Source organism: Poecilia mexicana, unplaced genomic scaffold (genome assembly GCF_051168715.1).
Source record: "Poecilia mexicana isolate PSO_F unplaced genomic scaffold, ASM5116871v1 scaffold_8, whole genome shotgun sequence".
NCBI lineage: Eukaryota > Metazoa > Chordata > Actinopteri > Cyprinodontiformes > Poeciliidae > Poecilia > Poecilia mexicana.
In genome coordinates, this window is record NW_028263377.1 from 9501849 (window position 1) to 9643794 (window position 141946).

The window sequence follows — 141946 nt, forward strand, 5'->3', positions numbered from 1 at the left end:
ATATACTCCAGTTTGACACAGTCAAAGGCCTTCTCAGCATCCATTGAGACAATGATGCCTGGTATTTCTGTCTGATTTTTGGTCACTATAACTGGGTTTACTTTTAAATGATGAGGTCATAGCTCCATCTCCCTCTCTACCCTGAATGAGCCTTACTCTCACAAATAAACATGCTGCCATTCTGCAGTCTTGTCAGATCTGAAATGGAAAAACCCGCCAAACTAATTTTAGTGTTAAGGATATTAAAATAAATCTTATGAAAATCCTCAGTTTCCTGTCAGCTCTGGAACAAGTTGTTTGATTTAATTTTCCACATCTATGGTCCATAACAAAGTTATTATTTTCAAGTTATCTACCATTATACTGTTGATAGTTGCTCTTAGTCATTTTTTCTGAATAGTATGTAAAATTAGCCCAATGTATTTGTAGTCAGGCAAAAACAGTAAATGTATAGTTTGCTTGAAAATGTACATTTGTGTAGTTATTCAAGTTTTATTTCTTTTGACTTGGTTTTTAGACACTACTACAAAGGAAGGTCTTGTGGCAATAAACTACTGACTTTATTTAAACAACATGGGCAGAAATATTCAACTAAAATTACACAAAATTAAACAAAACATTTTAATGACGACATGAATGAAAAAAATGGCAGAGCTGTACATTTTCCATTCCCTTTGAACTGAATGAGTTCCTGATGTTACCACAAGTCAGAAGCAATCATTTAAAGAATCATTTAATATAATTTAAGACAATAAAGTTTTTACGTATCAATAATTAATGATGGTCTGAAGAGACAATGGTATTTTGACAAGACTTTTACCCTACAGTTTCTGCATGTATAAAACTAAATTATGCTGGTATATGAAGATTATGGCGGTTTCAGTAATAAGCTACCATGTCCTAAAATGCTTTTTTTTTTTTTTTACAGATTTTTAAGAATATTTACTACATTAATGACATAAATGTCAATGTAACACTAAGCAAGTTAACAACCAATCTGCAATAACGCTAATGATTCCAAATGTGAAGGTTATAAATCAACAAATAGTAAATAAAACTATTTCAAGTCATTTAAAACAATCCGCAAAAGTAGATTTTTATTTGTCCCTTCAATGTCACTAAAGTCAGATTAGTGTGTATAGTGTGTGTAAGTGTGTGTTCCTGCAGTACCACAACCCACCACTAGAGGCCGATACTGAGTGACTACCGTATACACACTTATACACAAACTGTTGGTTTTTGTGAATTCTAAGGACTTGTCTGAAAATTTGACAGAGCATCCTCCTGACCTTCTTTTCATTGAATTCAATGCAAACTTTGTGGGGACCAGGTTTTTGGTCCCCACAAAAAATTTGGTCCCCACACCGTGAGTGTGCTGTCTTGCTTTGGTCCCCTCTATGTAGCAAAAACAAACACACACACACACACACACACACACACACACACACACACACACACACACATTTGTCAGAATTGTGTCGTACTTCTTTTGAAACTTATTACACCGTTTACAGAAAAGCATGCCTAGAATGATTGGCGTCGGGCTTGGGCGCCTTTTGTTTTCCTCTTATTAGCGACAACAATCGCGTCCTTACACAGCGCCGCCGCGATCCTCAGACTTAAGCCACAGCAAATGACAGATCACCCCCATGCAGAAAGACGGGAGAGCAGATTATCTCACAAGCTGTCACTTTGAGGTGGGTGCGGATGAGAATTAGAGCATTAGGTTGTGGAGACAGATGGGACAGAAACATCGCATCTGGGTCGTATAAACACAATCACCTGGCTTTTTACATCAGCTGTATGTGTTGTTTTTGAGTAAATGTGTCTCCAAATGGCTTGCTTTTGGGGGAGCTGCTGCTCTCCCCTCGACATTCCCCCTCTCCCTCCATCTTGCTTCCATCTTCTCCCCGTTTGTGTTTGGTCTTCTTTGTTTGTGTTTGTACTTTCTGCAGCAGTCACCTGTTTCTCTCCATCCATACCGGCCCCATATCCATCTACCAAACCTCAGGTCCAGCCTCCTCCCCTCTGCCTCTCTCCCAACATGAATTATTAAAGGCGATCCATACGGGGAGAACAGCGGCAGCTGCCTGAGCTGCAGGAGCCGGCGCAGTCAAAGGCGTCGGGGCTCCTCGGCTCACAGTGGAAGGAAAGGAAATAAAAAGAGGTGATGGGGAATAGATGACAGGAGAAAGGAGTAGATGAGAGAGGAAATGAAAATGTACCTTTGATGAAGGAAAATACTCATCAGAAACATACCAAGAGTGTCACTTTGCTCCTCGAATCTCCCGTAGCAACCGCTGAGGTGTGTGAAATGCTTGGTAGGGCCGAGCCCCGCCTTCGAGGACGAAGCTCCTCCCCACCTCAGAGCTGCAGTTTCTGAGAGTCACTCTTAAAGAGCAGCCCTCTCCTGTGAGCTCCTTCAGACTAGCCAGCAGCAATTGGCAAACACCTGGTGGAACTGCGCATCTCATTATATGAGTTATTTCTTAGTCCACTGATAAAAAAAAAGTTGCTAAAGGGTTAATAGAGAAGCAATGTTGCGATGACTTCTTGAGTTTCTTAAAGAGACAAAGCCCCAATTACGAAGTCAAATTTCTTTTAAATCATATTTGATACATGCAGCATTTTACTACAACTGAAGGTAATGTAGTTACATGACTGCGCTATAAAATGGCTAAAATGCAGCTGGAAAACATAATTCTGCCTCTTTAATGAAACACATCCCAATCTAGTCTTAACACACATTTTCCTAACAAAATCAAACGGTCGCTCACTCACCACACAAACAACCGCATGAGCCAGTGTAACTAACCACAAGTACAAACCCACAAAACTCCCTTTGACTTTCGTCGGTCGGCGCCCAGCGTCTCCCTCCGGAGAGCCAGATGTGATCTTACATTCACTTTGTCTACTTATCCTGGGTTTTGCACAACAAAGTCGCCGGGAGTCGTCCCGGCTGTCGGACAGGAGAGAACGCGCGGCCCAATTAAGTGTCAAATTCTGGGTTGTTTCCAAGCAACCCGCATTCAGCCACAACTGCTGAGAGGGAGACCGGGCTTCAAAGCTTTTGAAGGATGTTTTCGCCGTTTGAATGGGAGAGCTCAGCGAACGCTTCCTGCGTGGGGAGAATAGGAAGAAGGCCGTGAGAATGAGAGAGGTTGTGATGAGAGAAAAGAGGCGCCACTTTGCGATATGATTCACTGACAACCTGCAATCAGATCTGAGTTTTCACAAAATGAACCCGTTTGATGTGGAATCCTCGTTTCGGATGATCACAAGAAAATGCTGCCGGTTAGTGGTTGCTGACCAGAAATTGATGGATTTTCTGAGAAATCTGGTCAATCAGGCAACAGAAAAATCGATTAAAGGGTAAATTTGATTTTTTTTTTTATTGGCAAAATGAATTAACTCTTACTGCTTTTTTTTGAAAGTTATTCAAATAAGTAGCAGCTTAGGTACGATAGTCCAGCCAGCTGAATATTTCAATGTGAGCCATGGCTACACGCTCCGAAACCTTTGGTGAAAATAAGCAGTCGATTTGTGTATACATTTCTTACCTAATTATTTCAAAGTGAGTGGGACTCCTTTGTGTAACGTGTGTAAGCCTAATCACATCTGAATTAACCCTTTCCCTTCTCTGTGGTCGTTTTGGTGCAACCTTATTGCAACGTGTGGTTTGTTTAAAGGGGCAGCATTATGTAAACTGACTTCTTTTTTAGGTTTTCATCATGCTAATGTTATTCCCTCTTCAGAAACATACCTGGAGTGTTGCTTTGATTCGTTCATGCGTTTTTGAGAAATAATTTAATCACCCATGCCAACCGTTCAGCTGAGCAAAATGCCAGTGTGGAGCCTTGGAGATGCATTTTCCAAGTTTCCACAGAGCAACCCTCCTCCGCGACTCCCTCACTTGGCTCCTTCAGACTAGCCAGCAGCAATTAGCAAAGACCTGGTGGAGCTGAGCATGTCCTGAGTGCGACGCTGGTAAAAACGTCCCTAAAGGGTTAATAGAGGAGCCATGTTGTGATGTCAAATTTATTTTTACTCATATTTGGTAAGTACATCAATTTTATAATACCTGAAGGAAACACAGTTACTGGATTGTGCTATTAGATAGCACTATGTGACTGGAAGATGGACAATACTGCCCCTTTAAAGGAACCCAGCATGCATACGGTCATTGTGACGATGGATGCCTCTGTGTAAAAACGTACTGCAGGACATCGACATGCTGACTGGACGAAAGCAACATTAGGTTTGGTGTTATGCGATAAAAGTAAGTTTGTTTGGGAGGTAAAATATTTTAGCTCAAAGATTGCTTGATGTGCACAAATTTTCACATATTTTTAAAATCTATATCACAAAAAAAGAAAAGAAAATCTATGAAACCACTCTGCCCCAGTGACTCAATATTTTTTTACTTAGCAGAGCAAAAACTCGATCATTAATACTGCATTACTTGTAGTAGATTTACAAGGCTATGTTTATTTAGAGCATTTTCTCAAATTAATTCTTCCGCTTATGTCATTTACGATATTTAAAAGATATCTGCATGTGTTACCCTCTGCTTGTTCATGCAAGCTTGAGAAACAGCAATGAAAACCACTGGGATCTGCTGTAACACATTAAAACAACCCCAAAAACATGATGTGCAAAATCCAAACAATTTAATTAGCAACAGACTATTACATATTATTTTCATCGCCAGAAAAAAAAAAAAAAGAAATAAAGCAGTGAAGGTCGTGGAAAAAAATGGCTTAAAGTAGCAGCTGGAGATTTAAACTGATGGTTCGTTATAAAGGAGCTGTCGTTTCAAAAAAGTGATGGAGGGAGACTGTGTTCGGGGTATGAATATTTGATGTAATCTGAGCTTCTTTGGAATATTAATTCAGTAGCCTGTGTGCATATTTCTGTTTGTGAGCACCTGGAAACCCCTCACAGGTGAATTCAAGCCACTTCTTCTCCATTTTCATCCAGGTTTCAAGTGAGGCTTTTTGCATAATGAAGTTATTTGCATAAAAAAAAGATGAAAAGAGGAATTTGAAGCAACAGAAAAGTAACAGAATGGTGTCACATCTCAAAGAGCTTTCAAGGTTTTGGGTTTTGAAACCCAGCCTGGTGTTCTTCTGCAGGGAGTTGGCGTGTTCTCCAGGACATGCGTGGGTTCCCTCTGGGTGTTCTGGCTTCCTCCCAAAGCTCAAAAATATGCATGTTAAGTTAATTTGTCTTTCTAAATGCGAGTGTATTCATGTGTGATCATTTGTCCTGTGATGGACGGCCAACCTGTCCCAGATGAGTCCGTCCACAGTCACAGGAGACAGAAACCCGTCTCCTGTGATCCTGTAAGAAAAGTGAGACCAACATCTGGGATTACTTCTTCAAGAAGCAGCATTGCGTGTTTTCCTGCTATTTTATAACACAATCATGTAACTACGTCACCTTCAGTTGTTATAAAAATGCTGGACATGTCAAATATGACTTAAAAGGAATTTTACTTTATAATTTAATGCCTTGAAATTGGGACTCTGCCTCTTTAAGAAGCTGCTGCTCTTTCTGAAACTCCGCTTTCAGGAAGTCATCACAACATGGCTCCTCTATTAACCCTTTAAAAACGTTTTTAGCAGCTGATGCAATAGTTTCAGGTGTTTGCTAATTGCTGTTGGCTAGTCTGGAGGAGCTGAGTAGAATCAAGGCAACACTCCAGGTATGTTTCTGATGATAAAACATCATTATAAAATTATGTAAAACTAAAGAAAAATGTATTTTCCACAACACTGCCCCTTTTAATTTATTTTATGTAGCGTTCAAGCAGTTAACAGTCATGGTCAGTTGTCCTTACAAATTGAAGATGGTGTATGATTTTATCTTCTGACTCGATAATGGGATAAATCTCATTATTTCGTTGAGATGCAGTCATCAAATCAGATGCTAACTTCAGTGTTGTGTTTTCCTCTTTAAAAAGTGGAGGAGTTTACCACATTCATCATGGTTCAACATGTTTCCTATCACAACACTGAGCGGAAAAAAGATTACCATGACCTTTAGAAAGAGATGAAGAGGAAAAATAAAGCAGGATTTCATTTACAGATGCTTTTTAATTTGAATTTTTATGTTTTCTAGCTCAAAATATGCCATTTAAACCAATTTAATACCCACCAAAGAGGCTTGATAGCACATTATTTAATATAAGACCCATGTATTTTGTCTCAAAATGTGATGATTTGAGAAAATGAGAGAGTTGGTTATTACAGATTGATATCATGATACAGCCTCAACCTCTTCCTGTTCATATTAGCTGACCTGCATTGATCGGAGCGGTGTAACATCGGCGTTTGGCGCCGGGTTTTTTTGTGTGTGTGCTTTCTTTCCACCTAACCGAGGGTCACGCCGACACAAGTCACCGCGACCCGCCGTTCTCCTCTCTGCTGTTTGCTCTGCAGTGACCACACGATGACAAACAAACAATCGGCCTTCCTGGTGAGGCGCGGATCAAAGTGTACCTCTGTCACACCGGGGGAATGAAGAGGAGAGAGGTGGACTTGAAGGGAAAGAAATGTAAGTTATTCCTCCTTTTTTTTATTATTCGTCTCTGCGGCTTCTCTCAGGAGATTCTGAAGGCTTGCTCAATAATGCATTGGTTTTCTTTGTGAACTTTTCTCTCTTTGACTGGATGTAAATGACCTTTTCTTTATGACTTATATGAATATGGATGAAAGTGTGGATTCAGAAAAAAAAGGTCGCCGCGCCTTGTCTGCTGGGTTTTAGATCCGTCCTCGGAGAACATATTGCAGGAGGACAAGGGAGACGAAAGGAATCGACTGGAAGGACAAAAATGTTACAATAATCCACTTTATTGTGTTGAGTAATCATTGCAGACCTGACACTAAAACTTTGAGCTGCTGTTTGGAAGCTAGCAAACATTTTTTTTAATAAGCGCTACCTTAAATTTACCAAATAGCACAAAATAAATCCTTTTAATCAAAAGCCTAACATTTTAAGTTTTTCTGTGTTGTGTGATTTAAATTATTATAGAACATAGTTAAATAATTACACAAGTTTCTACTCAGAAAGATAAATGTCAACGTCTTAAGAGGGATTAGCAGAAAGGGTCCCTCAATGTCAAACTTCCAAGTTCTGGAATCTGAAGTTTCTCACCAACCCCAACCTCAAAATCCAACATGGCCGCCTTCATACATATCGCTAAAGTGTTTCAAAGTACAAAATTCAGAGATGCTTGTTTTGCTAGCAGCAGTTAGCTTAGCCATTGAGGGCCTCTAAGCAAATCTAATCGTCTCTGTGTTTGCCTGAAATCACAAACATCTCGTCTGCTCTTCAGTTCCTTCAGATCGTTGAATGATGCGTCGCTTTTTGAAATCTTTTAGCTTGTTTTATCTGGTTCAGTGGGTTGAAGTCAGCTGATTTTGTTGGCAGCAGTCAATTCCTGGGCGTGGCTTGAAAGATTTTATTTCAGGAAAATGAGGAAGTTATCATTTTTTACGTAGAATTGGGGCGGCTCTGATAGCTTTTTATTTCTTACTAAATGAAGCCGTCATTCAGGAACTACTTCTTTGTATTTACCCATACACATTTTTTTCGATTATCTGAACTATTTAAATGTAACAAATAAGTAGAAACAGAAAAATCAGTTTTTTTTGTTGTTTTTTTTTTACAAAATTGTACTTCCAACAGTTAAACTTTGGTACAAATCAAATTGGTTTAATCTTAAATTAGATACTTAACACTTTGACTGGCTTCTCATGTGGACTTCCTGGTCTTTTTTTCCTCTTCCTTGCTCTCAGCATGGTGCATCTAAACCTGAGACATTCGACTCGCTCCATCTACCTGGGCCTGGCGTGTGTGTCCTTAACTCTCCACCTTCTTCTGGCCTTGTTTTGCCTCTCCGTCCTCCAGTCCGCCTGTGTCCTTCCCACTTCCTCCTCATCCTCCGTTCCAAGGATAGATCCAGTCTCGCACGCCTCCTCCTCCTCTTCTTCTGCTGCCTCAAATAAACAAGCCAACAGCCGCCAACACAGCAATGGTCACAAGCCCAGCGTCGGTGGCACGATTGACCACGAAGGGAACAACTTGTTCAGCGAGGATCTGGAGAAGGCGAAGAAACTAATCGGAGTTGGAAAAGTGAGCAAAAAGGAGAGCAGTCGCTCCAAGCTGGAGGAGCTGTTCAGACATCCTTTATACAACCTGCCACGCCCAAAACTGCAGGAAGACGATTGGCTGCTGAGGCTGAAAACAGATGCAGAGGCAGAGGAAACTGAACAGGAAGAAAAATTGAATCGAGACTCCGTCACTAGCGACAGCGACTGGTAGGGGAGATTAATCAGAAAAAGACAAACCTGAAATCAGCAGCCTAGAAGGTCAAGCTTCTTCAAGAAGACTTCATTTTCACTGTCTAAATGAAACCCAGATACACTAGGAAGTAAACTAGCTAGCAAAGTGTTTTGTTTTTTTATTTGCAAAACAACCTCAACCTCAAAAATGTTGAAAACCAAACTTCATTGTCCTTGAACTTTACAGTTATATCATTCACTGTGTTGATATGGCACGAAGCCCACACTAACGTTTGTAGGTGCAATGAGAGAAAATGTAGCGTGACTCATTAGCATTACCCAGGCTGGTGACAGATAAAGAACTACAGCTATTGTGTTCCCTAAACGTGTTTTTACCAACAATTAAAACTATTAGAGACATTTAAAAAGACAAGCCATTTGACAAACATTCACGTTAGGTGTTAATGTAACCATAATTTTTATGAAATTCCTTCCGCTGTTTTTTTTTATTGGCCAACAAAACGGCTCTGCTTTACGCCACTGTACGTACACTGGAACAAGTCTCGCTCTGCAGGCAAAGTGCCAGTGAAGAGGAAGGCTATGATAAAGTCACCTGGACCAGAGATGAGGAGACCCACCCTCCCTGGCTGAGGTTCCACCTGGGCATCTCTCGCTGGGAGCTGTACGACAGGAAAGACCTCAACCTGGCCCAGCTGACTCATTACTTGGCGACGCAGCGCATCCTGGGGGCCGGTGAGTAAATATGGCGACAGGTGAGAGAGGACAGCGAGCGGAAGTGACACACGAGGATAAAATGTTGTTGTCGCTTCAGGTTTTAGTCTGATAACACAAGCGGGCTATCCTGGAGGCAGAAACGAGTATTCCCTGAATAAGTCAACACTTTATAAAAAAAATTTTAAGGAACATATCCACACATTCACACATAAAAACGCAGAAGATAGAGGAAAATCAAATGGCAACGCTTGCCAGCGCAGTGGGACGTACCAGAACAAGCCCAGGAGGGTCTCAGATAAGAAGAGGGTTAAAAAGCAAACAGCGAGGAGGCGAGTCGGGCGGTAATTGAGTTCCTGGAGGTCAGTGAAGAGCCGACTGCAGCCTCCGACAGAGACCGTAATGTATTATTAAATCCAAACAAGCAACCGGTGCAGAGAAAAACATCACTTCATCATCATAACTTCTTTATTTGTTTGTTGTCGTGCGGTTACAAAACTTATATTTTACTTATTCAACACCACTGAAAGCACACAGTAACAGAATCTTTCACAAATGCTTTCTGCATACAGGATACAAGCTTAAAAGTCAACGTTTAGCTCTGATTGGTGCAGACAGAACATGTAGCTCTCATCGGAGTAAGCTAATGAAAGTTCAATACACAAATGATATATTTAGTTTGCATGTTTCTGCTAGAAAATATCACAAAAACGCCCCAAAAATGATTTTAAATATAGAAAACTTTGTACCACTGAGGAACAGTAGCTGCGTTTCCATTACAAATGTGTGCAAAACTTTGTCAACATTCTGCTAATATATTAAAAACCACACAATTTCGCATCTGCAATGTTTCCATTAAATAAGAGACGCATTTGAAATCCCATGTGAATTGTTCATGCCATCAATTGTAAAAAAAAAAGTGCGGATGCGTCATCCTCCTCCTCCCCCTTCCTGTCGTCTTCTTCGTCTTTTCTGCCAGTAGTAAACATCCGGTTATTGATGACGACTTGTGTGACGCAAATACAAGTATTTCTAGTTTTGTGAAACTAGAAATACTTGATAGAATATCGATACGTTCGAAAAACCACCTTGTCCTAGCACAAAAACATTTCACCAAAAAACGTGAATTTTTAAAATCCAATTAATTTATTTTTACAGTTCCAATTCGCACAATTGTATGGTCTGTGGAGACGCAGCTGGTGAGGTACTTTCTTTTAGCCATGATAAGAAGCTTCTGATGTTGTCGCTCGTTCAGGAATGGCTTAAATCAAGTAATGGGACAATTGTAACACATTTCCTTGATAATGTCTGACTGAAGCTTTGATTCCAGAACACTTGAACGGGCTTTTTCTTCCACTTAACTTTCCATCGATATGCTTGGTTACAGCAACCGGTTTCCTTAGCAATAACTTTTTGTGGCTTAGCCTTCCTGTGGCTGGTGCCACTGAATAACTGTCAAGTCAGCAGTGTGGTTCATTTCTGTATTTTTTTTATTCTGTTTCAGTCTTATGCCATATCAAAATCTTAAGAATCTGAATTTTAAATTTTAATCATAAAATCAGCAGAAACAACTGCTTGAACGACATCACTCTGTGTTTAACGAAACCATATAATGTCTGAGCATCAGTTTTTCACTTCAATCATTGAACTAAGTTCACTTCTTATTTGACAAACTTATTTGATGAAGACATCCATAGTTTCTCATTTGGAGTCTGCACTGGCGTCAGCACGCTGCAGAATAAATAATGTACTGAGATGTAATGTTGTTATTGATTTTCCAGTGCAGATTAAGCTCAAATCTCTGCGACAGGCTTTTTTTTCTCCCTTCTGCGTGACAATCCGGTTTTCCATGTTTAACTTCTTAATCACCAAAGTATCTATTTAAATACATTTAAATGAGATTTTGTTTATGCAACCTGACGAAACCAAACTTACAGTTCATAAAAACTCAATTTATTCTGAAACCTGAGCATCCGGTTAATAACTTGATTACAAAAAAGTGACACGTCTGAATTGTATTTACACTAATGAGTGCATTTTCCGAAGCTTGAAGGAAGCTGATTTGGTCGGTTGGGATTAAAACACCTAAAAATGGAAAGAAAAAAAAAAGTGGAAAAAAGTAGAAATAGAAATAATTAAAATCCCTGCAGAGAAAAAACGGCTTCAGTGCAGCCATATTTTAAAGGCTCCACATTAATAACATGCACTATTAAATCCTACTGTGTGAATTAAGTCATTGTGTCAGTTTCATCAGTTTATCCAAATCTGTCTGCAGTGTGAAAATAGATGCTGAGCAGCAGCTCAGTTATGTAATATGCCACCATGTGGAGAAACAGACACATTGCGCCTCTCAGCTACAACACAGGCTGTTCTTCCCTCAACACAAATCTCGTCTTTAATGTGCGTAGCATGTACCTTACTGTGGCATGAAAGCAGGGATGAAAGACGACACCCTCTGTATTTTATAATTTATACGCTACTGTAACCGTTTGATGTTTGTTTTTAAGTTCAAAAGAAAGGAGGCACCCAGCTGAAGCTGCTCGTGTCGTTCCCAAACTACGGCCAGGCTCTGCTCAAACCCATGAGGTAAGACACGATGTTCTGACTGAAACCTCTGAGGCTCACACAGCCGCAGGTGGGTTCATATTTTATTAAAGAATAAAGCAACATACAGTTGTGTGTGTGTGTGTGTGTGTGTGTGTGTTTTTTCGTTGCCCACAGACAATCCAGGGATGCTGAGACGGATGTGAACCTGTTTTATTTCTCCGACTTTGAGCGACACAACGCAGAGATCGCCGCCTTCCATCTCGACAGGTACGAATGATCAGTGTACGAAAAGTTTTAGTTGGAGTCCTCACTGCATTTATTGCCACTGAATGAAAACGAGTGTGCCTTTGCTGTTCTATATATATGATTAAAATCTATGCTAGGAAATAATTGTTTGCTATTTACTTTCAATCCAATCATCGTCAGCTCTAAAATTTCCTTTCATGCAAATGCAACTGAGGCACTCTTTGAATTTGTGTACACATTTAGGAGCTTTTAATTAGTAATACACAATAAATGATAAAAATGACATGTCACAGTGGTCGGTTTCAAAACGGAAAAGGCTGAAGAACATGCAGCATAGCATAAGTAAAGCAGTGATTGTTGGGCCGTACGAGTCAGAAAGTAGTTTTCAACAGTGACTGTGACAAACGATGCTTTATGTCAGGCTGACTCGTTAGCCTCTCTTTTGGAAAATGAGTAACATTACTTGAAGACGATAAGCTAAATGAGCAGGAACGAGATTTATTTTCACAATAAGAACAGACATCTGAAAGCTAACAGACCTGCGATCAGATCTAAGCAGAAGCCGATGAAATGATTGGAAGAAAGTAGGTTATGCAGCCTGTCAACAAACCCGCCAAGGTGATGAGTGATGGCTCAATGCCACAGACTTTAGCTGTTTTAGTGTTATATATAACTCTGCTTAGGAAAAGACATACACTATTTCTGTTTGTAAGGGATTTGTTTCATGCTATGTAACATTTTCCCTTCAACGTCTCAGAGTGCTGGGCTTTAACAGAATCCCCCCGGTGGTCGGTCGACTCATCAACGTCACCACACAGATCAGAGAGGTCACCGCTGACGAGAGGCTGTCCAGGACCTTCTTCACCTCCCCAGGTGTGTGAGGCAACGCACGCGCACACCTCCGGATCTGCCGGAGCGCAGACATCTAATACGTGCTGCTCTTTCATGGAGTCCCAGTCTGCTTTTTCCTGACATCGCTGCGTCTTTCCTCTCGTTTCAGCCGGAAACCTGTGTTTCTACGGTAAGTGCGAGTACTACTGCTCAGTGGAGCACCCGGTATGTGGCCGGCCTCATGCGCTGGAGGTGTCCCTCGCTACCATGCTGCCCGACCTCAGCCTGGCTCCCCGCAGGTCCTGGAGGTCACCGTGGAGACGGTCCTACAGCCGCACAAAGCTGGCACAGTAGGTAGCCTCTTATTTAGCGAAGAATAGCATTTGATTGCAGAAGTGTTTGCTACTCTTCAACTCTTCCATATCTTGTCAAATTTTGAGCCAAAGGAGCGCCTAACTAGGAAGCCGGTGGCTTTCGAAACGTCTCCCAACAAAAATCATAAATGAATGGAGTCCATTTGTTTTTAGCTCTCCTGAGTCAATACATTTTAGAACGAAGTTGGACTGTAATTCCAGCTATGAATCACATACATGTGCTTCTATTTCACCTTTTTGCACTATTGCAAGCTAAACTCCAAATAAAACACATTGAGGCTTGTGGTTTGAACACGACAAAATGTGCAAAAGTTCAAGGTGGATGAATATTTTTGTAAGGAATATCAGTCCCTGCTGCTGACACACCTCACTTCTTGCTTTACTTTAGAAGTTTTATTGCAAATTCTCTTACACCCCTTAACTCTTTTAAAGTTGTTGTATTTTTTGCATGCACATACTCGTTGAAAAAGCAGCATGGCAGAAACATTACTGTTGCCATCCTGTCGCATCGTCTAAAGTACCATGAGTTTACACTGACCTCCAGTGGTGAGAGAGAAAACTGCAAGGACTAGTATTTTTTATGCATTTGTGTCCAGTCCTATCCTGCAACTTTAGCATGCAGCCAATCCTGATTCAAATATCTGTAAATGACATCATCATGCTATTAAGTTTTAAAAATGCCTTTTAGCAAGTTGTCCATTTGACTCAGGTGTGTTGGAGCAGGATGCATCTATACGCCGCAGGATGGTGGTTCTTATAAAAGGTTTATGATGACAGTTTTCTATTATTAAACTGAGGAAGGCATTCGAGAACATTAAAACCAATAGCTGAAGGTGCTGTGGTGGCGCAGGGGCAAAGCACAACCCATGTATTGTGGCCTTGGTTCTGAGAATACAGGTGCTGGTCATAAAATTAGAATATTGTGATAAAGTTCATTATTTTCCATAATGTCATGATAAAAATTAAATTGTCATATATTTTAGATTCATTGCACACCAACTGAAATATTTCAGGTCTTTTATTGTTTTAATTTTGATGATTTTGGCAAACAGCTCTTGAAAACCCAAAATCCCTGTCTCAAAAAATTAGAATATTATGAAAAGGTTCTCTGAACGAGCAATAAAAATAATCATCTGAATCAACAAAGTAACTCTAAACACCTGAAAAAGATTCCTGAGGCCTTTAAAAACTCCCAGCCTGGTTCGTTACTCAAAACCGCAATCATGGGTCAGATTGCTGACCTGACTGCTGTCCAGAAGGCCATCATTGACATCCTCAAGCAAGAGGGTGAGAAACGGAAAGAAATTTCTGAACGAATCGGCTGTTTGCAGAGTGTTATATCAAGGCACCTCAGTGGGAAGTCAGTAGGAAGGAAAAAGTGTGGCAGAAAACGCTGCACAACGAGAAGAGGTGACCAGACCCTGAGGGAGATTGTGGAGAAGGGCCGATTCAAGACCTTGGGGGAAGCAGTGGACTGAGTCTGGAGTAGAAACATCCAGAGCCACTGTGCACAGGCGTGTGCAGGAAATGGGCTACAGGTGCCGCATTCCCCAGGTCAAAGGTCAAGCCACTTTTGAACCAGAAACAGCGGCAGAAGCGCCTGACCTGGGCTACAGAGAAGCAGCACTTTGGACCACTGTTGTTCAGTGGTCCAAAGTACTTTTTTCGGATGAAAGCAAACTTTGCATGTCATTCGGAAATCAAAGTGCCAGACTCTGGAGGAAGACTGGGGAGAAGGAAATTCCAAAATGCCAGAAGTCCAGTGTCAAGTACCCACAGTCAGTGACGGTCTGGGTGCCATGTCAGCTGCTGGTGTTGGTCCACTGGGTTTTATCAAGGGCAGGATCAATGCAGCAGCTATCAGAAGATTTTGGAGCACTTCATGCTTCCATCTGCTGAAAAGTTTTATGGAGATGAAAATTTAATTTGGTCTGGAATCGGCCCTTCTCCACAATCTTCCTCAGGGTCCGGTCACCTCTTCTCGTTGTGTAGCGTTTTCTGCCACACTTTTTCCTTCCTACTGACTTCCCACTGAGGTGCCTTGATATAACACTCTGCAGATTCGTTCAGAAATTTCTTTCCGTTTCTCACCCTCTTGCTTGAGGATGTCAGTGATGGCCTTCTGGACAGCAGTCAGGTCAGCAGTCTGACCCATGATTGCGGTTTTGAGTAACGAACCAGGCTGGGAGTTTTTAAAGGCCTCAGGAATCTTTTTCAGGTGTTTAGAGTTACTTTGTTGATTCAGATGATTATTTTTATTGCTCGTTCAGAGAACCTTTTCATAATATTCTAATTTTTTGAGACAGGGATTTTGGGTTTTCATGAGCTGTTTGCCAAAATCATCAAAATTAAAACAATAAAAGACCTGAAATATTTCAGTTGGTGTGCAATGAATCTAAAATATATGACAATTTAATTTTTATCATGACATTATGGAAAATAATGAACTTTATCACAGTATTCTAATTTTATGACCAGCACCTGTACACACGATGTTAAAATCTGTAATTTTATTTGTACAGAATAATACCACGAACATGGCAGAAAACTCAGTATTTATGCTCTTTTGTAAATTATACAAATGTGTAAATTGCTGTTTACTTTCTGTCCCCAGCTGGGAAAAGGACGCTGCTTACTGTGACACCGTGAAGGAGACGCCTCCGTACAACCGCGGCACCAGACTGGTGGATCTCATCGACATGGCTGTGCTGGACTTCCTCATGAGTCCGTTCATGTTTCCAACACCAAACATGGAAAAACTCAGTGAGAAAAATAAAGCATTATTACTGGTTATTTTCTTTGCTAGGCAACATGGACCGACATCACTACGAGACGTTTGAGGAATTTGGCAACGAGACTTTCCTCCTTCACCTGGACAACGGTCGGGCGTAAGACGATTTAAAATGATCACCATTGTTTTTTAATGGTTCATTTTATTTGTTATTAATTGATGCATCTGTGTTGCCTCTAAAAGCAGTTTTTAATAATTATCTAGATTTGGGCGACATTCTCAGGACGAGCCGTCTATTTTAGCTCCTTTGGTGCAGTGTTGCAGGTAAATCCAATAAAAAAAAAAAAAGAGAAAATTGAAGAACAATAAATCTGCAGTGCTGTGAAATGTATTTGGAGAATATTAATCAGAGGTTTCTTCTTTTTTTGTAACATCTATATTATTCAAAATCATACCAAAAACTTTGAGTTGTCTGTGATTGGCTACACTTAGCTCAGCCACACGTTACTGCCTCTTCTCCAGAATAAAACAGTTACTTCACTAGAACCCGTCTGACAGCAGCAAGTAGGGTAAAAGTAAACCAATGAGAAAGAAGCTGAACTTTTTGGAAGGTGTGCGTAAAACACAGCATAACGAAATTAAACTAATTGAAATCATCTCTTTGTCTTTAATCAAGTTAAATTTGATGTTAAAGTTTGTTCTGAAACATCTCAGTGTGATAAAAGCAGGGAAAACAAAAGACGTCTGTAAGGGAGCAAATACTTTTCACAACGCTGCATCTTACTGAAAATCCCAGAACTTTAAGTCGATTTTTCTCCACCTTCTGCTCCTTTTCCGTAGAATCCGTCGCTCCACCCTCCTCCGCCTGAGGCTCTTGTCCCGTCCTGACTTTCGTCTGAGTGATGTCATGCGGGAGTCGTTGGCCCAGGATCCGCTCACAGCTGTGGCCCCCCTCCTCTCCGAGCCACACCTGTCTGCTTTGGATCGACGCCTAGCAACCGTTTTGGCGGCCGTTCAGTCTTGCCAGGACAGGAACGAGGATGTCGTTTATAACGATTTGGATGAACACGACGATCAACAGCTTGGGGAAAATCCGTGACAATAAATTATATATTTTCTATATTTAGCATATGCGTCCCATATTTTGTCCCCGGTTTTGTAACTTAGCAGGTTGCGTTTCAAACTGTCAGAGAAACTCTCTGAGGTCCTTTTCCTTTGATGCTCTGACGACAGCGTCCTTATGGGCCCAATTAGTCCCACCACTTTAAATATTTTCATGAATAATTAAGAGATAATAATGAAACGACGACTGAACTAAAAACATTCATTTAACAAATTAACAAGAATTCCAGTTATTTGTCATTTAAGCTGATTTGTTCACTGCCGTCCTCAAATGACAATCCTGTTATGCTCAAAAATCTTTAAAAGTGTTTTTAGCTGAACACACTCACCAGCAACTTTATTAGGTAAATCATAATATTACTGGTTCTTTTTCCGTCATGCTAGAGGTTCAACAAGATGTTTGAAACATTATTTGAATGTCTATACGACCTTTAATACCTCAGTAAATAAAGCCAGCCCACTTGAGAAATAGTTTTTACACCTATAAATTAGCACAACACAACCAGTTTTTCTGTTTGTTGTGCTATTTTGTATATTTAAGAAAACAAACTTCAACGTTTACATGGACCTGGTGACATCACATGAAGCGTCATAGTTATGTCGTATGCATCGCTCTTGTTTTTTTTTTGTTTTTTTCCTGAAAATTAGCTGATTTTTGCTAACTGGTTAGCAAAGAAAAATCACACAGTTAATGGCTAAAATAATTCAGAACAAGTGGTCACAAATAAGCCAATTGTAGCAGAATAAAACTATTTTTTTGTTTTAAAACGATAAACTCAAGGCACGCTGTGGAAAATCAAAGGTTGACATTTGTGCCTCTTGTGATGTCATCAACTCCCCCCACACAGAAAGCAGAAAAAGTTTTTCTATTCCTGCACTTTTCGTGAAATCAAGCAGACATTTATACTTAATTTAAAACCCTGTGTTTTATTCTTACTTGTTCATTTGTTACAAGAGAAAAAAAAACAGAATAGTTTTCTTTAAAATCTCATTTCACATTTTCTCAGCCAGACAGTAAGGCACTCGTTTTATTAATTAAATTACAATTTATTAATTCTCTCAGTATTTTTTCCCCCCAAATTAATGTCGCTCTCTCGGGTTATTTGGTTGTTACGGGTGAAATCTTTCGTCTCCAAAACCACTAAATACATCAACGGCGAAAAATCTTTTACTTTGATTTGATCTCACCAAATGTTGTCAAGACAACATTTCGCGATAAACCTGAAACTACTTTCATTTTCGAAACGTCACCGGAGGAGGAACAGTGGAGGCTTTTGTGGGAAGCTCCACCACGAAGACTTCAGAAGTGCTTCCGGCCGTCCCCGCTCCGGACGCTTCTTGCATATTTTTAAGAAGTGCTTCTCTTCATTTACCCGAGTTGTTTCTGTGCTTGTTTAAGCTGCGGACAGCAGGAAGCGTGGGTAGTTTTTTTGTTTTTGTTTTGTTTACATTTAGCCATAGAGAAACTCTGTTTGCAGGGCCTGTACGCTGACCAGTGATGGACCCGCTGGATTTCCTGGAGCCCGCTGAGCTGCGCACGTTTTTCCACTGTCGTAAAACAGAAATGTCCTGCATGGAAAACCCGCTGATCTTCCTGAACCAGCTCAGGGACTACAACCTGATACCGGAAGACAAATACCAGGTAAAGTTTTCAAGCGTCGTGTGTTGTGGTGGGAGCGGGGCAGGACACGCCCACCGCTCCAAAGCGGATCGTGTGTGTGCGCGCGGGAAATAAACACGGACTCTGTGTCGTGGGCCGTTTTATCCAAATAAGCTGGGTCACAGCTGATCGAGTGAACAATCTGAATACCACCAGTCCACTTACTCTTCGGTCTCCAGCCTCTAGTTGTCAGTTTGGATGTAAATAGTTGCTTCTTTTAGTAAACTTGCGGCTTATTTTTCTTGCACAACTGAAGTGAAGTTTATTGGTAGTTTACGGGCTCAGGTGACGGAGCAGGTAGGTCGCGGCTCGGAGGGTTACGGGTTCGAACCCCGTTCCCTCCCCGGGACAAACTGGGGAAGGACATCCGGCGCAACCCATGGCAACCGAAATGGAGGGAAGTGAGAGGATACTTACATATTTGTAAAAAATAAACAAACATTACTAAAAACTATATTTAAAATCTGCTTACTGTCACATGGACAATACATGTGTGTAATTTTTAAAATGTCGCTTGAATTACAAAGTCTTACCAACTTTCCTATCTTTCAATTGAATTAATTAATCTTGTTTCTCTGATGTTTCATCAGAGAAACATCTGTCTAATAACAACCAGTATAACTTGGTCCTTAAAATGCTAAACAAATCCATATTTTTATAAACCTGAAGTGACAAATAACAACCATAATTTTTTTTTGCCATTTTGCTTACGATGTAGTACTGATTTCTCACGATGTCTCTTGGTCTGTGTCTAGATAACGATCCGGATGAAAAGTAAAGATAAAATTAGGAGAGCTGTTTACGAAATCTTAGACTGTCTTGAGAAAGAGAAGTCGGAGCACATCCCGCTGTTCTGGAGATGTGTCTTCAAAGACGTCATCATGAACCAGTACCCCACCCTGAAGCTGCTGCACAATAGCCTCATGGACGGTAAAAATGTCTTATATTGAACATCGTTATCATTTGCTTTTATTAATTCAGCTCCTGTGTTGGAAGAAAAAAGTCATTCCCTCTCATTGTTTGTTGGTTTCCATAAGTTATTCGTAAATTCTCTGCTTTAAGGCTCTTTCCACTTTGACCCAAAACTACCTGAAAGGAGGGAAAGCGAAGAGAGCGACGAAAGGGGAAGCTCGAAGGTTTCCGATGGCGAGGAGAAGGAAACCAAGAGCGCCAAAAAGAAGAGGAAGCTCAGAAGCGGGAGCAGCGAAGGCGACGATGAGCAGCCGGGCTCGTCGGCAAAACAGACTCCAGGTCAGAAGAAAAAGGTCAAGAAAATACATTTCTGTAAGTCACCTCTCTGGAAGTTGCAACTTTTTTCATTACTCTTATTTTCTTTTTCCACACTTATGAAGACTTTGAAAATACTGAAATCAAATTCCAGACTTTTCCAGACTGCAAAGTCATTTTTAATAAGTCACAAAGTGTCAGCGGTGCAAATAAGCAGCTTTCTTTTTGTGGCAGCCATGTTTAATGTTAACTCAGGGGGTCTTTCCCAACTATTTGATTGTTCCGACTGACGGTAAGCAGTAATTTAGATTTTTTTAGTGGAACTCAAACGCTGCTGTTTGTCCACCTGCCTGCAGCGAGCGTTCACCCCTCTGTAAATGATCTATCGCTTTTGTAATTCATCGTTACCTACATATTTGATTTTACATGTTGAATGTTTTTTATAGTCCGTGAAAGTTCCAGTTTGAAGATGAAAAATCCCAGTTTGTTAAATTTTTTCCTCAGCGTCTCCAAGGAAAGGGGAGGCGGGTGAGATCTGGACCTGGCCAATCTATAAGACCCAGCTGCCTGTGACCTGTGGCGAGGTGGAGGGGACGCTCATACGAGACAAGCTGGCTAAAGGTCAGACTGCGTTCGTTCACCTGTTAGATCTCCAGGAGTCATTTACGTGAAAGAATCGAGTCGTTTTGTTTTCAGGTGAAAAGTGCATCCTGGTGGACAAAAAGTGGTTCACTCCGTCTGAATTTGAGAAGCTTGCAGGGAAAGGGAGCGCCAAGAACTGGAAATTGAGCATCCGATGCAAGGACACCCCTTTGGGAAAACTTATTAAGGTTTGCCAAAACGCCTCTTTGGAACTATGCATTGATTTGCAGACCTTTATATCCGTTCACTCACATGCTTTCGTTCCTTTGAAAGGACGGGCAGCTGAAGGCAGCGGTCTACAAAAGAAGAATCAAACAGGTAAGAGCAAAACAACAACAACAAAGAAAGAAATCCGAATTATTTTTGACTCTCATCCACGACTTTAATTGCCAGGCCAGAAAATCCCTGTTTGCTGCCAGTCATTCAAACACAGGTACGCTATTTCAGAACCCACCGAGATTCATAATTACCAATTTCTGCTTTTTCACCTGAAAACCTTCATTTTTCTCTCAGATGAAGAAGACAGTGAGGACGAAGAGGAAGCACAGCCTTTAGCAGAGGAAACCTCAGGTGCCTGTTTCTACACAACACTAACAGACAACAATGCTGACATAATAGCAGAGGAGGTGCTGATGTAATAAATATCATTTGCACAAAGGAGAAGAAATGGATCATTGCAAGACAAAGTTCAGAGTGACGTGTGGAGCTTTAACTGGGACTTTATACAAATCTCGATTCGCATCAGGTGACCACGACTCAGCCGACGAACACTAAGTGTTAAACTAAAACAATTCTGCTGTCAGACGTATGAAACATGTCTGTTATCTTTCATTCCCCACCCACTAGGGAAATGTGGGAAAAGTATTCGCACCGAGTTGAGCTGGATGAGTCCGGAGGAGTTTGTGAACACAGCGTTAAACCAGAGAGACGCCGCCTGGCGGAAGGACATCCTGTACGAAGGGGAACCCCTCAGCGCTCTCATAGAGGTAGACATGACTCAGAAACCCATCATGATGACGTAGATTAGATTGTTATAACTGAAATATCGGATTTCGGGTTGCAAATCTAAACTCTAATCTGAAGTGCATTTGGTTAAACATTTTCAAACCTGTTGGTTGGGAGTTGGGGTGTTTTCGGATCTGCTGCATTTTGGATTAGCGCCCCGACTCTGTGACGTCCTATTAACTTTTATAAGGACACAACAGGGACAAACCTAACCAAACTCAGACAGCTTATCAGAGAAAGAGGCTGGATAGAGTTGGGGACAAAGAAAGATACACGCAGACTCAATACATGTTTAGCTAAAAGATGAGAAGAGCTGATTTACTCCATTGTGAGAGAATAAAATCAGCTCTCTGCCAGGGATTCCTCCTTTGTCTGAATAAAAGAGTAAATCCTGTCGTCACATTAATGAACCAGGCCAACAATCTGAACCAGTTCTACCAGTTTAGAAAGGCAATGGGTCAGACCTGTTCCCTTCTCACACCTCCACTCATCAGCCATTGACCAACATCTGGACCACCCACTGAGCATCATACCACCCAACTCTCTTATACATTTAAATGTCTCTAGTAGAGAGCAGGATATAAACAGACCATTTAAAGGCCTGAACCCCCACCGGGGCGCAGACCCAGACTCTGTTTCAGCTGATTGTCTCCAATGGGGGGCTTAAAACTTTTCACAGTTTTAACACCCCACTGATGACCGGTCATGTTCCAGTTTGCTTCAAGACATCAGCCAATGTCCCAGTCCTTAAAAAGACAACAGTTAAAGATTACAGAGGAGTCGCATCGACTTCTGAGGACATGAAGTCTTGACTCATCTCAAGACCAGATAGAAAACCAGATAGATGGCGATTTGTAGTTTGTCTCTGACAGTCAAAGCAGCAACACGCGATACTCCAATGCTGTGGCCTCTCTATGTACCTCAGGCTCTTCATCCAAAGTGTTGGATGAAGTATATGGAAGAAAATTATTGACTGAAATTGAAATAAAGGTGATGATTTAGAAACCACACATTTTCCTCAGGTTGCCACCCAAACTTACATTCAGACTCAACAGTTTCATGAAACAGCATCACTCAAACTGTGGCTTCACAACACACACAGCAATTTGTGTGTGTTGTGTATCTATACAGCTCTGCATATATACAGAGCTGTATATTTATTGACAATCACAATGTCCTGTAATATTTTCAATTTTTCTCTTACTTTGTCTACATAAATGTGCATGTTCTTGCTTTTAAAATCCTAAAAATGTTGGTGATTCTGATTAGAAGTTTTGAATACTTATTCAGATTGGTGTGTGTGTTGTGAAGCTGGGAACAAGGCAGAATCAAGTTACGTTTGCCGCAGTTTGAGTGATGCTGTTTCATGAAACTGTCCTAAGATGAGTCTGAATGTAAGTTTGGGTGATAACCTGAGGAAAATGTGCCATTTCTAAATCAGAAGCCCTAAATTGTAAAAACAAAAGACTGAGAAGTTGTCTACTTTTCTCTTTCAGGCAAACGTCTTGATACTGCATTCATTGCTATGCAAATGCAAACGGTGCAAACCAAAAGATGAAGACCTGGTAAATGTGCTGCTTGTTCAGTTTTGCATTTAAAAAGCTGTAAAATCATGGAATTGAATTAAATTATGACATTAATCTGACTTTACAGGACGATGAGAAAAATGACGACGAGTGTTGCGTCTGTAAAAGTGACGGAGACGAGGACTTGGTGGAGTGTGATAAATGTCCGAGATCATTTCACCAGGACTGCCATCTGCCTCATATAGACGACGTAATACTGGAGTAAGAACTAAAGTTGTCTGACAGTCAAATTTTGTTTCCAAAATAAGTCTTTGGAAATGAGACTTATTTTGTCTGGTCTGTTGGGTTTATTGTGAGGTTTTCTGCAGGCCCTAAGCAGTTTTGAGAATTAAGTTTGATTGTAATATTTTCCACATCTGGATAAGTAAGGAGAAAAAAAGCATTTGTGGTTCCAGACTTTGTTTTTATTCCCTTGTAGAAAGGATAGAAATACATTTCTGAATGATAAACTGTGTTTTACATTGATTTACAGTTAGAGGATGATCCTTGTCTTTGGTTTAGTACATTACCACCTGAGTTTTTGTCCCAGTTATTAGCTACATTTTTTTTTGCATTTCAAAACTGACTACAGCTGAAATTCAATTCAATTCTTTATTGCTGTAATAAGTTTAACTATGATATTTCGTTCAGAGAAGTTTGTGAAAACCGTCTTCATTGCACTTTTCTGAAATACACCAGTTTTGACGGCATCGAAAAATTACATCATCCTCATGCAAAAAACGTTTCCGACAAATTTTTTTCATAACGGCCGTGTTTCCACTGAGAATTTATTTTCGTAATTTCAATTTGCTAGTTTTATGATCAATGGAAATGCAGCTACGACAGTATGGGTAGAAAGTTATGTAAATTCTTCTAATATTTTTGCAGCAGCGACGCAATAGAAAATCTTAACCTCATGCTGCATCATGCAGACACTCTGTCTGCGCCGATGATGATTCACTCTCCTTCAAATGATTCGAACACAACGTGATTTTTTTTTCACAATAAACTTCATTTCCTCATGTTTACGCCCACAAAATAAAAAGAAAAAAAAATGTGTAACCATATTGTTATGTTAGCTATAGTAAGATAGCTACAATGTGCGTAACTGTAAACGCCTTCTTTATAAATCTATAACAGTAAAAATAATTATACAACTACCTGCAATAAGTTAGAATTATTGCAGAATTTTGAGTCAGTAACTATCTTTAGTTTTGTCATGCTACCACTCAAATCTGCCCAACACATCAACATTTATACTGTCGTCGTTTTGAGTTTGAAGGAAGATGATTATTCCTGTAGTCCAGTGGAGAACAGATTCTGTCCCCTCAGAGTTAGTTTTGTTAAATTTTTGTTTTTCAGGGACGACAACCAGTGGCTTTGCACATTCTGCGTCTTTAAGCTCACTGAGGAGTGCCGCTACCCCGACGAGCAGAGAACCGAAGCCGTCATGTCCCGTCAAATATCTCAACACCTGCTGGTGAGCATCTTTTTCTCTGCTCCAGTCCGAAAGTCTGTTCATATAAAAACCTGTCGCTCAGACGTCCTGCTGCAGCTCATCTCTCTGTTCTCCCCTGGACAGGAATGCCAGTATCTCCTCCTCTATCTGTGCAACGCTGATGAGGAGCAGACATTTGCCACCAACCCAAGGCAGTATGTAAGTGACTTCGCACGTCCTTCTACATCAGCTAAATGGAACGTAAATAATTCAAAGTGCAGGAGCTATATCTGAAATCACAGTATTGTTTATCATATCACTACATTACATGAATTCTGTCGTCTTAAAATGATCGTGGATGCATTTTGTCCTCGACTCCCACAGCTGGAAAATTACTGCAGTGTTATTAAGACTCCGATGTGGCTGGATAAGATCGCAGACAGACTTCAGAGGAACGAATACCAGGCTGTTGGCCAGTTTGTGTCTGACGTTCAGCTCATTTTCACCAACTCTGCCACGTACAACAGGGTAAGAAAACGTTGGAGGCATTTAGCGCTTTCGTACAGAAAACCACTCAATATCAAAGTAATGTTCTCTGACTTTTTCAAGACATTTTGAATAAAAAATTATTTCTGCAGAGGGGAAATCTTGCATCGTACCACACTATTTTATTCCATTTGAAGTTTTAGATTAAATTCACATTTATACTAAGTTAAAGTTGTGATTTCTTCAGATTCTGTTATCTAATTTCACAAGTTTTCAAATAAAATTACTGCTAACTTACTAATGTAAGTTTAGTTTTAAGTTGGCAAAGCTCAACGTATTTAATAAGCTATCATGTTAATGTGCATAATTTGTATAATAATCAGTCTCAAAAAATCCTGAAGGAGGTAAATACAGATGTATATTTTTCTTCTTCATCAGTCATATTGTGTATTGCTCCTTCAAAGACCGTCCTCTTCTTATTGGTGAACTAACAACCTCTTGAATCTCTTTTACAGAACAACCCAGAATACCTGAACATGGGCAAACACCTGAAGCATTTATTTGACAGAGAATTCAAGAAGGCCTTCAACATCCAGGATTAGACCACAGACTAACATACCGCCACTCACAGACACTGGCTCTACATAAATAACATTTAAATGCTGTGCTGATGATAATTTGATGATGCTTCATCCAACCAGGATCATTTTTTTCCCTAATATTCTGTTTAACTAATGAAAGAAAATGTTAAAATACTACTGAATGTATGACACACTCTTTGAAAACCATGCTGAACTGAAGTAGACCAGATTCTCAGTCTGATGTTCTGTGGTTATTTTCATCATGAGAGTCTTAGAGTAAACTCAGAAAAGTCTCGTCCTGCATGATCAGGCCGAAGTTTTGAAATCGGTTCTCGTTCTCGAAGTTATGTGACGAAAATGGCGTCATTTTTGTTGTCAGCCTCATGTCGTCCGCCCCTCCTTGTCACAGCCCTCATGGGGAAGTTTTTGGCCCCTCGTCAGGTGAAACTATTGTCTGAATTGGTCAGAAATGCGTTGAACTAAAACACAGGACTCAACCGACTGCTCTGAAACGTTGCTGTGCCAGTTGAGGGAACTCGGCTTGCGTCAGCCGGCTGTGAGACTCACTGTTGCAACCGGTTGGCCCACAGACTTTAAAAACAAAAACGCATGTAAAAGTCTTTCTCTTAATGCACTCTGGAAGGCTTTCCAAGGAAATGTAGCCAAAAGTAGCTTCTCAGGTAACACTTTAATATAGGAAAAAATAATGAGGTAACCAAAAGGTGGGTTCAAAGCCCGGCCTGGATGCATGTTTTTCTCCAGATATTCCAAAAACATGACTGTTGGGTCAGTTGGTCTCTTAATTGTCCTTAAGTGTGTGTGTGTGTGTGTGTGTGTGCGTGTGTGTGTGTGTGGATGTTCGTCCTGTGGGTTTCTGTGATGGACTGGTGGCCCGTCCAGCACATACCCCGCCTCTCCATTCCCTAATATTTCAGAAATATTTATCACTATAATCTATCTAAACTCTTGTTGACCAGAGGAAAAGAGATACACAATGGAAACTCAAATGTCTGGCACTGTGGGGGGATAAAATGGCGGCGTGACCTGAGATGTTTACAACTAGAAATAACCAAAAGTCCAAGATAACCCTTTTTTTTAACACAAGATTTTAAAGTGTTAAAACATAGCTATATTATGACAGCTTTTAGTATTTATTTACATATATTTATGGCCATAACTTATGAAAATTAAGAGGTATGCAATGGAGGGTGCATATTAATGAAATGCGTTGCAGGGAGATGAACTGCTGAAGTCTTTATCTGGTACAACGGTTCACGACATTACGATCACACAACGCAGCGCAAATCCACCCTGAGCAAAAAGTAAACCTGGATTTAACTCTCACAGATTAAAACCGAATTTACAATTTGCACATTTTAACATGTTCAAAGTCTCACTAAAACTGCTTTAATCCATAGAGGAATACTGGTACTAGCTTTTGACCCAACGGTGGCCTGTTGAGGCCAAGTTTGTATTTGCAGCCACTTTTGAAGTTTTATTACGTTCCTGTTCCTCTTTGTTAAAATCCAAACTCTGGTTAAGCACATTGGTTGATAAAAGTATTACTCAGATAAGAATTTGATGGTTAGGATGTCAACCTTCAAGCTTTTATGTAAAGAGGAATGCATTACCGCAAAGCGAGAGGTATGTCTTATTATCAGTTGCCCACATAAGCTGATAATTGTGCATTAAGCCTGAACTGCCTCATGTACAAACAGAAAGCAGTTGCCAAATGTTTATCTCTTCAGAAACTCTTTTTTTCTTCTAAAACAAACTATAAAATCATAATTTTCAATGCTTTTGTGAGAAAACTGTAAACAAAAATGACCAAGTATTCAGCACAATTACAACCTTAAGGTTTTTTTTTTTTGAAAGCAGGACCAATGCAATTTGTATTGATTTCGTTTTGATGTTTTTGTATGTTTTATTCTTAAATGACTTTGTATTTTGTTGCTTGTTTTTTATTACAATGTGGTACAATGTTGGCACTGACTGTGGATGTCTTGTGAACATTTCTGTAATAAATTAACCTAGAATGTTTCCTAAACTTGTGCAATCGGCCTAAATTTCTTGAAAAGTTTAAAAAAACATAATTGCTGGATGTTAAGACGTGAGATCAAACATGATAATCCAACTGATGGCTTAAGTTAGACCTCTTGAAAACCCCAAATTCAACTAATAGTAAATTTTCTTTCATAAGAACAATAAAAAATATTAATTTAATTCAAGAAATGTCAGCTTGTACACTTAATACTTAGTTTGCATTAATTATTGTCAGTTTAGCATATTTGAAGTGTGTTTTTATTAGCTTTACAACCAAATATCAATGCTTGTCTTAAGTAAATATGTAGGTTAAAATAATTTGTTGGAATAGATTACTGAAACAAATCCAGTGTTTGAACCTTTTAGATCAGACCTACCCTGGGTACGTATCTGCTTCCTGTGGGTTTGAATTGATGCGTTTGACCTTATTTTTGAAGCTGCGGCGTTCGCTAACCACGTGCCATGCGAGCAGCTGACGTCACTGTCACGCTTCCCCAGCAGCAAATCTGTGCTGCAAGCTGCGCAGCCGCCCTGCGCATCCGCCAGCTGAGCTGAGGTGGACGGCGCAGCCATTTCTCTGCTCGTCGCTGGGAAACAAAACCCGCGCGTGGGGGAGCGTCGCCCTGGCGCGCACGCGACCGAGCGGAACGTTCCTCGAGCCGAACGCGGCGGCGGCGTGACTTCCGGCCGAAGCGTGCATCGCCGATCAACAACCGCGATCTCCAAACTTTCTCTCCCGTTGAACGCCTGCGCAGACAAAAACGTGCGCATACGTTAGTTTTTTTTTTCTTCTTCTTCTTTCTTCTTCGTCGTCTTCTTCTTCTCATGTCTCAGCAGCCATGGACGCGAACCTGCATGGAGGCGGCGCCGACGTCGCAGCAGCGATGCATGTGAAAACCGAAGCCGGGGATGAAAGCTCATCTGCGCTGGGTTTGGGCAGCCGGGAGTCGCCTGCGCCATGCGGAGATGCCGCATGCAGAGCGGGAGGAGGTGGAGGAGGGGCGCAACAGACTGCGGAGGAACTGACTGACACGGAGCTGCAGGCCAACACCTCGGCTCCCTCCGTTCTGCTGTGTGAGCACAGATGAGTCCATTCATGGTGCCATAGATCTGTCTGTTGACACTGAACTCCAGTTGTCGTTTAAAAGCTATAAGAGGTGTCATCTCCATGTTAACACCCCATAATAATCATAATAATCATAATTCATACATGCACCGTTTCAAGTCTTGTCATGTAATTTGTTTGATCTCAGATCCCGTGAGCACAGACCGGTTCTTTACATCATCAGCTGACGGAAAAACATACCTGAAGATTGCCCCAGGTAAGAGAAGAAACCACATTCATGTGTAAAATCTAGTGATATGCTGCATATTTAGATGGTAAAGCACGAAATACACAAATGCAATTATTTTTTATTAAACCGTTAAATTGGTATCATCTACAAAAGCCTCCATACTGTTTTTTTTAATTATTTTTTATTATTTGAATATGTTTTGTTGTGATTTGGTGTGATCAACCAAAACAAAGTGAAGTGAAGAAAAACCACACATGATTTTCACAGCTCTGTCTTCACCACTTGCTTTGTGAAACACGGTGGTGACAGCATCATGCTGTGGGGATGCAAGGCTGGTCAGAGTTGATGGGAAGATGAGTTGAGCTAGAATCGGTCAATCCTGGAAGAAAGCCTGTTAGGCTTATGAAAGCCTTGAGGCTGTGGAAAGGGTTATAGTTCCTAATGGGCAGCAGCATTAAAAATACAGCCTGGCCAAGGTGTTGAAATGGTCTAGTCAAAGTCTGTACCTGAACTCAATTGAAAATCTAATTTTCCAGGAGACGCTCTCCATCCCATCTGACTCAAAGTGTTTTGCCGAGAACAATGTGGAATAATTTGACTCTGGATGTGCAAATTTTCTCCGCAGTATTTACATTTTCAATTGTAAACGATTTTGAAAATCATCCACTCTTCCTTCTTTTTCACTTTGTGTTGGTGAATCACATCAGTTCCACCGAAAATTTCTACCTGTCATCATTTTTGGGCACCTATTCTTAAGTGTGTCACGGCAGCACCAGCTATGATTTATGTGCTCCTTTTAAAGCTATGTGAGGAAAAGTATCGTGAGAAAGCCCCTGATCAAAGCCGCCTTTGTCCCGTCCCCAGCTGCAGTGCTGCCACCTGCTCCCTCAGACAAGACGCTCTCCTCCGGCTCCGATTTCTCCTCCAAAGCTGTCCTGTGCCTGATAGAGGCCGTCGGCCGCCGCTGGGGTCTCTACGAGACCCGGGAGCGCTCGCAGCTCTTCCAGAGCGTCCAGGAAGAGATGGCCTCAAAGGGCCACGTCCTTCCCGTGGAAAAAATCCGCCGCAAGTGGAACAACCTCATTGTCACGTACAAGAGGGTCAAGGACCGCAGCCGGGAGACGGGACATGCCAAAACATCCTGGGAATTCTTTGATGTAAGTCAGGAGGAGGAGGGTGGAGACAAATCCCTCTGCTGGGCAATTTAAGACTAATCCAAACCTTCCTAAAGCACCAACGACATTTTGTAATGAGTTTGGATAAAAGAATTATTATCCAAACTCATTGGATACACTGGCTCTTTGCAACTAGAGCCAGTGTTGGAGAATGAAGGCACAAGAAGGCACTGCTATTATCTGGTTTAACAGGTTCTGAATCCCCAAAAAGAAGCAGTAGAAACAAAAGTCAGGGCTAAACGTTGTGTTAGCAGGATGTTCACACATTGGAGTGATTCCACAATGAAAACGGTCCCAATGGATTTGAATGTTAAAATATAAAAGACTTCAACTTTAACTTATAACTGGACTGATTCCAGGATCACTGTCTAAGTGTTCCACTCATCCATCTATCCATCATACCTCCATACAGTCATCCATTCATCTGCTTCTGTCTATCATCCATCTATCTTATCTCTAACCATCATTCATTCATCCACCAAATCATTGATTTTTTTCCCATTTTCCCTCCACTTGTCCAATAACCCATCGTCAGTTCGTCACACTTTGCCAGTCTGTACTTTTTCCTCCTTTAGAGCCAGATCCCTGGAGAAGCATTTTATTTTATCAAGTAACTCAACCTTTGTGGATGGACAACTCTGACAATTCTGAGTGTGGAAAAGTGTGAAATTTGAAGAGGAAAATGTGCAGGAATTCTTGTTCTTGGTACAGTTGAAGAGTTTCTTAACTTTGCATGAGCTCATATTGTTAAATCATGATCTCTTGTCTTCTACACAGCGGTACACAATCCGGTAGATAAAGCCTCAGTGTCTATATGTATCTTGTATTGTCTGTAAAAGTCTTGAAAAATTTCCAGAGACAAAATTCAAGTCTGTATCTTCCTTACAGTGATCTGAGGGGTATTAATTACATTAATTTTACATGGTATGACTAGCTGCTCATCTTGGTGCCATGAATAAAAATAGTTTGTGGTTTTCCTTTTCTCTCTGTAGCTCATGGACGCAACGCTCTGCGATACTATTGGCTCGCAGATCATTAGCAACAAAAGGAGCAAAGGTAGCAGTACAGCTTCTTCGCTGGCCATTCCTTCAACAAAGATCCCTGCAAAACCAGCACAGCTTCCGCAGCCCACCACCATCATCCGTCCCAATGGGGACTTTGCTGCGACTGGGGGTTTGGATGCGGCCGGCCTGGGAGCTGCCACCAGCCAAATCATGAGTAGCACCGCTGCCAGTCCCTCACACACTGCAACAACTGTTACCCTTATCAATGCACCAGAGGTCAAGCCTGTTATTGTCCTCAATGGTGACATTGTCACTACTAGCATTCAGCCAGCGACCATCGTACCGTCTCCATCGTTTATCTCTTCACCATGTTTTACTGAAACAGCCTCTGCATCTTCCGCTCTTGGCTCAACCGGCAGCTCAGACATGGGCTCGTCGGCCTACAAAAGCCGAAAAGGTCCGTCTTTCACGTCGGGCGCCACACCTTTCTGCCTCAGTACGACCCCACTTAGCCACACTCAGAACATCCTTGGGCTCTCTTCGTTCCCCACAACGTCTTCCTGTCACACCGCTTCCAGTGCCGCTTCACTATCTGCGCCTGCGAGTGCGGGAACAGAGGGGCAGAACCAGAAAGGAAACAAGGAGCAAGGCAACATCGGGTTGTTCCAGGAGGTCCTGAAGCGGCAGGAAGAGCAGGGCTACCTGGATCGGGTGGCTCGGCGCAGGGTGGAGGCCAGAGAGAAAAGGCGTGAGAGAAGGGAGGTGCGGATGTCAGAATCTCTTGGAAGGATAGCCACGGCTTTGGAGCTGCTCTCCTCCAAGCAGGATACGGTCATTGCGCTCCTGCAGAGACTGGCGGATCGGAAATGATGAGTTTAAGGCAGAAACATGGTCATTTTGAACTTACAGTAGTTTGAAATGTTCCTTTATGAAGACTTTTTCTATATTGTGAACAAGAACATTATCAAGAAGAAGTCTTACTCATCAGAGAGATAAATTTGTGTTTTCATGGACTTTCAGTTTGTTGCACTTATACTTCCAGTGAAAGGTTTACATACACTCGCCATTGAAAAGAATTCATTTTGAGCCTTTGAGGATTTGAACCCCATGATAATATTTGGTCATACAGTATGTTCTATTAGTGAGTTGAACCTAGAAATCATCAACTAGCTTCTGGCATAATTCTGGTTGGGTGTTGGACCATTCCTCCTAGCAAAGTTAGTTGAGTTTGTTTGAACTGGTTTTTTTCTTGCTGATGGACTTTAAAGCATCGTCAAACATTTCCAGTGGGTTTAATGGTTAAGGCTAAATGAGTAAATATTCCAAAGCCAGTTTTGGTGTGTTTTTGGGATCAATGTACCACTGGAGCGCACAATTGTGTTCAAACTTTAACCATGTGACCCTCGGCGTCAACGGACTCCATGAACTGAGAGGGTGTTGGCCAAGAACAAACCCCAGCTATTAAATGGTCATCTTCAAGCTTGATGGAAATATCAAGTTGCCCACCAGTACAATCCAAATGCCTTCTGGAGAACTGTTAAATTGTCAGTTGTGACAAAGATTGAGCTGTTTGTCAAAAATTATGAGAATAATGTTTAGAAAGATCAGGCATCATGGTGACAGCATCAAACTGAGGGTTTGTTTGGCTTCCAGTCATAAAAAATGGATAAAACTTGGACACAGTTGGACGTTCCAACAGGATGATGATCCCAACACACCAAAACTTAGCACTACGCAAATATATTGGCACTAACCTCTTTGATATTAGAAATTGTGGTCTATTTTTAAACCCCCATAAAAAGCAATCTATTTAAACAAACTCGGCTAGTTGTTGACCATCCAGAAGACAGAAGATCCCAGATAGCTGCAGAAAGTGGATAGTTTCTCTGCAACTGGCATTTCGTAGACGTATTTGAGGCTGCTTGCAGCTTTAATTATATATTTAAGATTTTATGTATATTTTTTACTCTGTGTGAACTAGAGAAAATCTGCAATAAATTCTAACTTGGAACATTTTGTTTGCCTTGTGATCATTCCAGCCTGAAAACAACAGGACATGTTGGAAGCCATAATTACTGACGTCCACGTTCATTTTTAGTGCAAATCTTTCACAGGGACTGCATGTCAAATAAGGGTTGTCTTTCAAGTTTTACGCTGACTTTATTCCCTAATCTATTTTCTATATGTGATCTTCTGTCCGGTATACTTTCCTTCTCTCTGTCCATCTTTTTGTCCTTCCTTCCCTTTTTCCTTTTTGTCTTCATTGTGTCCTTATTCCTAGCCCTCCTTGTGTCTCTTACTCACTTCTGTCTCTGTCCTTTCCTTCATTGTCCATCCCTTCTGTCCTTGTGTCTTTCCACCTTCACTTCTTGTGTTCCTCCTTCGTTTCTTTCCTGTTGTCCTTCCTCCATCCCCTACATCCTTTCATTGTGTCCTTTCTTTTGGTTTATGCTGGTATCTTAATTTTTTCTGGAAAAATTTGTATAAACCTCGATGGAGTGACCAGCTATTACAAATTAGCGTGGGTCATTTGGGTTTAAAGGGGAAAAAACAATTATGAATTCGGAATTTGCCTCTTTAATTAGGTTAATTGCTAAGTCTACAGAGACTGAGATCCAGAGGTGTAGTACTTCATAAGTACCACTAGATGGCGCCAGACAGCTTCTTTTTACAGAGGGATTCCAGCCTTTGTTCCCGTTATTATTCACTAGGTGAGTTCAAGTAGTGGCCGTAAGCGCCTCGCCTCACCTCACATTTGTTGGCTAAAGTTTCAGTTTCGTTTTTCTCTTCCTCGTAAAAAGCTGATATATTAGGACTGGATGTTTAAATCTGCAGCCATTTTCCAACCCCAGAACTGATTTCTGCCATGGCTGCTGTCGGAAACCCTGACGAGGAACAGACCACAGGTAAGCCGAGTGTGAAAGTTCAGTACCGTCACTGGTTCTCAAGGAAAACCAGGAAGAGATACTGGGAAATTATAACTAACGTGTTTGTGATGATGCAAAAGAGCCCAAACAAGTAAAAAAGAAAAAAAAAGAATAACCACATCTTAGCTTAAAAGACATTACTACTTTAGGAGGAGTAACAAATTCCAAACCCTAAATATTTCCCCCATTTAAAACAGAAACCAGAAAGTAAAACTAAGATCGGATTAGGCTTTGAGTTACAAAACTCAACTCAGCTATGATCCAGAGATAATTATTTATTCATGATTAAACCAATTTAAAAAAACAAATACAATAAAAACTCAATTTAATGATTAACAGCACAGAGTGAAAGATTTCAAAGGTTAATTTCTCATAGTTATGACAATTATGATGATTGTAAGCAAATCTGGATTTTGTTCAGGGCCTTGCAGGAATATATATATATATATATATATATATATATATATATATATATATATAGATATATATATATATATATATATATATATATATATATATGTACTTTATTTATACAAACTCAATTCTATTTGTGAATTCGATTCAGATTCAAAACTGCTTTATTTAACACAGTTTAAAGTTAAATGTCTTAACTTACATAATCCAAGTAGCTTCGAAGAGTCATTTTGGATGGGGATGCTGTGGACAGGAAGGATCTCCCATATAGCAGTCAGTCTCGCAGTGAATCTGAAAAAGCCTCTGACTGAAGAGACACCAATGGCACAGTAACATGTCCTGGATTAGTGGTTAGCAAGCACTGCCAGTCCACCTCATGTGCTCTTTATAAAAGCAATTTGTCAACAAACAGTTTGGAACAAGTCAGGAAAAAAAACCTAAGTTACTCGCAATTCATATTTAACTACTATAAGCTAATGTTACATTTCTGAGCAAGTAAAGACAGAAAAGAGTTTTTTTATCAACAGAAGAGTAATTTCTTTTGCTCATTTTCTTTTCAGAACCTTTGAGGATCATGCTCATTGGGAAGAGTGGAGTTGGCAAGAGTTTCACTGGGAACACAATCCTCAACAAAGATGTCTTCAAATCCGACATGAAGCTTAAGAGAGTCACCATCCACTGTGAAAAGGAGGAGGGGACGATCGAAGATACGCCTGTCATAGTCATCGACACGCCTGGGCTGTTTGAGAAAGACCGCGACAAGGACGAAATCATCCGGGAGATTCTCATGCGTGTCACACTCCACGAGCCGGGCCCTCACGTCTTCGTGTTTGTCGTCCCAGTTGGACGGTTGACACAGGAGGACGAAGACACCCAAAAGCTGATTGAAGCTAAGTTTGGTCCACGGGTGTGGGACTACACCCTCGTGCTGTTCACGCACGGGGATCGGCTGGAGGGAAAAACGATAAACCAGGTCATTTCCGAGAGCGACGACAACCTCCGCAACTTCATTCGCAAGTGCAGCGGCGGCTTCCACGTCTTCAACAACAAAAACCCGGAGGACCAGCTGCAGGTGGCGTGCTTTCTGGAGAAGATCGAGACGCTGGTGGCCCTGAACGGAGGCAGTCACTATCACGCAAAGCTTTACCCCAAACAGGAAAGCAAGATCAGAGAAAGACAGGAGAGCATCCTGGCCGAGAGAAGCAACGCCATCGACCGCAAGGTGGCAGAATTCAAGCTCAAGTACAAAGAAGAGGAGCTCAAGAAGAAGCTTAAAGAGTTTTGGAGGAAAGAGGAAGAGAATGCAAGAAAGGAAGCAGAGAGAGAAATTTACATCAGCAAGGTCTCCAACACCCTCCTGTCCTTAGTGCTGGTGGTTCTGGTGTTGGGCTTTGCTCTGCAGGTTCCTGTTGGATACCTGATTGCAGGAGCAGTCATTTGGACCGGGATGTTCTTCAAGATCCCGTTAAGGTTTCTGAACAAAATACCATGGTGGAAAAAGTAAAAATTGTTTTTTTTATCACTGTTTCATCTATAATCTATCTGTGGATTATCCACATTTTGAGAGAAGAATGTCATGATGTTAAAAATTACAGGTATGCTTGTGTGAGTTTTGTTTACATGTCATGATGATTAAATCCATACCCTTTTACACAATGGTACATTCGTTATGTATAAGAAAGAACTGAGCTTTTCTTGGTACTGCAAGTAGGCTCGTAAAACAATTCAATAAACTGCAGCAGTGTGGTTTACAAAATAAAGTCATTCATGCTTCTGCTTACTCTGTTAAACTTCCTGCCCTTGTGAGCTCATTTTACATGGCAGAGTCCACTGGTTATCTTATTCTAAGGCAGTGCTTCTCCATTCCAATCCTCGGGGACAACTGAGAACTGGAATATGCACTAACCTGGATATGTTAGACGTGTCTCTGTTCCATAACTCCTGATTCAAAGGATTACATTACCTACTCTGCATCGCATCAAATCCTGCAGAAGCCAATCAACCGCATATTCGAGTCAGGTGGGTGATTAACACCCGTGTTTTAGGTGTCTTACTTGAGAAACTCCTAAAACATGCAGGGCGGTAGTGGTCCCTGAGGACTGGATTTGAGAAACACAGAGAAACACAGTTATAAGGTGAGGCTGAAATATTAGGAAAGATTTTAGGGGGGGGTGGCACCACATGGCTCTATGGTCAGGCATCAGGTGCCCGACCATAGAGGCTACAGTCCTTGATGAAGGTGTGCCAGGTTCAGCTCCCAGCCCAGGGCCATTTGCTGCATATGTCTATCCAGTTACTAATGAATAAAGTCCACAAAACCCTTGAAAAGCATTTTTTGGGGGTGTAAAGTTAGTTTCAGTTCTCTGCCACTAGACCTGTAGAGCTAAGATCCTCTCTGTTCAGAAGCTGTGTCTGGTGCCCTTTCACCCCCAACTAAGAGAAACCTCGGGGTGAGCCATAAGTTTCCATTCATAGAAACAATAATAATTTTATATTGGACAACCGTTTTTATGTTTGTGGGGCTCTGTAAATCGCTGTATGTCTTGGACCACTTTGTGGTTGATCTGCAACAGTGATGCTCGTTCCATGTTTACTGTTAAAGACCGCTTCCTGATCCTGCCATCGGTATAATTTCAATTCTTTGCTCTTTTGTCAAACACATCTTTTTGGGAATCTGAAATATAAAAGAAATAAACATTTTACATTCTCCTATGTATGGAAACTTATGGCCCACTCTGTATTATACATCATGTAGTCCGTGTGTCTCCAGCACACATGGGTAAATATAGCTCCATTTAGAACCAACATCATACCCAAAGATAAAAACATAGGCAGCTGAGGTAGAGGTGGCAGTACCAGTAGAGGTATCTGCAAGTGGCCCAGAAGATGCAGTTTATTTATTTTTTATTTAGCCATAATTAAAAAAAAACCTTAGAGTTCAGGGTTGTACTGTTTTTATAGCATGAATGAGTTGGTTCTCTCTTTGGAAGGGAATCCCAGAAGAACAATTTTTAAAAGTTGCATTGATGGTTATTGATATTTAGATGACAGATCAGCTGAAAACTTTTTTTTAAAAAAAAAGCTCAACAACTCTGAGCATCATCAAAGCAAGGAGACCTCTCAATGTCTTTTTCAGCCAATATTATGTTCAGTTTCTTTTCTCTGCAAGTTCAGTTTCTGTCAAACATTAATCAGCTTCGCCATCAAAACGCTTTATCTGCTCACAGGAGACATGCTGGTTTCTGTTGTGAAGAACTGACAAGCTTCTTACATCTGAGTTCCCATATTGCCAACTTGTATCCTAACGTAACTGTTGTAGAATATCGCATATTGTATTTTCTAAGGACCATGTAACATGATTTCATCATAGTGTGGAGGTTATATGATTGCTTGAAATTAAAACTGCTTGAACCTCAGTCAGAATCGCCTGCATTGATTTGGTGTCCATTGATTGTAAAGCTCAAGCCAAAACAGCAATGTTGATTTTTGCAAGTTAAATTTGCTTCCTGGTATCATGCAGCCCCAGTTTAAAACTATGAGTTTAAAAAGACCCTGGTGGGTCTTTTTAAACTCATGGTGAAGTCGACTGGATTTCTATTATACTTGGAAGACTGAGCGCCCATCCCCATAAGTCTGACTGTTTCATTATTATTATTATTATTATTATTATTATTATTATTATTATTATTATTATTATTATTATTATTATTATTATTATTAGCATAATTTCATTGTCTTTAACTTGAACTAATGGGAAAAATGAGAGACAATGAGGATTGGGGAGAAGATACGGAAGAAAGAGGAGAAAAATTCCTTCAGAGAAAAATATACTCCCCAAACTAATGTAACCAGGCTTTATCCTTTCTTTGTTTTATCATCAGGATGAAGAGCTTATCTACACTAACCTCTCCATACAGTCAAAGATCTCTGGAGAAAAATCTTTACAAACTCCTTCAATGTGCTGGAGATATTAGAGGCATCTCTGCCTTGGTTTTCTTTGTAAATTTGCTATAAACACAACCTTGCCCATAAAGCTAACAGTTTTACAGGGCATAGTCCAGGGTTGTGACATAACGTGAGGTCGGAATATTTGAAAAGGTTCAGCAACGTAAACTTTCTGTTTCATTTCTTCAACTGAGTGGCATCAGGAGGTAAGATACATTCTCTTGACATCGTATGGGGTTATTGATGCTTTGTAAACAGATTTAAATTAGACTTTTAAGATGAATGAAGGTACAAAACATTAAGTCATATTGAAGGACTAATTCCCCGTGTTGTGTTTCCAGTCCTGCCTGCCTTTCTATTTGCCTTGATTTGGTGATCTAATTTGACTTAGTTTCATCATGACCTGTTGTTGTCAATTAAAATGTCTTCACACATATATGGTTTCATGTCAAGCCAAATATTGCATTTATTGGATCAAATGTTTTGTAACTGTTCTGTCCAGACAAACTAAAAGGTTATTCAGGCCAACAAAAACGACTTGGTTTAAAAGTTAGCTTGAGTTCAAACCTAAAACTGAAATCCTTAAATTACATTAAAAAGTCTTGCAGATATAACCAAAGTAGTCTTTTGTTTTTATCTGTGTACTAAAACAAGGGAGAATAGTCAGTATAACAATCAAGACCAATGTCCAAGGATTTTTTTAATGAGAAAAATATCAGTAGTTTAAAAATCACAATTTCCAGGCAGAATTACCCTGTAAAATCTTTGAGGCCCATTTAGTTGTGTGTACTAACTTTTACTATTTAAGTCATGTAAGTGAAATATTGGTAAAAAATAAAATAAAAATCTTGTTAATGGAGGAACAGAGCTGCGACAACCGGCTTAAAGCAAAGTCTCAAAAGGAGACAGAGCATCTAATTTCAGAGATAAAAGTATCTTAAATATTCCTGTTACAATTTCTTTCAACAGAACAAGACAACCACAGCAGCGCCACACTGAATTTGGGCTGAAAGACCAAATGGAGACAGAAAAGCCTTTGGCTTCCTTCTCTGTGAAAAAAGAAGAAGAAAGTGACGAAGAAGAATATAGTAGAGAAGAAGAAGGAACACACATCCAGGGGATACGAAAAAGTAGGTCTTTGAATTAAGGTGCAGTTATTAACATCAGTCCTTTATTTTAATTAATATGTTCATGGACAACTACTAAATAAAAAACATGTATAATGGAGCACATCCCGTTTAAAAGGTGAACATAGAGCGGTATATTTCAGACAACTTGGACTCCCTGCTTTTCTGCCACTCTCTGGGACCTTGATTTCCAAAAGAAACTCAAAATTTTATTTTATCTGAAGAGTTTAACTTTTTCTTGTTTGCCCATTTAATGCACTTCTGACGTCATCTATGGTTTTGATAAGTGTGTCAACTCCAGGAATGCAGTAGCCCGTTATCCAGGACGTGCCTGTGTGATGGTTCTGAATCTCTCTGAAACCCTTGAACACTCTAAAAAGTTATCCCTATTGCTTGTCCGTTTTTCTTATCGCCTCACTTTTTCCTTCCACTGAATTTTATACCAGTATGCTTCTACCAGTATACGACACTCTAGCTGTACGTTTCTTTAGCGACAACTTTTGGTAGTTTGCCCTTCTTACGGAGGTGTCAAGTCTTCCTCCTCATAAGATAAACTGATATTTTGTAATCAATCTGGAAATTAGCTGTAAAACTCAATCGTGAAAAGCAACACAAACTATGAATATAGCACTTTGAATTTGGCGAGTCTAGATCATGGACAAGCTTCACTTTTGAAATAACTGAATTACACTGCTTGAGATTTATTGAGATGACAAATGCATACATTTTGGCAAATGCACTCATTCGGATCAAAACACTCGTACATATTCCAAGAGTATATCTGTTGGTAATATTAATATCAGGAACATAATCTGCATGAGTAGCACCACTGAGGTTTTTTTTCTTTTGCACATTTCAAGGATTCTTACTTGTAACCTGCGGGACCAAAATGGGAATCATGGATCTTGATAAGCTAAAAAGAGGTGAGCAGAATCATGTACGATAGGATAATATACTACCACCTGGTTTGATACTACATATTTACAATTATGTAACTATATGTATGTATACATAGTGTTAATAAAGTGTTACCAAATACATAAATAACAGACTAAAAATATAAAATAAAAATAAGGAGTATTGTAATATTTAATGGCTCTTCTACTAACTATTTTATTTTGTAAATATTTTTTTTTTTAAATCCCATTTTTCTATAAATCTGTTTAGATAAGATGTGTATTAAGTGTGATGGCAGCTGGTATACCACATCTGGCTTTGAGAAGTTTGCAGGAAAAGGCTCAAATAAAAAATGGAAAGTCTCCATATTGCATGAAGGGAAACCTCTGCAATTTTGGTTTAAGGTAATTTCTTTTTTTGTGTGTTTTCCGCATTTATTAAATAATAATAATAAATGCAGTTGAAGAAATGTCATTATTTCTAATCACAGACTGGTCTACTGTACAAGCAGGGATATACAAGGAAAAGAAAAAATCCAGTGAAAGTAAGTGAGCAACACCAGGATTTAACAAAACATCTGTAATGAGGGAACTAAGTTTTATTTATTTATTTCAACCAGAAGTCCATCCTGGAATCAAAAACCAAGTTATGGAAATTGGAGAAAGGTTTCGAAAAACCTAACAGGACATATGTTCCCAAAAAAGAGTCGGAAGAAGAGTCTACGGATGAATTTCTAACAAGAGTTGGAGGTAATGACAGAGGATTCAGGCAGTAAAACCAAACAAGAGGCAACAGATTCCACAAATTTAGATTAGTAAACTGAGCAGACGCACAGAGTAAAAACCAAAAACCACTGTTATGCCTTTTACCCAAAGAGACGACCAAGAAAGGTACTATTTCTTGGAACACCTGACGCTGTTTCGGTCAGGTGTTCCTGACTGAAACAGCGTCAGGAACACCTGAGGCTTCAGACAGAAGTGCTTTACTTTATGTGGAGTAACTGCTGCTCTGTGTTATCTCTGAACAGGCTTGATCAGTTCTAGGGAGACTTCGGAGGAAGGCACATCCGATGAAGAGGCAGAAAATGTCAGCAAGTCAAATGGAGATGAGCGGAACTGTCACGATACCCGATTCATGGATTCTGATGACAGTGAGACCACAGGTCAGCCTTAAATAGGTCTATCAGCCATCTCATATTTCTCTGATAAAAGTTAATAAGTTAATATAATCTCTGTCGTTCCCAAAGACGACGAGAAGACTGGTAAAGAACTCGACGTGATAAAACCAGTTCTGAAAATGAGGAGAATTTGTTCAGAGTCTGACGAATCTGAAGGATCGAGTGCCTCTGAAAATGTAGACCCAATAACGTCTCAATACCTATCGGTTATTAAGGACCACATTTGTGATACACCAAGTGAGTTCAGAAACCAATATCTGCAGTAACCTTTTATAAAAAAAAGAAAAAAAAATTAAGTGGAAGATTTTCTTTGTACTTACAGACATTTTTAGCCCAGATGTAAGCAGCCCTGAACCTGAATCACCAGCAAGATCAGAGTCAAGGTAGGAAGTAACAGCCTCAGTACTCAACAGAGAATCTCTATGGATTTGCACGTCTTTGTGACTCTTTCTACATCTCTCTACAGCAGCCATTCAGCCGCTCAACACTTGAAAAAGGAGAATCAGTCATGGTCAGGGCTGTCAGCTGGCTCCGGGGATGACACAGCAGACCTGAATCAACTGAAGAGAGAAAAAATACAGCTTGAGCTGAAAGTTTTAAAAATAAGTGAGGAATATTACAGTTTGAAAGTTAAGGAACTTAAGAAAAAATGCGCTCTGAAATGATTTTCTTATTAAATGTTTAATATAGGGCTGAATGGAACAATTGTCGCAAATTAAGTCTGTGGGAAACAATGAGGGAGGAGCGAAAGTTAACTTCATTCAAAATCACTTCCCAAACAAAGTTTGCAGAAAATAAAATGCGGCTTTAGTAAATTACAGCTGATATTAGCATTTCAATGACTATCTCCATAATTTATGAAAAAAAAAAAATAGAATAGGTAATGACAGAGGATTCAGGCTTAATAGACTTAACTTAAAGGAAAGTTTTTATTATCTTGTAAATGGAAAAATACAAACACAACATCCTGACAAACTCATTTAAAACACAAAGACAACAACTTTTGGTGTAAGCATTCGAAGATGAAGCTTATTTTTGTCATGGCTTCTCAAGGTCAGGGGAAGCTGATGTGTTAAAAAAAAAACTTTGATAGTCAGATAATTTCACATAAAATAGACTGACATTCTCACTGGTTAATCCTCTCTGTTGGTTTGGATGATGTAATTATGATTTTCTCAAATAGCCTAAACCTGAAAAAATTACTGCAAGAAGAAATACCCCTAAAGTTAGATTACCTAAATTTAACACTCACTCCATGTTATAATTGGAGCAAATGATTTAATTTCCCCTTGGGATTAATAAAGTACTTTTGAAATTGAATTTGAAATCTCAGCCTCGTTCAAGATTAATTTTATGACAAATGGCATTTTAAACATGTCACCCAAACACAGTTTTCAGTAACTTTTGCGGTGAACAAAATCTAGTTGATGTGTTGTCTTCATTCCAAATTAATCTGATTTTTCTGGCTCAGCCCAAATAGAAAGTCAAAAATTGATAATTGGCTTGTAACAAAATAGTTATTGACCAATCAAATCAGCCGGTTGATATTAATATCTGTATATTGAAAACAAATTCTAGATCGGGGGTCGGTGACAGTGAGCCCGATCCACCGGGGCAGATCTAGTCAGTCTAATTCTATTCATCATGTTTTATTTATTTTACGTTGTGTTTAGAGTTCCTAATTGCACTTTCTGAACTATTTGAAAAAAGGTTTGTTGCAGTTTATTTTTACATGTTTTACTCAGGTGGTCAACCTGTTGTTTTTGTTCATTTCAGTTATTATTTATAATCTACTCCTAACTGCACTGACTCAACAAATTAAAGTTGTTTTTACATGTTTGACCAAGCTTGTGAAGTTATTGGTGTATTTAAGTGTGCTGTACCGGTGCAGAGTTGTCAAGTTAATGCCATTATATCTGTGACAGTTTAAATTAATGCAGCATTTTCTGTCTATCAAATTGTTATCGACCAATACTAAACATTAGATATCTGTATTGGTGTCTCAAGTGAAAAAAGTGGATCTGTGCGTCCCCAAAATCAACTGATGTTTCTGTTCCACCTTTGATTGATGATAGTCTTATTTCCTTACAAATGAAACCCAAAAACTGGAAACCAGACTCAGGTAAGTATTGGAAATTTAACTCCAGTATTCTGAAGCACCTACTGCCAAAAAAAGACAATAAAATACCGTATTTTCCGCACTATAAGGGTCACCTAAAAACCTTCAATTTCCTCAAAAGCCGACAGTGCGCCTTATAATCCGGTGCGCCTTATATATGGACCAATATTGAGCCACAACAGGTCGGTAAGCAGCCGCCGACTTCATTTTCCCCGTAGAAGAAGAAGCTCGCAGTGCATGCTGGGATAGTTGTCAGAACGCTGGTTTTGTTGACATTCCCTTTAGTGAAGCTCCATCTAGTGGATGCATAACGTAACTCCAGCCTCTACTGTAGTGTCTATTCTATGCGCCTTACAATCCTGTGCGCCTTATAGTGCGGAAAATATGGTAAATAAAAATGAAACATAGAGGACTCTGAATAATTAAATAGCCCAATTTTTAGGGAATTTCTAAAATAATTCAGAAAATCAGACAATTTTCTGTTTCATTCAGTAGACAAAAAAGAATTTCAGGAAATAGAACTAGATATTTTTATTGTATTTGTTACATATAATGTAACAAATCTAAACTTTCTGTAAGACACAAACAAATAAAACATTAACTCTCTAAACAAAGCTAGATGAAATGTATATCCAAAGGGTATATTATTATTATTATTATTATTATTATTATTATTATTATTGTTGTTGTTGTTGTTTTTTAAAAAAGAAACCAGCAAGGAATGTGAGCAGGAGAGAAAGGTTTAGAAAAGGAATCTTGAAAATGACTAAACATAAGAAACATAGTAAAACTAGAGTAACTGTGAATATTTTGTATTAAACAACTGTTTGTCTTATTAAAATACAATGCAAAATAAACAATAAAAAAATGGTAACACTTTATTTGATGGGGTGTGAATAAGACTGACATGACGCTGTCATAATCATGACAGGTTTTATGTCATAATCATGTCATGATTATGTCATAATCATGACAAAACACCTTTATGTCATGATTATTATATTAATAATAATCAGGTGTTTAAAAAGGTGTTTATGTTCATAACACCTGTCATGAACATGAAGGAGTCTTTATGAATATATGACTGTTGTCATGAAGTGCCATTTGGTAAATAATGACACTTTTAATGCAACTTTTAGAGCAACTTTGCATTTAAACTGTCATTATTTACCAAATGACACTTCATGACAACAGTCATAGACATTTATAACGACTCCTTCATGTTCATGAAAGGTGTTATGTCATGTTTATGACAGCGTTATGTCAGTCTTATTCACACCACGTTGAATAAAATGTTACCGAAAAAATATATTTCTTTAGTTAAATTTTTTTTAATTATTTTTTTAATTGCTCAAAGTTGGAAAGGCGGCCAACAATGCTGCGTTAAATTTCCTCCAAAAACTCCCTCTAATCCTAAATCGACCTGCATGAAAAACACAAAGTCTGGCACACATGCAACAGATTAATTTTGCGTCGTTAATCTGTTACATTCCCTTCAGTGGCATTTAGAGACCACTAAAGGGAATGGGGACATGTGGGATAAACCTGGCTCTCCCAGGGAAACCCACACCAACAACTATGTGTTGGATTATTTTTTATTTTATTTTGGAAGATGCAGATGTTTCACAAGTTGCAACTTTTGAAACATCTGCATGTTTCAAAACATGCAGATGTTTTGGAGCATGCGTTGCAGGTTCTCATAATTTCACCGAACCTGCAACGTATCAGATGTGGAAAAGGTTAGCTAGGGAAGGGTGGGGGATGTGTGGGAATTGTACTGTAATGACATTATAATGATAAGTGTTGGAAATTCTGTGCAAAATGTGCGAATGATGTGTGAATTTGCGCCAACAGATTTGACAGCATCATGGAAGCTTCATAGTGGGATTGTGTCTGTGTTCCCTTGTTGGCTCTGTGTGATTCTCTCTCTTTCCTCTTCATTTTCTTCTTTATGGCAGGAAACATGTCTTCCAGGCGTTTTTGCACATTTTCCAACTTGACCCTTTCATCGAGAAGCTTGTTTCGTTCTTCTTGGTGTTTCGCCTCGGAGATGTCTTTTTCCTTCTCCAGTTTTCTGCAGCTGTCCTTGAGGGTGTCCATGCTGACGATGACATAATCCAAGAACTTAAGCCTTTTCAGAAAATTCATATCTACATTCATCATGGCTCCAAGGTGCGCTAGAGGATAATCAAAACCCTGGATCAGTTTCTGCCAGTCCTCGTACTTGTCCCACAGCTTATCTCGCCTCTCTGTCGTGGTACTCCTAATTGTCTTAACTTGGTTCTTAAAGGTCTCGATGTTTCTGGATAACGTGATGAGGCATTCCTGATTCTTCGTGATTCTTTCAAGTTGCTTGTCGATCAACCTGAGTGCTTGGTATATATTGAAAATGGTCGTTTCTGCTTTGTCCTTTGACGTTTTGCTGTCTGGGTCGTTGCTCTCTGGCGACCTCTCTCTCTGTTGTTCTTTCTCATCTGAATCTGGACTAGACAGACGCCGTCCTGGCGTGCTGATGTCGTCCATGCTTTTGGCCCTTCTCGCTTTGCTCTTTTGCTTTGTCTCTGTGGTTGGACCTAAAGACTTTGAATCATGGCGGTCTGTGCTCTTAGATTTTCTCTGTCGGGATTGCCGTCTCTCATCTGAATTAAAATTGACCAGCTGCTTTCCTGGCTTGTCGGTGTCCTCCCAAAATTTGACTTCTAAGTCTTTCTTCCTTTGTTTTGTCTGATCCAAAGTTTTGGATCCTTGGCCTTTGTTCTTCATCTTCCCACTTGCATCGAAACTGGCCTTATACCATCTCGGCATGCTGGTTTCCTCCAAACTTTTGACTTCTCTGTCTTGTGTCTTTTTGTGTTTTGTCTGTTCAGTCTTATCCAAAGTGTGGAGATTCATGGCTACACTCTTCGATTTCCTCCGTTGGTGTTGCTTTTTACTGTTTAAATCGCTCTCCTCCACTTTTCTCCCTTTGTTCTTGTGAGATGTCTGTCCAGATCGATCCAAATTTTTGAGTTCTACATCTCTGCTGTTTCGTTTCAAGTGTTGGGATTGTCTTCTCTCCTGGGATTGTCTTCTCTCCTTTGGATCAATATTCGTCTCATTCGTTTCCGCGTTGCTGGTTTCCGCAGAAGTTGAGCTTTCTCTTTGACCCATGTTTTTCCGTCTTGTTGTGTTGAATTCGCGGCTTCTGTTCAGCAGTGGTCTCTGGTTCAATGACTTCTGCTCTGTGCCTCTGTTACAAAAGGCATTGCAGATTCTGGCAATGACATCATCTCTTACATCACTGTCAAATCAAAGCAAGGGAATGGCATCAGGGGAATGACATCATCGGTCACGTTCCAGTCAGGCAACTGTAAACCACACAAAAAAAGAACATAACCCTGCCCTTCAAAATAAAATCTGTTTAATGGCCAATGACCACATAAGTTCTGAACAGGCTTTGATATGCATAAACATGTGCTGCAAAAAAACAAAAAAAAAACAAAAACTAAGTGAAACCGTCAAAAACTAAGTTTGACATATTAGGTAGGGTATAAGTAATTTTGGCAATTTTTTTGTGAGTGATCAATACTCTACTAACATTTGTACTTATGTTATAGATACAGGAAAACAATCTGTTTGTATTAATTCAATTCAATTCAAATTCAAACATACTTTATTAATCCCAAAAGGAAATCAAACGTTGTTGTAACTCATTAATTTAGATTCTTCAAAAAGTTATTGATGGCTGTCGGCAGGAAAGATCTTCTGGTCTTTTAGCTTTAAAATGACTTCGCAATTTATTGTAAGCATCAGTTGTTTTCTATTATGGTAAACACAACGAAAAAAAAAACATCTAAACTCTACTATATGAGCTACATCGAGAGAATTGACATTAGCATTTTCCCTCTGGCTGCTATCTAAACAGTTGGGGAAAAACGTTCAATACCGAAAAGCTAACAGTGTTGCGAACATTGGTACGATTCACCCACAATAGATATGCACGTATTACATAAAACATCAAGTGTTTCATGCAACGTCAAGTGTTTCTTTTATTTTATTGAAAATTGTAGGACATACAAAAACATTGGTTGCTGACCAGCAGATTTACAAATAATCAGGAATGACTTAAAACATCCATAGAAGTTATTAATCTTGAACCTGTCGAAAATATTCGTTGTATAAACAGCTTTCTTGGGGATATATTTGATATTTGAGTCATAAATAAGAAATTCTTGGAGGAAACATCCAATGTTTGGTTTGGAGTTCGTCTATTTGGCTTCATAAAACAAGCGTTTCATACGATGTTGTCAATAAAGTTTCGAAAAAGCCAAAACAACGTCACCGACGTAGCAGCGTAACGTAGCAGTGCGTCCAGCACGCGCGCGTGGCTTTTGAATACAGCAGTCAACACAGCTTCAGTCACGAGAGGCGTTTTCACTCCTGTGTTTTCAGGTGAGAGGACGCAGCGGACTTAGCGAGGCCTGTAATTTTCCACCGCCGTAGCGTGGACGTAAAGAAGGGGAAGTGGTTTCCAAGTTAGGATGATGTTATTCCGTTAAACTTGCTGCAAACAGATGTAGTTACACGCACAGTTCTTTCTTGTTCGTTAATTGCTGGGATGCTAGCCGTGTCACAGTGCAGATTACTGGAGGAGTTCTGGTCCTCTGAGGATGTAGGCAAACTAATATTTCGTGTCCAACATCTGGGAAAAACATGGAATTTTCCAGGCGTGTGAATAAGTGTGAAACAACAAATATCAAAAACAAATGTCTTTCGAAGCGGTTTCCTCCATTTCAATTGTCCAGCGTAATGTAAAATGTCGGAAAATATTGGTACATTTTCCTAAATAATTGTTTAAACTCCCACAGGGCGTTTCACAATTCTGCTATATTGAATTTTCAACCGCGAATCCTGCTTCTTTATCCAACTTGAGAACGAGAAAAATCACAGCTCTGATTGGGATAAGTCATTTTATCTGAAGACATAATTAAGACTATCTGACAGCGATTAAGATCTGAAACTGAATTAAAATCAGCTTTAACGGAGAGGAAATGTTTCAGTTCTTTAGTAATTAAAACCTGTGAGACGTTTCAGAACAACCTTTGTGCTCAGCTTAAATTTAAAATCTGTGAATTATCAGTAATTCTGGGCAGTTGTGATCACCTTAATTTGTATCTATGAACAACTTGGATATTCAACTTGTGAGAAATGAACCAAAACTTCACTCATGATTACTATGCTGTTTTTATTTCCCCAGACTACTTCTCCCGAAATAGTTTCTTTAGACCCGACGCCAAGGCAGAATATTGTTTGGCAAGAAAATATGTCGAAGAGAAAAAGGCCTTCGCTGAAATCCTGTTGTGTGCAAGAGGAAGTGGAAGAGAAATCTGGGGACAAAAAGTTTGGCTTAAGGCAAGCAAGAGCTAAAGCTTTTAATGTGTACAGTAACCAAAGTGATGGGAAGAAGAAGATTAAAGACAATGGCATTACAAAGCAAAATGGTGAGTTTTTTTCAGTGTAGGTGTTATATTTATCTTTTTTATTTTTTGGGGGGGTAAAGCAAAAAAAATCCCTACCAAGCCTTTAAAGTGTAATTATTTCACAGTTAATATAAAATTTTTTAATGTTCTGATAATGAATGTAGAAATAAACTGTTGTATCATTTGTGGCTTTTGTCCTCCTAGGAATCTGGTTTGTGACTTGTGAAAACAAAGAGGGAGTTATGGACATAGAGAAGCTGAAAAAAGGTGAGAAAAAGAAGTGATACAAACACGCAATTTAATTTTTTTAAAATATGTATGAAATTGTAGAAGAATATCAGTGTGATTAGGAGTGGGTGTCGTTTGTGATGTTACACAGCCAAATATTAGCAGCAATAATTTGGGTTATTTGCCCTGTCGCAGTTCCAAACTAAATACGTAGTTAGCTAGCTAAATATTTTTGTTTTGTAGTTAGCGGGCTAAATATTTAGCTATGTAGTTAGCAAGCTAAATATTTGACAATGTAGTTAGCAAGATAGTACCAAACTTATCATTTATTTCGAAGGCTACATAGCTCAAATTTGAATATCCGTCCATCCATTATTTAAACACACTGTGAGTGGGGTTAGTGTCTACCACAATCTATATAATCTATGATTTTGGTCTGATTTTAGGTGAGAACTGCATAGAGTGTCGGGGCCTGTGGTTTACCCCCCCTGCCTTTGAGGAGTTTGCAGGACGAGGAGCGTGCAAAAAATGGAAAAACAGCATATGCCATGAAGGAAGACCTCTGACTCACTGGTTTGCGGTAATTCCTTTTTTTTCCTCTTTTGTCAACTTAAATCGATAAAGTCCTAAACAAAAGTTGATCAACTTATGTTTGATCTTACAGAAAGGTATTCTGTCCACAACTGGATATCAAAGAAGAGGAGCTGAGCCTATGAAGGTATCGTACCTACACTTATTATTAGCAAAACGATTTATTCAGTAATTATGTTTATTCTGAGTTTAACTCATTCCTAATTCTTACAACAGAAGGTTAAAGTTTCATCAAGAAAAATGGAAAACAAGCCAACAAAAAGCGTCCACAAGTTCCAGGGATCTAAGCGCAGAGATAAGAGATCTTCCTCCTCGGTGACCCAGAAAAGCATCCCTCCAGGAGAGTTTACCCCCTCAGCAGAGGCAGAAGTACAGCCTGTTCAGGGTCCTGAGGGAGGTCGTAGTAAAGATGACCACCACCAGTCAGACAGTGACAAGTTTCTGAAGAGAGGCCAAAGAAACGGGGATGATCCGGATGAGAGAAATGATGACCACGATATAAACTCAGGAGACGCTGAGGATGAAAATAAAATGGACAACGGGGATGTGCCTGCTGATGCTGATTACCCTGACGACCGCGGCGACGCCAGAGGTGACGTTTCCCACTAAAATAATTTATTGAAGTTACTGCTGGTTGGTGGAACATATTTATATGTCTCTATATTTATATGGAGACATTTCTCTGTAAATTTGGACAAATATGGTTTTATTCTTCTCTTTAAAAACTTGACATTTTTCCTCTCACTGAAAATTAGATTCATTTTTAGTTCTTTAACTAGAAAGCAAACTATTTACAAGGTAGGTAGGGCTGGACGAGGTGACTTAAAAATTAAATCTCAGATTTTTATTTGAACATACAAAATCTGATTTTGTATGTTCAAATAAACACACAAATTTGTATTTGTAATTTCTTTTTTTCTTAAAAAGAAATTACAAATGACAGAAAATATTCTGAATAATCTTGTAACTATATTCTAATTTAATGTATTATCATTTTTAGGCTAATGTCACTCACAACTATGGAAACATACTAAAGGTTATTAGTAAATTTCCGTCAAAAAATCTGAGATTTTTAGATTATTCTCAGAAATTTGCTAGAAAAAGGTAACATTTTAAGATAATCTAAGAATTTTTTGCAAAACAAAAAAAAAGCAAGTTTGAGTTTCAAAACTTGAAAATTTTCAAACTAAAAAAAAAAGTCAAATTTTTTTCTAGAAAATTTCTGAGATATTTTTGGCAGAAATTTACTCCTCCATTTTTTTTAAATCTACAATGGCCCTAATATACCATCATAGGATATGAAATCCTGATTTTACACGAATTAAATCTTCAAAATAATTACATTAATCAATGAAGATTGTTAATCACTCTATCCAAATAATTGATGGTCATGAAACCTAAAAAAAATGCTTCTTTTTCTTCAAAGTGTGAAATAGATTTCACTGCTCCAGATAAATTATACTTAAGTAATACATGGCGGTGGCTGCACCATGCTGTGGGGATGCTTCTCTTCAGTGATGATCACAAAGTAAATGGGGCTCAATATGTTGAAATCAATAAAGGAAAAATTATTTGGGGAAACAAAATACCGTTAAATTACATTGAAGTTTGCTGTCGTATATTAAAATATGAAATAATTTGTATTTCTGAATGTTTCTTCTGTTTTGCAGAAAGTCCTGAGGACTCAGATGCTGCCAAAGCTCAGGAGCAGGAGATGAAGAGGAAAAACAAAGCGATCATCAGAAGGCTTTCAGAGGTACAGACAGCAGACCGCATGCAGCTTGTTTAAATGCGAATTTTGTTTCTGATTCATTCTTGTTGCTGACTTTTGTTCTGAATTTGTTTTGGTTGATCTTTTGTTTTCTCACATTCCCTCGGCTCACTGAGTCTTTCTGCTTATTTCACACTTATTCTGCGTTTATTTCCAGAGGTCGAGAGCCTGTAAGGCGAAACGGCGTCCAAAAGGTTTGTGAGCAACTCGAGTAACTTCTCAAATCCTCTTCATTTAAACAAAGTAAGTATTTTATTGTGCTGCTTGTGAACAGGTAGCTGGTGTGAGCCTTTGGAGGACAACGCTCACGTTGAGGAGACTGAAGGCGACGCGGCCGTCGCTGAAGGAAAAAACTTGATCAACGAGAACCTCGGTGCTTCTGCAGAGCTCGTCGTTAGTAGCAACGGTGACAGGATCGGTACGGCTCTGTTAATTAAAACATTGCTTTCATGAGTCTTTTTAAAAAATATTTATGTTGATTTGTTATATTTTGGCATTGCTTAAGATGAGGAGAAAGATGCAGTGTTGGAGATGAGGTCACCTCAACATGCAGAGATGACCTCAAGTCCACTTGTCAAGGACCAAACAAGTGACCCGATGGGTGAGTTCAGAGACTAAGTAGATCAGTAGTTATTTTTTTAAAGCAGCAGAAACCTTCATTTTGTTGTTTTTGGTTACTTAACAGGTCTTTCTGTTGCACCTGCAAACCTGCTGCTTCCGTTTGTTAATAAAGAAATTAATGAGAAGGACGCAGATGAAGCCAAACCGGATCGTGACGAAGCAGAATTGGAAAGGTCAGAGAGATGGTAAGATGAGATGCATTAATTCAGTCAGCAAAGAATGCAAATATACCAAACATACTGTTTTTCCTCCTTGAAGCATCAGAGTCTCAGACTGTCGGAACGTTTCGGAGAAGATGGAGGACGGAGCTTCAGACGGCTCCGACGTGGATGCAATGGATGTCGATCAGCTGAAGAAGGAAAAACTAAAGATGCAGCTTAAAGTTTTAAAATTGCAAGAGGAATATTACACACTGAAGCTAAATAACTTAAAATAATGACGAGAAAGATTTTAGTGTCAACATTGTAAATGACTAGTTAGCTTTCTTTCTTTTTTTTTTTTACATTTTACTAGAAATTAGATTTAGCGAGGATTTTGGTAATTGGCACACAGACCAAAAATGTTATCAATTCAGATATTAGATTCAAAATGTGCCTATTTTTTCATTTTTACAACTTTTCTTTTTAAACGTGTTCCACATTGTACATCACTAATTTCCTTGTCAGAAAATGTCATAATCGCCAAGGAGACGAGACAGAAAGTAGCAATGACAAAGTTTGAAATTTACAGAAAAGTGGAGGAAGTGAGAAGAACTGAGCAGCTTAGAAACATATCTAACCGGCACCCCACAGTGAAATTTAAAAGCCCTCTGTGGTTTGCCCCATCTACCTGTAATTCACCCTGCCGGTGAGCAACTCTTTGTTATAAAATCTGTAATTTAAAACACTAATATTTTATCTGCATGCATTCAAGTTGGATGTAATTTCTGCTCCGGTTCTGACCGGCATTATTACTTTGACGACCAAAAACGTTGGTCTCTCTTTTCTCCAAACAGCTCTGCAGCGGTTGTTTAAACCTCACTTTTCTTCATATAATCAGTTTGTGTTTTACTAATGATGGTTTAAATATTTATAGTTTTATTGTTATTAAAATCATTTACGCTGTTTCACAACTTAAACTCTGTTCACCTCGACGTCTTTACATAGCTCACATTCGAACAGAAGTTAAGAAAATATTGAGTGATTTTCATTTACAGATTGAAAAGTACTTCTTTTTCTAATACCCAGAAGGTCACCTCTGAAGGTCACCTTCCAAGGTCAAGGTGTTATTTTTATTACCTATAAGTGCAAAACTAGCAACCAATTCTGGAAATCTGAAATTTCTAATCAGTTTATCTTACAGTTTTGAAAGAGGTGTTTTCAAATACCATAGTTACAAACCTGTGAGTAAGCCTGAGAAGAAAATAAATATTTACTGTTGCATTTCATGCATTCAGCTGTTTACAGTTATTTTGACTACATTTTGCATTTGGTGCTTTCCCTAAGAATGTCTCTGTTTCTTAGTGTACATGTCAGATGCTGCTGTATTAAGGTCTGTCTCAAGTTTTCTACTCGGTTTTCTTTTTGTTATATTAAATAATTAACCAAACTCCCTGTTCCTGTTTTATTAATTTTCTGCAACGACACCTGAAGCACACAAGTAGTGACTGATGATGCGTAAGCATCTGAAGCAATGACATTTTAAAATGTCAGGGGTTTTTTTCTGTCTGAAAAGTAGATTTTTTTTTTTCCTTGTGCCAGGAAACATCTGGTTTCATTTTTAACTCTTGGATGTTGTTACACGTCTCTCAGCTCTACAATGTTGTGGTTTCTCCATGATTCAGAGTCTCTTAAGTTCAGGCATGCTGTGATCTGCCTCGTTCTCGGAGGAGGAAGACGACGTGGGACGTGTCTGCAACGGAAGTTTCTGTTTTCATTTCTCCCGCTCATCGATCGCAGCAGGGGGAAGACGTTCGCTGTTGATTTGTAAGTTTTCTTTGGTTCTTAAGACTTTTTTGAATTATTGTCAAGTTGTATTTTTTTCTAAGAACCACAGATAAGCGAGCTGGACCAATGTGAGGGAATGCATGAGGGAAATCATTTTGGTAGCTGCTTGAAAACAAAATATTCATCCAATAGAGGTATCTGTTTAAAATGCAGCTGTTTCTGAAGAATATGTAGAAACTCTGTTTGGAAAGAATGGAGCGAACCGGTGACAAAAAGAGAGTAAATTACATTTTGATGACGGTAACAAAGTTAGCTAAAGATCATCCTGATTCGTGGCTTTGGAAGATCGTTGGCTGCAAGAAAGTGAGTAGAAACAGAAACTTCCTCAATCCTTTTGACAGTTGCTCTAAATTTAACGGGCTGCTTGATGTGTCGTCACTGAAACCTTTCAGGTCATCAAACGAATTTCTAACATCAGAAAGAGAGAGAGAGACGCCTGAGTCGATACGAAGAGCAGATTTCAAATTCAAAAATTCTTTATTAATACCAAAGAGAAATTAAATAATTTAAATTATTTAACTTTAATGTCTAATGATGATTAAAGTTAAAAGGGAAAAAGATACAGGAAGCCACCTGATGTCATCTGAACATGTTATTTGAAACATGATTCGTCAAATTATGACTTGAGATTTATTACTTCCTGTGAAAAGCAGAGGTCAGTTTCATCATACACTTCCGGACCTGATCGGTGCCAGAACCGCAGAATCTTTAAACAAAACCCGTCTAAAATTACAACATGGAAAACAGAATAGTTTAATTCTAGAGACAGTTTGTCTATATTTTTTAACTTTGAGAGCTTGTATCGGATAAACCAGCAGCCGCTTAAATCCAACCAAATGATCCTAATAATAAAAGTCAAGGATGAGATTATATTATATACCTGAAAAAGTTAGTGCAAATATACAACATTCAAATTTCAGAGGCACATATTTACTTCCATACAAGATATCTGGGTATATTATCAAGGTATTTACTAAACCATTAAACATTTACAAAAATATTTATGCTAGTATATGATAATTATTTTAAACCACAAGAAAAACACTTTTATAAACAAATGTTAATCTTGTGAATTAGTCTCCCTTTTCTTTAAAAAAGGCTCATGCTTTCAGAAAATAGAGGAGATCGAATCGCCAGCTAGTCAAACTTAAACAGCAGATATAGAAGTTGTATAAAAAAATAACATGGTGGTGACGTCTTCCGTAAAGGTGTAGTTTTACTAATTTAGTTTTAAAATAAACCTCTTTCTTTTTAAAGTGTTCATTTTTAAACAGACTAAATGTGGAAGCCTGGCTTCAGATTGGACATCTAGGAGAGAAACGTGGCTACAATTATGAAATGTAACGTAAGTCTAAGATCTCTATTTTCAGGATGAGCAGCAACAATCCCTCAAGTTTTTGTCTCTTTATTTTTATTTATTTATTTTTTGCTCATGCAAAAGTAATAAATCTAAATGAGAAATTAAAAAAAAAAGGCCAACATATGATGCACTTACACCAAGTTTGTTCTTTTTCCCATTTTAGTGATGAGACTGTAACACTCGAGCAGACGTGTCATTCAGCTCCCTTTGTATTTGATTTGTACAAATTATCCCCTCATCCGTGTTTAATCTACAGCTCTCATACGGTGCATTGGTGCGAGAAGGCCTCCTGACTGGACCTTTAAAAGAACAAAGATGGCCTCCATCAGAGTGAGCAGTTATTTGGTTCACTGACGGCTGCTTGCAGATAAGCCTCCAGCCAGTCACAGACCCGACGAGGACCGCTGTTGGGGGTTTTTTGTGTTATCATTTTTAGCAGTCTAATGTTAATCAGTAGTGACGTGATGCGCTAAAACTTTTTGATTGCTGTGTTTGAATATCTGTGTTCCTGAGAACTGATTGTTCCCTCCACCCTTGGAAGAAATCGCTCTCAAGGGAAAGAGCTGGATGACCTGTGTGTTAGATGGAGCTTGCCATCTGTTTTATTGTTTATCCCATCTCACTATCGTTTTCCCAAATAAAAGGCCCGCTCTAGCAGAGAGAGGGCAGAACGCTCTGTGAACAGCTCGGAGGAGCAGTTTGCTGAGTCTTATCCTTTTGCAAAAGTTTGGCCATAAAATTAATGTACGTTGTCCGTGGTTCTTTTATGTAGGTTCAGAAAAATACCTATCAACCGCCTGCCTCCCACAGGCAGCAGATGTGGCAGCAGGATCCAGATGTGTCATTTTAGAGAGAGCTGAGCTGAGCACGCCTCTGGAACGGGACAAAAAGCTGCAACAAAATCATTTCCCGGTGAAGGTGCTGAGTTTTCTTCTTTTTTTTTTTAATGCTGGAATGTACAAATGTTTTATATATTTTACGAGACATGAACCAAAAAGAGTTTTATTTATTACCAATACAGGTAATGTAAATTACCTGTAAATGTAAATAAAATATGCTCCAGGTTTCCTTGACAGACCTGCAGAACGATGGTATTCTCTGTACCGTTCTGAACGGTACAGAGAATAAAAGCGTTTCAAGATGATCAACATTAGGTTTTCAGCCTTAAACACTTTAGTTGGGTTTGAATGTGATGCATGAACAGCAAGAAAGAAAAGAAAATCAGCAAGAGGTTTGTTGACGTTTTCACAGACAAAAACCAGCATACAAGAAACCATGACGATTATTTTTTAACAGTAGCAGATAAACGTTCAAAGTATTTCTTGTGTCCACTGTTATACACCACCTTTGATTGTTAGACATCATCGCATTAATGAGTTAAACAAAAAAAACTTTCCCTTCACTAACGTGCTGCTTTGGGTCCATGTTTGAAACCCAACTCCACTAAAATGCACCAAAGTGTGAAAACTTGACGATGTTTTCACACCTCGGTCCTGGACTGCATCAGGACTTTACAGGAGGTGGTAGATGTCAGATACCGACTGAGAAAACTGAGAGTTTATAGAGAAAGAGATAAAAAAACAACTTCTTTAGCATAATGCACGTTTTCCTAACTTTACTGCCATCACATATGATATCCAAAGGATTATTTTAGAAACTGTTACAGTCATGAGATTGTTTAAAAATGTACATCTTGTAAAAATTATGCATGAAGGGTTTTCTGGTGTGAAAAAAAAAGAATGTTTAAAGTTTGAGGAAGACGATGAATGTATGCGATTTGCTAATGTTCAGTTTAACCGACCCTAGATAATGTTTTACTGCTCAATTTGATTGATCAAGTAAGAAAAAGAAAAAGTGAGACGTCTCCACCTTTTTCCTCTTGTCTACATGGCAAGTCTGTAGTCAAAGTCCACCTGTTTGCTTTGCTGTTTCTCTGATGAACTGTTAGATCTGACGTCGTTCTGCCCCATCTATGAAAAACATTTCTCTGGTTCTTTTCTTTGTCTGATGTTACATTTTTTAAAGTTTGAAACTTAAGCCAATATAGAAGAAACTATATAAAAATATGCTTTATTAAAAACTTGATTGTTGCAATAAATGTAACCTCCTGACTCATCACAGGGAAACCGAGCAGCGAAACCTGAAATCTTGAAGTCTGAGACAAAAGTTCACTATGGGTATTCATTACATTTTTTATATATATATTTCATGGAATAACCGGTTATGTTTATATTTCCTTCGATTTCTAAACGGTTTCTTTCTCAAGGCAGACTGCAGTGAGTAAGAGGAGAAAAAAATGAAGAGGAGAAGATCTTCGCTACGGTCCGACTCTGGACAGGAAGAACAAAGTTTAGACGCAGAATATAACCTGAGAAAAAGAGAGAGCGTCAACTATCACGATGAAGATTATTATTATTACAATGAGGAAGAAGACAACTGCAACCAGTCACTAACACCCGAAGGTATTCGGTTTTTAAATGAATCCACGCTCCAGAAAGCAAACGCGACTTTAAGCATTTAAAACCGTACTTTATTGAGAGAGCAAAACTTCTGTATTTGTACATATTCAGGAATATTTGGGAAATAAACTGGCTTTTCTGTCTGCTAGATCGAGAACTGTGGCCTGTAAGCTGTAGGGACAAAAAGGGGATGATGGATGTCCAAAAGCTGGCGAAAAGTAAGAACATCGAGTTTGAGTGAAATGATTAATCGGATCTCGACAACAAGCTAAAGGTGGCGCGGTTTAGTGGATAAATGACTTTTTTAGTGGATTTTTCAATGTTATGTCAGCAAATGAGTGAGAAAAACATCCTGTCCTGTAAATTTTAAAAGCAAATTCATTCTCTATAGACATCATTGGCTTTAAATGCCTTTTTGATTGTTTTTCCACGTCTATTTATGATGCATGTACGCCTTCGCTCTGCAGGTGAGGAGTGTATCGAGTGTGAGGGCCGCATGTTCACCCCGCCTGCCTTTGAGAACTTTGCAGGAAAAGGCTCGTATAAAAAATGGAAACTCAGCATATACTCTGATGGAAAACCTCTGCAACATTGGTTTGAGGTAATTTATGTTTTTTCTGCACCTATTTCAGTAAAATACCGTTTTCCTTTTCATTTAATGAACATCTTCCCTCATCACAGAAAGGCCTTCTGGACACTGAGGGATTCAAAAGAGGGACAAAGACGTATAAAGTAATGAGCAACACTTGGATGCAAAAACTGGGGTTTTTATTTCAATAACGTTATTTTTTTTGTTCAACAGAAGAAAGGTAAAACATTTCAGAACAACAGAGAGAAACCAGCTCATAATTTAAGACGATGCGACGCTCAGGGAGCCGGAGAGTCAGGAGCAGAAGCTACAGACGACTCTGAGAACGACGATGGGATTCCTTCAGGCTCTAAGTTACGGAGGACCGAGGAAGAGAAAGAGAGAAACGACTCAGACCATCCGGAGGAAAGACGAGATGAGCAACCGAATGAAATGGAAAACAATAAAGGCCTCTACGCTCCTAAAGGTAATGTCTTCTTCTGTTTTGGCTTTTCCCTTCAAGGATTGCCACAGCGAATCATCTGTCTCCATTTAATCCCGTCCTCTGCATCCTTCACCTTCACACCAACTAACTTCAAGTCGATGTTGGTCTTCCTCTCAGCCTCCAACATCAACATCCTAATAATTATCTCTCCTCTAAAAATGTCCAACTCTAAAGTATCTAACACCAACTGATGTTCTCATTCCTGACCCTATCCATCAACATCTTCAGCTCTGCAACATCCAGTGTTTTCTTCCATTTCTTCTCTCTCTACACCAAACTATGGAGCCTAAAACCTTAATGTCCTCTACCTTCTTCTCTTCTTCACCCGGTAGCGTTCCACTCGTGCCCTTCTCATTTGAGTTTTGTGCTTAAACCGATCTTTGTTCATTTTCCAGCACGTCTTCACCTCTTTAGCTTTTCCTCTACCTTCGTCCTGCTCTCACTGCAGATCGTAATGTCATCTGCAAACATTGTAATCCTGTCTAACCTCATCGGAGGAAACAAGAAGTGGCTTGGAGCCCAGCCTTGATGCACTCCTACAGCACACCTCACTGCCGTCTCACAGCTCTCCCGAACCACTCTTTACCACTCCAGACCTCCTCATGCTTACATGGTTCCTCTCTTTCTCTTAATCTAAGACACACTGCAGCTCCCTCTGCTTCTCCATCAGCATCCCTAAAACAACATACTCTTTCAAATCATCCAAACAAAATCTGTTCCTTCAGTCAGAGCTTGTATCGTAACTCCTGACCCATGATGGATCTGTTTCAGAACCTGATCCGAGGTTGACCATCTCAACACCTGAAAAACTCGCGTTGCAGATGAATTCGATTGTTCTCCTCCAAAGAATGTCGATGGTAAGATGAATTTATGCAAAGGTTTTCACATCATCGCCCAGGTTTGTGACCGAGCTCCTGGTTGTCGAGATAAATCTCTTCCTCTTTGAAAGATTTCAACTTTAATGTATCATATATGTAATGATATGCCTACTGCGTCAGACTTTCATTGCAGCCCGATGGCAATAACATAGAAATGGGATAAAGAGCCTTCTTCATCTCCATGAGAAGCCAAAGCTTAATGATCTAAAATATTCTCACACAAATGGAAGAGTTGGTTATGTTCATACTGATGTGAAACTAGATATTATGAAGTACTGACATGCCAGCTGATGTTGGATTGTCATGTTACTCTGTGGAGGTTTTCTGTTAAATCTGTTCATCTCTTCCGTGTCACTTATCAGACGAGGAGTCGCTCTCAGACCTCCGCTGTGGATCATCAACTCAGAGGTTTGTAAGTGGTAATATATCCATATTTTCACAACCTTCTCATTTAAGCTTGTTTTAAATGACAATTTATATGGTTGGCAGTATAATTTTACAACCAGGATCTAATAATATGTATGAAAACGGCATGAAAACAGCGAGCGACGCTTAGCTGGAAACACAGCTAGGAGTTGCTCAAGTGGTTAATTTTCTAAACTACAGAAACATTATTGTTAGCGATGCACAAGTATTAACATTTGGACCAATGTTGATATCCGATATTAATGCTGCTGCTGTGGTAGCATTTACCAGTATTTCATCACGGGTTTTTTTTTATCCAATTACTCGATTAATTGTCAGAGTAATCAACAAATTACTGAAATAGTCATGTACAACAGCCCTACTACACGTGTTGGAAGGTGAAGATGCAGTACAAACACTTTATACAATCCACAAAGCAGCTCCTCTCATGTTGACTTACTTAAAAAACTAGCAAAGCAGCTCTGTCTCACCTAAGAAACTTTATGCTCACAAACAACCACAGATGTTTCTGTTCGTTCTGTTTAACTTTTACACAGAGTTTATATTTGTGGAAAATAATATTTAACTGGCTCTGACAGTTTTTGCCAGAAAATGTCATTTTTAAAATTATTCCTTTGCTTTAAAAGACAATAAAATGGGAGATTTGATCTAATTTAGTATTCACTTACGTTTTTAACATCTTGAGGTTTTTATGGTTTTACGAGATGTTCTGGTGAAGCTAACCTACATTTTCACCCTGTCTGATAAATTGTTCCACCTGCAGAGCCACACGTTCTCATGTGTTACCTCTGGGGTTCTTAAGTTTCTTTATTTAAACCAAATTTTCTTTCCCAAAGACAATGAGGAAGGAGGCGGAGATTCAGAGATGAGTTACTATGAAAAGACAAAAAGCGGTGAGAGAGAAAACCTCATAGAGGACGGCGAGGAACCAGCAGAGAGTCAAACGGCAGACGTGGCCACAAACACTTCCCCCCAACAAGAACCGGTCGAGCAGAAGATCCACGACTTACTGAGTGAGTTCACAAACCAAATGCAAGGCCAGTGGGAAAACTTTTAGATTTGTGGCACCTACAATATTTTAAGTTTGCAGGTCTTTCTGCTGAAACTTTGACTATGCCTGGTCCGAGCTCATGTGACAATCACACAGACGTCATCTGCTTGGACCAATTCGAATCACAGACGATGTCGGAGACGAGGTAGATCGAAGGAGTTCGTTTACTTTGATCAGCGGTGCCATCTGAACAAAATGCCTCACGACTTTCCCTCCTTTCCCTCCCAGAAGCGTCTGCGATTCGGACAGCACTCACATCTCGGACAAGGTGGAGACCTCAACATCGGGGGTCTTGACCGGGTCCGATATGGACACGATGGATCTGGACCAGCTGCAGAGAGAAACTCTAAAAACGCAGCTGGAGGCTGCAAGAGAACAAAAGGAGGCTTCAAGAGTGAAGAAGGAATATTACACTTTGAAATTACGTCTCTTACAAGGTCAGATGAAAGCTGGTCGCTTCAGTTCGACGATGTAGGATGTGACGCGACTTTAACGAACTCTGGGAGGGATGAAGCATTTCCTGTGACAAGAAATTACAAACAGATGAGAATTTTACCATGAGTGTCAAGAAAAGATTTCGATCATCTGTGGAATTAAACTGGGATGTCAGGGAATAAAATAATGTGGATAGACGTTAATTTTGAACGGTTGTTTGTTTTTATATGTAAATGTAAATAGAATTTTATATGTAAATGTAAAAGAGGCTATATTTTAAGTTTTCTAAAGTATCTCACTTTTTTATTAACATGACATTTTTCTCACTTCCTTCCTGTTACATTTGACATAATTATGTTACAAGATGGTTTTCTGACAATGTTGTATGAAGTTTCTTTGTATTTCAAGGTTAAAATAAAAACTGAAGAATGTTCAAATTTTTATGTCAGATGTCAGTCAGGACAATTCCCTCATCTTTTCTAAAAAAAAAAAAATTAAAAAATCAGTCTGTTGCACATATCAGTACCCAATTAATTCAACAACCTTCATAAATTATCGCTTTGAAAAGAAAAGCTTCCAACTTTAAAGAAGTCTCTTCAAGAAAAAGCTAATAAGAAACAGAAAAGCAGTAAAAAAAATGTTGCAATGTAAAATTTACATTTACATTTCATCACATTACAAAGACAAACTGGAATGGATCATATTGGCATTTTATTTTCTGTGTGTTGCTGCAAAAGGGAAGGGAAATCAAACATGGTCGCCAACATTTCCTACGAATAAAAATCTGGAATATTGTTTTCTGCATCTTTTTCACTCTGCCCCCTTTTGCTCTGATGCTCCAAAAGAAAATCCGGTACCAAGCATCGCCTGCAGACGACGTGTTGCAGCTGAAAGTTTCACACAGTGAAATAAAACTCAGAAAAGCAAAAGACCAATAAGTTTTATTGCAGGTTGTTGATACAGTCAAAAAAAAATCAACAACATCCAGCAGTTTATATTTGTACACTCTTATTTACAGATTATCAGTTGTTTCTAACAAACTCTTTCCTATTCAGCCATTTCCTCTTCATCATCATCTTTTTCCATTTCCTCCTCCTCCTCTTCCTCATCTTCATCAAAGTATTTATCCTCGGCGTCTCTGCTGACGATGTCCAGGTTGTCGTAGTCGGGGTTGTCGTCCACCTCGCTGAAACACACAAACACACACACACACGTCTCACTCTGAAGTGCTTCATGTTCATGGGGGGAAATTGTTTTACTGAACTTTTCAGGAGTTATTTTCACGGCTGTAAGCAAATTTCATCAAATGTTCTTTGATGAAAATATTCAAATTCAACAAAAAACGTGAAACTCATAGATCGTTTACATTCATTGCACACATGTTGATGCAACTGAAGTGTTTATTTCTGAGAGTTTTGATGATTGCAGCTCACAGTTAAATAAAACCAAAACTTTAATTTCAATGAAAATTTGAATTTAGACAAAATGTTTTTTTTTTAAACAACTGAATTTTCTGAAAGTACTGAAAAGCCAACAAATTGGCTCATTTATCAGATTGCAAGTACCTTTTGAAAATTGACAACTTTTAAAAAGCAATATACCTTTCATACATTTCTTCGTTTAAATTATTTATTTGGTGATGTAATTTTCACATTTTAAATGTTTTCGTTAACTGCAGGTGGAAATCTACTAAACTGATCAGAAATAAAGGCTTAAAAGCATTTATCTGGTGGGCCACCAGGGGGAGCTGTGGAGGCCCTCAGAGAGCTGGAGGGGGAAAAAAATGCAAAATAAATAGACTGACTTCATTGAAATGTTTTAATCATATAATTTAATCTGTTTTTTGAACTATAACCAAAAATGTAAATGTTATTTACCATGCTCATTTCTGATTGGCTGCCAGTCAAATTCAAACTGCTTTGCTACTCAAGCTAGCATAGCAAGCTAGCTTTCTGACAAGAAGAAAACTGAAGGAACTGTTCTTCTGCTTAACAAGTGTATTGATTATTCAATAGTGAGTAAAAGTGAAGAAAAATCTTTCCAAAAGTGGATGTTTCTTTACATATTTTTGCTGGATCGTCTGGATTTTCCCCAAACAGAAGCTGTTTGAGGCGTCACAGCATGAAAAAGTTTGGGACCGAATCTGGGTGGTCATATTTAGGTTTCACTTCTTTATTATTACTGAATTGTAGAAATAAACTACATTTTTCATTTTGTTCTCGCTTGTAAATGAAAAAAAAAAAACAAAAAACAAAAAGTAAAACAACGCTGCTCACTTTAAGGGGAAGTTTCTAGAAGTTTACTGCTCTCACTGTGACCGACCTGTAGTTGAAATCTTTGTCTTTTCCGTCTAGGAATCGCTGATGCATCTGACTGATGAACTCCTCCCTCAGCAGAGCCTTCTCCTCTGCACTGGGCTCCCATCCCTTCTGCTGGACTCCATCCTCTATGTGACAAACGTTCAGCAGCCAAATTGAGACGGGAGGAAGAAGAAAACCTTTCATATTTTTGGCCGTTCTTTTAGCAGCTCCTTACCGTCGTCATCTTCGTCCTCCTCTTGGGCGCCGTCTTCTCTGTCCTGCTCCTCCTGCAGGCGGTTCTGGATGAGCCGCTCCTGATAGGAGTTCAGGAGGAGATTGGCGAGCCCACAGGAGCCGCCTCCTTGTCCCTCCTTCTCGCCGTCCAGTATGGCCTCCTGGGAGCGCTCCAAAACCTGGAACAGAAACCAAAGCCAGCAGGTTTTTCAGGCTTCCTGGAAGCTATTAACACACACACACATAAATATTGTCAATGTACAAACATATATGAGTCACCTCTTCATCAGTCAGGAACTGGCCGATATATTGCTCGTACAGCAGCGGCTCCCTCATCCGCATCTGTTCCTCACTGAAATACTCGCCGTCTGCCAGAAGAATAGAAGAAGAATAAGAAGAGGACCAAATAATCATGATTTACAACGCCAGTTTATCATTAAATCCTTTAAAGAAACACTTTAAGCAGTGAAAACGATAATTAGTGAGGATTTATTTTATATATTTTTTATGATTTACCCAGAATACGTAGAAATATTGAAAAGCCTAATGATAAATATAAGGAGTTTAATCTGAATGCCTCCATTTTGGGCTCCCAAATGGACAGAGGCACATACACCTCCAGATTGTGCATATGGACTGGTTATTTCATCTGTATGTAATTTTCTCTCGACTTTCTTTTTTTTTTGTTCACTTAGATTTTAAGTGTTGTTTGCGTACGTTTCATATTGTGTGCATGGATTGCAGATGAAAATCAGCGTTAAAAATAGCAGGTAAATTTAGTGAATTGTTTTTAACTTGTTTGTCTCAGTATTTGGAAAAACAGTTGTTTCTTTCTCCCTCACTTAACAAAGTAGTTTTTTCTTTATTCTGCCAACGTTAAAGCCCGGAAAATATTGACTTTTAATCATCCCACCATGGCTCTCGATGGATGATGCCAGTTTTTCCTCCGCAGCGGTCCCTATGGTAACCCACGCCGTACCTTTCTGCAGCGCTCTGAGGGCAGCGTAACGCTGGTTTCTGACCCTGGTCCTGTTGGTGCATCCTGCAGGTCGCATCAGCACCAGCCGGCTGTAGTGCTGGGCCCTCGGGTCCGAGCTGACGTGGGCGAAAGCAGGAAGGTGCTCAGGCTTCAGGTGGCCCTGATGACGGAAGGAGGTGCATCACACAAGAGACGTGACATCAGTAAGTTAGGCTCTTTTTTCTTTTATTTAAATTACTACTGTTATTTATTTGCTGTGTTTTTGTCTGTGAAACAAGAATGACCTCTGCAGGCCACCTGGTGGTCAGGTTGAACATTTCGGGTTGTTTCATTTGTCCTGAGGATCTGCTGGGACCCTTTGGTGTTTAAAAGCTGCCAGTTTTTACTATAGTTCATTGTATTTGTACATTGCAACATTTATACTTTGATATTTATCTATGTTTATGTTTCCCTATCTCAATATTTCAGGGCCTTCTGACATGCCATCTCTCTCTTTTTGATATTCCCTCTAAAGTGGGTCCCAAGTGTCCCAGAGATGAATGTGTGTTGGTGCAAAGTGTGTGAGTTGACCTGAAAACAAAAGCAAAACCCTGGTGCTCACTGATGCTGGTCACCAGGTGAAACAACCACCAAACTACAGACTCGTTCTGAAAGGCCATGCAGTAAGGAAGAAGCCACAACTCCAAGAGCACTGTGCGAATCCAGATTGAAGTTTATGATTGCTCTCAGGAACAAACACACACACAAAAAAACCAAAACAAAATGGAGACACTCCTGGTGGTCAAATTAAGATATTTGACTATAGTGATCACCATTCCAAGAGGGAGGCTCGTACACATGAAAACAACATCCAAACTGCAGTACAGGAGAGGCTGGATCACGAAAAAGAAACTCGGATGACTAATCAGAGGGAAATTGTCCCAATCCGATCTTTAAAGTTTTCAAACCCGTCCCCACGTTTTGATTGGCAGCCAGAAGACACATAAGGACACTTCCACATACAGCAGCTGTGCAACATCTACTTGTTCCCTCGTTGCTGTCTAATCCTATGTCCCTCTGGCACTTACATGGTACCTCTCCAGGAAGACCAGCGGCCTGCTGCGGTACTGATGCAGCAGCTCGTCCCTCCGCTCCCCGAAGGTCAGCTCGGCCTCTCCGATCTGCTGGCTCTTCACGGGGCTCCCGCTCATGGCTACCGACTCTATCATGTCTCCAACGCAGCTGGGCTCTGTCTGTGGTTAGGAACGCAGTTAGCAGAGAAACAAAAACAGACATCTGAGGAAAAACCCATGGAGCCTCACCGAGGGGTCCAGCTGGGCGACCGGCTGGGTGTCTGGTCTGTGTTTGGGTATGTAGAGGTCGCATGTCTGTAAAGGAGCCGCGGGTTCCTCCGGTAACACCGTCCTCTTTTCGCTGTCACACGGCCTGGGTTGGGCTTTAACGGGAGGGTCGATCTCTCCCCACATAGCTTGAACTCCAGCAGGCTTTACCTGAGCAGATAACGCGATGAAATGAATGCTAACTCACTGCGAGTGTTGTGTCGATGCCAAAACGAACGAGTGCGTTTTTAAATATCTACATTCTAACACGAAAAATGTTATTTAATGTTTAGGACACACTACATTCACTTGCTTTGCTAACTGTTTTGGCTGCCATAATAGTCCGTCATGACTATGGTCCCTCCTTGTTGCAAGTGAAATGTTGGTTCCGTTCTCAGTTGTGTTCTGCCTGTGGCGTCAGCTTTTGTCGCCATCTAGCGGCGGACTGTTAAACGCCAACCACAAACTATTAAAGGTATATGGATTTTTTCTTGTTATCTTATCATTTTCTTTGATTTTTTTCATTTAGTACCGTCTATAGTTCCTTGTTTATTTACCTTATGTTAATTCAAGTCATTTTATATGCCATATGAAGCCAGAAAATGACAGTATATTAAAATCTAAGAATTATGTTTAATGAACGGGTGCCCTTACAGTAGAAGATAAGGATTCAATTCCCCATGTGAAGCATATTAAAGAATATTTGGCTAAGATACGTCTGTAAAAACAAGCTGAACGGGCGTTGGTTCCCATTCTGCATTACTGCTTTATCTCCCTCTCAACAGTAGGGGGCGCCGTTGTTGTTGTTTTTCATGAGCTGTGCATTTCTCAGAATGAGGGCTGCAGTAATTATTACATACCTACACTTACAGTTGGACTCATAGACTCTGTGCTGCACTTCGATTCAAGTCTCCACCTTGAGGCCAGTACACGCACTACAACCAGCAAATCACTTGAAAATAATCTGTTACACACCAGATACTCCCAAAGTCTCACCGGGTGCAGATAAATAGATAAAGCGAAGAGACCAGCTGGTCTTGCTATTTAAACCTTTGGCAGAGAGTACAGAGGTTATGAGATATGTAATGGAAGAAGAAGAAAAAGAAGGAAGAGGGGGCAGGGTGGTGTCAGTTGAGTGTACAGTTTAAGTTAGTCAGGGGTGTCACTTCTAATCACGGACATCAAAACTAAAAGCTGCTATAGAAAGTGCAGAAGTTTTATTTGGTTTGTTGATGCTCAAGCCTTGATACAATTTAGATTTTATGAAATAATGTGTTTGAAATCATATCTGTGAACTACACATTCAGACTTTGACTTATCTCTTATAATGTAAGGATTAACCTCTCATTTGAATTATTCAAATAAATAAATAAATAAAAAATAAGCAGAAGAAAAGCAACATAAACCTTTGGGCTGATTTGATATATTTTGACGAATAATAATTAGTTTGGTTTTTACTACACTGAGTGCAAACAGGAAGTACGCAGAGTTTAGGAAGCAGCATCAATACATAACAAGAGTTTTAAAAAGTCGTGTAGTCCTAGTAAGAGTGGCTGTCACTGTAAAAGTTAATTGAGCGATGTAGCACTCAAAAGCTGCTTTAGATAAAAGCAGCTACATCATGTAATAAAATGCTGTCTTATATCTTTAAATATAGTGGAAAAAAAATTAAGCAGCCTGCCTTTGATTGGGCACACAAATCCACTTTGATCTAGACAATTTCGATGTACCTCAGGCTATTTTTCAGGTCATCCTACTAAAAACTACCAAGTCCTTTGTAGCTTCTGACCAGTTTCACTCTGGTACTGCCCTGTATTGTGTATCGGATACAGGGCACGATACTGTAAGGTGTATCGGACCAGCTTCCTTTTACTTGCTAAAAAAAAGAGCGTCCTGCCACCACCATGGGTTGCCATGAAGATGGTGTCTTTAGAGCGATGAGCAACGTCGGTTTTCCTTTAAGGAAACCTTCTTCTGCTTGTTTAGAAGATTTACAGGAGTGGTAATTTCCTGTGCTCATGCTATTATTGCTAACTGCTGCAAACAGACGGTGTTAGAAAAAGAAAAATCGAGAAAGTGGCAATCTTTGAACGTTTTTGAATCGAGCAGATTCCCGTTGGGATCTCACAACTCTCCCTAAAGGAACAGCGGACATGTTGTTGCCGAGGAGCAAACAAGACAACTAATCATCAGAGGATCATAACAGCAGGCGGAGGAGGAAGAGCAGCTGCGACTTTGAGCTAATCTGACACTTGTTTACAGCTTTATCGTGTTGTAGAAAAACGACGCCAAGCTCTCGCTGTTAAAACGTGGAGCGAAGACGAGGCGTAGCTCAGATTCGTGACTTTTTGCGAGATTAGATAAAACAAAGTCATGACCCATGTGTGATGCGAAACCGGAGAAGATAATTACAAGAAGAACATCAAAGTGTGAGATGCGTGGCTTTAAAATTAGCAATCTGGTTTCAGACTCTCTAGTTACATTAGATTAATGTGCCGACGCTCGTTTCCGTACATATCCTGAGCGGTCGTTTATTGTTGAATGTTGTATTGACAAGGGAGCAAAACCTAGTAACTTCGTTTGTCGAATTCATTCCTTGCTCATTTCCTCTTTCAAACACGTCCTCGAAAAGGAAACAGTTTGAATCAGTTTGACCTAATTTCTCAGCCACAACGAGACCAAATGTTTGAATGGTCAGAGGATTCATGTCAGGCTCTGTTTTAGATGACGTTCTGCGCCGACAGGATGCTGTGGTTAACGCGTCCCCGTTTCCATCTAGCCCAGAACGTTCCGCTGCTTCCCCTGCCGAAGCGATCCCAGCTCACACAGAAGATCACAAAAAACCCGAAATGTGCAGAGACGTGAACCCTTCTTGAATCATCCAACACACCGGGCGGATTTAAACATTCAAATATTTTACATACAACCATTTTCCCAAGAGAAAAAGAAAACAAGCAAAAGCACCTACAACCGAGATCAGAGCCTAGAGAGACCGACATCAACAACAGCAGAGACGTTTTAGGCCATCACAGCCTCCAGAAGGTCAAGCTTCATACGTTTACGCTCAATTTGATCTTTCCAAATTAAGAATCCATCATAAATCTGATCCTCCCTGATGGTGATCGGTCACCGTCCGAATTAAGAGCAGCTGCTGCCTTCCAGGAAATCTTGCTGATACGGCATAAAAATAAACCTGAAGAGCCTGATAAGGTTGGCTGGTTATTTGTAACACATCGCTGTGTTGCACATTTCTCTGTGTTTTTGTTCTGGTTTTTAGTTGAAAACCTAACTTACAAGTAACTTTTCAGGGAGATACAAGAGCTTGTTTTGAGTCTATAACTCCTTAATATTATATTTGTTTGTTTTGTTTTTTTACTTCCAATGTTATAAGTGGAAAAAACCTACAGGTGAAACTAGTACTTTTGATCAATATTAAGGAATTATTGACTTAAACCAAGCTCCTTTGTCTTATTAGAAAATTACCTATAAACTAATTTAGACTAGACTAAAATACCTGGTCAGGTTTTGTGTTGTTTCTTTTTTTGTGTGTGCTTCCTCTCTCCTGTAGGACTGATGAGTTATTTTTAGAAAACATATTTAACACAAAATCTAGATAATAAAGTTTCCTCTCACTCTCCGCCAACTTTGTTGTTTTTGAGTCAAACCTGCCGATTTCTCTTGAACGCAACACCAACCCGTTGGCTGGATTTAATCCCGATTGACAGACGTGAAGAAACTACTTAGGTTATTACCTTGGAAGCGGGCCCTCTCTCACCTCCTAATGCCATGTCATATTATGGGACATCACCTGCGAAAGTGCCTTAATAACAGAGACAACCGCAAGTGTCAGTGGAGGTGAACGGATGACTCAAACCCGGCGGCATGAGGAGGTGACGGACAGAAAGCAACAGAGACAGCGGCTGACCCCATTACAAACCGACCTGACCCGTGAAACACCGGCAGACCGGACACAACATCAAAACAGATCATTTAAAGGTCTTTCTTCTTTTGTACAAATAACAAAATAAGAGAGAAAAACATTCAGATTTCGCTGTAAATTGTGGAATTTCCTTTAAAAAAAAAAAAACGACACGGTGGAACACGGCGGTGGCAGTAGCAACGGTTGCTATGGTGATATGACTTCAGCAAACGAAAAGTTCTCCTTTCTGTTTACTTCAGGTTAATAACAGACGTACCACAGAAAGTCCATCAAATTACTAAAAAATATTCATTCCATTTTAGCAAAGTAACTTTTACTGAAAAGTTGAGTTTGGGAAACATTACCTTAGTTGTATTTTCTTAATATTTTGACCTCTTTATTTCCCTTTTCATTGGTTTACGTCTGTATGCTGCATTTAACAATTTTCTTTAAAACTATTGCAGAATTATATAACTTAATGGGATTCCAGAAATTTCTTCCCAAATTTGGACATTTTAAACAGTCATATTGCACCTATAATAAACAATATATTACGGTTTATATGGTAGGTGTCACATAAACCGTAATAATAGTAATAACCGTAGTAAAAATTCAGACCTAAATCTAGCCTAATAATCTTGAAAACTGATATTCTGAGTTGTTTCTCCATCGCTAGCTAGCTTGAGCTAATTAGCAAAGCAAAACGAGCAAGAATCTCATTTTCTTGATGAAAAATGTAAACATGCTCTGAAAGAGAACAATGGTTCTCCAAAGTAACGACTCGGGTTTTTATAGGGTTGGGAAAACAATGTAGAATGGGTTGATATGGCAGCAAAATGTAAAAAAAAACAAAAAAACCAATTGTATTAGCTGGAAACTAGCAAACAGTAGACGAAGAAGTGAAGGACGCTGCGTCTCTCAGGCCCGCTGTCAGCTCTCCGCTCAACTTCTTCTTTATGTCATCATTTCCAGTTACTGCTGATGTGCTGCGGACAGACCTTGTTTTATTATTACTTTTGGATAGTTTAAATTGGGGAAGCTTACAGCTTCCGTACGTTGCTGGTAAGAAATTCATGCAGCTAATCGCTCTCTTAAAGAAATAATAGATGTAGAGATAATGTGGAATGATTTGCATCGTTTTTATTAGCATAACCACGTTTCTGAGTGACTCATTTTCTCGCAATTGATGTGGATTTACAATTAAGCAACAGTTTTAGTCATCGTTCTGCATTCATTAGTGCTAATCCCAGTCAAACAAACGGTCTAAATCGATTTTGTTAGCAGGAAACAGTCAGAAAAAGACATCAGGAGAAGGAAAAGTCGGCTCAGTTGTAGTGTTGGTGTGTTTATAATGATTTCTTTAGCCCTTGATGGAGATGACAGCAGCGATGTGCGCACTGATCTCAGATCAGAGGCGCTAAGTGAGCGGGATTTGCCGTTTGAACGCGCGGCCAGGATGCGCGCCTGTTTGTGTCTGTCACCGGGTGAAGGACTGAGTAAAGCAACAGCTGTGGCAGCCTGCTTGATCACACTCTCACCGACATCCGACACACATGAAGGCACACACACGCGCACACACACACACACACACGCACACACACACACACACACACACACACACACACACATTCGTCTCAGTCAGCCTGTGCAACAGGCGAAGCGCTTCCTCTGCTCCACAGTGGTTTGAAAGTTACAGGCTCTGATTTATTTATCCCACCAAGTGGATGGTAATCGTTTTTGATCACCTGTGATTCTTGAAGCTTTGCAGAAACATTTCTTTTTATTTATTAATTTTTCAGTCTACAGGACTTTCTTTCATCCCCCCCCCCACCCCCCGGTGGCCCGCAGCGTAACTCTGTAAGAGGAATCCTTCGCACTAAAGGCTTGTGGAGGCAGCATAGCCCCGGCACCTGAAGCTCCAGCGGCTACCTGGTGTCGTGATTAGCTTAATTGCGGCCGCCATGCTGGAGCACCTGCAGGGTGTCTGCATCGACCCCGCCCCTCTCAGCGCTCAGCCAATCAGCAGCGACATGGATGAAAGAGCCGTGAGATTCGCGTTGGAGCGTCGCGCCTGCCTGAGCCTCAGAAAAGGTGGGAGCAGATGTTTTTTAATTGTTAATCAGGGAAAGGTCGCCAGGTCGGGATTCGAACCTGCGACAGTCGTGTTGAAGACTAAAGCTTCCACTGCACCCACAGAACGCAGCTAATTTCTAAGGTGTATCTTCAGAGCCGGCGTGCCGTTCAGGTTTATTTTCTGAGCTGAGGCGATCGGATGACTTACATGTGGCTGGGTGTCAGCTGGGCCTCGGCCAGCCGGCACAGTGAGGCACACCTCAGGGCATGACCTCATCAACCCGAGCTGCGACAGGCATTTAAACCCAGGGAACTGTTCCTATTTCAGACACAAATCTCAATGTGTATCAGAGGGATTTAATGCTGCGGTTTTCCACAAGTTAAAAAGCCGTTTTCTCTTCTTCTTTTAGCAATTCGCTCCAGTCAGTTTGATTGTTTACATGTCGTGCCACTGATTCCCATCTAGACTTGGTCGATTGGTTCCCTGCGCCGATAAATCGTGGAGGTGAAGTGACAAGATATTAAAACATTCAAGTGTGCGAGAGTCTTTTCTTAAAAGAAGTGAAAGAAAGAAATCCTTGATTGTAAATGACGCTAGTAGAGTCGTACAGAATCCACAATATTCACAGTTTTCATATTCTGCAATGTGATATTCCTCCTCGGTTCTCTTGCTAATAGTTGCAGGTCTCTTTTATGCACAACATCTTCCTGTGTGTGTGCTGGAAGTTTCCAGAAACGCTCTTCCCTTCAGTTCATCTCTCTGCCCAGAGGGATGAGGATCGCAGCGGTTACCAGCAGCAAACTGAGCAGAGGGAGGATGAGGAGGAGAACGGTCTTCATACACTAAGAACTCAAAGTAAAGGGACGTTTATGGAAGGAAGCACTTGCCAAATCTACAAAACAGAAGACTGATTATGTTTGTTTTGTAAGGCATTTATAGAAAGCCACCGGCAGATACATATCTAATAGATGTCTCAGTAGTGAAAGATGTTCCAAGCTAACCTCCAGAGGGAGATCTATCTGCTGCTTAAATTCTGAGCTGGGCGTTAAATATACGGCAGTATATTAACGCCATAACTAAATGTCTTTGTGTCTCCCCGGGGGACAAAGTGTCTGTAAATACAGCAGGGGGGGGGGGGGGGGACACGTGGACAGACAAAGATAAATGTTCCAGCGTTTATCAAGCTGATTTATTTATTTATTTTAGTTTTCTGCAAGCATTACAAGAATTTTGCAACAACACATGCAAGCAGAGCAGCATAGGGGATCAGTTCACCTGCTATACTTCCATTTAATGAAATATGGAGGCAAATGACCACGGACATTTTTAAACTGGAGATGTATTTTAACTATATTATTTTCCATCTTGTATTTCCAGCTGATTTTCCTGAAATTCAACAATCAGATCTCTGGTTAAGCTCCTCCTGCCGGTGGATCGATATGAGAATCACATAACCGCCCGCACTTTTCAGAACGGTCTGAGTAGTTGACAGAAAGCTACTCTGAATCGTCGGTCTCCAAGCGAGTGAGAAGCGAGGGGGCTCACAGTCTGTGTCCAGAGACTGAAATTTTGTCTCAAATTTAACTTCTTGACCTTCAGGGAAAAAGTATGTTTTAGCGATTGGAGCATTAATTGGAAAATAATTTCGGAGGCCCGTTTTAGAAGAACTGCAAAGGTTCAGAGCTCAGATGGTGAAATTTGTTGACAAGCCAATTATCGGACACAAATCTGGCCTTTAAGGTGGAGAAACAACAAAAGAAGAGTTCTGTTCGCCAAACGTCATGAAGACGGCGTTGTGGTCAGATGATATAGAAACTTAAATAATTAAATCTCCATTCAAAATACTACTAATGCAGAAAACAATGTTTGAAACCCCAAACACACTGTTACTACAGCTTCTGTGCAGGATTAAATTTAGACTGCTGGGAAAAAAAAAAACATGCCACACTATTCAGATATACATTTATTTGGACAAATTTTGACACTCTACATTATTTTCTTTTCCACTTAACAATGTAGCAGAACAAAAGTGAGTCTGCAGCTGCTCCCTCTGCGGCCTCCCTGTGACCCCTAACAGGAAAAAACAATAATAATAAAAAAAAAGAATTTCGGGTAAATAAAACGATGAGACTTCAGAATCTGCTCCCCCTTCATTGCGGTGCCGCACGCTGACATTTGAGCGATGAGCACACGCTCCCGAAATAGACTCGGCACGTTGCATCACTTTCCTGCCGTCTCTGAGCGTAAATCACACGGCAAGTGTTTAGTATAGTACGAGCGCCGGTTCTTACTATGTGGCGCACACATTGTGTTGTGATTGTAACTGCGGCCGCCCGCGTTGTGCCTGCAAACATCAGACGTGCTTTAAATGGGAGCTGGGCGTCAGTGCTGATGTTGATAGTCTGCTGGTGTCCACCTGCAGCACCAGCTCGGTCCCTCCGAGGCGGGACCTGCGCTCCGAAATCAGAGCGTATGGAATGTTTCGTGTCCGAGACTGCGGAACGACACAAATGTATGTCTGCAGGACAATCTGACAATCAACCTGAGAGAGAGAGACGAGATGTGCTGTTTTACAGAATGATAGGAGAAAAGTGAGGATGAAAAAGTAGTGAGACACAGGTGAAAAGATTTCAATTTATACTTTTGCAAAACCATGTATGAAAATTGTGACTTACAGTACAGTGGTTTATTTTAAAGCGGTGGTTCCCAAAGTGTGGGGCGCGCCCTATAGGGGGGCGCGATGAACGAGGGGGGAAAAAAAAAACTCTCAGGGAGCTGTTCATGTTTTAAACCCATTTTGCATAGAGGCTTTTTTTTAATGTATTGATGATAGCAAAGTTGAATATTGTTACAAATACAAAAAAAAAAAGAAATATGTTTGAAATAACACTGACAGCAAAGAAAACTTCTAGTATAGAACTAAATAAAAGCATACCTAGGTGGGCCCCTTATGGGGGGAAAGGAGGGGAGACAATATGGGTCCCACATGGGCAAACCCATGTAGGGCCACCATGGAAACTGCGGACAAACCCATGCAGGACCCATATTGTCTGCCCTTCTTTTCCCCATATGGGGCCCAACTAGGTATGCTGGCTGCGGAACGGAGGATTTTATTGTAATCCAGGAGAAAATCTTTGGGAACCACTGCTTTAAAGGGACCTGCTACTGTTTTCATTTCTTTACAAAGCTGGATGACTTTACAAAATGTTTCTATATTTAAGGAACAACAACGTGTGTTGCAACTATGCAGTGTTTTGTTTTTACGTTGGACAAACTGAATTCCTAAGTTGAGCAAATAAAATAAACCAGCGTCCCAACTGGGACAGTTTGAGGTTTGGAGCAATGTTGAGATCCATCCTGGCCCCCGCATTACCACAAACCTGAGTCTTTAAACGGCACAGCTCACGTTCTTGCAGTTTCCATCAAAATGAGTCACCTGTGACTGTTTAATGTACGCATAAAATCCTGGGCAAAAAAACATGTTTCATTTAGCTTGTTTTGCTAATGTTATAGGTTGGCCTGTGAGCTTAAAAATTAGGAATTAGCATGCGTTTCCTTTCATGGTGATTCAGCTAACATGTTATGAGAGGGCTGGTCAAACAAGAGGGGACTACTTTCTTTCTTTTTCTATTTTGCACAAGCTCAGTCGTGTTTTTAAAGCTTTTGTCCCCAAATTTATGCAATAATCAATTCGAAAAGCTGCGTTTCTGCTCTCGTTGTCTCGTGGTATTTTTAGTTTGCTGATCTGAAACCTGTAAGTGTGACAAAAAAAGGCAAAAATAATGAGAAGAAATCCATAAGGGGGTGGGGGGAAATACTTTTTTTTTTACAGCTCTGTTGATTTCTTATTCAGTGAAAAGGGAAGTGAGCCGAAAGCACTCATGAGCGTGTTTTTAGCATTTTTAAGCTGCTCGGTCCTCCTTCGAGGCACAGCTGATTAGGTGACCCCCTCAGTGCGCCGTTAGGCCAAAAAAAGTCGCACAGTTATGAACTGACACGTAACCACAGCGAGGCTGTGTGAGACAGACCTCAGTAGTAAAAATGCTCCCAGGCACCTCGTGTTGTTTCGCCTCAGAGTTCAAACCGCTGATCGGCAGAGGAGCGCTTCCTGCTCCTTCGTAACTTCACGTCACCTTGGAAGATAGCTCTGTGGTCTTCTGAGAAACCGTGATGCTGAATCAGGTTCAAGAGTTTTGCATATAAAATCAGAAACTCTTTCAGGTGTGATGCTCTTTATTCAGTCTTTTTTTTCTTTTCTTTGTTTGTGTTTTTCTCTTTTTCTACAGGCTGTCAGTGGAGATCAAGTGATACCGCTTATCGCGCCGGTGTTTTTTTACCTAAAACTCGAAACAGGAAGCAGCTCGAGTGCGAGCTTCTTCAACTTCCCGTTGTATTGTGTGACACAATCGCTGGGGCTCTTCTCAGAGAGGGCCACAATTTTTGACTGCAGCTACGATAGAGAAGATAAAATCCTCAAACCTGATGCTTTCAAAAGCTAGCGATATTTTTTGTATATTTTTATTTCGTACTCTGCTCGACTGAGCAATGACTTTACTTCTGAGCTTTTTAGCATGTCTAAGAGCCAAGGTGGGGGGATAGATGATGCATCTCTGGTTTAATGATGCATCCCAATAATGCATCTTCTTTTTGTGGTTCAGTTCTTCAACTGAGGCTGCAACAAAGAAGAAGCAGAGAAGCGGTGGAGAGCTGTGGAGCCATGCCTCGTAAGTAAATCCTGAAACCAAGTTATGCTTTTTAAAAAATATAAATAAAGCAGGGATAGGTCTAGATACGAATGTGGTTCACTTTTATGCAGATGATAAAGACTTCGTTTTATGATGACACCTATAAGTGATAACGTACCCGGTTCAGTCTGCAGTTTTAACTTCAGTCAAACCAAAAAAAGATTAAATATGTGGTTTTCATCCACTTCTGCTCAGTAACTGTGAACTTTGCAGACGCTACGTCCTCTTCAGTTTTCGACTGTTTCCTTTTCACCGCTAAATCACGGATTGGAAAAGATGCCACGCTATATCAGCGGTCTGCTCAAATACAGCCGCGTTAAAACGGCTTGTGTTCAGATAAGGCTCACATTGAGCTTAGTTAAAAATGCTACGCATGTGAGGGTGAATGATGAGGTCACGTCTCAACTGGGCATTCGTTGCTAAACAAAAAAATACCGCTAATTATTTATTCGTAAATTCAGACATTAATGGGTTAAGTCTGGATTTAGCATAAAGCACGGTGTCATATATATTTAAATACATTTCCTTTTCATTCATTCATCTGCCAGTTTATTGATCTGTTTTTACAATTTTATTATTTTAATCTGGCGCCTCCCTGTTTGTCCCACGTTTCTTGTGCCGCTCTGGTCAATATGGCGCATAACGAAGCTGCTGCTGGTCCCAGTACCTGTTATGACTCCACGTTAAATAAACGTCCTCATGACCCAAACAAGTTCTAAAAACACTGACAGTGAAAATGATCAACCAAAATGTCAGATGAGCTGGGAGGAAGATGCAGGAATGCCTCATGAAGGCTGGGTACTGCTGCTTTTCTAACTTCCTGGGACAGCTGTCTGTGCTGCATTGCTAATACTATGGCATTTTGCTCTTGGTATCATGCTAACATATTGCAAACATGGGTGCAGTGAGATTTGACTACATTAATAACAGACTAATGTATTTAAATGAGTAAAGTGATTTAAATAGGCCTTAATGCCTGACTCCTGAACAAAATGTGGAGATAAAGGAAGGATGTACTTGGAACAAAAAAAAAAGGCTATACCTACCAGAAAGCAACATTCTGTTTTCCTAATACTGAAGGTATCTCAACATGTCTTTCAACACGACATGGCTGTTTCCTTGGCAGCTGCATGTGCAGAAAAGCTGCGGTGTCTAACCGTAACTCAGGTGCTGCAACTTCAAGTTGAGGTTTCTCTTTCTCAGTCAGCACTGTGAGAATCACCTCTGGCTGTTTCTGGTCTGAGTGGGATCGCGGTGAAGGCGAAGCTGCCGTCTCCCGATGACGCGGCACTTCCCGCGTTCAAAAGCACGTCTCACGCAGAAGTCTTGCAGCAGCAGCAGCTACGGCTATGAATATTCAAAAGCTGCTTTGACGCCGCTCGCCGGATGATTTTCCGTTTCCCATTAAGTTAAAAAAAAAAAGAAAGAAAAAAGAAAGAAAGATAAAAGGTGCTTCCAGAGCTTTTAGCGCAGCAAACCGCGCCTCCTCTCCCTTTTGTTCGTTTTCATTACAAAGCACTTTAGAAAATGTGTCGTTTCGCTGCTTCCCACCGCATGCGTCAATGCGATCGTGTTCTCACACATTTCTGCGTGGATGTAAAACTTCTTTGACCTTTAATTACTCCGAGCCACGTTACCTTTTTTTCTGCGTACATCTGCTCATTTAATCGTGAGCGGCGGGTTTCTATCTTTGTCCTTCGCCGTTGTTCTACTGATGCGACACAAATATCCTCTTTTTCTCATTCATCACAGCTGAATTAACCCCCTAAGAGCTACTCACATGGACCTCTCCTCTACGTTCATTCAATACATACAGATTATTTCTTCCGTCGCAGTTTAACGCAATTGCTCTTATCGTAGTTGCCAGACAGCAGCGACAACAATGCTCAGATTAGTCAGAGCCTTTAAAAAGAGAGAGACAGAGAGAGAGACGTGCAGAATGCAGCTCGTCACACATAACGACGACAAGCAGAGCAGTTGATGTTTTCATCATCAGGATAGTTGAGAAAGCGCCACATGTGGGCGTGACGGCGAGTTGCGACAGAAGCCACGGTGAAGCGGCGATCAGACGCGGCGTTGGCCGCAGTTTGCTTTATCTCTGCTCCCATCCGTCTCATTCTGGTTTGCAGTGCCAAAATGAAACTGGGTCGTTTGCACGCCTTCGTGATGACCAGCATCTTTTTTTTCCTTTTTTTTTTCTTCTTGTTTCTACGCAGAGTCTTTGTGTCGGGCCTAGCTGCACTGATGAAGAGAATTAAGCTCTTCTTTTAAAATGCGAGTGAATGTTTCATTTACTGTAACTAGAGAAGTTCGTTTTCAGACTTCTTCAGAATGTTCAGACCGGAGAAGACAAGGAATGTATTTTATTTTATTAAAAGGAAGTAGTGAAAACTTCAAACCGTATAGTATGATTTAGTTTTTTCTGGTTTTGCCACTTTTTTTTTTTTTGACTCGTGGTATTTCCATACTTGTGTACCCACATCCTGAGCTGTGCATCCGTCTACACCGTGCACAGGTTTTAAGCCTCACCTCGTTTCTTTCTCGTGTTGGGAAGTAGCGCTCTCCAGGTTTTTGCCTTTCAGATTTTTGTCTTGAACTTTGTCTGCTTTGTAACTTTTTTCTCTGCCTAGACCTTGTGTAGCATATGTTGCATTTAGATGCAAAAACAGAGAAATAGATGGAGCATAAAAGCAGAAGCTTCAAGCTAAAAGAACAAAAAGCAGATGAACAAGTTCTCAAAACGATGGCCCTTGTTGGTGTAAAACTAAACAGTAATGTCTGCATGTCAACTATCTGCCTGCTTACCTTGACACAAATGTGACCTCGAGTGACCTATGCGCTTCTTCCTCCTTTCAACAAGGTTTAGGTAGGTTTGTGTTTAGAGGATTTGTTTTTGCTATTGTTTCTGAAACACATTTTGGAGGTCAGACACTGATGTTGGACAAGAATGTCTCTGCTCTACTTCATCTCTGAGAGTATCCATCAGGCCAGTGAAGCTCCTATAAACTAAACTTCCTCATCCATGTTTCTATTCTACTTGCTTAGGGGTAAAGTCCAAACTGTAAGTTGGGAGGATATGAGTATCCAATATGTCTTGCGAGGCCAAAGCAATGGGAGCCTAAGACACCCCACAATATAAACCTTTCTGCACCAAACATTACTCTCCACACAAAGCAGTCCGTCAATACCAAGCACAGACTCGTCCTTTGGATTGGCAGTCAGAAATAACTCTGAGGAAACTGGTCTAGAGTTCAGATTTGACGTGGTTTATAGAAGAACATTCAGTGTTTTGGAATGGTGATGTGAGGCGTGGATGCAGCCACCTTGAAATCCGACAAAGGACACAGGAAATCTAGAGCTATGCACCTATTAACTCTGAAGAAAATGGCTGACCTTTTAAAATTTTGCACCTCAGCATCTCTGGTTTGTGATTTTACGTGACCTATTGCTTGGTGACTGGGTTCAAAACAGATGCCATGACTATCTGCCCGTCTGTCTACCTACCTACCTACCTACCTACCTACCTACCTACCTAGCTAGCTACCTACCTAAATAGTTAGCTAGCTACCCTGCCTACCTGTTTACCTAGCTAGCCACCTACTTGTCTAACTAGTTACCTAGAAACCTGCTTAGCTAGCTAGCTACCTACCAACTAGCCACATAGCTACGTACCTTTTATATTCCTTTTTAAAATAAAGATTTTCTTGGTCCTAAAATGCAGAAGGACTATTTGCATTGAATTTTCTATGTTCACATAGATTTTCACCATTAGCTCAGACTCTCACTGTGAGAGATTTCTGCAGGTGCTTTCCTATTTCTCGAGATCACATAGTTGTCATGACACTCTGAATCATGAGTGTGACTTTTCGCCTCACTTTCACAGGATATTTTTATACCTTGTGAAAAAGTGAAGGTTTATAGACTTGCTAAAGCATTCAGGGTTCACACTGCGCTACATGCGATGATCTAAATTAAACTTTCCACTAGAAAGAGACCGAGCTAATCGGCATGAAAGTGAACCTTCTTCACCATCGGGAGCTTGTTTAAAGTCTCATGTCTGGGGGTTATGATGGATGCATTTCTTCTGCATATCTGAAGCACTAGAGTCTGATGTCTCTGATCTTTGGGTTTTGTGACATTTGCAAATATATTGGGCAGTTTAACCAGCCGACCGATTGGGCAGTAAAGCAGAATGCAGAGAAAGCTTTCAGTTCACACACAAGGGAGAACGAAGCACTCGTCAGCAGCGGAGAGAACATAAAAAGACCATCAAGACCAGATAGGAAGTGATGCTGCTGGATGTTTTCAAAGTTTAAAGACCAGCAATGTTAGTTAGTCACTCAAGCACAAAATGGGGTCTTTTCTCTTTGACCTGATTCCACCCCGCTCTGTTTCTCTTTCCATTTGATCTGCTGTTCTTTTATTTTTTCTTTCCCACTAGCTCCTTTTGTTTTAGTCTTTACACTTTAATGCATTTCTGCGCCTTCCACTTTACAAAAGATGACTCCCTACTCATCCATCCATCACACCCACCACTCATTCTGACTGAGGGCAGGTTCATACCCAGCGTAGCGCCCCCCTCTGTGAAAGAGTGAGGGTCCTAAAGAGGGGTTGATGTCTCCAGGGTGTGCAACAGCAGAGTGACAGTGTGCAGCGACGTGAACTGAGGCTTAAGCAGGTACCCGGAGTCTCGCTCCGAGTTGCTAATCCAGTCAAATAGCTGCGGATGTGTGTGTGTGTGTGTGTGTGTGTGTGTGTGTCTAAAAATCAAGAGAGACGTGACTGGGACAAAAGCGCATTATCTGCTGCGAGCTCCAGTAGACAGGGTTTGACTGAGACCATGAAATTGTCGACTTGGCATCTTCGATGACCCCTCGACCTCGTGGCTAGCCACTGTGAAATGATTGAATACTTTGTTTGTGACGATTTGACGGTGGGGTGGGGGAGGGGTTTCTGGCAGTCGGTAAACAAAAAGCTAGCATGATGCTAACACCTGTTGACTTTTTTTAATACTACCTACTAATGCTGAGAGACATTTTCACTGCATAAATAAAAAGTGTAAGAGAAAATGTTTCTCTTAGAATCATTTTCTAAGAATGATTCTAAGAGAAACTCCAATATTTGTCAAGGTTGTTTAATTTATTACCCGTTTATCCTAAGTTGTAGAAATATAAATCTAACGAAAGCAGCCCCAGAATTTATTTTGTTTTATAAAAAGTGACATCCTTGTCAGCATTTTTGCTCATATGCCACTTTTGAAGTTTGTAGGACCAGGTTGAATAGAAATAAATAAACTACCAGCGCTGTAATTTCCTGTGTGTTCACTGACCTGCAGTTTCCAGAAGTTCGGCTGCTTCAGCTCAGCGTTTTGGACTCGTTGCATTTCCACTTCGAGTGATTTCTTACCCATTCCCAGCAGCTGCTCTCGGAACCACTTCCCAAAAATACGACACATTTTATTTCATCATTGTGCAAAGATATAAAAGTCTGCAAAACGACGGCAGACATTAACTTGTGCTGAATCGGTAATCAGGCAGAGCTTTGGCTGTAAAAAACGGCAATAATTATGCCCATCAATAACTTTGTTTGTGCTTAACCGATGAAGGGAAGATCCATCTGGAGCCGTCTTGCTCTCCTCAGGTGCGTCAATCGGCAGGCAGCAGCATTAATGCCCACTGTGCTTTTTCCTCTCCGTTTCATGTCTTCATCCTTCCAGCACTTAAAAGTTCAGCTGCCTTCCACCAGCAGAGACGGGGCGTGGATCGAGCTCAGGTGAGCAGAGCAGTCGCCTGAGTTGAAACTGGTTAATTTTTTTTTTTCCTTTAAGAGGCTTAGCAACAAGCGACGTCGTTCCAGTGACTCTGGGCCACAGAGAAAATCTGAAAGGGTGAAAAAAAACAACTAAATGAGCTGAGATATAACCATCTGCTCAGAGTATGAATAATGTTACAGGAGCGTGAGGTTCGACGCACATTTATTCACTAAATCTGTGGTTGAGCCTCGATTACTTCATCTGAATTTAACAGAGTGGGAATGCATATAAATTGCATCTCGGTTACCAGTGTTTGAAACATTTAATCTGGCTCTCAGCTTTGCAAAAAGTGAATAGCAGAAATAAATAGAAAATAATACTGAACTCTTAAGGGCACTACTTCGCCGAAGGTATTGAGGACACGCGACTTTTCGTGACATCCGACTCATAAAACATGGAGTTTAACGTAAAGCTGCTTCACCTTAATGGCGGCGTTTCTCAATCCCCGTCCTCCTGTCCTGCCCTGCATATTTTAAATATATCTCTGCTTCAGAACACCTGGTCCAAACGACTCCATGAACCTCCTGCTTGTTAAATCATCCACTTATTGGAGTCAGGTGGTGGCAGAAAGGGGGAACACCTGAAACACTGCGGGACCTGAGGACTGGGATTGAGAAACGCTGGACTATGGAGAAATAACACGTCACAGTTCCACAGCAGAAACCTCAACCCACATTTTAGGAGTCCGGTATCATGGGCTCTGTGTGTTTTCACGGCATTTAGGCGAAGTGGCAGAACTGTTTCAACAATAATAGCTGCAGATCAGAACAAAGTTCACCAGCAACCGACCCTACAGTCACTCGGTCAGTTCCTCATTCTGACTTGGATTCATTAACCTGGACAGGTTTGCCAGCATCATTGTTTCTAAACTGAAACTCTCAGCTCATGTGATTAGATAATTGTGATATTTGTTTTGCAGACTGAGCACAAACAGAAGATCAGGAGAGAGTCAGGGAGTCCCGAGGCCATCAGGATGCGGATCCTGCATGGTAAGTGACACACTGCGACACGGCGGATCCACGTGAGTTCAGGCTGCTCTGACAAATACCGCTCAGCATTTAAGGTCCCATTCTCATTCTTAAAAAAAATAAATTAATTAAAAAACTGGCCTTTGTCTGCTCGGTCCGTTCTCTAGAGAAGTCTGCCAAACCACAGCTTCAACCCAAACACGTTCAGCACAGAAACGTTCGCCTTGCTGACGACTCGAACAACAAGATCGCCCACAGAGCGGGGCCCATCCACAGAAACATCCTGCCTGCGGACGCTTGCTTCACACAGGCCGGCTTCACGCGTAAGTCACGCTAGCATTTTCTGTTTGTCTCGTAAAGCACAGCATCGACATTAATCATATTATTAGAAAACTGTCCACCAAAATACTGAAAACACTGAATTTGTGCAACAGCTAATGTTGCACCATGCTGCTGCTCACTTTTTATAGAGAAAATATTAATTTATGTATTGCACTGGTTTAATTAACTTTTCATTTGGCAATTTAAAAACCGCTAAACAGAGCAGGTGAAAAATATGTCAAGTTATGTGTAAACAAGGGCAACAAACTCTTTGCCAACAGAGGGAGCTTTGAAAAGTTTTCTGCCTTTCTTTGGCCACGTTTCATTTCTAGGAGATGTGATGCAGCTGAATAGCAAGTGGAGATGATGAAATCTCAGAGTAACATTTTAATTAACCCCGGAAATCCAGGGAGTAAGTGCACTGAATATTATCGATGCAAAAGCTTAGAGAAACTAAAATGATAATGCGAGTCAAGATCATCTTAGATTTGCATTAAGCGTCCAGGAAGTCAATCTGATGCTTTTCTCCAAAACTTGCTATAACTTTTGCATGAATCCAGGATCCATTTGTCTCCCAAACTCGGCCCACTTACAAGTTTGTGCATCTGCAAAACACTTCCCCCAGTCACGCCAGGAACAAAACTTTAGTAAAATGTTTCTGTCCCAATCAACAACTTCTCACTGTAGCTAGCTGCAATATGAGCATGGATAAGCCAACTATAATTTGGCAGATGTCGGCGAATTTCATCAAAACTCTGTTCTTGTGTTCCAGGTTATCGAAATTTGTTGGATTAGCCAAATGCTAAATGCTATCCTCAGCCACCAGGCTAACAAATCTTTGCTAGTAATTTATTTCTCTGCGGTCTCTGCAGTTTTTGCCCTCAAACACTGTGGCATGATTTTCACAAAATAAGAGAGGATGTGAAATAATGCGTGTATCAAATATTGAATGTGATTGTAAAAGATAGCTAGAAAAATGAGCATTTCCTGTGCAAACGCGGTGTGAACGCTGCAAGCTGAACGGTTTTTAGTGAAAACTGCAGAAGCGTTTGCAGTCGACTGCAGAAGTCTTGAAGAAATGTAGGAAACAGGCAGAAAAAGAAGAAGCGAAACGTGTTGAAAACGAGTGAAAACTTTAATGAATTAAGATCTCTCTCACAAGCAGCTAACGAGCTCAAGGCTCTGAGTTTCAAACACCAACTGAGTCAAAATCGAGAGGAAGTATGAAAAATACAGCCCGATAAAATTCTGCTTATGAATCTGGCCGTATATTTCATATAAATTTTAACAGGGCTGAGAAATTTATGCCGCATTACCAAACAAAACTGATACAAAGACATTTTTAAGCTTTTTTTAAGGCTGAAAACCAAAAAATAAATTTCTGGAGAGGCATAAATTAGGACACTGCTTAATTTGTTTTCACTTTAAATGGCTAAAAATCCACATACAGAGACATCAGAAAGCAGAACATTGTTATCGTGAAAGCGCGTTGTTCTGTTTAAACCTCACACATTTAGTTTGGTGTTCTCCTGAGGTGAGAGATGAGGACTGGAAAAAACATACCTGAGGTCTAAAGAAAGAAGATTGTAGCAGTTTGTGAATTTAATCAGGTAGCTAAAGAATTAAAAATCGGCTTTTCTAATGTACAGAAAGTAATTCAAAACATTCAAAACAACGTCCTGCATGCCCCGATCTGCCCACTCGAGCTCGTTCACCCTGAGCGCAGACTGAAAGACGCTGAAAGGAACATCCGAAATCCTAAAATGTAATCACTAGATAAACAGGAGGCTCTTCAGTCAAACGGAGAAGTGCAAGGAGGAAACGCGAGCTTTCAACTAAGGAATAAAGAATAATGTTGTAAGTCTAAAACTAAAATCTTATTTTAAAAAACAGAGGTCATATTTGACAAATACACTCGCACCACCTGTGCAGGACCAGAACCCTGAAACAGGACAATAAACTCAAACGTACCAGAATGCCTTTTTTTTTTTTCAAAAAGATAATTAAAAAAAGATTAGATGTAGCTCTGAGTGGCTGCGGTCTTCCCCTTTTCTCAACCCTCATTCCTGTCAAATTACTGTTCAGTAAAGGCCAGCAGTGAAAAGAGAAATCTTTAGAAAGGAGATTAGAAATTGATGTGCAAGCGTTTCTTCCTAATAAAACTGATTCTGATGTAAACAGTCGTCCGTTTGTCAGTCGTGCCTGCGATGCTCCAATATGGCAGGTTTCGTTGATTTACCAGAGACACGGTGCAGAGCTTCAGTATCAGAGATGTTGCTGCTGTCAGACACAACTGCACGCACACACACACACACACCCACACACATGCAACACAGCGGTGGGTAACTCGGCACATTATTGGATCACAGGATAATAAATCAGCCCCACGTTGTGTTTTCATCATCGCCTGCTGGTGCTGAATTATCGGCCAGGAGTGTGATCTCCATAGCTGTCTGCCCGTGTAATTAAATAACACACATTTATTAGTGAGGAAAACCCGCCGCAGCCGTCCGGGGGATCCTAGCAGGCGCTGAAATTCCCGAAGAGGCCTGGATGTACGGCCGTCCCACGGGACGACTCAACCTGTCCCAACTGTTGGTGCTGACGCGGGACATTTTCTGCTGTTTTCTCCAGTTGTTAACTGGCTGCCTGCAGCACATAATGTGAAGAAAATGCAATCAGAAGCAGCGACTGAGAGGAAAACTCCTCCTAAACGAGCTCTAACGTGAAACGTTTATGCTGATAGGCGTGTGGATCACCCTCGTCACCTAGGCAACCTTGTGAATTGCCAGCATCAGTTCTCTCTCTCTCTTTCTCAATATACTTCAGAGCCGGACTGGGCTGCCGATAGATTTGGATGTGTGTAAAAGAAATCGTTTGAATTTGCAGAATGATGTTCCTTTGAAATAAATGAATCAGGACCACTTTGATTAAATATTTTAGTTTTAAAGTTCTGTGTTATATTCTGTATATAACGTTGGTTCTGTTAGCCAGTTGTCGGTAGGCTGAACCGGAAACCAAGCTCATTTTGCTGTTGCCGCCATGCAGTGCTAAGCACCTCTCTGGTAAAATGCGACATGTCTCGTGTTTGTGTTTTGCCACATCTCCATAGCAACCGTGATAAATAACCTGTTTGTGTTTTCTCCTCCCGTTAAAACCATATTTATGTGGCGTTTGCCAAACTTTACAGGGACTTTAACTGGAACTGTGTACTTTAAAGAGAGTGTTATGGTACTAAAACCCCGTTAGACTGCTTGGCATCACAAACTCTCTGAGATTTGGCTCAAGATCCAAAACATTTAACCAAATCAAGACAGAAAACAGTTTCTGAGACACAAATTAAACTTTCTTGGGTGAAAACCCTGTGAGATGAGCTGAGGAGACGATGCTATGAGAGAGGAACCAGAACTCTGGTCGAATAATGGAGACGGTTACAAAGAGGAATGGTCAAACTTTTCTCTCTGGATGCTCCAACTTTGTGAAATTTTAAAGAATAAGTCTTGAGCTATTGTCAAAAACGTTGCTACTGAAGCATTAACTGCTGGAGCACCAACAGTTATGACGCTACTGATTCATTTTTTCACCACTGAATAAATGTACTCAAAGTAAAAGTTGGACTATAAAAAAAAAAGATACAGTTATTGTAAGGCTTTATGCACCAATGATTGAAGAAGGTGAGGTACATGAACTCCAAGATGGCCACCATTTCCTGTTACTTCTGCAGTTAAAATTAGCAGGATATAAATGACTCTCTCTCTCTCTCTCTGCTCCTCTGCCTCTCCTAGAGAGGCGTTTTCCAAAGCCCGCGGGGGGGAACTCGTCATGCGACGAGGACAGTAATGACAGCCTGTCTCCACGTCAGTCAGAAAGCCGGGAGCGTCCTCTGGGCATTCAGCCGTCAGCAGAGGGACCGGCCAGCAGCAGCCTCGCCTCTCCAACCCAGGTACGGTCACTCCTACAGGAGAGGGGCATGTGGATTGGAGGTAGACGACATCCTGACAGGTTTCACCGCACGGATCCGACCGTGGATACTCGGCTCAAATGCAATTAGTGTTACGCTTCCAGAACACTTTTTCTCTCTCTCTCTCTTTTTCAAAGTTTTAACCGGAACTTTCCATCTGTAACCCCACCCGTCAGGTTCCTCGGTCAGCTCTTCCTTTTCATCTCTCCTCCACTCGTCCGAACTCCTCTGTGCAGAAGACTTGTGGAGTCCCTCAAATTAAGGTAAGACGCACAAAAAAACCACGGAAAACTGAGCTTCATGAGTCTCTGGGTAAAACTTACCTGTCTTGTGTTTTTCAGAGCCAGCGCCCCTCCACCCAGAAGCACAAGAAAGCCAAGGACAACGCACCAAAGGTAGGTGTTGTCGCTTTGGTTTTGGAGGGGGAATCTCGTGACGCTGAATGAACGGGTTCCCCTCTAGGTAAAGAAGCTGAAGTACCATCAGTACATTCCTCCTGACAAGAAGGGAGATGCCGGGCCTCTTCCCGATCTGGACTCCTGCCACGCCAAGATGCTCCAGCAGCAGCAGCTCTTCCTCCAGCTGCAGATCCTCAGTCAGCAGCAGCACAACTACCACGCCCCGCCGCCCGCGACGCCCACGTAAGCGTAGAGTTCGTACGTATCCGTGAATCAGCCTTCTGTGGAGGTGTAACCACGTTTGGCTTTCTGTCTCGCCAACAGGGATCGGGACCCGCCTCCTTCCTCTTCTCCGTCTGACTTGACCTCCACTTCCTCCCCACCTGACTCCTCTCCCCGCATCCACATCGGTCCAAGTTCCGGGACAAAAGTCTCATCGCTCTGTCCGAATCTGGACGAAATGAAGGTTAGTTCATTCCCTGTTTTTTTTTTCCTTTTGTAGCTGCATCATGTCTAGTGGTTTAGTCATCAAACGTATGAGTCCCAAATAGAAACCTAACAGTTTTACCTTCACAAGTGGAGCGTTAACGGCTTTTGCTATGAGGCCTCACTTGATATATCTAAAAAAAAAGGTTTTGATTTTTCTTTAAAGTAAGTTTATAAATGAGTGAGTGAATAAATAAAAATAAATCATTCCCAATTGTTGTATTTTAAACTTTTTCTTTAGTTTAAAACGATTGGTAACGATTGTGAAACAACTTTAATGATAGTTTCTTTTTTTCATTTCCATTTAGAGTAAAATGTGACGGTAAACATCATCTAGACGACTACAGCAAACAGTAAATAACGTTTTATTTACAGTTTAAAGTACAGTTTTCATTGGTTTGAAAGCAGGAAAACAGCCCCACAACCTGATGCTGCCACCACCATGTCTGACAGTTTGTGTCGCATTGGTTTCCTCCAATCGATTTAATCGATTCTGCTTCTGTAAATGTGTGGAGACATCTGACTGGTGCTTGGACACACATTTATTGAAAACAACTTTAATGTAAAAGCAGACGTGAACAAGAGAGATGTTTTATGGAAAGCTCAGGTAAGACTAAAAAGAAACACAAGTGAATCAGGGGAACTGCAGGAATGAAAGAAAGCAGCAGTATAATTGTCTTTAAGCAATCCAGGCTTATTGAGACTGAATGGAGGAAAAAACAGATCCTTATTTCGAGGTGAAACTTCATTAAAGTAAACAGAAATTGAAGCTTGGAACAAGTTGTTTTTCCCATCAAATACAGCCGCAGCGACAGTGACAGATTATTCTGCCTCGCTCTCTTTCTCCTTTAATTCTTTTTCAGCGGTCACTTTCTTTATTCCTCACTTTTCCTCCCTCATTCTCGATTTGTCCTTTACTCCGTCCGCCGCCAGGTCGCAGAACTGAAGTGTGAATTGAAGCTGCGCAGATTGCCCGTCTCTGGCCCCAGGAAGGATCTCATTGAGAGGCTGAGGACGCACCAGGCCCTCGGCCGAGGCGGAGGCAGTACCGCCTCTCCGACAGCAGGGGGAACCAGCGAGCCAGAGCTGGGAAGAACACAACCGTCTTCCAAAACAGGTGAAAACAGGTTATTCTTCACAGTTTACACCACTGTTGAGCATAAATAAGACTAAATTAGCTTGAATATCTCTGTATTGGCGATTCAGGCGGCAGTTTCAGTGCAAGTGAACCGTCTCTTCAGCGGCTCGTCAGGTGTGACGGAGCCGTCAAGCCCTTCGACGGACCCAGCCTGCCGACCGGCGCGAATCCGGAAGAAATCAGCTTCAACACTGACCCAGTGGGAGAACTGGTCAGACACGAGGCATTCATTGTTCAAATTATGTCACTTCAAGATGAGCTGTGTCATAAAAGTGTGTGTGCTGATCAAGATTACTTTATTTTGTGTTCATGTTTCATGAGTCACTTACACTTTTAAGTTCAAGTGTTGCGAGAAATATTTCAAAACCAGATTCAGTCATGATTTAGACTACATGTGTATTTTTAATGCTACGGGCATGTCAGAAGACACTGTTCAAACCAAAAATAAGTAAAAATAAAGAAAGAAAAAAGTAATTCTCCCCTAAACTTAATAACTGCTTAGTGGTGGCGATGGCTGCCATCAAGCGTTTCCAATAACCAGCAATGGATGTGGAAGAATTTTACTCCCCTATTCTTTGCAAAATGGTTTCAGTTCAGCCATGCTGGAAACCTTTGAAGGATGAACGACACGTTTAAGGTGAAACTTCCTAAAGTCTGGCATTTTTAAGCCTCTCTGATGTGAACTTATTGGTGGATTTTGGATCACTGTGTTGGTATAATGGTCAAAACTTCAGCTGATGGATATTCATGGTTCTGTCCAGAACTACAGGGTGTTCCTGTCCATCAAAGCTGCTATTTAACTCCCACCACCACCACCATGTTTTGCTACTTGTTCTGTCCTGAAATGCCTTGACAGTCCACAAAACATTTCCCCAAATTTATCTGCTGGAACTTTATTTTCTCTTTGGTCAGTAGGAGTTTTGACCCTGGATCTCTCTCCATTTTACCAAGCTCTTATAGCTGAATCATGAATTTTGACCTGAACTGAAGCAAACAAAGTCTGCAGTGCTTTAAATAGTCTTCTGGCACATTTTGTTGATGATCATTGGAGCAGCTATTGAAGGTCGGTCACTCCTGGGCAGGTTCACCGCTGCTCCATGAGTTCTCCGTTTGTAGATAATCTCTGTTACTGTGGTGAACCAGACACCCAAAGCATTATTTATACATTTGTATCCCTTTCCAGGTTAATGCTTGTCAGGGATTTAGTTTTTCTCATCTGATGATGATTTGATTTTTTTGAGATATGCTCACAGAGTGATCAGGACTGGTTGTGGTGAGTGAAACAGCAAACTGACCTCGGTTAGTCACGGCTACGTCATGATTTAAGGAGCGCGGCAATTCATTTTCCACACTGTGTATGTTGGTTCGAATGTTATTTTCTCCCTAAATACACACTTTTGCATTTTTTTCCCTGATCTAAAATGTATTGATAAAGTGTGATAAGAAAAAAGGAAACTGTAGGAAGTGTTTGTAAGGAAGTAAATCTTTGTTGCAGCTCTTTCCACGTTTTGAATGTTTCTCCAACAATTTAATTGGGTTCCTACTCAGAGTTGGCATTGCATTAAGACAGACGAAAGTGATTAATCATTATGGCAACTCTTAGTGGGTGGGATGCATTAGGCAGTGTTTTAAACGTGCAAAATTAAAACGGCTAGACAGCACTGATATCAGTCAAAGTGATCCAAGGAGGGAACGGTGACAAACTGGAGAAAGGGTCGTGGTCGGCCAAGGCTCATTGACGCTCGTATGCCTTACGTGTCGTGCAGGAATATCATTTATGGGAGTATCATTTCATTCTCTCTGCAGATGAGCTCTCCTGCCTCCAGCCTTCAGCCGCTCACCACGGCTCCAGTGTCTGCTGCCGTCAAACAGGAGCGCCGACACTCCGGCCCGGCGCCTTGTCGCTTCTCCTTAAAGTCTACCTCTCTGCAGGAACGCAGCTCGTTCTGCTCCGCGGCCCCCGCCATTACCGCGGCAACTCCTCCTGTGACCGTTGACAAAGACAGAATGCTGCAGGAGAAAGATAAGCAGATTGCGGAGCTCACCAGGATGCTGTTGCAGAAAAACAGGTTGGTGGAGGAGCTGAGAATGCAGCTGGGAAACGGTAACCGAGACGCTCCGGAGGCGTGCGTTCTCAAAAGAGTGAAGGAGGAACCTCCCGACGGGTCAACAAGTCCTTCTCTGGTCGTTCTCCGTGAAAAGGAGGTTATAACCATCAAGAGGGAAACCGTGGAGGAAGCGATGGCATCCAAGATGTCGCTGCAATCGCCTAGCCCAACTCAACAGACTCACAGTCAGACGCATCTTCAGCTCCAGCAGAAGCAGGTCTGCCTCCAGGACTCTGCTCGACAGCTGGCTCAGCAACAGGCCATCGGTAGGCTGCTGCTGATGCAGCGTAGCACTAAGAAGCTGCAGCACGCCGCTCAAAGTGTCAACGGGGCGCCGGAAGCCCACCAAAAACCCCGTCCGCAGAAGCAAAGGACATCTCAGAAACGGCACCTGCAGACGCAGCCGCCGCAGTCTGAGCAGCGTCGCCCCCAGCTGGAGAAAACGGGGCCGGAGCGACAGGTTCTGCTGAGGGAACAAGAGAGCATCGCCAAGAAGCACCAGCAACAGAACAACAAGCTGCAACCCGTCCAGATGCAGAGCAGGATGCAGCAGCAGCAGCAGGTAGGAGTAGAGAAGAAGAACCTCGCGTACTTCACGTTACGGACAATCAGCACAGATTTTAGAAAAACATCGCTGCTCACCAGCTGGGACTCTGTTTTTTCCTTTATATAGTTTTGCTTAATTACAAGGTTCTGTATTCTGTACACAAGTACAGAACATGAAAAGGTTTATTGGTTTCCCCAACCAGCACTCAGACTTTCCCTTCGTCCCGCAGGATCTTCTGAACAATGACTCCCGCCCAGCCGTGGTCGGTGACAGCAAGAGGAAGCACATCCTGATTCCTTTGACCAATCACATTACAGGAGACCGAGGAAAGGCGTCAAATCACGATTCATCTCAGGTGCGCTGAACGACCTCTGCAATTGTTTGTTTACCAGATGCTGATGATGTATCTACAGCCAAACTTCAGTGAAGACAGTTGATGCAACATCTCAGACGTCTTGGTTATAAACTCAGATTTTATGTGCAAATTCAAACACAAGGCAGCAGCTAATTGTAATGGAAGAAAAGTGGTTTTCAAATGTATTCAGCACCCAGAGTTCATATTTGGTCGAACCGGCCGTCCTTTGGGAATTATCCCACACAGCTTTTAACATTAAGACTCTTTGTGGTCTTATCAGAAATTCTCAATGGATGTTTTTTTTTTTTTTAACGTCACCATTAAAACATCCAGATTCAACCAGCGAGCACGGCATCTTAACGATTCCCTCGAAGATCCATCTGGAACCGAACTGCAGCGTTCCTGAATCCATTCCCTTGTTGCCGGCGCAATAATAGAAATTCGAACAGCTTGTTAATGCGCCGCGGCGAAATAAGAGCGTAAGGAAACTGCCGTCGTCAGTCTGATTGCTGTGAAATTAATGGCCTACGCCGTTTGAAACAATAGCAGCAGTGCTTGAGACGTGTCTGACACTGGCCTGATGCTGATTATTTTTACCCTGCTAATTACCCTAGCAGCATCCTCCATTACTATGATTAATGGTGCTGAGAGACGAGGAACAAAGACTTCATCACATCTCGGTTCACAGAGGCTTTACGAGCGTCCCCGACCGGCTCAAAAACATCCGGATTTAATGTGACGTGGCGCTTTACGCGCAACACGTTTACCGCTTTTCTCCTTCGTTCGTTTTTGACTGTCATAAAGTAACAGAATTAGATTTTAATGTGTAGATTGGGACTTTTAAAGCCCACAAACAGTATTAGAACATCTGGTAAAGATATGCAAAAAAGATATAAGTGAACTTATTTATTGCATGAGTGAAATGTCACACACTGAACATTTTTGGGGGAAAAAAACAAAAAAAACAATTAATTTTAAACATTTTATTCATCAGGGTTTCAGTTGGAAAACCTGCATAAACCCGGTGCTGGAGGCGGCTACCAGCGAGTTAAAAAATGTTACAAGTTGGCAGAAAATGTGAAAATAAGACAAGGTAATTATGTGTTATTGGAAAACATTAACAATTTATAAACACCGACTAAAAATCTTTAAGAAGGCATACATTAAAAAAAATACAGTTAAAATAAATATCAATTATTTGCACTTCAGTTGCTCCTTCCTAATTTAAAGTAGTTTCCCTTTATCCACGATTTGTCACTTTTATTAGCTGAAGTTGTTGCCTTGTGAACCGGTAAAAACAGGAAATGGTGAATAAAAACGTGACCCGACTTCAGTCGTCTTGTGTTCACATACTGACCTTACTATGAGCCGTTGTGCTTCACCAAAGAGACTCTTTATAAAAAAATAAATAAATAAATAAAAAGCCCTATAGTGATTAAATGAACAATTCTTAGCCTGGTTGGGGAGCAAGTAAAGCCTGGTGGGCCACCAGGCTTATAAAACACTGGGGGAAGTTCTGATCTACTGAGAGCGGGGATAATTATTTTGATTTTAACCAAACCAACAGGTTTGTGTTTCCGTAAAACCGGGACCAGCTGATTAGTGCTTTAAATTTGCTGCTATGGAAGATCTTTCCTGCCCACAGCATCACTCACTGACAATGACTCTTTCAAGACGCTTGAATGACATAATTTAATTTCTCTTTCAGAAAAATAAAGTATGTTTGAATTAAATATTAATGTATTAAACACCTCTCCAACTGATTTATTAATCGTCCTAATTATTGTTTTGCTGCAATTTCTTTTCAAATCACCATTTTTCTGAATGCTGCAATTTAAAATGTGAGCTGACTTCTTCTAGCTTCCTGCTCGTTTAATTATATGCCAAACATTTTCCTAAAAGCATTTAAAGGCAGCCACATTAAGAAAAAAAAAACTTCTTCTGTTTTATCTTCTTAATTAAACTCCCTTTCTTTAAAGTTCTTTAATGCCACACCGTCATTAAACGAGGAACGTCAGGAACGCCTGCAGGAAGCAGCAGCTCATCGTCCGTCAGCGCCACCCAGGCTGCAGTCTCCTCAAACGTGGAAAAACTCCCCATCACCTTTCTGTCAAACTGTAAGCAACCTGAACATTCATCTAGATTGTCACTTCAGATTTTGTCTACATATGTATATATATTTTTTATTTCCCTAATGTATTGTGACCTGCAGGAGACGTTTCCAGGTCTGGACGTCACGTTGAGTCCTCTGTCGTCAGATTCGGTCGAAACGGCAGCTTCGCCGTCTCACGATAAAGTATGACACAGTTATAAACTCTGTGTAATTTTCTAAGTTATGCTTAGATTTCACAGTCAATTGTATGATTTCAATTTCATATTAATAGCTGTTTTTAGTCATACGATGGTAAAATCTGCCGTTTTCTCTCTCTTGTCGTCAGCTGAGAGACAAGGATTTCATCGACATGATCCTGCAGGCTGGAGGTACAGTGCGTGGGCCGCCTAGAATAAATAATGATTTTTTCTGCTAGCTCTATAATAAAACTCAATAATTACCATTTAAAATTTAATGACTAATTTAATAATTTCACAAAGTGGGGGAAAAAACTCCTCTGTATTACAATCGCAGCTTCAAGTCGCTGCATTCTAGAATCACTTGCATGAGTTTTGCATCTCTTGCAAGACTGTTAATCCCTCATCTGGAAGTGGAAAGACGTACATTAAAAGGCACAAATCTATGAAAACACAACGTTTCACCGAAGCGGAGAGTTCAGCCAAAGAAGTTACAAAGGCCACCGTGACTCTGGAGGAGCTGCAGAGCTCAGGTTGGAGAATGAGTCTGCAACACGAGGATTAGTCTCTGCGAATCTGGCCTTGGTGGAAAAAGGAATGCCATAAGAAGTCATGTTGGCAGGAAATCCTTAGTTTATCTAATATTGTCTGACAATCTGATCTCCAAACTTCACTTTTTCTTTGAAAACCGCGTACGGCTGTGCTGTTCACATCTCACGAAACCCCATCAAACACATTGATGCAGATTGTTGTAATGCTGTAAATCATAAAAAAAGGTTAAAATATGTGTGAATAATTTGTAACAAGGTTTTCCTTTGTGCCTTCAGAAACACCCGACGCACTGAAAGACACCAGAGACTTCTCGTTTTCTTCGCCTTGCCTGTCCCCTCTCCACCTCCTGTTGTCTCCGCCCAACACCCCCAGCAGTGCTGCACTACAACACGACTCTCCTCTGCAGCCCGGGCCCTGGACTCCAGCCAAAAGCTTGGATCATAAGAAGCACTTCGATCTGTGCGGCGGCGGACGCCTGGAGGACTTTCTGGAAGGTGTCCCTGTGAAGCCTCTTCAAGGGGAGGAACCGGACGCCCTCCTCACTTTGCTTGATGACCAAATGATGTGCACCACCAGCGTCCTGGACACGGCCCCCGTGGATTCCTCGGACACAGAGTGGAGCGCCGACGGTAAGGACTGGCTGGGCTTCCCCGTGGGAGGAGAGAGCGAATGGGACACATCGGTCCCCCAAAGGCCCCAGAGTGTGTTCTCGGCAAACTTCCTGGACGGTTCCGACCTTCACATGAACTGGGACTCCTGAATGTAGCTGGAAACAGTCAGAAAAGCAACTCAAGATGTAGCCTATACCTGACGTTTCAGGATTTAAGCCAGGCACAAAGTCTGTGTCATTTCTCCTGATCATAATCTCAAAACCGTTTTCACGTCGATATGTTTTGTTAACTTGATAAAACTTCTCAGGCTGGTCCTACAGATGATAACCTAGTAGATAGTTGGACACTGGAAAAATTTCTCAGCCTTTAGCTCTGATCAGCGGTGGGCACTGCTAGCTTAAAAGTTAGCTGCGCTAACCCTGAACTGCTACTCATAAACATTAGCTGCACTCAGGCTAAAACGCTAAACCAGCATAGTGTCTGGCAGAAGCTAATGCTAAAGCATTAAAGCCAGTAATTGTGACAGGTACCATGTGTCAGGTTGCGCTTCAAGAAGCGATTCTCTGGAACAGACCAGTCACTTGTGGTTTCAGTGTTAGAGTGGCTGAGTCTTGCTAACTCTGTTGCTGATTTTGGCCAATTCACCAACAATGAATGTTTGGCCAATTTGGTCAAACAAATTTTGGCCAAAGCAAATTCTCTTTGCTTTCTGAAGGATTTTTAATGCACTCTGAGTAATCTTGATTCACACCAAAGGCGTTTCGTGCGTCTGGTTTACGTTCAATCAATCAATCAATCAATCAATCAAATTTTATTTGTATAGCACATTTCAGCAGCAAGGCATTTCAAAGTGCTTTACATAATTAAAATAAAAACAGCATGTGACATAGAATAAACAGTGAGAAAGAGAGACATTTTGAAAAAGATTAAAAAAGATAAAAACATTAAAACCTGCACCCCTTTCAGGACTTCAGTTAAACGTCGTTTAACTGGGATGTTTTCCGGGGGGCTTTACATCATTAAAACGTAAACAGTGAGAATGAGAAATAAAAAGAAATTAATAAATAGATAAAAACATTAAAAACATCGAAGACATCAAAAGCCACACTCTAACCCTAATTTAGCCATAAGCAACTCTAAACAGGTGGGTTTTAAGTTGAGATTTAAAGGCAGCCAGTGTTCAAAGTCTATGCAGAGGCGCGTCGAGGCCCCGTCGCGGCGCGATTTGAAGCGTTTGGAGCATTTGAGCATCCAACATGTCCAACAACAGAAAACAACGACTTGAGCGATTTTGACGTGTCCGACATGTCCAATGTGTCCGACGTCCCCTCGTCACGCCCCAATGTAGACTCTGAATGTAAACCAGACGCACCGGGTGCATAAAAAACTAGGCATAGAGTAAAATGTTAAGCGTCTGCATTCAAAATGTTACACGCATTACACTTGAAGCGTCGGACGCGTTAGGTGAGAACGCGCCGTTTTGCCGCACTGCATTATGGGTTTAAAACTATAGGAGAGGAAACGGAAGTGCTGCGTAAGCAGTCTTCCATTACAGCAATATTATATCGACGTCTTCTTGAAAAAATCTTGACAACCAAAAACTCAACAGAGATGTCAAATTTTACTCCAGCAAAGATTCACAAAACATTATTAAATAAATTAAAAATTAGCACCTTGGAATTTATTTGGAAAACTGTATTTAGGAGAAGCTGATAATATTGGATCCTTGCTCAGGATGTACATTGTAAATGTACAGTTAAATGACTAAAGTCTATAATTGTATAATTATAACATAATTGTAAAGTCTGTAATTGTAATTGCGGAAACGCAAAAGTGCTGAGTGAAAAATGTTTGTCTGCTACGGGTGGATTAGCAGGAGCGCGTCCATCTCTGATTCTTGTTAGTCAGGCTTCGACTTGAACCCAGAGTCTGTTGCATCACACGGACAAACGAGTTTCAAATATAAACTCCTTTTCTGTTTACACTCAAGCAATAAGCACGTAAAGGGAGCCAAGAAATATCTTTGAAGTTTTTGCACATTCCCAACAAATTGCAGGATTGATCTAACCTTAATTTTACGGATCTCTTCTAAACATTTGAGATATTTGTTGTGCAAGATATTCACACCAACTTCTTGTTAAAGGTTCAATATTATAACTTTTTTTAAATGCAAAATGTGAAGCCTACAGGTTTATTTGTCTTGATAGTGTTGCCCAAAGCATTGTATTATTCACACAATATTTATTAGAATTTTTTAATGATTCTTTTACACTATAATGAAGTTTGTGACCTAGCTTGAATGTAACCACAAGGAAATGTCACTACTCCGTGTTACGGGAGCAGCACATACACGTTCAACACTGAAGCCTAAATATGTGTGACATTTACGCCATTGTAAATGACTGTACTGTGTACTAAATGTACTATGATGGTAGAATATTGCATCAATAAATTCTTACTAATGAATGAATGAATGATCAGGAGTATCTTTAATCAACAAACTGTAATAAGTGTAAAAAAGGGAAAAAAAACCTTCTGCATCAAAGTTCATTTGCTGTAAAAAAAAAAAAGGATAGAAAAGGAAATCACAATTTAGTTGCAGTTCATTTTTGTGTGTTTGGTAAAAAAAAGAAAAAAAAATCTCATATTTGATAACAATCCATCCCCCCAAACTGTTGTTTTAGCTTCACCTCTGGCTTGTATAAATGGAAGGTTTGTGCCCCAGAGATGCACAAGTTCATATACGGACACCACACACAAAGTAATTAACACATACACACACACACACACACACACACACACACAACCCTGACAGCAGCGTTCTAATGCTGGATGCTGCTTACAGGGAGTCTCGGTATTGAACAGCCTGGAGTGATTCTGCAGATGCTTTGATGAGTTTCAGCGCTGCAGCAGGAGGTCTGCCTGCAAAACGCAACACGCTGAGAAAGAAATATCTGCTCACCAATATACACAAAACACAAAGAGGGAGTAATGCTTTAACACAGAAAACACACACAGATGTGTTTTTGTGAAATTCCACAGATGAAAATAGGTTAGTGGATCAAGCATAATTTTTATAGCTAAGGCTAAGGAGGAATACATGAAGGCAGAGTGTATGTTGCAGACATTACCAATTCAAACAAAGTGTCCTGCCGCACTCTGCTTTTCATGCAGCGCTGCGTCCAGCTTCAGTTTGCTTTCCTTTTACTTATATCTGCTCAAAAACATATAATTCTCCTCACATTTGTTGCTTTTAAAAGCGCTTTCATAGAAAGTTTTACACCCGAGAATGAATGTGTCGCTCACACACGGCAAACACTAAGCGTGAAAAATGATAGAACTCGTAAAAACGTGCGTCGTGTGGAGATATTTCTGCCCTGCTCATTGTGTGTTCAGCTGCTTATTCTTTGCTCACTTAAGCAAAACTCTTTTAAGACTGTGACTGATGCAACATGAACTCTGATTGACTCTAAAAACACACCTCTCATCGGTTTCTTCTACAGAATATTGTCCTCTGTCATTTAATCATTGTAACTTGCCCCAATCTCAATCCAAAACTCATCATACCTCGCAAAGTAAGAGAGTTAAGACTTGCTTTGATGGGGGAGGAAAGGGGGCATTCATGAAATGGACAACACCACGAAAGACTGCAAGGATGTAAAAAAAAAATCCCCATCAAACACTGTGAGGGGAAAATTACCATTTCATGTGGGTTTGTGAAGAAGCTTTTCCAGCTTTATTAGAGTCTTCTCTCAATCCCATGTCACCGTTTACTACCCTTTGACCCTCGATGCTCAGAAAATCATCCGTCCATCGTCTTCTGTTCTTACTTGAGATCCAGGCTGAAACGATGTCGTCCACTAACGCCTCAAACATCATCACATCACTTCGCACTGGCACTGGGAACAGGCTTGATCTTGTGTGTGTGTAAAAAAAAAAAAAAAAATATATATATATATATATATATATATTTGAAAGTCCTTAAAAGCAATCAGGTTAACCCACAATCCCACAAAATGCCCCCAGGGACACAGCTGCAAGCCTTTTAAGAAAACCGAACCCCTACGAACTCAATGATGGTAAAAATCTGTCCCACTGTTGCATCATAAGCAGTGAATGATTTCATTTTTGTTTTATAGCACGACTCAGACTTGGTAAGACGCAACATCATCCGATGAGTCATACGTCCCAGATCTTATAATGGTTTGGCTAACATTTACAACCGGTGCAATTAAATTTTTTTTATATATATATATATATAAATATATAACAAGAACAGTAACAATGCTGTTGTCACAATTGTGTGAAAGTCTCGATCTACGACGAGGCTGAAATTAATTCAGGGTGAGAATATGTGCTCTGAAGAAAAGACGCAGACAATGAGGCGGGAAAAATGAACGGCAGAGAAACAAGAGGGATGAACGGAAGAGGAGGAACGAGAGCAGAGAGCCGTGCGACGCACGCGCGCTCTCCGTAACGTCCTCAAGGTCAAGGCGGTCCTGCTGCTGAGGACAGATGACACGCTAAAACAGGATCGCTCGGAAGGAGCCCCGACGCGGCGACGCGCTCGCAGAGCGAAGTGGGCAGATTTCAGCTCCAGCTGCATCTGCAAACAAAGTCGCAGCGGCTGCCTGTCAGATGCAGGCGACAAATGGGGAAACGTGTCATGTGCATCGACATGCAGGCAAGCAGCAAGACAAAAAAACAAAACAACAAAAAACAAAACGGGACTTCTTTCATATGTTAACTGCTTAACTGCTGGGTGGAAGTGAGGTACAGCAGGACAGACTTTAAAGGGCCAAAATTGTGTAAAACTGACTTTTTTGAGATTTTCATCATGTTATCGTGTTATTCCATCATCAAAAACACACCCGCAGTGTTGCTTTGACTCTTTCATGTTTGTGAAATTCTTATCTTAAATCTCCCGTGGCAAACCATTCAGCTTTGGAAAACAATTGGGGGGACCAAGCTCCTTCAGACTAGCCAGCAGCGATTAGCAAACACCTGGTGGAGCTAGCAACGCATCTGAAGAGCTCGTTCTAACGTGTGTGTGTGTATATATATATATATATATATATATATATATATATATATATATATATATATACATATATATATGAGCCACTCCTCAGTGGTAAAAACATTGCCAAAGGGTTAGTAGAGGAGTCATGTTGTGATGACAGAGTTTTGGAAAGAGGAGGACTTTCTTAAAGCGACAGGGACCCAATTACAAGGTGCTAAATTACAAGGTCAGTTTTTATTAATTTTTATAACAACTGAAGGTAACATAGTTACTTGCTTGGGGTAATAAATGATATTATGTGGTCAGAAAACACCCGATCCTGCCTCTTTGTTGCCTGACTTTGAACACCATTTTTTTTCAGGTTATGATTCTTTATTTGCTTGTATTCATTTTTGTGTAACAGCAGTATGAGTGAAGCTCCTGGATTTCTCTGAGTTTGCTCTTTGACACACTGGGAAACCGTCCAGGTGTTACAGCACCTCTTGCCCTGGTCATCTGGAGCAGATCCACGGAGACCTGAATCAGATAAAAGCTGCATGTATCATGGGCTGAGGAGTGTTTAGGTAACCCTTACGAGAAGAACGACTGTGATATATTACAGTCTGTCCACTGGGATGGAAAATATCTCACCTTGAAAGCTCCACACTGACACATCTATGAGTCCTTGAACGTGAAGCCTAATTAATCATCACCTGGGATGACAAAAATGGCAGCTGGAGGTGAATAAAGGAGATAAAAATAAAACACATACTACGTATTGTAAGAAAGTCTCATCCAATCACCTAGTCGCAACATGACAACTTCCCAAATGCACTGATTTCCAAATAACATATAGCAGTCAGTTCCAGTTAGGGATTCTAGCATGAAATATTCATAGAAAATCATTTTTCCAAATCCGACTGCACACTGGAGCTTGAAGGGCTCGCGCCGCGTCACACCACCAACCTCATGTTGAAAACCGACGTGTCGACATCCGATCAAAAGTAAGACAATAAAGTTAACTTGTCCCTGTTCTTGAACAAAGTTTCTAGGGTGGTGCCTGTCTCTTTAGACTTTTGCCAATTTGTAGCTTGGTAAATATTAAGAAGTTACATGAATGTTTGTTTATTGGAACAGAGGAAGCTGTTTTGATAATTATGGCAAAACAGCGGAGCGGGAGAGCGCGGGAACAAACAGAAGAACGTGTGAAGGAAGAACACAATGCGAACTGCGAGAGCGAGTTGAACTCCTTCTCACAACCGGAGCTCGGTTCTGAGAAAAGATGAGGGGGGAGAAATGTGAGAGCGGCAGAAGACGGCTGTGGGGTGGAGGGGGAGAGGGGTGAATGTCAGAGCTGTAAAGACGAAGCGAGCGGGGGAACAGAAATAGCTGAGGCCCATTATCGTCACCTCCACCTGTCTGGCTGTCACACCTCTAATTACCGCTGCAAATAGCAAGCAATGTGAATGTGTGTGAGTGCAGAAGTTTGTCTTTGTGTGGATCAGAGTTGTTCTTTTTTTCCTTGTAAAGGTTGCATGTTGAGTCACTGTATTTCATTGCTCATACTTTTTGTTTATCTCTGTGTGTGTGTGTGTGCGTGTGGAGATTATAGCTTTCCTGTTAACCACCTAGCAGCAGGAGGCAGCCTGCTGAGAGAAGCTTAAGATAAATCAAATCCTTCCTGTAATGTGACAGCAGCATTTCCGTGAAACCACTATCACTACTAAACTGTTGAATTTCCTTCTCTGAGCTTGTGTGTGTACGCGTGTGTGTTTGTGTGTTTTGGCACGGCAGACTCTGGGGAAGGCACGCAAACACCACAGACGTTTTGCGGAAGAACGCCGCGTCGCCGATGTAGGTCAGGCAGAGAACTGCAAAGTTCTCGGACTTAAGCTTCAAACCAGATGCGACCAGAGCCGCGATGCAGCGGCACGGTGTCGGCCCACCCACTCATCCCAATACACACGCACGCACGACTCCCATGCAAGGGGATGCACGCTGTCACACACACACACACACACAGTTGTGTTTTCATCACTTGTGGGGACTTCACATTGACTTCCATTAATTTCTACAGCCTAACCCTTACCGTAACCCTAACCCTAACCCATCACATACCTAACCCTTACCTTAACCTTTACCCTAAACCTAACCATCACAGACCCTAAAACCCAAGAACAATTTCCCTCATGGGGACCAAGAAAATGTCCCCACAAGGAGCAATGGACCCCATACCTCCACATTGTAGACAAAAATGGGTTCCCATAAGGATATAAAAACCTGGTACACGCGCACACACTCACGCACGTACGCACACACACACACACACACAGATAGAGTGTTTGAATCTGGGTCATTCATGAAGGGGAAACATTACTGACCTTTGCTGCAAACAGGTATGTCTTAATAAATTAGACTATCACAGTCAAGTAGCATTATTCCACATATTCAATTGGGGGGACATAAAGAAAGTTATATGTTTTACTGAGGAAAAGCTAGATATTTACATATATTGTATAGAAAAATAGACATATAATCTTTTCTACAAATTTTGACACCACTGTCATACAGATCAGGGTTCTGTGTCCCAGACGTCATTTTGGTAGAAAACAGGCAACACAATAGAAATAAAATTAACCCTGCTGGTAAGACTGTCTTGATCTACACTAGCGACAAAAGTCCAGTTCCAACCACGTGTTGGAAGAAGTCATCACTCCAAACGGAACGTAAAAACCCAAATTGTAGTTTGCCAATATTTTCTGAGATGACAAAAACTTCTTCTTTTTTTCCATGTCCAGACATGTGTAACCAAAACTGAATGTTTGGTTATATTGATCATATTTATAATGTGAGAAGCCTGGGAACACTGTAGCAACTGTGAAGCACAGGGGTGGCAGAGTCATGATTAGTTGCAGGAGGAGGCAATTCATAAAATAGATGAGGAGGATTGTCAAGAAGGCAGCTGTCAGAGCAAAACCTCAGCAAAACCATGGACTAATTACCTCCAGGTGTTTTTTCTTCTTTTTTCAAATTATGCTAAGTAATAAAAACAGGAAACCAAAGCCTAACCCATGTGATCCACAGGCGGTGGAGGATGGAGAGTCCCAGGTTCGGGTGGTGAGTCAGATTTCCAGAGGAGAAGGAGAACCAACGTTTGCTTAATTTCTACTCGTCTGGGAGACGTTTAGACTAGATGTTACTGTTTAACCCTCCTGTAGTCTCAGCGCGACACTCAGCAAGAGCGCAGCAGATGTCACGGTTGTCCAACCAGGGGCCCCGTCAGCTCTTCAGTTCGTGAAACCACAAAAAGAAGCTCATAAACCGGCGACCCAGCCAGAACTGCACATACAGCGCAAAGTTCAGTCGGGTTTCACTCGAACCCTCTTAGAAATACAGAAGAGTTCAGACTCCACTCATTCATTTTTAGCTTACAGGAAAAAATACCAAGATGCCAAATGAGCAAAAGTGAACAGAGCAGTAACATTTAGGCTTTGACGTGCCCAAACCGCACAGACTCACACAGATGTGCGCTACGTACAAGATATTTTGACACAAAACATCTTTTTTTCGCCACGGTTTTGTTAATAATAAAGAGGGTTAGATAATAAAAAAGTCCAATAAGCAATTATTTTTTTCTTTTAAAGGGAAATCTCAAGGTACGCACACAGCGCATGCAGCCGTTCAGCAGCAGGAGCTACTGGTGTTCAGTGCATGTAACACATGAACAAACTCGTCAGCAGGCTGACATGTCTGTATTAAAAATTCTTTCTTTTTTTTTTTGAAAGTGTATCTGGACTTTTCTTAACTGTAAATTATTGTCATTAACATTAATTAAAATAAAAAAAACTTGAAATATATCCATGTGTCTTATTTATATCAGACACAAGCTTCACTCTGCACTAAAAACAATTAACTGCCTGATTATATTCTAATTTCCTGAGATGAGCACGGACAAAACAAATTAGTTGACAACAACTGCGGGTGTGACGTGACACACACCGGGTGAGGAAGGAGATGAGCCGAGGCCTCGCTCTGATCCGTGTGTGTCCTCCGTCGACCTCCCCGTTCCCTCCGCTGGAACTCTTTTATGTTCCCGCAACCTGGTCATCAATCTCCCGCGTCGGGCTCCGTGTGTAAACTGCAGAGGCAGCATCATATGGCACCTGACAGCTTCCATACTTTGTGCCTCTGCTCAACAAAACTGCTGAACCGCTGCCAAAAGAACGAGAGGCGGCGAGCGGCGCCTCGGCGGCGTCCGGGGGTTTACCATCTGTTTACGACTCTGAGCACTTCATCTCGTTCGGGTCTTTGTCAGGTTTACGTTTGATGTCATAAGGCTTTGTGTCCGTCTTTGCCCTTTAAACGTGGAGTTACTGCCCTCCGCCGCATAGGTGGTTCTGTCTGAGAACAGTGGGCAAACCTCTGCAGAGAGAGAATAGAAAAACGACGCACGTCTGAACACCCAAGGCTGAACGGGGGGCGGGGGTTTAATCGATTGGTTACGTCATGGGCCTGTGGGCACGCGCCAGCAGGAAGTTTTCATGTCATAACTCGCTTTTCACACTGTCACAGTGTCAAAAATGTTTTAGAAGATGCATAGGAGAATCTAATCGTTTGTACTTAAAAGAGAAAATCGGTACGTTTTTCTACTGGTGCCAAAAAAATTCAAACACCTATGCTACTAAAGTTTTAATAACGTTATCCAACATTTATTATTTTGGTTATTTTGTAGATGTTTCTGCTTCCACTGAAATGGGCATTTTTAGTTGTAGATGTTTTAGGTAAAACGTATCCCTCTTTCTACCTTCTAACCGTTTTTTTTAAATTTACGAACAGAAACGAAGGACGGCGCTCGTTGATTTCTCAACGTGGCTGCAGTGGTTTTCTTTCATCAAGTTAAGGCTCTACAGTTTAAACAGCAGAGGATTTTAGCCAGCTTTCTTTGTAGGATTGTTTTAATTCAGCCACGTTACGTGACTCCCTACGAAATGCAACATCTCAGAGAGGTTTGAGGTCAGATTGTGACTAAGTCACTGTGAAATTTAGATTTTTCTTAAAAGATATCTTATTTTAGCCATTCAACATTTTCTGTATGCTTGAATTTAAAACGACAAGCTGAATGCCACACAATTTCCCTGTCTGAGAGCAGAACTCATCAGATTCAGATTGTTCCAAAGCATCAAACGAATCCCAGATCGTTACGCCGCCACCACCGTGTTTGATTGTTGATGTGATGAGTTTTTTTTTGTTTTTTTTTCTGAATCCTGTGTTTGATCTAATGGAGCACACACCTTGAAAAAGTTACACTTCTGGTTTCATCCAACCACTGAGTATTTTATCAAAGTTTTTTCTCTGCCAAATGTGAAATGGATGTTTTTGTTGGATGTTGATGATGCAATCATTATCATTAGGAATATTAATAATAACACATTTACATCTGAGCTCACATCAGGCAAACCCCTTGATTCATCAAACTGGTATTTTTCCAGTTCATTTCCTCCACCCCCCATGAGTCATGTGACAACAGTTCGCGGTGCTGTAAGATCTACGACTGGGATGCAGGTGTTGCCTGACCTGCCTTTTGCTAACTGGAGCACGAGGTGCCTGAAATTCAGCAGCACAGAAGGGAGCAACCAAGAAATTCAATCAAAATCCTACGATCAGCGAAGTTTAGGAAAACAGAAACGTGAGGATGTTGACACCTTCCTTAAGAATGGAAAAAAGAATTTCACTGAAAACAAAATGTACAAGTATTGGTCATGGGCAGCTTATTGTTGTGATTACGTAGATAGTTGTCAGACAAGGAAAGTAGGACAGCAATGTCCCGCTTGGCATGGAGCAAGAAGAAACATTTCACCTGGTCCAACGACACACAATTCATCTAAAATGTTCAGATTCCCTGCTGGGAAAGCCAGACGGATGAACACAGCTGTTCAGCACGGCAGAGGGAGCGTAGTGCTGAGGCCCGGCGATTCTTTGGCCAAATAAGGCAGATTAATGAAGAAAAAGGGCTACATCTGCAGCTGAATGACTGACACTTAAACATAAGTTAATTGGAAAAAATAGGCAAAAACTTTCAACACAACTTTAAAATAGTAAACTATGTCTAAAACTAAAACAGATTAGATAAAATCTATTTGTTCTGGCAGCAACAGAAACTGTGTGACTGAGCTGCAACCTGCAAAGCAACATTTGTTCACACTGTAAAAAAAACAAAAAAACAATTACTTTGTTTTACTGTATAAACACAGTAAAATCCGTATTTATATGGTCAAATTTATATATTAAAATTTATGTGATAAAGTTCTGTGGTGTCCACAATAAAATTGTTAGAAACTGTAAAAAAAATTGTATTTGCCCATAATTACAGCATATTAGAGACGTCTCTAATTTACGGTAATACAGCAGCTGAGGTTGCCAGAATTTACTCCTATTTTTCCCGTACTTATATGGTAAAATTCTGGCAACCACAGCTGTCGATTTTACAGTAAATTAGAGATTTTTTTTTATTTTTGACCATTGTTGTAGCAACAATGTCCTGGCTCAAATCCCTACCAGGGTGTGTCTACACGGATCTTTCAGATGCATATGTTTGTTTATTTTACAGGTTACTCTGTCTTCCTGCAAAAAATATAAAATAAAAAAATTAAATAAAAAAATAACAACATGCATGAAAGTTAAATGGCTTCTAGAAATTAAGTTGAAGAAAGTCAGTGTATTAAAAAAAGAAAACGGTTTGTCTCATCGTCAGGATTTCTGCATGAGGCTCCTGCTGCCCTAATCTGCTCTGCTTTATTAATTCAAACACAAACCTCAAATCTGCTTCCACACGTTTCGCTAATTGCTTAAATAATCAGAATGAGCACAAAGGTTAAAGCGTCTTATTAGCGAGATAAACGCGCCGTTCGTTTCTATCCTTTCGGGCGAGATGTCGGCGGTCGTAATTTGTTTCACGGCGTTCGTCTTATCATGCTGTCCACATTCCCAATAAAGCCCCTTTGGAGACACACAACCTTTTGTGCTTTCAGGGCAGCCCGCCGCAAGTTAAGTCGGGACTGCAACCACAGAATGATAAGAGTGTCCGTTACGCGCTCTGCATGCCCGCACCGTCTGCATGATCAATGGGAGGGCTGCCTTCCTCTCACCCGCTCTCTGTCGAGCATGTTAGGCGGTAGCTGCGATGCTCCCTAAGAGTAAAGATCAAGGTGGGGAGCTTATCCTCCTCCTGTTCAGCAAATGCATATTTCCCCATGACAACAGATTGAAGGTGGAGCTCCAAATCGTATTATTTTCCCCACTTATCTCTTCTTTCTTTTCTCTCTCTCTCTCTCTCTCTCTCTCTTTTTTTTTTTGCTTGCAAAACTTTTAAGTCCTACCTACAGAGCCTTTACGGGCTTTTGAGCATGTGGGTGTTCAACGTTTGCTTTTTTAAAAAAAATTTTAAGGCAAATTTGACAAAATGTGCAAGACACTCTCATTAAACGTGACATTTGTTAGAGTACACCCGATCTGCCTTTGTTTTTGTTACCTGTTACTTTCTTCCTTCCAGAGGTGGGATTGTGTTTGCTTGGTGCATGAATAGTTGACCAAGCAGTTGAGCAAGAGAAGCAACTGATCCTCCCAGCTTTAAGAGTCTGACCTTGCTCTCAGTCAAACAGACTTACTAAGATGTGGTGGTGGTAGCACTGCCTAACACAGTCTGCACTTTCCTAGGACGAAGGAGTTACGTTTTAAGATCTTAGAGGTTATTTTTCAGAAGGTCTTAGTTTTTTTTGTTTTGTTTTTTTTTTCTCCAGAATTTGTTGCCTGGTATGTTCCTGGAAAGTAAATTATCCGGTGAGGTTTTTTGAAAGTGCTGGGTAAGTTATAAGAAAGTTTCCAGTAAGTTCACGGAAGTTACAGCGAGGCTTATGGTAAGTTATAAAAGTACTTGGGGAACACCACAAATAAGTTCCAGAAAAGTATCTTACAGAAGGGCACACAAAACATTGTCAATATTACACTTATACAAGAAAAATCCCAACAATTTTGCAACTGCATTGTTTCCATTAAATAAGAAACACAATCAAAACCACATGTGAATAAGTTTGTCATTTAAAAACATGCACCACCATCATCCTCCTGTCGTCTTCTTCGTCTTTTCCCCCAGTGGTAACATCCTGTTGTTGATAACATGACTCGTGTATTTTAAAAAAAGTGTTTATGTTAAAGTTTTGCAAAATACATATATTTTGATAAATCGTAGTGCAAAAAAGTCTTATTAAAAATTTAACTTTTATTTTACTTTATTATTTTTTTCCAAAATTGGAGTGGTTTCAGTTAGATTTATTTTCATAATTCCAATGAAATACATTTTTATTTCCAAGTTGAACTCTCTTGTGAATTTGGAAAATATGACAAAGGAAACTCACAATAAACCTAAAAAGAAATCTCACTGCAGTTACAATAGTCGGGGATTTCATGTAAAGTTTTGCGTGCAGGTAAATGGGCTCTTTGCACTTTAGCTTCGCATTTGGAGACAAGCGGCTCGGTCACTTCCGGTCTACTGAAAATGGCATTTTACTCTCGGTGCTTGTTCGACTTGCCCAAGGTAACAATTAATGATACATCGATCCGAAGCTCCAACAAGTAAGCTGGAGAAAGATTTTAAGATGTACGCCTCGTCATACATTCACAGACACGATGGTGAGTTTTACTTTCTTTAAACTTTGTGGCTAACTTTAGCTTATGCTAGTAGGTAATATTCTCGGACATTTTTCTTGCAAAAATGTGCTATTTAAGTATCTAAACATTCTAACGGACAACGTTTTTACCTTATTTTGTACTTATTTTCAAGTATATTCTGTGTTTTTATTGTCGTTAGTGTCAAACAGAGTACAGAGGGAGGTTACGGTTCGGGCTTTTTGCTTCCGAAGCATGACGAAGCACAACAAGCCTCATAGCTTAAAACTAGGGCAGCACTGATATCAGAGTTCTAGTTAGCTGACTGTTCAGGTTCAGAGTTGTTGCTTTTAGGAAAATATGGCCGTGTTCCTTAAGGTCTCAGTGGTATTTAGTTTTATTACTTTATTACCTTTGCATGCTTCTTGCGAAGCAGGACGGTGTTTACAGCAGCGTGTACAGGCGGATCAGTTGCTCGGCTGTCTGGCTCTGGTCTGGTCTCTTGTTTCCATACACTCGCTCTTTCGGGCTGAATACATTAGTGATTCCATGGAAATATCTCAGGGACGGCTTCTTTATTTACCATCCGTCTCCCTCCGGTAGTTTTAGGCTGAAGAAGCTGATCCGGAGTGAAGTGAAGGCTGCAAACTTTGCTTTAGCTTTATAACTGGTAGCAACGAATATTTGCAATTCAGGATCGCTTGGAAATCCATGAAAACTTAAAAGCCCATTATATTTGAAAGACGACATTGTTCATGGTATTGCTTTATTGCTTCTGAAATACGACTTTGTCTTTCCTATCTGTCATGGTTACTCAAAGAGGAAGCAAGAAAACCACATTTCGCTCATGCGGATGTGACGTCAGTGCCGTAGGTAGCAAAGAGCCCATTAGCTAACTAAAAAGTTTTGTTTTCCTGTGTAAAATGTTTTGGTCCTCCCACAGCAGTACTGAAACGCTTCACTGATGATTGCGACAAGAACACTCTCCGGTATCGGAGCAGTGTTTACCTCTGCAGCACATGAGGCAAACAGGGTCATCGAAAAAGCTTTCCACGCTGCTGCCTTTATAGTTTCCCAGCATGGACCACATTGATTCCCGATACATGTGTCAGCAGACAGAGGGATTTGTGCCACGCAGCAGCAGACTGTTGAGCAGAGAGCCAGAGACGAAGCACAGAAGCGGCACTTGCAGTATGGCATGCGAATGTGCAGCTGGGTGTGATGCAACAAATCAACATGCAGCGGCGTTTTCTCTTCGATTGTTGCGCGGGAACATTGCGTCACCACAAAACGCTGTGTGTTTTAGAGCTGTCGGAGCAATACGAGGGGAATACCTGTGAAAGTTAGCTCTCCTACTGGCTAGCTAAGGGCTATAGGTTTTATTTTGGTTGTAAGAGAAATAATATATTTTGTCTTACTGACATTAAAAAAAAACAACAATTTATATCCCATTTATCAGTGTGTCTCTGTGATGTCTTGCACCCTCCAAAGAATCCCCTCGCTGTTGTCGACAAACAAATGCACCTCTCTCCTCTCTCGACTGATGTTAGCTCATTTTCAGGTTGTATAACTAGCCGGTGTTTTCCTGCTGTACTACTTTCCTGTTCCCAATTCCCAGTGTTGCATTCATATTTTTGTCACCTTATCTTGGCAGCGAAGAACATGAATATACTGGTAACTTCGATTTTCAAACTTACCTGAGTTGCTTGTCAAATGTGACGGTTTTATGATGGACTGGAAAACCCATCCATGCATCACTCAGCCTCTGGTGGGAAAACAACTGCCTCCGTGTAATCCTGCGCACTATAAAGTGTGTATGGAAAATGCATTTGTAAAGGTGAATCGTGTATATTTGAAATATTTAGTCTACTACGCCGGTGTTCATCTTCTTCATAACACTCTATAGAACTGTTGGTGTTTCAGAGTGGGTGTAGGTAAAGCACATTTTGTTCTTTAACTGTAATCAGTTGCATTTCTCCTACTACATCTTTGAGCATTTTTCCGCGTCTTTCTCCAAAAAAAAAAAAAAATCATGTCAACACAGATGAAATTTGGGATGACCGAACCAAAACGCGTACGCTAACCACATACCAGAGTCGAGAACAGACGAGGGTAAGCCACAAACCGCAGAGAAGAAGCATCCAACTGGGCCATGTACAAAGTGTTCTCTCTGCAATCAGCCAGAAAAGGTCAAGCAATTCTTTGGTGCAAGAGACGGGGAATAGCAAAGGAAGGTAGCGGCACACCGAGGAAAGAGAAAGCTGACATTTTCCTTCGAGATATTGTTTGTAAAAGCCTCAAGGAATCAACTTTGTCGTTTTATGTGGAACAAAAAAAAGATGAGATACAAACCTAAAAATGCATTGAAAAACAAAACAAATATAGATTCGACCAGCAAGCTGTAAACTGTACTCGCTTTCCTTTAAATGCTCGGCGAAGAAGAAAGGGCATTAATTCCTGCTGCGTAAAGATAAATGTGATTAAATCTAATGGGATATATGGTTCAGCTATCTAAGATTATTACTGCTATTATTCCAAAGCGAAGAATGGTTCACGTTGTGTTTTACCCGTAATTACAAAGCAGAAAGTCAGGAACTGAACAGCAGTAAAATGGAGATTTGTCCCATCAGCAGATTTCCACGCATCACTTCAAAACCACAGATTAAGGAGAATGTTCTTCAACTATTTATAATTAGCTACCCTTTAATTTCTGCTTATGCCATGGCTTTCTAGAGCTGATATACAAACAGAACACGCACAAAATGACAACCGGTTTATTGGATGTGAATCGACAAGAATTAAAAGCGAACATGTTCCTGTCGGTGTATGCATTTTTTCCCCCCTCTGCTTCCCTTCCCCACCTGTGCCCTGACAGAGGCTGAGAAAATGCTGACACAGTTCGGGTTGGGGGGGTACGGCATGTTGACGGGCTGCGGGGGCCAACCGTGGAGCAACAATAAAACACACATTAAAGCTAAAGGTGTCACTGTGACCTGCTGCGAGGAGCTGAGCTTGCACCGATCACGAGAACACAGCTCCATTACGGATCACGGTGTCGGCTGCAGGAGACGCGAGAGAAGATGAACCGAGACGATGCGAAAACGATGCGAGAGGGAATACAAAAACAAGCCACTCAGTTTATCTCGCTAATTCACTGTAAATCCTAACATGATACAGCAAAATCTGCTCTTCCACAAACAAGTCATCGTAAATCCAGACAGATTAAAAGACGTTAAAAGCACACAAGCTTCTGATTTAGAAACTGTAGAGCACATGTCACTGTCGGTAGCTTATAAGGAATCCACTCCCAGCTTTTTCCACTGCCCTGTTTGCACCAGTCCAGACCCAACCAAGCAGTAGAAGAAGAAGAACATGGCATTTATGAGTGGAAAACTGCTGTATATAAATGATCAAAATAAGACAAAAAGTAAATTGTAACACTTTATTTGAAGGGGTGTGCATAAGACTGACACGACTCTATCATAAACATGACATAACACCTGTTATGAACATGACAGAGTCTTTATGACTGTTGTCATGAAGTGTCCTTCGGTAAATAACAACACTTTTCATGTAAAGTTGCATTAAAAGTGCCAACTTTGCATTAAAGTGTACAAATTTGCAAAATAATGCAAAGTTGGAACTTTTAACCTACTTTTAATGCAACTTTGCATTAAAAGTATTATTTACCGAATGACACTTCATGATAACAGTCATAAACATTCATAAAGACTTTTTCGTGTTCATGATGTGGCAGAATGAACATTAGAAATAATTACACCTCCTCCCTTTTCTTACTTTATTTAAAGACCTCTGTTTGACTGTAGAAATTATTGTTAAGCTGCACTTCTATTCGGACTGAGGCATTAAACTGTAGCTACAGCAGTTCGCCACCAGTGGGCGCTCACTGTCACTCTTGTCTGAGTTAACAGTTTTCAACAATAAAAGAACCTGTGAAAATCCCACTGATTTAATTAAGTGTGCAACAATGACAGGTATATTTATGACAGCATCATGTCAGTCTTACAAACACCCATTCATGTAAAACGTTACCAAGTATGGAAAGCTGGAAAGATCATGGATGACTGTTTTGGCCTTACTTGAAAAAAGCTTGATCTGAAATCTACCTTGAAGTAAATTCCAAATTTACTTCAAGGTAGAAGTAAATTTGTGCTAACTGGTTTAACCAAAAACCTAAATCTAACTTGGATAACAGAATGGTCCCCTTACAAATCAGTGAGAAGGGGCCTAACGCTGAGCCCTGTGGAACCCCACACAAGAGACGATCATCAAGATCTAAAGCATTGCTGGTTTACCAAAGTCTTGACGTGCAACCAATGTTGCTTAGTTGTTGTTGTTTTTTAACAAAAGTATTATTTATCTTAGCAGGTTTAATTTTTAGAGTAAAAATTTTGCACAGCTTTGGTTGACAGAGTACCGAGCTTTGCAACCTGGCTTTTGGATTTTAAAACTGCCTTTGGATGTAGCAACGTCGGCGAGGTGTTGCCGCACACATTACCGTCAACGCAGCAACTTATTCCTCGTGCTGACTCCAGCAACATTTAAGTTTCAGTTTGACTTGGTGTATCTCTGTTTACCCTGTTGTAGAAACAGAAACATGACTCTCTGTTTAATAATTTAAGAGTGTTGCACAGAGCAACGTTAAGACGGGAAACCTTGGGTAACTGACATTTATGTAGACAAGATATTACAGCTCAACTCAACAGGGAAAACTACTCACTGACAGCTTGAGAAGCATCATAAAGAACCCAATGGCTCTAAAAATCTCCAGATCTTGGCGTGGCAGCACATGTCTAAAAATGCCTTTGGAGGAAACGAGTTATTTAAAAGTTTCACCTTAAGTCGCACAAGATCTAAGATAATCTGCTTTCAGCGGACAACAAATATCCCCAGATTCTGTTCTGATGTTCTGACGGTGCAGGAGTTTTCACAGCTTAGCCTTTTCATGTTTGAGACTTTAAGCTAAAAAGTTAGGGATGAATTCTCTTGAGATCGCAAAGATTGACCCAAATTTCTCAGCAATCCAGTCACTTTAAGCAGGTTGGATCCGGGATAGCCGCCTGGAGCGAGACGGAGACGATGGGAGATTGCAAAGACAAATGGATGAGAGCTAAGAGTTGTGTAATCTGCGGGAGAGATAAGAGGGTGTTAGGCCGAGGAAGAATAAAGTGAGAAAATAGGTGAGACTCTATATTTAGCCGAGCAGCTTCTGTTTGGAAACTTGCAGAAGGTGGAGGATCTGTTGAGACTTTCTTAGTAAAAGAAAAACCCTTCCATGTAGACAAACACACACGTTCTGTTAAATGATACGCCACAATTGGCGCAGAACAGATCAACATCCTACCACTTGATGCCCAGGAGAGCGTCCGCCAGCTCCGTTTCATGGCTAGGACTCATTACATTAATGTGATCATTATTCAGACGTTGACCTTATCAGGTGGTGATTTATTGCTGAATACCCTGCAGTATTATTATCATCATCCCTTCCAACCTCGCCGAGTTGGGCCGCCGTATCTCTATCAAATTAGAATCACTTCGTCATTAGAGTCTCTGTTAGCTATATTGCAGGAGAAGGCGGGTCGTAATATAAACATTACCAGCAGGTTATGGCTTCTACTTTTCAGGCCTGCAAACTTCAAAATATTAGAAATTCAACCCTGAATTTAAACTCCCTAAAAGTGCGTTAAATACTTCATACTGTCTGGTGAAAATTTGGTTTTTGGGACGCACCGATGTGAAAATTTGGGCCACTATCAATTGCCAATAACCAATATTTACATATTTTAAATATTTCCCTACATTTTAGACTGCATGAGTGCGACCTCACGTTGCATTTCAGCTAATCGCCACATAACCCTGTGCTGCGTCTCTGTAACTGTAATATGACTGTAAAAATGCCCAACACTCTCCTCTTTCCCTCGCAAAACACACACAAACAAGGCAAAAATATGGAAACAAACAACAAGATAGAAAAATCAACAGGTCCAGATTTACCTATTGGCCGACGCTGACGCTCTTAAGACTTGATTTGAATATCTAAGTCATGTAACGGATCAAAATGTTGGCGTTTAAAAGTAAAAAAAAAAAAAAAAGAAAAATTGGGCACGATTGGTCAGAATTATGATGGTGACGATTGGTGAAAAACAACATAACAAAAATGTTGTTAAGTTTAGAAGCTGAATTAAAATGGATTGGTGGAAATTAAGACTGGAAGGGGTTTGATGCGAATTAGCAACAATAGTCTTCAAGGGTAGAAAGTCCACACTTTTTTACAAAGAAAACAACAAGGGCATTGATAATGGTGTTTCCTGTAAAACATGTGTACATATACCATAATTTCTTGAATATCTGTGTATAATCCACAACCACTAAAAAGATAAATCCTGAATTTTCAGTATTAAGTGTCCGGGGAAGTAAAGATCAAAAATCATGCAGTAAGAGGTGGAATGAAACTCTTTGACCGTGACAATGAAATTAATGTAACTGGATGCGATCTGGCCCTGTTTTGCTCTCGAAGTGCTGTGGGAAGACTTTCGATGGGGTTTGTTGCCACATAAATTGAATTGCGTTGAAGAGCAGCCAGAAAAGAAATTAAGAGATATAAAACAACAACACGTCTGAGCCTGAAGGCGGGAAATGCACTGCTGGTTCTAACACTCAGGTTGTTTTTTTTTTTTCTGGTTCTCACCCCGACACTTACTGCTCGCGTTGATGATCCATCTACAAGCAGAAGAACTGTAGCCTGAGGCTAAAGTAAGCTGCACAGTATGTTGTTGCTTTCTTTTGAAACAATTATCCTAACAAATGAAGTGAATGAGGCCTGCGTCTGGTCTCCTATTTATAGCGTGTTTGCACATACTGCAAGCTAAATATGATAAATACTTATGTAAGTTATGTAGTTGGTTCCTGTTTTCCCGTCTCAGACGGTTGGACACCATGTTGTTGTTTTTTCTAGTTTCCATAGTAATTGAGTGCCACTGATCCTGTTGTGGCATGAAGGGCAGACGGTTCACTGCTTCCTAAAGAAGATGAAAACAGACAACAGGCTCAGCTCCCCGACCCCGACACGGGGGATGCTTCAGCCAAGCGGGGCCTTAAAGGACAAAAACATCAGAAAGCGTACATGTGATCACTCACTGGGTTATTACACAAGATGTGGATCTTGAGGAATCAGAAACGATAGCAGTAACAACTCAAAAGCAGAAATTTCTCAATTATTTGTTGCACTTTGTTATACTCATAGAGTAAGATTTCAGTAGTTGGTGTAATGTAATTCGAAAACATTGCTTTCCCTTTTCTGGCTTTATCAAATGTAAATTGTTTCATGTTCCTGACATACCAATTATTGGGTTCACCTAAATAACTATTTCCACATTCCATAGATTTACATCTTACCTACAGCTATTTTAACACACAACTCATGATTAAGAATACTAATTAATGTAGCAATGTAGTCCTCAAAGCGTAGCTGCTTAACAAAATACAGAAACACACTCTGGATTTACGCAAAGATGAACACAATCTCAATGTGAGGAAGCAGTTTGTTTTTCCTGTGTTGAACAAGAAACGCAGTAAAACAGGAAAGACAAGGAAAAAGAGTAAATATCCATAACTTGTTTTAGATCACACAGCCTTGCTTCTACATCCAGCTGTAAGATCATCTAGAAGGGCAGCATGTGAGGGAAATGATCAACAAAGCCTATGTAAACACAAGGTGAACAAGCTAGCATTAGCCTAGACGCTAGGCTAATGCTAGGCCCCCAGTAAACATTTCCCAGTGAGGCAGTGCAAATTGGAAGCTTAGACTTTCTCTCTAGTGGATTTTATTCAATTACATCTTCTTTTCTGCCATCTTAAGCTCTCAGTTGCTAAAACATTTTACTGGTTTTATGCAGAACTGAAACACACCTGACCCTCATTGGGCTGTACCATTTGAAGATAGGTGAAACCGCGCAAACACAATCCAAAGAAACAGGAATAGATTATTAATTTAAGTTGCAAACTCGTCTACACAAGTAAATGGCTTGCAAAATAAAAATACACTTTATATAGTGCAGCTTGAAAGTTTACTTTAAAGAAAAAAATAGGATGCAAAGAAAAAAAAAAGACTTAATTTGGTTGTACCCAGTGATGTAATCAATGACATCATGACCCTATGCAAACAGGAAGTGCTGGGTCGGCCTTTCCCACGCTCCCGTTCTGAACAACGGGACAAACAATTTTGACTTTATGCAAACATTAACTTGGCAGAAACGTAACTTTTAAAGCAAATTTAAATTTACTGACGATTTAGTAGTGTTTAAAAGTTTATCCTTGGACGAAACCCATGACGCAGACTAACAACGGCAACGTGAAACTAAAGCATTCTGAATAAATAACATTGCATTTTTTGAACAGTTGTTTCTGAAACATATTCATAATTTACTCAATCTCAACCACTGTCTCACACTCCCTCAGAAAGACTTTTCTAGCAGTTCTTTGGAAATAAACGACAGATTTGATGCATAATTCATATAAAATGTTGTTAGAACATCACAGCAGCTTTGTGAAACCCAGATGATCCCATGTTAAAGGGAAACTGTCCAGAAACTCCAGGAGGATGAAATGTCTGTACATATCCAAATAAACAATAGTTGGACCACAACCACAAAAATATTACGTCCTGATGAAGCTTATGTGAATTCCTATTTTACTAATATGTTGAAAACTGTATCAGTTAATCATACAGTTTAAAATAAACGATGTGACTATGCAGGTGAAAATCTGTGTCCTTACTTTGTAAAACATTCAATTCTGACTACTTACATCAGAAAACATTTAATTTTGAGAAAATGTATTTACATTTGGTAAAAAGAAAATTAAACTAAATAAAAGAATGAACTACAGGTTTAGGGAATTAACGGAAAGCAGAATGGAACAATTTCAGTTCATTTTGCTGGCAAATGATCACGTCTAAATAGAAATTTCTTAGAGAATGTTGAGGGTTCATTATTGAAAAGTGACTTAGGGTTATACAGAAAATCGTTGGGATGAAGTTTTGTTTGTAACTTTAGGGTAAATTTAATAGAACCAAATTTTTTTAGTTATTTCAGATCCTTGACCTGGTAAGAACTAAGCTTGAAAATTGAGAACGACTCAGAAATTATTACCTCTGTTAGCACATCTTCACCAACGTAAACTCTGTCTTAGAGGCATTAAAAGCAGTGAGAGGGAAAATACTTTAGCTTAAAAGCTAATTAGATGTTTTTTAATTTTGACATTTGAAATATGTCTTGTCAAGGATAGGTTTGTCACTATAACAAATTTTGCCGGACGATAATTTGTTCCAGAAGTTATTGCGATAAACGATAATATTGTTGTTTTGACACAGTTTTTAAGTAATATAATGGTAATGGCAAACATAAAAATGCACATTGTAAAAGATCAGTAAACTTTAAATTCTAATGAACGTTTAACACCGGAACTGGAAGACATGCTAAATACCCCAAATAAATAAACAAATAAAATGCATGTTGAAGACTTTGTACATAAAATTGTCCAAACTGACGACTTTTATCATCCAGTTTTTGGCATAAAGAGAAAAAAAAAGAGATAAACGATAAATCATGCGATTAATTGATTTATTGATTACTGTGACAGGCCTAGTCAAGGAAAACTGTTTCAATGAAAACAACACGGATTCAAGACGCCTCCCACTGTTTGGGTGATTTACTCCAAAAGTGCCTCATTGTCAATTAACAGGATAACGTTTGGGCTGTAACAAACCGTCAGGTCTCGGGGGGGGGACCTCTGCGCACGCCGCTTTGGCGTCGTCTTGAAACTGCCTTTGGAGGTCTGATTAATTCACATTCTGTCGCTAATTAATTTTCCACCCCTAATTAAGCCAAAAGGCACCTTCTTCCCACACAGCTCTCTCCGTCCCTTGGCGTTTCTTCTTTTTGCTGCTCCTCCAGGAGCTCCTCCAACGAGCTGCGGCGGCTCACGTGCCCCTCAGCGTCTCCACGGCGGCCAGCTGATACCATGACTGTGTTCTGGTGCCCTCAGGACTGTGTGCAATATCTTAACTGCTATTTATACCTTTAAATGATTCCTCCAACAGGGGGGATGTTATTAACATGATGTCAAATGTAATCACGCTCTAAATCCCAAAGCAGCACTACACAGGTAATGGTAATAAAAGTCAATTATGGGAGAAAAAAACAAAAAACACCCTCTTCCAAGTCCTTGCGTGTTTTTATGCGTCGGGATATAAAGGAAAGGAAACTGAACAAAAACAGATTCTACCATTTTGTCGCACATTAAACAAAAATGAAAGAAAGTGTGAAAAACACTGGAAGCCAAACGAGTCGGTGTGTTAAAAAAAAAAACATCTTTGAGTTCGCCGCTGGACCGGCTTGTGTTTATGCCACCAGGATCTCTGGTATATGATGAATCAGACGCAGGCGGTGTGTCTTGGACTTAATTGTCACCTGTTGACATTTAATTTGCTAACAGAGGTTTGCAAAGGTTTTCTTACTGTATCTCTGAAGTTGCTTTGTATAGTTATCTTCAGGTGAATTTGCTGGAAACACTGAACAGTTCTAAGTGAATCCCCACGTTGGTGTTTACTCACCTGTGTGCTCCAAATCTTTAAAAAGCTGCTGAATCTTTTTCTCTTAAGGACACAGTGACACTTTCTAATAATCAGTTAGCATGAAGAGCTACTTGGTATTATTAATGTCAGGGAAGCATTAAGGATTGGCCAAGATTTTAACACACAACTTTTCCATCTTGGCTACATATTTGTTTAATAAGAAATGACAGAACGGAGAATACTCTCAAATATTGAACATCAACCGGTATTTTTGATGTCCAACTGTTCAGTCTGAAATCTTGACCAACCTTGCATAACAAAACATCCTGAAAATGTAATTATTGTTTAGATATATGGAAATATATGTAAACCTAGGGTATTCCTTTGCTCGATACCATGCAAAACAAACACACGGCGTTGCTGTCATGGGGTTCGACACAGGAGCCTGCAGATCGCGGGTGGCTTGTAGATTCATAGTTTAAAACACGTCTGACTTTCATCTCGGGTTGTTTAAATTATAAAGTAACTCAGCATTTACCACCGGCAGGCTGCTGGTGTTGGGGTCTGAAGGCTGTTGTCAAACAGACTTTAATCCATTCAGCTTGTGCTGCTGTTTAGATTATTTATGGTGCTCTCTGTATATGAAACCAGTTAGGATCTTATGAAATGCTTAGCTATCTTCAAAACTCGTCCAAAAGGCGTGTAAAATGATTTAATATGAATTAAGTCCAGGTTTTGTGAATCGTTGATCCAGAGTAAACACAAATCAGTATCTTCTAACCCGAATTTACCTCCTCGTGTTTTTTCCTTTCGTGCTTTCGACGAAAATATGCGCCTAAAATATCTTATTAGGGTGTTTCTTACTTTTTGTGCACCGGTGTTGAGAGGAAAGTGAACTTTTCAGAAAAGTGCTGGCATCATTATTGTGACTGCTTTTTTTTTTCCAGGCTGTAAATCATTTGGGGCAAAAAAAAAAATAATAAAAAAAATCATCATTCAGCAGAAAATTGCTCTTTCCATGTCTATCCTGAGCTGTAGGCTATGACATTCAGACAGAAATGATCACATATAAAAAGAAGAAAACCCCATTTTGGGAGCGGATCACTTTGACATTAAATGCTGGTTGGACATTAATGTAGCCCCGTATCCGGCTCCTGCTCCGGGTAATGAGTTTCACGGTGTTGCTTACTTCTGCACATTACCTGACGATGCTTTTGCTGATGGACTGAACCATAACAAGCAGACATGTTGGTTCTACAGCCAGCATTTGGCACAAAAAACAACTTAACACACTTGGAATATAAAAAAACAGTAATGTATTGAGCATATAATGGACATTTATCACCAAGATAGCATCACAGTGAAAGAAATAATGAATTTTCTGCCTTTGAAAGTCTTAATCGTCAAGAAACCACCCACAGCGAGCTTGTTTAGTCATCGTTCAGCAGAAGTGTTGTAATCACCGCGATAGATTCTCGTAGTAAACGATCTTCTTGAGCGTAAGAAGTGCTTTGAATATCCATCTGCTTGCGTCAATAACAATTATGAAGATGAAGGTGATAATAAAGGATTGAGCTAAAGAGTCTCCTCGAGCGATGATGTGATTGGAAAAAAGACAAAGTAAAGAGTCGCACAGCGCAGCTGATTGCAGTTCAGATAAATATTTATGGTGGCGGTGGAACATTTAGCTATTAGTCATAAGGAGAGAGACAAAAGATTGTGTCAGGCGCTTTCCTGATACTGCGATTACCTCTGCTTGCAAGAGCTGTTAAATGCGCTGTAACTATTGGGGTGGTCTCTACTGAGTTCATCAAATGATTGATTTATTTAACTTTGCTTTCAGGGAATTTGGAGAAAAAAAACGAATCAGTCGACAAAACAACGCAAACGAGACTTCGACAACCTTATTTTTCTTTATTGGGATTGTAGAGAGACCAAAAAAATAGTGATGAACAACAGTGACATGACACATACTAAAAAAGAGTAACAGCTTAAGAGTATGTTGTATTTGTTACTCCAATACTCTGAAATCAAATGCATCACAACCAGGTATCATTAGAGGTGGCTGCAGAAGTAAACAATCTGTTTACCATTAATTGAATTTAACTAAATATCCATGAGGAAGTCAGATGTTTGATGGAGAAAATCTGTGAAAAAAAGAAAACACATCATGTGGGACAAGGAACAGGACCAAAGTTGAGGGAAGCTGAGGAGAAGGTGCTCTAGATCAACGTGGAGTGCCAGTGAAACTGGACACACCATCGCCGCAGTTAAACACGCTAACGGCTACGGTGCAGCACTAGGGCCAAAATTAGGGCTGCTATAACCCCAATGGTGGCTAAAAACAATATTCAAAGCTCAAGACTGCAGAAAATTTTATGTGGCTGCAATGAAAGATAAAATATTTTCTAGTCATAATAACCAGAGGTGCCTATAAACATGGTGTATTTACATTCACAAAGAGTAAAAACTTTAATTTAGTGCAGCTAATGCTAACGTCTGTGTCTGCCTGCTGCGTCCGGCCTCTTGATCCATACTGGATGATGTACAGAAACAGTCAAATGCCCCTTTACTGTTCGATTAATGGACCCTGATCTGTGTTTTGTTCAAAGAGCATCTTAGTTAGCCTCCAGGTTAAAGCCATGCAGGGTGAAACCGAAATGTCTAAGTGCGGGTTCCTTGCAGTGCATGTCAGTTTTAAAGGGTCAGTCTTCACCAGAGGTTAGCATTTTAGCTTTCCTTCATGTTTGGGTAGCATGTAGCGTAGCATTATCGTACGATCATAGAGACAGGTAATACTTCTGACCTTATTTGGCAGGGAGTAATTTACGGTCTGTTCATTGCAAAATGTATTTTCTCTTAAAAATAAATCCTCATAATCACATAGACTAGAACATAATATTTCTCCAGAAATTATATTCTAATTTAAAAAAAATAGTTTTTCATGAGCTGTAAGCCATAATAATCAAATATGTGTATAAAAATAAATATTTGAAATATGCCACTCTGTGTGTAATGAAGCTTTTTGTAACACTTTATTTGAAATGGTGTAAGACTAATTTGACACGGTTATAAATATGACATAGCATCTGTTATGAACATGAAGAAGTCTTTATGAATGTTTGCGACTATTATCATGAAGTATCATTTGGTAAATGATAGCACTTTTAATGCAAAATTTCTTTAAAAATTGCATTAAAAGTCCATTAAAAGTGCCAACTTTGTGTTATTTAGTAAATAATGTCACTTTAAAGCAAAGTTGGCACTTTTAATGGACTTTTAATGCAACTTTACATTAAAAGTGTCATTATTGACCTAATGATACTTCATGATAACAGTCGTAAACATTCATAAAGACTCCTTCATGTTCATGACAGGTTGCTATGTCATGTTTGAGTCTTATGCACAATCCCTCAAAATGTTATCTAATACACTTTTTTAAAATTTGAATGACTAAAAAAGTAAAATTTTCATGATCAAGATGCTGCGACCTATATAATTTAAATGTTATAAGTTGGAAAAATAGATTTCCCTGGAAAAGATTACTTTCCTTCTACTCTGAATAATAAGTTTTCATTTTGGTTCAGATTGTTGGAAGAAGTTTTGGTCTCGACTTGTGCAAAGGGAACCACCATCATGCACAGTGGCGCAACTGCACATTATTCAGGCGGATGCGAAAATATAAATCGGCGCCCCTCCCCCCAGGGAAGGGACGTCAGGGTGAAGGAGCGACGCTCACCCCCCCCCCCCCCCCGAGGCGACGTGATCATGCACGAAATGCATACTGGGATATTAGTGGGAACAATTGTTCTCCTGGAAGTTTTTTTTTTTTGTTTGAGGAAACTTGTCGGCTCAAACAACCGAAGCTGTCTTTTGGACGGACTTGCTAAGAAGACACGTCTCACCTCCTGACATCGCTCACTGACTTTAGATAAATGCAAAACATGTAGCCCTGATCTCCTAATTAACACACAAACTCAGGACTCTTTCATTGAATTATGAATATCAAAACCCTGTGAATAAATATTTGACGGAATCCATGAATTATTTTTGCCCTTATTTTTGAATATTTTAGAGTTCATTAAGCATTCCTAAAAGCGAAAGGGAGCTGGTACAACTCGGGCATCGCCAGGAGCTTCCGTAGTTTTCTCTTTGAAGACGGGGCGAAGCTCATGCTGCGCCGCTATCTCAGCATCTCCATTTACGATTTGGACAAGGATCGTTTCCCTCCAACCAGGCCGCCGTCCTGTTTGCGTCAGACATTTTACCTGCCATGAAACATCAGATTTCCGCTGGTTTGCCGTCCTCACAAAAGATTAAAGGAGTCCCAGGGGCTTATTGTGACGCAGGAAATTGACTGCATAGGTTAGATTTGGCTTCTCAGAGTGCGATAAGATGATAAATATAGATTTGGATAAACAGCTTGGGGTGGAGAGAGAGAGAGAGAGGAGGCTGCGAAAACCTATCCCGATGTCATCGGCGGCCCTGGATGAGATATGAGTCATCCGCATGTTTCGGAGCCTCCGAGATGAAAACATCAGTCCTAAACTAGGCTAATCCACTAAACCCAAGTGATTCTAATTGAGCGTTGCCCACGTCGCGCGAGCTCAAAGAAGGCAGAGAGCTGCGTGCGCAGATCGCTGAAACAGAGGAAGAGATTAATTAAAAGGGACCATACGTGCTGAAACGCATGTGAGCTGCGGTCCTGACCTTACACTGCGCAGCTTATTAAGCATGTTAAATTGAAGGCTTAACATCGAGACCCGTGTGTGTGTGTGTGTGTGTGTGTGCGCGCGCGCGCGCGTGTGTGTGCGTGCACGCGCACATCCCGAAGCGGCAGTCGACTGGATTTCACAAATCCGCTTTGTGTCACTAAAGTTTTGCAGAGGAAAGTGAGCAAAAGAGCAACTGAGAGGAAGTTGGTGTCTGCGTGGACCGGGGTTTAATTTACGCTTTGTTTCTCCTCTCTCTGAATGCATTGATAAAACCTGTTAAACTGTTAAAATACCAACGATTTCTTAAAATTATATAAAAATATTGAACACCTTTTCAGTCCCTCCAGGATTTTGTGATTCTTTTTTGATTTAGTGCAATAAAATTCAAAGTTTTTGTGATATTAATTTGGAAATATTTGCACTTATTCATGATGATAAATGTGACTATTTATAACTTGCTGAATAGATCATGAACTATAATCTGACATCAATTAATGCCGAGGCAGCTGGTTAGTACAGGTAAGAAAACTTTTGACAATTTTTGAGAAAAATCTGCTATAAACTCCCAAATATGTATGTATTAGCGCAAAAAAGTGTGGGGATTTGTTTTGTGTGAATTTTCACAATAATTCTGAAGAAACTGGAGGGACTGATTAATATAATTTGGCAGTAAACAGATAAAAACTGCATTAATTTGATTGATAAAATAATATGTAACCACACTTAGTGTTTAGAATCTAGAGGGCCACATAAAAAGCTACGGGGGGCCAGATCTGGCCCACGGGCCTCGAGTTTGACATGATTTAGGACATAAAGCTCAAGCAACTGATTTTTTAAAATGTAATGTCCTTCCATTCGTACAGCATAGCTTCCTTTAAAATTTATAGTAGTTTTTCCAAATAAATGAGGCTAGTTTCAACAATTTGGCATGCTCACATTAGCTGCCTTGAAGCAACTAACACAAAAATCAAAGACACAACAACAGGTATTAAGAGCAGAGTTTTAAATCTGAGCAGTTTTCCTGCCTTTCTTTATGTATCGCTCACTTCTGCTCACAGTCTGGGCTCTTTTTCACTCTGGTTGGGTTTGTGAGGGCAGATCTCATCTATGACCCAGTGAGTCACCCTCACCAGGCCTGACACACACACACACACACACACACACACACACACACACACACACACACACACACACACACACACACACACACACACACACACACACACACAGTGGATGGCTTTGGAGAGAACTGACGCTGTAACATGAGGAAATAATACCGCGGACGTCTTGCAGACTTGCAGCGCATGCTAACGCACTGGATAGCAGAGAAGAAGAAACGCACCCGTTTATAGAAATCATGTACAGAGGATAAAAGTTTTATTTAGTTGACAAAAATGTAAGAATCTTCCTCTGCAGCTGGATTTCTTCTTTTTACAAAACTCAATTTCAATCGAAACTGATTTTTTTATTATTATTTTTACACGCACGTCTTCATCTGTCCCTACTGTCCTTGTGTAGCTACTTCCTTTTCTGACCCGTTTGTGTTCAAGCTGAAGAAATGCATCACTGACAGCATCTACAGTTTGGAAAAAAGGAGAACCACACAGCCTGAAAGAGAAACAACTCAGAGTTGGAGTGACAAGTGTGACTGAAGTCAGAGATGAAAACGTAACATGATAGAAACGGTTTGAGGTAGAAGTGCAGACGGAAGATGATGGCGATGACTTTTCATGGTTTTACTCTTTATTGATTTAGTTTATCGGATCTATATCCTTGTTTATGGTTTTGATTGCTTCCTTTGCTTTGGAGGTTTTATCAGATGTGCCTCTTGCTCTCCTCGACACGTTGTTGGTTCCTAAATGTTACGTCTGCCCTTTGTTGTCCATTGCCTCCTATATTAGGGAACGTGAAATACTTTTGATTTTTCTCTTTGTTCTGTCAGTGCTTTCTTTATTCTTGTTCTTCCACTGCGTGATTTCGGATTGGTTCTTACTAGATGTATTGGAAAAAAACACAGAAACAGATGCACAGTAGCTGTGACATAAACTCTAAAAAACATTCCCAAATTAGTTAAAGGGTTGTATGCTCATGTGAATTATTTGTCACAATTAAGAATTCAAAGTTAATGTAACAAAACAGGAAGTAGAATCTCTTTAACATTTTTTAATTTTACCACAAGCATGTAATAAATCAGCCACATTTGAGTGTATTCTAATTTAAATTCTCTGTAGACACTTCTGTTACTTCAGCTGCTAAACAAATTTAATCCGATGATAATCTGTCCATTTTTATGATTTTATACCAGATCACCCACTGGACATGCCCCATCCATTCACTGAGTAAAAACACAACCTCAAGCTCACTGACAGCAAGATGGATTAAAATTTATAGACAGATCAAGAGAAATATTACTTTTGTACAATAAAATGTCAGCAGATGCTCATTTACAGTTGTTAGCTCCACATGGCAACAATATTTGACAAGGGGCGTTTATATTTTTGTTCAGCATACGTGTTTGTGACAGAAAGGCTAAGGCACTTGAGGAGGACTTTAAGATTTCTATTTCCACCTGTTTTCTCTCCGCCATCTGTTGTTCTCTCCTCCCTCATCTTTCACTCTAAACTTATACGCCTCACTCCTCGGAGACAGCAAACTTTCATTCAGAACTCGTCTGATTTTCTTTTTTTTATATATAAACTTTTGACCTTCGGTTAATTAGGCAAGATGTGCCAAGGACACTTAAAAGCAAGTCAGGAGGGAGGGTGAGGATTAGCTGATTCGCGGCTCGTACATTAAGTCACGGCGGCGCATGTTTGTGTGCCATCTTAAGTGTGCGGGTGGATGTATCCTTGACATAACTCCTGATGCGCTTTGCCAAGGATTTTAAGTAAATCAAGGCTGAGAGGTTTGGACTGAGTAAAATACACCAAGGGGATCTGAGCTGTGGGCTTACAGGGAGAGAAAAACAAAACAAAAATGTAGAAGGACCCTCTAGAGGAAGTCAAAGAAAACTGGGCAAACAAACAGTGGAAATGGGAGAGATAAAAGGAATGCTATTTGCTAAACTATGCTAAATTAAAATGGAAAAATTCCAAGGTCTTCTTGTTCTTTAAATAAGAACCTCGTACTGTAATTCTGCATATCTTCTGAAGGCTATTCTCTGCGGTCTGCTGCAGTTTTCTCATAATGACTCTCTTCCTGTATTTTCATGACTTCCTCCCCACCTGTCTGAACTCTTTCCTATCCACTTCCTTTCTACCAGCACTCAAGAAACTCCTTTTCCCCGTAGTTATTCCCCTGCTCCTTAATCCTCCTCCCTTCCCTGCGATAATTCCTCTCCCGTTTCCCTCTTTGCTTCTTTCTGTCAAAATCTCTCTCATTCCCTCCCTCTCTTTGGCAGACGCTGTCCTCGTCTCTCCTCCCCTCCTCTCACTGCGCTTCCTACCTTCTTCTTCTTCTCTTCTCCTCGCTGCTTTTCCTATCGCCTCCTTTCCATCCATCCATCTTTCACTCGTTTTTTTTTTTTCCTTCCTTCTAAATCAGTCCTAATAGCCCGCAGTGCCGCACATGCTCCAGACGTGCTTGCAGAGGTACTGGCACATTCATTACGCAGAGGCACAAACACGCATCGCACGTGGATGCAGGAGCACGCGCTCGCTCACGCACGCACCGCGCTGACCTGACGCTCAGTCAGCACCGATGTTCTTATATGTCAAACTGACAGTCGCATTCGGGAGAGATGTAAAATTAAAGGGAGAAAAGGGGGGGAAATGGAGAAGCACTGCAACAAACGGACTGGAATGTGGGATGAACAAAAAGTAAAAGGAGACGAACAAGATGCTGAGAGGAGAAAATGGTTCATGGATTGAATCTATAATCAAACACTGAACAGCAGGGGCAGAACAGCGAGCTAACAAGACGATACGCGGTGCTGAGTTTGTGTTTTTTTTTCCACAAAATATATAAATGTTTCACACATCCGAGTTCAAAAGAATGTGTATTTAATAGTTTTTTGTTTTTTTTAATGTTTGTGCACTTCTAAAAATACTAAATTATGTGCTCTCTGCCATGAAATGAAACATTTTACTAATATTTGTTTGATAAACTAAGAATCTGATCATTTTTTGTGTGAATTACCCGTTTAGTTTAGAGCTGACGGGAAGCTCCAAAGCTAGCTTCAATGTTGTTAGCGGCTAACGGCTAGCTTGTAGCTTCGATCGGTATACTGAGCAGCCTTTATTTCGCTGCAGCAAAACAAGGGAGCTCCAGGACTTCTTCCTTTCTAAATCAAGTCTATGTATTAAATCTTTATTGTTTTTCATCTTATTACTCTAACTAGAATTGTATCTGAAGACCAAAAACTAGCATCTTGAAGCTCTGTCCTCAAGATTCAGTGTGAGGTGTGGAATTTTAAGGTTCGAGCTTGACTAATGGAAACGTTTGATTTTCAACAAGAGAGGACAAAATTGAACCAATAGACCCTTTTCACAGTGACGTCAGACAATGGCCGCCATAACTCAAACCTGGGTATCTTTACTTCCGGTGTGATTTTGCCTTGGGAACCAAGCTGAAAAATTCCCGCATTCTCATAATCTTAAGGATATAATAAAAGGTAAGTTTAATAATAACAGCATTTAAGTGTTAGATAGCTGTTATTAATTATTGTAAAATCACCATTCTCTAACTGTGTATAAAATAAACAGCCTCCGATCGGAGAGTAAACTACCTAGCAGCAGCTTTAGCCACATTTAGGACAAAATATACTCTCTGTCAGTGCTGTAACGTTTAGAGGTTCACTTTCTGTGTTTTATAAAACAGTGTTTACGTGTTAGATAACCGTTATTAGTCATTGTCAATTTACCATTCTCCAACCAGCCTCCGATCATGAGTAAACCAGCTAGCAGCAGCTTTAGCCACAGTTAGGAAACATATACACCGCCGCCTGTCAGTGATGTAACGTTTAGAGGTTCATTTTCTGTATTAATGGAAAATAAAGGACATAAAAATAACTTTAATCTGATTACTGGATTTGAAATACGAGCTCGTTAGATTATTCGTTACCGGAAAAAGTGGTCCGATCAGAGGAAGACATTACGAAGCAGCGGCGGCACCGGACATCTCTGCTTATAACAAACAAACCCCTATTTTATGGGATGAGTGGCAACTCCAGTCTATAATTTAAGAATCTGATCAAGATTAGAGCCTAAAACGTTATAGTTCAAAAACAGTAAAAAGTTCTGGTTAAGGAACAGTTATGTCACGTAGTTAGCTAGCTAACAAAATTCACTAATGCTAAGCTAACGGTTACGCAAAACAAAAATACCTACCTTCATAGTCAAACAGGTATTGTTCGGTGAAGAATTTCTAGCCTTTGTCTAATTTAGATTTTGTTGTCAGAGAAAATTGGTTTGCAAATCGTGATCTATCTTCAAATCTTATTTTAGGCAAATGTTTTAGAGACTGTAAACTCCATGCTCCGGTGTTCTGTCTGATCAACATATGCTGTCAGATATATACATATATATATATAAATATCTAAATCTCTCTTTCTATATATATGTCTCTATATAGATATATATAGATATATATGTGTCCATTTTACATATATATATATATATATATATATATATATATATATATATATATATATATATATGAAATAGACAACTTTATCGTTACTTACTATGTACACCGGAACTAAGGATACACAGCTTCGAGCCAAAACGGAGGTTGTGTGACGTCATGTGAAAAGGGTCTATAGGGGCAGGTGATAAACTGTATTGGTAGCGGCTAACCATTAGCCTGTCAAAGTCTTCTTGCTTACAGGTAATCTTGTATCTCGTCTTGGTTCTGAGTCACCCTGTAGCTATTTCATGCCCACAGATGGAACCTTCTTGGCTTTTCTTGCTTTCCGGCATATTTTACATGTTTACTAAATTTCTGTTTCTCTTAGTTGGCCCTTTTGGTTAGACATTGCGATAAACTAATTGTAACAATGGAACAAACAGAGGTAGTTTATAATGACATGTGCGCCATTGTTGACTCCAGAAACAATCAGATGAACCCAGGGCCACCGCCGTCACAGACAGAAGAGCTGGTATTTAACTTTTTGAAGATATTGTAAAGAGTCAACTAACTATGAACTGTCTGAAAGTTGGGTATGATTTGATTTGATGCATGGCCAGTAACATTTTCTATGGGAGACATTTTATGCTATTTTGTACTCCGCTAAATCTGACACAAACAGATCAAATCGGGAAAGTTACTTAGTGGCAAGTGGACGGATGTAGCAGTCTGTTTGCTGCTATGTCGTCTTTTTTTCCCCCACTTGTTTTCCCCAAATGCTGCCAGATAAAACTGAAAACGGTGGAGGCTTCGTCAACGTAATCATTTCCTCTTCTACTTCAAACCATCGCAATCAAACAGAACCAGACTTTAAACTAGATAGGGTTTCGTTAAAAAAAAAATCTTCCATTTTGATGGAAAAAATTTCAATATTTAAACATTTCAAGATCTCTTTCCACCCCTAATGCAACCAAGAAGCGAAAAAAAAAATCTGAGAAAAGGAAGTGCCTGTGACATATAATGAGTGAGAGAGGAAGAGAGTGAAAAGGGAGAGTCAACAAGCCAGAGACGTGCTCATTTATGCACAAAAGGCACTTGCTTGAATGTGTGCGGGTGCAAGAGAGAGAGACCATGAGGGAGGGCAGGAGTGAGCCAGAGAGGGAGGAGTGACTCGGAAACGGGGAGGAGGGAGAGAAACGAAGCGATTGCGTGAGATACTGACAGCCAGTCCTGCCACGGAACGGCAGAAGCAGCGGCGGGAGCGCGAGCATCGCCGGCGGACGGGACACAGACGCTCCGAGCGGACCGAGGATTTAAGGGGAATACACGCTGACGAGGAAGCGACGACAGAGGGAGAGAGGATGGAATAAAGCAAAACCAAAAAAAAAAAAAAAAACGAAAAAAAAAATTTGCTTCTGTGAGCGCCTCACACTTCTGTTTGGAGCATCCCACAAGCAGAGCACCAGTGAAAACACATACATATGATATATATATAAAATTCCTATACATATATATCAAATTATGCCTGTTTTCAAAGAAGCTGCAGCTGGACAACGACCGAATTGACATCAAAAAGCTTCAAAAAATTGGGAGATAATATGCAGCGTTTTGCTTAAAAACTGTTGCATATTAAACCTTTGTTGTTTTTTTCCTGTTTTTTTTTTTTTTTTCAATCTGGGAGAGAAAATGGAGGGAAAAATAGAACAATTTTAAAACTGGAAACTGAGTAGTCGATGCGAGATTGTCTCAAAAGCGCTTTTGCTGTGCCGTGTCCTGCATTTCCATATGGGCTTCTTTTGAAAACGGGATTTTTTTATTTATTTTTTTGATCTGCCCTTGGTGCCACGCTGCCGTTCGGCTGTCGCATCTCCACTTGTCTCTGTCGTCCGCGCGGGCTGGGCTAGCTTTGTTCCAGCAAGGGTCCTGCCAGCGCTCTGCTGAAAGTGCAGAGGGCAGTCCGCGGGATCCCTGACCCCACGGTGATATTTCCTCCAGCAGCGGCACTAAACAAAACAAAACCAATCAAAAAAATAAAAGAAAAAAAGTCTCCCCAGATCTTAAGAGGAAAGGGTGAGGGGAAGCCGGAGAGAAGAGACTGAAAGAGGTGGAAACATCAAAGGAAGGATGTGATGGAGGGAAGATTAGGATAAGAGCATGTAATGAAAATAAAAGGTGAAAGGGGAGGGAAACCAAAACCACTGAAGAAGAAGAAGAAGCCATGATCCACTGCGAAATGGATGAATAATTTTAACCCGTTAATCTTTTCTTCTGTTCATGGAGCAGATCCAAGACGTCAAAATAATAGCTTCAGTACAAGAGCCCCTCTTACTCTCTTCCCCTTCTCTCATCACCTGTACACCCGCAGGGCAGAGCTGAGTCGGCTGAAAGCCAAGAGTCCTGGGTCTGTCAGAGACCCCTGGATCCGAGGACAGGAGGGCGTTCAGGGGAGCAGCAGCAGCAGCAGCAGCAGCAGCAGCAGCTCTGTGCGCGGCCGGCGCCAAAAGCCATTGGACTCCTGTGTGTGTGTGTGTGCCACTTAAAAAGCTCCAGACTGATACTGTCAGTGTCCTGTCATCAGGGAGTTGAGCTCTTTTTGTGGATGCGTGTGTGTGGAAGTGTGGATGTGCACGAGTGAGAGATAACGAGCCTCAGGTGCACGTTCTGGACGGCGATCACCACAGGACCCGAGCCTGGACCGATCCGCCAAAGACACTCTACAGCTGCTGATACCTGTTGGGCTCTGTGGCTGAAAATAGAAAAGCAGCAGATCAGTTAATAATAAAGACGTCAGCGGCCGAGAAAGCGGAGCGGAGCGGGGGGGAGGAGGAGAGTTAACGTCTACCGAAGTGGACTACATTGGCGCCAAAAACATGGCCACCACGAAAATAAAAAAGCTCCCTTTCAGCTGTGACATTGAGAGAAGCAGGATGATAGACGCAAGTTAAGATCTGTGGTGGAGTTATTTCATTTTTTTTCTTTTTTTCTTTATTTCCTGGACGCCTGAACCGATTTGACTTCAGTGCTGAGGTGTCACCCACTCAGGGATATGAGTCTGTCTTTGGAGTGAAAGCCCTTCCATGTGGAAAGCTTCTCTCGCTGCAAGTTTGGATTTGCTTTGCCCGCCAGCACCGTTGGGAACCTACAGTTCTCACGTTTCACGGATTATTCATCCACTCTGTGGGGGGAGTTCATTGCTGAAAATGCCAGGGGGAAGTTCATTCATAGGTAATACGTCCTCCTAAATTGGATCCTCCTCCCCGAGGGTTTGGATTTGTCTACAACCGCCTCTGCTGTCTTGCTGGAGACTTGAATGGCTTTGTAAAAGGTGATTTCTGTGGTGCTTATTTATCTTTTATTAACTTTGGTAAATAAACATGCTGACAAGCTCATTGAAATGTCACGGATTCACTGTCGGCCAGTCAATGTAAGCCTGTGTCTACGGGGGCATTGATAAGTGCCAAAACATTAATAAAACACAAGTTTAAGTTCTGTGAACAAACTAAATTCAGCTCAGTTCGTCTTTACAGCTCCAAATTTTGGTTGATGATATCGAATTTATTCAGAAATGACATAACTTCAACTTTAGTTCGTCTCGATCCGTTCCGACTAACTCAGACTGAATGCACTTGATTTTAGATCTGCATACATTTGAAGTTTGTGGCTGATTTCTGATGCCGTTTCACCTGCAAACACCCATCTGATTCTGATTCTGATTTCCGAAGCACGAGCAGGGATTTTGTTCAGCCTTTAGTGGACGGGCTTTAATTATTTACTAAAAGAGCAGAGGCGACGTCACACTGTGTGCAAAAGAACAAAGTTGCTGTTTTAAAACACAGGATGGAGTTAATATTTTAAGCGTGTTTTTTTCACCTTACACTTGCAATTCAGAGAATTAAACAGAAATCGCAAATGGGAAAAAATGTTTCTGGGTTTATTTCTAAGACTATTTTGACTCGTATTTAACTTCATAACAGCCAGATGTGTAATGTTCAAAAGGATGAAACAAAGCACTTTTGCTGTAATACGCTTGTTCAATGTGCTTAAGTGCTGTGGAAAACAAATAATTTTCACATCTGGAAGACAAGACAACCACAATTGCAAAAGTACAAAATGGCGTAATGGGGGAAAAAAAACAAAACAAAACAAACAAACAAAAAAATACAGCACTGTTTCTTGTCAAATAGCATAACACGTTTTTGATTAATCTCATACCAGTAGCAGCTAAATTGAGCCTCTTTAGCCAAAACATTTCCACTAGAAATCCACAAAAACGAGCTCGTCGCCATCCTGCCCATTGATTTGTCACCATTCAAGCTGGCTCTGCCCTTCACCATGTTGACTTTCAAAAATAAAGGCGACCTCACCGTAGCCTCATCGACTCAGTAGATTGGCACAAAAACAATATTTTGCACATCTTCCATTCCCAAACTGCTGCCGTGAACGTAAGTAGTCGTAATGGGTTCTTTAAGAATACAACTGGAGATAAATGTTTGTGCTGCAAAGATTACACCAAACTACATACATAGCACCTTCAATAGTTATGTAAATAGGTATTTAATGTGCAACTTTGAGCAAAGAGTCATAGTTGGGCATAACTCAGACTGCTAGCTGCTGGCTTCCAATGTAATCATTGTATGCTTAGAATATGCACCAGTATTGGTATTAATACTGCATATCAGACCTCAATTGACTTGAAACAATTTTGCAATAACAGTTTACAAGAGGTTACATGCTTTGTGGAAGATGGTTGAATTTTCTTTCCTTGACACCGACTTCCACACCAAAGAGTGTTGAGCTTAGCACAACCTGGCAGGGTTTAGATCTGGCGCACTCACAGGTTGGTTGGAAGAAGATCAAATGCATTGGGTTATTTTTATCCAGTCACTATCCCATCACTCGTTTTAGTTAATAAATGTCATACAAAGCGGTGTAAAGAGCTTTAAGACTGACTTAAATCGGTGTAATAATTTTCTCATTCTGATTATGCACAATGCAAGTCTCATTGATTGTCAACATACTGATCTGTCTTCTCTTTAAACAGAGATATTTAATTGTCTTTTGTTGTTTGTTCGAATGCAGGAGCTTTTTGGTCTTCTGTTACTGGTCACCCGTCCAAACTGAGACGCTGCAGGACTTTGGAGTGAGTCCATCATGGCCGCTCCAATGTGTTTGCTCATGTTGAACTTTTCACTGGCCATGTTACTGGGCCTGACCACCCTGAGTGGACTGAGCTCATGCCCGTCGGGACAAGTTTCAGCGCAGGTCTCTTCCAACAACCAGAGCACAGATTCATCTGTGTTACCAGAGGCGGCGCTGGCAACACCGACGCCGGACCCAGAGCTACAGACGGACTCAATCAGCGGGAACCGCTGCTGGGGGTACTACGACGTCATGGGCCAGTGGGACCCGCCATTTAACTGCAACGCAGGCATCTACCTGTTCTGTTGCGGTTCCTGCTTCTACCGGTTCTGCTGCCAGTTCAGAGTCCACAGTCTGGACCAGACCTCCTGTTCCAACTACGACACACCCGTGTGGGCAAACACCGGGAAACCCGGGGTGCCCGTCACAGAGGTCCACCAGGAACCCGATCGGGATCGGACCCACATGATCGTTTACATTATCTGTGGGGTGGTGGCCATCATGGTGCTGGTGGGGATTTTCACAAAACTCGGACTGGAGAAGAGTCAGGGAGGTCAAACAGACATGACGAACTCAAGGTAAGACCGGAAAGCGAAGGGTGGATGATTGAATTTAGGAATAATATTCAGCAGACGTATGTTCAAGCAGCAAGATATTGCAAAGGCAATTGATGAGAGTCCTCTGGTTCAGTTTCTTTAGAACATCATTGGCAAAAATACTAGTTTTCAGAGTTTCAGAGGTCACTTCAGCCGGACCAAGACAGAAGTTTTTAGGCGGATCAGAGATTTTTAGTATGTTTTGGAATTAAAATTTGCATTCACACTGCCCAAATCAATCGGACTTTCTTGACAAACGAATTAAGAGTCTGATTCAAGCGGACAGTGCTGGTGTGAATACACCCTTAATCACATAAGAATCCAAAATCCAAACAAACACCAACGGCAAGATTCAATTCATACCTGATGAGTGAGCTATTTCAAAGCAGTGGTGCTACTGAGGAAATAATGATAAATGGCTCAGAAGCCAATGTCATTTCATGCTGTGCATTTCTTTTATTAGGTGTCAAAACGCCAAAAGCATATGTGCTCTACCGAAATTAAAAAGTGTGACACGAGTACTGATTGTTAGAGCTTTAATATGACACCGTCAAACACAAATTTTTAAGGCTGAGGCTGGTAAATTTCTGCCAACCGGGAGACATTCAGTTCAGTTCGGCAAAACGATGATTTCAGCACAGAAGTGAACTAATGGCGAGGGGAGGCGCTTCGGGAATTGCGGCACACGGCTCGCTGCGGCTCGTCTGTACTGGTGCTGCAGTTTCACATTGACGGCTGATTGATTGCTGTGACACAACTATGACTGTGGCAACGCGTGGGCTCCGGAGAGCAATGAGCAAAGTGAGGGTGGTTTTTAGGAAGGGTGGAATATCGAGCTGATCTGACTGGAAAGCAGCCAGTGGCTAGTGCAGAGAGCAGGAGGGAGAGTGTTTGTGTGAGAGCGAGACAAAAGCCCGAAAGAGGAAAACGGAAAACAGAGAGGAAAAGTAAGGCACGCTAGGTGTGACTGGGCGTGACCGGTCAGCTGACCAAGCCAGCTGGACAGAAACAGACGTTTTGATGTTGATGGTAACTCAACATCAAAACGTCACATTGCAGCTACAAACTCTAATGTATTTGGATTTTATGTGTTGGATCAACTCAAAGTTGTACATAAGTAAAATGATAAAAAGTATATTTCCATGCCAGTTTTGCTGCAGCCATGTCTGGCAGTCCTTTGGGTTGTGGCAGCTCCAGCATGTCTAGAGACTGAAACTTCAGTAAATTCTTTGAAAAATGTCTCAAGTTCATGCAGGCTGGATAAGAGAGTATGTGAACATCAATCTTCAAGTCTCTCTGCTGAATAGTTGGATTTAGTTCTGAACTTTAACTGGACCTCCCTAGCAAAGGAATGTGCTTCAATCTAATCCTTTTTTTTGTAGCCCTGGCTGTGTTGAGTGTTGTTGTCCTGCTGGAAGATAAAAACCTTTAACCAAACGACTCGTTTGCATTCTGCACGTTTTCAGCCTCCAACTAGTTTTCTTCCTGCACTGCCATGTTATTAGTGCAACTCATATTCCCATCTTTGTCATTCCTGCTCTTCGTAAAGGGAGTGTCCAACAAATATTTGTTGACAGATTCTCCTACCTCTTGGCTTCTTCTTTGAATAACTTGGTGTGACTTTTGCAGTGGATTTTATTTAGATGTATTCCAGCAGAGGGGCTAAAAAAAATGTACTTTATTTTGTAAAAATAAGTACTACATCTGGATATCACTAAAGTGTATTTCTTATAAATGCAAACAAGAATTAATATTTATTTTAAACAAGAAATAAAAAAAAAATGTACACCCTTTGGGTATCTTTTGGTCATTATTGTGTAAATACAGGTTTGAATTGACATAGCGAATGCGCTCCTATTTTTATTATTTTTACTCTAAAATGGGACAAGGGTCGCTGAGGGACTAATAGGCACAAAGGGGGAGAGATGAGAAAAATAAACCCATTATTAGAAAGAGTAAGGCAGGGAGAACAGAGGGCTGAAAGGAAGTGACACATGAGACAAGCTCATTTTACAACCCAGTAGACAACCACAGCTGTTTATTTTATATCTGCCAAAATGTGTGTGTGTGTGTGTGTGTGTGTGTGTGTGTGTGTGTGTGTGTGTGTGTGTGTGTGTGTGTGTGTGTGTGTGTGAGATATAGAGGAGATGGAGACACTGACACGAGTGCTAACCACTTTAACGATGCAGAGGCTCTGTTGGAGCGTAAAGAAGTGACAGAAGGACGAAAGGAGAAAGTCATCCAAGATAGTTGAAGGTTTTGGTAAACATGGACTCGGCTTGTGTCGTTCAGTTAATTTTCCACTGAGGGGAATCCTGGGTGGCATTTTACTCTTTCCCTAACAAAGTCTACCTTTGCATGCCTTGAAAATGGTGAAAATGTTGTCTTAAATCCAAGAGACTGTCTCCAAACAAGTGGTTAGTAATCCACTTGTCTTTGTAGCCCTCAGGGTGGCAGTGGAACAGGTGCTACAAACAGGGTAATTATTATTTATTCACTTCCTGGCAATTTTTTATCTGAATGTAATTCAAGTTCAGTGAAGTGTGTCGATGTTTCCATTCACGCAGGACAAGTTTTTCCCAAACAAAAGCAGCGTGCAATTTGGCAAACGTGGCAAAACAAGCTAGCAGGACTGAGCTCCAGAGGACATAAATAAAGACGTCTTGCAGGCAGTTGCCAAATCAGACAGTTTATTAAATAAGAATCATTAGATCAACTGACAGGAATCATGCCATGCCACTTCTTTAGTGCTACCAACTCTCCATAAATGTTTCAGGGTCTTATTTTTCGGAAAATAAGTGAATTATTTACTGAATCGAATACAATCGAAAGAAAACGCAGATTAGGAAGTCGAAGAACTTTGGGACAATTCTACTCAACTGTCAATTGGCTGGGATTCGCAAAGTAGCCAATCAAGGAGTGCCATTTATTTTCCTCTAGACATTTTGACTCGGACAAAGTCCTCTTCTGTCAGGATCATAATATGGACGAGTTCAGGCTGAAATGTGTGCTCCTGTTTGCACATCTAACCCCAAAGCATCAACAGGTGGTGGCACCAATGAATGTTTTGGGTGGACAGTCACCATAAGCATCTTAGCTGCTCACCTAAGCATGCACATTATGTACACTTAACACTTCAGTGAAGCATTCTTTCGTTTACTGCTTTGCTTTTCTTTCTCTCTCAAGCTTTAGGCATGTCATATAACAATAACTCTTTCAACAACAAAAATATAATACATCTTCTCGCTGAATTACAGTTTTGCGGATATTTATGTATGTACAGGAACATTCCCGAGGCTTTGAGAGAGAAAACAAGTAGAACCACGACTATCTTCTGGTGACGGGTTGCTTGCAAATCATAAGAGTCGTAATATAAAATCACAAATGGACATTTGCAGGGTGTCAGAGTTTCTTTTCTGACCGAGTTAGGAACCTTTCGTGGCGCTGCACTGGGGCGACTACGACATATGGAGTGATTATGTACCACCGGGCCCACTACAGGCACTACAGGCTTCGTCAGGGTGGAATTACAAAAACCAGATTGTGTTGTTGATTGAATGACGCCGAACAGATGTGTAGCCACTCTTTGGGAATTTTTGGCGACAGGATTATGAAACAAGCCCTTTAACAGAATCTTTGCTTTAGGGGAAGAAACGACACAAGGCCGAGGGACGGGGCGCAGGCTGCCCGTCGGCTCATGCCGCAGCCAAAACAAATGAGCTTGAGATGCAAGTCAGCAGCGCGACCATCAAACTCCACCATTTCTAGGGAGAGAAAATGTTGTGGTTAATCCTGGGTTTTGCTAGTTTGCACCCCTGTCAGCATAAAACCAGCATTACAGAACTTCCTCGTTGTAATTCAATTATAGTTATCCCAGATATTCCCTTTCTTATTGCTTTTCTTTTGATAATTAGCCCACCAAACCTTTTTTTTCCTTTGTGTGTGAGCTAATTGAACGCTGTCTGATGTATTTAATCAATATTCCGACCTTATCCATCCACTCTATGTGTATCATTAGGAGTTAATCTTTTAGGACTACATAACATGTCATCAGTAAAATCAACTAGATTTCTAAGGTGAGTTTGACAAATGTCGTCCTCCGATTTGGACACTAGCATTATTGTTGCAAGGAAAACTTAAACTGATTGTGTGCTGCTTCAATTAAGTGCAAATAACATATAACACAACTAAGTCACAGTTTTTAGGCATGAAGTGTTTTAGAGACACATTTGTTCCACACATTTACGTTCAAAGTCAGAATACTGATAAGAACCGGAGTACAAGTTTGATCCATGTAGCGTTTTTTCTTTTTTAAGTCATGTTTCATCACAGCTGTCTGTTTTTGCTGTGGAGAATTACAGACATTTTAATCCCGCCCCAGAGGGCTTTTAAATCCCTGGGTGAGGTACCGGTCCCTTAGGTCTTCAAGCCACAAACTTTCGACTGAAGTCTTCTTCATTACTAGATCAGCTGGCATATAACTTGAGCTCACTTTTATGCTGAAGACTTTTGGCATTGTAATCTTCTTGGATGGCCAATGTGTTGTGCATTAATTCTTGAGTTCTGCGTCTCTATTATGACATATTTTGGTATCCATTTGTTTCATTTTTGTTTCTTTTACTC

At 40.5% G+C, this 141946-nt stretch overlaps 8 protein-coding genes and 1 long non-coding RNA gene across 15 annotated transcripts; 7 read left to right on the forward strand and 2 right to left on the reverse strand.

Moving 5' to 3' along the window:
• Positions 1-6454: 6454 nt before the first annotated feature.
• Positions 6455-16871, forward strand: LOC106920465 (extracellular serine/threonine protein kinase FAM20C-like). Of its 3 annotated transcripts, none has more exons than XM_014991489.2 (11): positions 6455-6558; positions 7803-8324; positions 8863-9041; positions 11528-11606; positions 11742-11834; positions 12571-12686; positions 12814-12994; positions 15633-15742; positions 15825-15899; positions 16014-16073; positions 16590-16678. In XM_014991489.2, the coding sequence occupies exons 2-10, from the start codon at positions 7804-7806 to the stop codon at positions 16049-16051; spliced, it is 1392 nt and encodes a 463-aa protein (XP_014846975.2). In that variant the 5' UTR covers positions 6455-6558; position 7803; the 3' UTR covers positions 16052-16073; positions 16590-16678. The 3 variants fall into 3 exon arrangements, with proteins under 3 accessions (XP_014846975.2, XP_087864339.1, XP_014846974.2); XM_014991488.2 differs by having other exon boundaries at positions 6457-6558; positions 15825-15906; positions 16590-16871; XM_088008213.1 differs by lacking the exon at positions 16014-16073 and having other exon boundaries at positions 6456-6558; positions 15825-15906; positions 16590-16871.
• Positions 16872-18130: 1259 nt separating this feature from the next.
• On the forward strand, positions 18131-27522 carry LOC106920470 (uncharacterized). The gene is made up of 16 exons (XM_088008214.1): positions 18131-18513; positions 19287-19461; positions 19594-19815; positions 20263-20379; positions 20455-20588; positions 20674-20718; positions 20794-20833; positions 20914-20970; positions 21059-21145; positions 21247-21386; positions 22902-22970; positions 23059-23192; positions 24333-24450; positions 24553-24627; positions 24793-24936; positions 25410-27522. Exons 1-16 carry the CDS (start codon positions 18370-18372, stop codon positions 25494-25496), a joined length of 1788 nt encoding a protein of 595 aa, XP_087864340.1. The 5' UTR covers positions 18131-18369; the 3' UTR covers positions 25497-27522.
• Positions 27523-28014: 492 nt separating this feature from the next.
• Positions 28015-33003, forward strand: LOC106920466 (uncharacterized). Of its 2 annotated transcripts, XM_014991491.2 has the most exons (5): positions 28015-28281; positions 28356-28592; positions 28772-28840; positions 29678-29970; positions 30981-33003. In XM_014991491.2, the coding sequence occupies exons 2-5, from the start codon at positions 28358-28360 to the stop codon at positions 31860-31862; spliced, it is 1479 nt and encodes a 492-aa protein (XP_014846977.1). In that variant the 5' UTR covers positions 28015-28281; positions 28356-28357; the 3' UTR covers positions 31863-33003. The 2 variants fall into 2 exon arrangements, with proteins under 2 accessions (XP_014846977.1, XP_014846976.1); XM_014991490.2 differs by having other exon boundaries at positions 28218-28592.
• A 661-nt stretch (positions 33004-33664) lies between these two features.
• On the forward strand, positions 33665-35989 carry LOC106920469 (GTPase IMAP family member 7-like). The gene is made up of 2 exons (XM_014991495.2): positions 33665-33898; positions 34894-35989. The coding sequence occupies exons 1-2, from the start codon at positions 33859-33861 to the stop codon at positions 35835-35837; spliced, it is 984 nt and encodes a 327-aa protein (XP_014846981.2). The 5' UTR covers positions 33665-33858; the 3' UTR covers positions 35838-35989.
• An 11930-nt stretch (positions 35990-47919) lies between these two features.
• LOC106920467 (uncharacterized) lies at positions 47920-53855 on the forward strand. 2 transcript variants are annotated; one of them, XM_088008217.1, is made up of 12 exons: positions 47920-48029; positions 48835-49078; positions 49262-49324; positions 49732-49865; positions 49950-50003; positions 50093-50468; positions 51547-51632; positions 51805-51841; positions 51922-52065; positions 52153-52248; positions 52333-52441; positions 52527-53855. In XM_088008217.1, exons 2-12 carry the CDS (start codon positions 48901-48903, stop codon positions 52702-52704), a joined length of 1455 nt encoding a protein of 484 aa, XP_087864343.1. In that variant the 5' UTR covers positions 47920-48029; positions 48835-48900; the 3' UTR covers positions 52705-53855. The 2 variants fall into 2 exon arrangements, with proteins under 2 accessions (XP_087864343.1, XP_087864342.1); XM_088008216.1 differs by having other exon boundaries at positions 47921-48029; positions 52333-52453.
• Positions 53856-54008: 153 nt separating this feature from the next.
• On the forward strand, positions 54009-62372 carry LOC106920472 (uncharacterized). 3 transcript variants are annotated; one of them, XM_014991501.2, is made up of 13 exons: positions 54009-54232; positions 56386-56531; positions 57735-57790; positions 57880-58075; positions 58222-58290; positions 58540-58673; positions 58754-58804; positions 58875-59127; positions 59917-60002; positions 60386-60431; positions 61286-61462; positions 61540-61645; positions 61729-62372. In XM_014991501.2, the coding sequence occupies exons 4-13, from the start codon at positions 57910-57912 to the stop codon at positions 61973-61975; spliced, it is 1335 nt and encodes a 444-aa protein (XP_014846987.2). In that variant the 5' UTR covers positions 54009-54232; positions 56386-56531; positions 57735-57790; positions 57880-57909; the 3' UTR covers positions 61976-62372. The 3 variants fall into 3 exon arrangements, with proteins under 3 accessions (XP_014846987.2, XP_014846985.2, XP_087864344.1); XM_014991499.2 differs by having other exon boundaries at positions 57884-58075; XM_088008218.1 differs by lacking the exon at positions 54009-54232 and adding an exon at positions 54292-54556 and having other exon boundaries at positions 57884-58075.
• Positions 62373-62859: 487 nt separating this feature from the next.
• Positions 62860-67131, reverse strand: ccdc97 (coiled-coil domain containing 97). Its single transcript, XM_014991502.2, has 7 exons — positions 66750-67131; positions 66516-66680; positions 65449-65608; positions 64749-64837; positions 64471-64648; positions 64258-64381; positions 62860-63121 (listed from the first exon to the last, which is right to left on the reverse strand). Exons 1-7 carry the CDS (start codon positions 66912-66914, stop codon positions 62983-62985), a joined length of 1020 nt encoding a protein of 339 aa, XP_014846988.2. The 5' UTR covers positions 66915-67131; the 3' UTR covers positions 62860-62982.
• Positions 67132-74710: 7579 nt separating this feature from the next.
• LOC106920475 (uncharacterized) lies at positions 74711-83228 on the reverse strand. Its single transcript, XR_001418823.2, has 2 exons — positions 82835-83228; positions 74711-75302 (listed from the first exon to the last, which is right to left on the reverse strand). It is a non-coding gene; the product is annotated as an uncharacterized LOC106920475 (long non-coding RNA).
• Positions 76844-99521, forward strand: LOC106920471 (myocardin-related transcription factor A-like). Its single transcript, XM_088008219.1, has 16 exons — positions 76844-77484; positions 83222-83277; positions 84237-84306; positions 84453-84608; positions 88392-88549; positions 88744-88962; positions 89030-89208; positions 89290-89431; positions 90385-90568; positions 90658-90800; positions 92396-93259; positions 93474-93599; positions 95579-95716; positions 95812-95895; positions 96038-96080; positions 96716-99521. The coding sequence occupies exons 1-16, from the start codon at positions 77379-77381 to the stop codon at positions 97198-97200; spliced, it is 3153 nt and encodes a 1050-aa protein (XP_087864345.1). The 5' UTR covers positions 76844-77378; the 3' UTR covers positions 97201-99521.
• The last annotated feature ends 42425 nt before the right edge of the window (positions 99522-141946 follow it).

Bases quoted from the DNA above. Each gene is read 5' to 3' on its own strand.
- LOC106920465 (XM_014991488.2), top strand. From the start codon at position 7,804: ATGGTGCATCTAAACCTGAGACATTCGACTCGCTCCATCTACCTGGGC. The intron at 11,607-11,741 runs GTAAGACACGAT...CGTTGCCCACAG, and splicing joins GCTCTGCTCAAACCCATGAG to ACAATCCAGGGATGCTGAGA. The intron at 12,995-15,632 runs GTAGGTAGCCTC...TTCTGTCCCCAG, and splicing joins AGCCGCACAAAGCTGGCACA to CTGGGAAAAGGACGCTGCTT.
- LOC106920470 (XM_088008214.1), top strand. From the start codon at position 18,370: ATGGACCCGCTGGATTTCCTGGAGCCCGCTGAGCTGCGCACGTTTTTC. The intron at 24,451-24,552 runs GTGAGCATCTTT...TCCCCTGGACAG, and splicing joins AAATATCTCAACACCTGCTG to GAATGCCAGTATCTCCTCCT. The intron at 24,937-25,409 runs GTAAGAAAACGT...TCTCTTTTACAG, and splicing joins ACTCTGCCACGTACAACAGG to AACAACCCAGAATACCTGAA.
- LOC106920466 (XM_014991491.2), top strand. From the start codon at position 28,358: ATGGACGCGAACCTGCATGGAGGCGGCGCCGACGTCGCAGCAGCGATG. The intron at 28,593-28,771 runs GTGAGCACAGAT...GTTTGATCTCAG, and splicing joins GGCTCCCTCCGTTCTGCTGT to ATCCCGTGAGCACAGACCGG. The intron at 28,841-29,677 runs GTAAGAGAAGAA...TCCCGTCCCCAG, and splicing joins ATACCTGAAGATTGCCCCAG to CTGCAGTGCTGCCACCTGCT.
- LOC106920469 (XM_014991495.2), top strand. From the start codon at position 33,859: ATGGCTGCTGTCGGAAACCCTGACGAGGAACAGACCACAG. The intron at 33,899-34,893 runs GTAAGCCGAGTG...TTTTCTTTTCAG, and splicing joins TGACGAGGAACAGACCACAG to AACCTTTGAGGATCATGCTC.
- LOC106920467 (XM_088008216.1), top strand. From the start codon at position 48,901: ATGTCGAAGAGAAAAAGGCCTTCGCTGAAATCCTGTTGTGTGCAAGAG. The intron at 51,842-51,921 runs GTTTGTGAGCAA...GCTTGTGAACAG, and splicing joins GGCGAAACGGCGTCCAAAAG to GTAGCTGGTGTGAGCCTTTG. The intron at 52,249-52,332 runs GTGAGTTCAGAG...GTTACTTAACAG, and splicing joins CCAAACAAGTGACCCGATGG to GTCTTTCTGTTGCACCTGCA.
- LOC106920472 (XM_014991501.2), top strand. From the start codon at position 57,910: ATGAAGAGGAGAAGATCTTCGCTACGGTCCGACTCTGGACAGGAAGAA. The intron at 58,076-58,221 runs GTATTCGGTTTT...TCTGTCTGCTAG, and splicing joins CCAGTCACTAACACCCGAAG to ATCGAGAACTGTGGCCTGTA. The intron at 61,646-61,728 runs GTAGATCGAAGG...TTTCCCTCCCAG, and splicing joins CAGACGATGTCGGAGACGAG to AAGCGTCTGCGATTCGGACA.
- ccdc97 (XM_014991502.2), bottom strand. From the start codon at position 66,914: ATGTGGGGAGAGATCGACCCTCCCGTTAAAGCCCAACCCAGGCCGTGT. The intron at 66,681-66,749 runs GTGAGGCTCCAT...TCCTAACCACAG, and splicing joins TCGCCCAGCTGGACCCCTCG to ACAGAGCCCAGCTGCGTTGG. The intron at 64,649-64,748 runs GTGACTCATATA...TTTCTGTTCCAG, and splicing joins AGTTCCTGACTGATGAAGAG to GTTTTGGAGCGCTCCCAGGA.
- LOC106920471 (XM_088008219.1), top strand. From the start codon at position 77,379: ATGATGCATCCCAATAATGCATCTTCTTTTTGTGGTTCAGTTCTTCAA. The intron at 88,963-89,029 runs GTAGGTGTTGTC...GTTCCCCTCTAG, and splicing joins CCAAGGACAACGCACCAAAG to GTAAAGAAGCTGAAGTACCA. The intron at 96,081-96,715 runs GTACAGTGCGTG...TTGTGCCTTCAG, and splicing joins CATGATCCTGCAGGCTGGAG to AAACACCCGACGCACTGAAA.